Source organism: Rattus rattus, chromosome 4 (genome assembly GCF_011064425.1).
Source record: "Rattus rattus isolate New Zealand chromosome 4, Rrattus_CSIRO_v1, whole genome shotgun sequence".
Lineage (NCBI taxonomy): Eukaryota > Metazoa > Chordata > Mammalia > Rodentia > Muridae > Rattus > Rattus rattus.
In genome coordinates, this window is record NC_046157.1 from 165164858 (window position 1) to 165306738 (window position 141881).

The following is a 141881-nucleotide window of genomic DNA, read 5'->3' on the forward strand; positions in this document are numbered from 1 at the left end:
CATCCTGACCTTCACGGACTCCGAAGGCCTGAACATCTGGTGGGTGGCTCCAGGGCTCCCCCATGTAAACAGGCACACACAGTCAGGCCCTAAATTAAAGTGTCATAGGCCTCTTGGGGAGCTCAAGTTTCCTGCTGCAGAACATGAGCCTACTTGATAAAACGATTTCGGTTGTGATAAATGTGGATTTTCTGTGGTAGAGACAAAGGCGCCCTTGAGTCCAGGGGGGGACCTAAAACAGCACGTTGCTGAAAAGTATTTCCTGATCATATTTTTTAGCACCTGAAAAAAGATTTTTTTTCTCTCTCTCTCTCTTTGCCTGTGGGTCTCCTGTGTGTGGTGTGTGTGTGTGTGTGTGTGTGTGTGTGTGTGTGTGTGTGTGTGTGTGTAATGTGACGCCCAGCAACAACAGTGAGATCTGCTAGTCCCACCACCACACCCCCAACCTTGTGTCCCAGGCCTTGCTGAAAATCTGCACAGGGCACCCAGTTGGGGATGCTGTAAGCACCACACCACTGACCTTGATGGAGATCGGAGGATCCAGCCTGCAGCTGGACCCGCGCACAAGCCCAGCTCTGAGACAGGCCTCTGTCCTGGCAGCCCGCAGCTGATCAGTAGATTCCAGTGGAAAGCAGTCAGGAGTCCACGTCTCACCACTAGTTCACCATACCAGGAGGGACAGTCTTCAATCAACGACTCTATTGAGCACCGCTGTGTACTTGACAGTGTGCTGAGTGCTGTGGCAACCCAGTAGTCCCCAAGCAGACTCAAATCTTTTACCAGGACCCCTGAGGAATGCTCTCCAGCAGAAGGTTGTCAGTGCTGAGACGGGACCGGTGGCTGGACACTCTGGGTAAAACAACCTAGAAGCAAGAGGCTCCTAGATTCCCAGCATGGTGGCTAGGCCTGCTGGCAGCTCTGTGCTAGAGGCTGTGCGGAAGGATGCCTTGTGAGGCCTGGTCTAAACCCTGGTATGGTCTAGTCAATGAGATGAGGGAATTTACCACAGAGTACTCTTAAATCCAGAAGCCTAGCCTGAGGGCTAATCTGTTTTTGTTTTGTTTTTGCTAGACAGGGTTTCTCCTTATAGTCCTGACTGTCCTGGAACTCACTCTGGGCTCGAACTCAGAGATCCACCCACCTCCCGAGTGCTGGGACTAAAGTCACCACCACACCTAGTACCACGGGCTGATCTATACAGCAGAACATTTCACATCTCCAGCCTTGGCTTACCCCTCTGCCAAACAGAATCACTACACAAAGCTGGAGGGGTGGGCCAGAGGAAGGCAAGTCATGCACCAGATATAGGGTAGAAGTGGTCAGTGCAAACCAAAATGGTGGTCAGGGGCCGCCTCCTTAAATCTGGTGCCTGGCCCAGAGCTGAGGCAAGGGTGGGGAGTCTCACAGTGGTGAGTCTGCTGAGAACATGATCTGTGTGAGCTAGGAACTCCTGACTGACACAAGGTGAACTCTGCTATACTTTAAAAATAATATGCAATGTCCCTTTCTGTAACTGAAACACAGCCCATGCTTCTTAGAGAGATTTCAGGACATATAGAAAAAAACCCCGCAAAGCCAGTACAAACCAGAATCTCAGTGACAGTTTGGGTTTTTTTTTTTTTGTTTGTTTGTTTGGTTGATTTGTTTGTTTGTTTGTTTGTTTTTTTCTTGCTTGCTTCTTGAGAGGTAGCATTTTGTCTTTGGGGACCCCAGATTTGGCTTACAAGTCACATGTCACCCAACAGTAGGATCTGGGATCAGACAACATGGTGGGAACTGAAGCTCCAGGAGTCCCCAGGGGGTCACAGAAAGAGACCAGATTGCACCCCTGAGGCAGGACAGCCATTTACAAAGCAATTCTCGAGAAGACTAAGGAAGGTTAAGGAGCCACGGCCACTGACTTGCCCACCGGGGCCTGGGTGACCAGACTACCGGGCAGACTTCCCTAACATTGTGATACAAGACTAATTCCTTCAGGAAAAGCTGTTACAGGAGAGAAAGCTGTGCAAGTCTTCCAGTCTCCCAGACCCAAGGTTCATCCTCAGTGAAACCAGATAAGGAACAGACCCTGGGACAGGCTTCAGCTGGTACTGAAAGTTAATGCCCTAGGCTAGGGCTGGGGTGTGGCCACACAAGGTTCATTTAAATGTTGCAGGGTGAAGTGGCCCAGACTGACATTCAATCAGGAAAAGCCAGATGCTCTGGCCTGACTGGGACCCCAGAGGACGCACAGGAAGCCTGTTCAAAATCAGGCCTTAGGGCAACAAGTCAGCTTCGGAACTGCAGGGTTAGCCCAAGCCCCTCCTGTGGGCAGGCCCTAATCTGGTGACAGGAGAATGTAAGTCCTCACCTCAAGATAGCCCAAACGCAAGGGAGCAAGAGGGCCTCCGGTCTGGAGGTGGAGCCACCCCAGTACTAGTTCGACTTTAATGAGCCTGGAGACAGGAGGGCCTGGGAGCTGCGCTCTGGCCCCCTCCCACCCAGAGGACCAGCAAGTTAAAAATGCCACTATTTGCATGATCCCGCCTCTCCCCGCCCTTCCCGGGTGGCCGCCTGGGCAGGCTATTTAAACCCGGGTCCCCGCGTTAGGCTGGCGGTCCGCGGTCCTGCCTCGCGCCTTCCTGAGCTGAGCGGGTCCCCGGAGTGTGACCCGAGCTAGCGGAAGAGGACGGTGCGGCCAGTCGGCCGTGCGGTGACTATAGCCACCTGCCCGAGCCCCGTGGCCCGCCCTCTGATCTTGGCGATGCGCCGTGGCGCCGCCTGGGCGCTGCTGCTGGCCGCAGCCCTGGGGCTCGGGGCGCGCGGGGTGCGCGCTGCGGTGGCCCTCGCCGACTTCTACCCGTTCGGCACGAAGCGTGGCGACGCCGTCACCCCGAAGCAGGACGACGGCGGCTCAGGGCTGCAGCCCCTCTCGGTGCCCTTCCCGTTCTTCGGCGCCGAGCACTCAGGACTCTACGTGAGTAACCCCGAGCTCGAGGGGGCTCCGGGGAGGGCGCCGCTGCCCTCCACCCCAACTCGCACTGCCGCCGCCGCCAGCAACTTGGCACCGCGGCAGGCAGAGGTGGAATGAGGACAGCGCTTCCTCTCTCCCGCGGCCAAGGCCGGACAGCGGCTGGCGGGAGAGGCGTGGGCAGGGCGGGGCGAGCATCCGCCAGGGCACCTAGGCGACAGCCAGGCCAGCGGAACGCGGCGCGCCCCTGCTGCTCATAGCCCGACCTGTTTGGGACGTTGGCAGAGTTCGACAGGCTTCCTCAGAGCTACGGACACCGCAGTGCCTAGCGGGGAACCTCTGTGTTCCTTCACAGAGAACTATATGGCAGTGGGCACATGGCCTCTGGCCACAGTTTCCCCAGTGGGGCATCTGGCTTGTGATGGTCTCAGCCCTCTCTAAGCCATTCCAGCCTCACCCACAGTTAACACCCAAGCGCTGGGCCAGAAGGAGTTCTGGCATGAATTCGTTGCAGTTGACCTGCGCTGGGCAGGGCTGGCAGCTAGGGGCAGTGTAGAGGGGTTTACACCTCCCCGCCCCAGACCCTCCCCCCATCTTAGTCCGGAGGTTGTCCACTGAGATCAGACCCTCTAAACAGGGCTCCCAAGGTTAATTCCTCTCCCCATCCCCAGACACGGGTGCAGGAGAGGTCTCAGTGGTGACAAAGCGCCAGTCTCCATGTTCTCAGGGTCTGACCCTGAGCCAGTCACCTGTGCACAGGCAAAGGGATGAGCTGTGGTGAAGCAACCACTTTGCACCAGCCTTGCCGTCTCCTGAATTACCCAAATCCACTTAGAAACGCCTGAGCCAACGTGGTCTATAGTTAAAACCCACGTCCTTACACACCCTTTGCCATGTCCAACGCCAGTTACCATTAGCTCTCCCAACGATTCTGTCATTAGTACCACCTCGTCCACGATCAGTGCCTCCCCTGGCACACTCCCCTCTGCCATAAGCACTGCTGCCCTCAGCGGCCATATTGGCATCCCTGCCATTTTGAACACTGCCTCCATAACCAGTCACATGGTCCGCATTACCGTCCTCCTGACCGACACTGTTCATGGGTCCTGTCCACCACCAACACCATCTCCAGAACCCTGCACCCCACAGTGACCAGCATCGTCCACACAGTCCACCGCTGTAACACTCCACAGCTTCATGGTTGACTTCCCTGCCTCCTCACCTTGGTGGCAGTGTCTGGTGACATGACCATGGAGGGGCATAGAGAGAGAAGACAGGCAGAAAGACATCCCTGAAAATCCTTCCGACTGGGCAGAGTGAAGACTTCTGCTAGTAGACGGTAGACAGGAAGAGCTGTGTTCTGGGTCTGCCCAGCAGGAAGAGGAATGTGAAGACTCGTCCTGGCAGAGCTGTCAAAATGTTCTTTAAGCATTCTGGCCAGGCTTGGATTTTCCACTCCTAGTCACAGGTGAAAATATTAAGTGGTTGACCTTCTTAACATGAGAAACCAACCTCTGGCTCTTAGGAAAACACACGCCTTACCAGAGCCTCTCCCTGAAACACAGATACTCTTTAGAAAACAGTCACTGATGTGGTCATGGTGTGCACAGTGAACCTCCCCAATCTCTTTGCTCAGTGGGAAAGAACATGGAGCTCTGGGAAGCCGTGCCCATACATCTGGCCTGAAACAGCACTTGGGGCACAGGCATGGGCGACTGCCAGGGTTATCTGGAGGAAAGGAAGCGATGACTCTGGCACATGGTGTCTGCTGAGTGTCCCCAGTCTCACCGAGGCTGAGAGGTCCCTAGATGCCTCTGTCTGGCCCTCATCCATCTCCACATAGTGAGGTATGGTGTCGGTAGCTCTCCCGGCCCTGACAGCTTGTCTAAGAGTAGGCTCGTTGGCGTAGTGAGTGAAAGAATGACTGCCCCATCTTTCTGTGTCGCCCCACATCCTAGGGAAAGTCGGAAGTGCCCTGTGTGAGACTGGTACTGTTTGAGTCTCCCTTAGGGACGCGCAGTCATGTTCTCTCAGAGTGACAGCTCCATCTTGAGGGTGGCTCCTATCTAGAAAGGACCTTGCATTCAGTCACTTTCTTGCGTCATAGTAACTGGCCCCGGAGTTGTTGAGAGCATGTGCTGTTGCTTAGCCCTTTGAACGCAGGTAAGGAGAAGCTCCTGGCGGGTGTGGGCTACTGCCCACCACCTGCTGGCTGGAAATGTTACTGCCAGGTTTGTAGGAAAGACTGGAAGCTGTGGTATGGCCGGCTGGGTCTCAGTCTTGTCTTAGTTGGCACTGGGAGCCCCCATTGTGGCCTTGGCCAGCATATTATCTGTCAGCATCTGCTCCTTAATTGTCAGAAAAGGGGGTGCCACTTGAGGGCCGTATCCTTCAGGGTGCTGGGCTCCTACAAGGGCCAGGAGTCTGTTAAGGTGGTACAGTGGCTGTAAGCATGGGTCTTCCACTTGTATATCCAACCTGATCTGGATGAAGAGGTGAACAGGGTGGTGGCCCTCTGGAAGGTCATCTCCAGCCATTCTCCAAGTGGATCCTCCAGTGGTACTGAGTCTCATGCCCTCTGACCTCCCTGACACATACTATACTGGTCTTTGGGAAAACTCTGGGGCCAGAATGTGGATCCTGGGGTGGGAAAACAACAAGGATTTACAAGTCAGAGAATAGGTCCCAAAGGCAAGAAGGACTGTTAATAGACTGACTTGAACCCTTGCTGACCAGTTCATCAGTTCTCATACTCTGGAGGCAAAGCTTGACTCCGCACTATCCAGTGAGCCTGTGTTGGTCTCCCCGCCCTTAGAGAACAGCCCCGGCTCTGCCTTTCGGACACTGGGCCCAGAGCAGCTTCTTGTGTTTCTGTTTCATGCAGTCTTGTTATTCCTTGGTGTTCCTGTTTAACTCAGGCAGAGCTGACAGTGGTTTCTCCCTCTGTCTGATGCCAGGTTCTACTTGTACGTGGTCCCGGGTCTCAGCAGGTCACTGTGTGTCAGCGGGGATTTTCTAGATGACCAGAGCTGGCAGCCAGACATCCTGTACAATGACAGTTAGACTTAGGGAAGTAGAACCAGGCTGTAGTGAGAAGTGCAGGTGAGGAAGCCCAGCTTAGTCTGAGAATTCAAACTAATAACCCACAGGCTTGAGTGACTGTCCACCTGCCTCCTTACTGTGCCCCCATAGTGGGACCCAACCTGAAGTCCTGTTTCTCTGAAACAAGGTCCAGGCATCTGTCCCCTACAGACGTCTCTTCACTGAATGCCCGGCTCCTGGCCTGCCTTACTGTAGACAGACTCTCTGGCATGAAGAACATCCATGTGATGCTGTGTTTCTACCCCTGCCCACACTTGCCTGGTTCTAAGAGGCCCTGTGTCTTTACGTCTCTGAATGTGGCTCTGACACTTGTCTTAAGACCAAGATGTGAATCCCCTAAGGGCCCAGGACCACAGGAGAGGGTGTTATGTAGAGAGGGACAGCACAGACAAACATCCTGGCTAGGGCAGGCATGGCTTCTTGTTCTGACTTCTAAAACACTCACAGCATCATAATGGTTGTGACATTTATTTCCTCTCTGATAAGGGCAAAAGGATGTGAGGTTGAACGTTTTCTATCTGGCCTGTAGTCAGTCAGTCTGTCTGTCTGTCTATCTGTCTGTCTTTCTTTCATTCTTTCTTTCTTTCTTTCTTTCTTTCTTTCTTTTTTTGATGGAAGTGTTTATGCTTGCTTACATTTAATATGGATAAACCTGTATAGCTTTTGTGTTCAACAAGAGGCCCTTACCACCAGGTTGTGGAGAGTGACCAATTACCTTGACTCGAGCCTGTAATGTTAGGGGGGAGCATACGGAACTGCTTTGGCCAACATTCTGTCTTCGAATAGAACTTTACCCCTTCAAATACAGTGCCAGGCATCCAGCTATTTCCCCATGCTGTTTCATGCTGTTGCCATAGTTTCATGGCTGTCATAAGCCCAAATAAACAGCCGATTGTCATTTAGGGAGCTTTTTAGATTGGATGCTCTTCTCTGTTTACCCAGGCTGCCACTTCCAGACCTCCCTATATCATACTATTCCAACACGGCTTCCTGGAACATTTCTTGTAGGATTCACTGGCTGAGCATCCGTACTCTAGTCTGAGAAGTGTATCGATTTCCATTCATTTCAAAAGCTATGTCTGCAGCATGGATGTAGAATTCTGGGTTGGGCATTCCATTCTTAAAGAAGGTGTCTGTCCCACTGGCTATGCTTATGCACAGCTCCTAGCAGAGACTCTCCTGCCATTCTCACAGCGCCACTGGGTCTAACGTGTCTTCTTCCCTCTGACTGCTTCCAAGAGTTCCCTCTGGCCAAGCATATCACCGGGAGTCTTTTTGTCATGATAACATTTAGAACAATAAGATTTTACCCTAGGTCTCTGGGCTATCTAGTCTCTGGTTCTTGGTCACTCAAGCAGTGTCAGCTTTAGGCTCCATCTTGTGGAGTAGGCCTTAAGTCAAATCAGATACTCGTTGGTCACTCCCACAGAGAGTGTGCCACCATCACCCTAGCCTATTTCACAGGCAGCATGCCACCGTACATCAAAGGGTTTGCGGCTGGCTTGGTGCTATCTTCCTGTACCAAAGACACTGGGATGTAGGAATGAGGGCTCTTTGCAGGCACCATCTTGACTTCTCCATGTTCAGTGGGCTGTGTGTTGTCTTTGGCAGTAGGGCCTTGCTGTCAGCTTGTGAAAAGCAGCCTGAAGTCTTGGCAGCAGCTTGGGTTATTTGGGGATTCCCATGGGATCCCTTTGGCCCACAATTCAATTAGATGTAACCCAACCCCAGTAGTGGAGATGGCCTGTTGGGACTCTGTGTCTCTCATTATTTGACGATTTCATTTAGATCACCTCCATATATGTGTATATTTTAAGATGCTTCTGTATTGGGTGTCCACACGACCCTTCAAACGTCCTTTACTGTTAGCCGTCTCTCCCCCACACTCCCTTCCTCATTTCCTCTCTTCTCCCCTTCCCCACCTTATCCTCCTGTCCCAGCCCCCCACCCAATATCCTTCCATAATTATCTACTCTATTTCCCTTTCCTAATGAGATCTATCTCGTTATAAGGATGTGGGATACCTCACTCAGGATGATTTTTTTTTCCTGGTTCCATCCCATTTGCCTGCAAATTTCATGATGTCCTTTTTTTTTTAACATCTGTGTAATACTCCACTGTGTAAATATACTACAATGTCTTCATCTATTCATCTATTGAAAAACATCTAGGTTGTTTCCCGTTCCTGGCTCTTATGACTATAGCAGCAATGAATATGTTTGAGCAGGTGTCTTTGGGTATATGCCCAAGAGGGGGAGGGATAGCAAGTACTTGATGTAGACTGATTGAGTTGCGGTGTTTTCAGATTTACTGACAGTCCGATCTGCAGTGGCCCAGCCTCGTACAATACCATTCAGTGTGGTCTTTGCTTTGATATGGCCTTTGTTTATGATTCTGAGGATTGAGCAGGCTAGGTAAGTGTTCTGTCACTTAGATACATCCTCAGCCCTTGGTTTTTCAAGACAGTCTCACTATATATCTTAGACTAGCTTTGAACTTGTAATCCTCCTGTCTCAGGTGCGTCCATGCTAATGTTACAGACACATGGCAGCATGCCTGACTCAGTGTATTTTATTTTAGATTTTTACTCATTTATGTGTGCATATTCACATGTGTGAGTGATCGTGTGTGTGTGTGTGTGTGTGTGTGTGTGTGTGTGTGTGTAGGCCAGAGTGAGCCTTGGGTATCTTCCTCAGTCCTTTTTGATTTTTAAGACCAGGTCTCTCATTAGCCTGGAGTGTCTCAGTTCAGCTAGATTGGCTGTCCAGGGAACTCTGAGGTCCCACCCATCTCTTCCTCTCCAGCAGTGGGATTACAGATGCGAGACGCAGCTCAGCTCTGTTAGAAGCTTCTAGGGCCCCCACGTATATGCAGCAAGCACTTCGCTGAGACATCTTTTAGTCCTCAACTGCTTTATTTATTTATTTATTTATTTATTTATTTATTTATTTATTTTACTAATAGAATAATAGTACTAATAGAACTAGTAGGACCAACGGAAGTTTTAATTGTTTCCACATCTTTTATTTCTCTTTTCCTTTCACTGATGGCTTATATGTAGACTAGTTGCTTTAGTACTAATTTTAGAAGGCAATTTCAGGGAACTACTTTGACTACGTGCTCGGAAAATAAACGAAAAAGAATGGCAAACAAATACTGAACTCCGAACTTGGTTTTGTTCTTCACAGGTGTGTTTGTAACTCTGAAAGGAATGAATGAATGAGTAAAGGCACAGGGACTGACGTGAGCGCCCTCCTCCTCGTTACTTTCTATTACATTGTTTCTAGTGAAACACTGACAAAGCAGTTTAAAAGAAAGGGTTTATTTAGCTTACACTTCAAGGTCACAGTCCACCATTAAGGGACATCCGGGCAAGAACCATGGAGAAATGCTGCTTGCTGGCTCGATCTCCTTGCTGGCTCGATCTCCGGCTTGCTTGCTTGCAGGCTCATGCTTAGCTAGCTTTCCTGTACAACCCAGGGCCTGGGTATAGAACCGCCCACAGTAGGCTGGGCCCTCCCGCATCAATTAGTACTCAAGACAATCCTGCACACATATGCCCAGATCTGTCTGACCTAGGTAATTCCTCAATCAAGGCTTTCCTCCCAGAGGACTCTGGGCTGTGTCAAGTTTACAACAAGGCTTATAGGACAGGGAGCATCACTGTTAGAGATGACAACTGAAGGTTCAGAGAGGAGGAAGCATAAAATAAAATGTGGCTTTGTGTTGGGTTTGAGTTGGACGGATCACTTTAACTTACAGTACCTGCATCTCTGTGTGTCTCGTGAGAGTGGATTCAGATGTGGGAATATGTGCATGATGAACGTATGTAAGTGTTTACAGTCGTGGCAGAAATAGTCCCCTGGGGTGACAATAGAGCTGAAAATTCCCATCACTCTGGAACATCAGGATGACTAGTGAAGCACATGACTGGTGTGCTTGTGGTGATGAGAACCTTCTACACTTCGGGCCAAGCAAGTTAGACTTCCTGGCCAGCAAGTCCCCAGGAATATGGTCTCTACTACTCAGCGCTGGGATGACAATCATGACGTCACACCTGGCTTTTTAATGAGGGTTTCGAGAATAGAACTCATGTCCCTGTGCTTTTGAGGCAACACTAAGCCATCTTCCCAGCCTGCTATACGTGCATGAGGTGGGGTGTGTATTTCTTTACAAAGCAGGCCAAGTTATTTGCTCACCAAGCCTTCCATAATTATGCACCCACTGGCCTGCCCCCTTGTCCTTGAGACTCGGTACATGCTCAGGTCTCCTAAAGGTTCTCGGAATACAAAGAGAGAGAATGCTTCTAGGTAGAGCCTTGACCCTAATCGTCCACGGCAAGGTCAACTCAGTCTACGTGTCCTCTGAGCTTAGACAGAGCTTATCAAGAGTCAGACATAGCTAGCCTCTCAGGCCCCTGGGACAAACATTATCTGTTGTCTGTACTAGATGGCGGGATGGGAAGTGGAGAAGGCACAGGAACTTTAGAGGACCACTGGGGATGAGAACCGGAACGAGATCCCAGAGACACGACCACTGTACCCAGGAGTCCAGTTTGGAGGACTCCACGCTCTATGTGGGGAGAAGGCCACAAGCTTGGCCTGGGAATTCTCCCTCTGACATGGCAGCTGCAGCTCTTCTGGGAGGCCAGAAAGAGGCTCTTCTCCCTGCAGGCTAAAGGCCCAAAGTTTCAAGTGGGTCCAGGAGGCAGTGGCCTAGCCAGTGGTGGACACAAAAGGGTGTTAGACCATGAGGCATGGCACAGTCATTACTCACTGGCGGGGAATGTCCAGATGGCTGGGTTCTGGCCCTGCTGAACCTGGCACTTAAGCAGCACCTGGTCAGGTGTGCTGGAGGTGAAGCAACAGCTCCATTCACACAGGACAAGTCAGAGACATCTGGAGACAGTGCATAAAAGAGCACCTCCGGCCATACTCTGTCACAGGCTTAGATCAAAGACATCATACCAGAAAGTGAGCTAAGGGAGACACTAACTGTGGACAGATGGCAAGAGTAAGCACAGACAAAAAGCCCAAATGACCCCTCCTGCAATTTATCCTGACTGCCCCTAGTGACTCTCTTGTCCCTCCCACAATTACGTATATAACTCCATGATGGCTGTCTCAAGGTGCTTTTCTCGGGGAGCCCTCCAGGGCTGAGAATAAAGGATGCTCACACAGCAGTCCTGCCCAGGACACCAGCCCCCACCATGCCTGTAAGAGGATCCCTAGCTGCCCAGAAGGCTGACAGGAAATGAAAGACATGCCTACAGCCCTCAAAACAAGTGTAAAAAACATGGGGTTGGGAGAGCTTTGTCATCCGGGTCGGGATAGAGAATCCCAAACTGGGACGGATCTGATCAGATGTTTGCATGACTAGAGCAGTCTCTCTTGTAGGCCAGAGCCTCTACTCAGAGCAGCTCTGGCCCCAGGCTTCAGGGTAGTTGGCCCAAGCTCGGGTCACATTGCACTTGGTGTTCAGGCGTTCCTGACTTCAAACAAGTCGGAAATGCCAACAGCCCTGCCTCTCTGCTTCCTCCAGCCAGGGCTGCCTTCCTGCAGAAGCAAGAAGGGGGAAGTAAGGGGGAGCGGTGACAGGAGAGTGTGGGCAGGCAGGCATGTAGGCAGTCACACACCATCCAGGATACTCTAACCTCCTCCACTGTGTGCTCCCAGCCTCCCAAGGAAGTTGGGCAGCTGACCAGGAATCTCGGCTTGCCCCTGCACAGCCTGGTCCTGGCAAGGCTAGCTAGCCAAGGAGGGGAGGGCATCCCTGGGAAGCAGGGATGGTCTATACTCTTCTCTGTCCTCTGCAGACTTTGCCAGCAGTCATCCTGAAGGGTCCCTCCTGGAACATCACCCACCCTGGAGTGTGACTCCAAGCGGCAGCCCTGTTTATCTCAACAACAGGTGTTCAGCCTGAAGAGAGGGTGGTGTTCCTGAACTGGCCCAAGAACTGCTGGTCCCAGAGGAGGCCTGGGAGTGGCCACAGGAAGGCCCTGCAGGCCTAACTTTCAGGAAAGGGCCAGGGAAGGCTACGACTCTGGAACCAAGGCCAGGCAGATCCTTCTTCCCAGGGTGGCAGGCATTTTTTTTTTTTTTTTTTTTTTTGGTGGTGGTGGTGGAGGTGGTGGGAATTCGGCATTTCTGCAGGTGCAGCCCCCACTTAGGACAACATCTGGGCTCATGATCAGGTTTCTGAGGAGCTAGTGGCTGAGTAGCTGACTGGATGTCACCTCTAAAGCAAGGGCAAGGATCAAACAGTTGCTTGTCTAGGAATGCCTGGCATCTAGGGTTCCGGGAGGGACGGGAATGGGGGGGTGTATCAGTCAGGCACTCAGGTCTCATTCCTTCTCCTGGTTTTCCACACTGTCCTGCATGTTTTGCAAAGTGGCGTCGCAAGTACACAGAAACTATAATAAATGACATGTAGGGAGACACAACTTCTGCCGGGGCCTGAAGCGGAGGGCAACGCGTTACTCCCTAGACCTCTGGCCTGGGCCTTGCCGTTGCCCACCTCCACAAGGAACTCATGCATCCCATCTGGAGAAAGGAAGGCAGTGACACTGCCCAGGAAAGGGAATGAGCCAGCCCAGCATCTGGGCTCCCATACCTGCTCTGCTGTGGTCCTGGCACTGCCCAGGCCTGGCATGGGAACAGGGCTGACTTGTTCTGCCTCCTTCCTGGACTCTCTCCCCTCACAGCTCTGGGCCTGCTCCTACCCAACCCTGAGAAGAACAGCAGCAGTGAGGGTGGAGCTGAGGAGACCTTAAAGGCCAGAGGCCTCTTCTAAACACAGGGTACACCTCACACTCTAAGGCAGGAAGGAAAACTCAGGGAGCTGTGAGTGGCCCATGAGCGTGCGGTTGTGGGGAGGGGGCAGCACAACAGGACCCCAGTCTGTAGGTGGCACATCGCCATCTGTAGTGCCAGCCCCAAAGACCCTGACCACCTCGTAGTCAGTAGCCTTTGCCGTCTGTGACTTTTAGTCTTTACATCTTTACTCTAAAGCACAGTCAGAAAGGGATTCCTGACGTGTGTGTACCAAGAAAAGCAAGTGTAATGCAGACCCCGCTGGTCTTTCCTCCCAGAAGAGGCCTAGGGCTGTCCACTGTACCCTGCACCCCACCTCTGGGCGGTCCCTACTGGCCAACCCCTGCATGTCCCTCTGGCTCTAACAGCAGGTCCGTGAGGCCTGTCCACAGCCTTCACTCCATCCACAAAGAGGTACCACCCTCTTTCCTTCACTGTTTCCAGAGCAACCACATCTGGCTACCCTGCTCCCGATGGTCCTGTCTACTCCTTGTCATTGCTGTGTGACAGTCAGAGAAGACTGTGAGATGTTTATGCGCCTTACAGTGATAGACACTGGTTCTTCTTAGTTTTTTTTCCCAGTTTATTGGAGTAAAATTGACAAAATTATGTGTGTGTGTGTGTGTGTGTGTGTGTGTGTGTGTGTGTGTGGGTTTATGCAATGCAGTGATTATGTGTACACTGAGAATGACAGCCATGGTAAAAACATGCCTTCCTTCACGGGTGCTTGGCACAGGTGGGAGTTGATCTAATATCAAGCGAGTGATACTGTATTTCCAATGCAGCTAACACCATGGGACTAGAGCCTTATATAACTAATGCCTGAAGACTAAAATCCATTCCAGCTGCCTCCTGCCCCCCCTCCCCCAACTTCCCATGTCTTACACATCTACTCTCTGCTCTGAGGTTCGTGTTTTCACATTCTCTGTGTGAGGCCATGTGGTGTTTGTCTTTCTGTGCCTGGCTATTCCACTGTCACGGTGACATCCAGGCTTAGCTGTCTGGTTGCAGACGGGAGAATATTCTAGGGAGGGGTGCATACTGCGTGGACACCTATGGGTGTGCTTGGTGGTAAAGGCACGTGCTGATGAGCCTGATGACTTCAGTGCAGTCCCTCGGGTCCATATCACAGGCGAGAACCAGCTCCTACAAGTTGTCCACTGACCTCTACACATCGGCCATAAATATGTAGCCACCCCATCATACCCACAACTAACTAAATGTTTTTAAAACATAAGGTGGACGGCAATATAGGGAGAAAGCCAATGTTCTTCTTGTCTGGCTTCTGCAGGTGTGTACATGCATGTACACACACACACACACACACACACACACACACACACACACACACACACACACACACACACGAAAGAAAAACCAGGGCCATTTTGGGAACATAAGCTAGAAGGACAGACATTAAAACTTACCGTGATGGGGAGAGCTCAGGAGGCCTCAACCCTGTACAAAGAACGACAGTCAACAAAGGAAGGCTGAGGACAGGAGAAACGGTCCTTCCCCGTGGAAGACTAAGACCGGCCTGCAATCACACATAGAAGTAACATTGTACAGACTGAGCAGGTTGTGTTTGAGAATTCATATTTATGTGCCTAAATATATGCACGTGACAACAATTAATGAGAGAAGGAAGCCATCCATTTGGAAGAAAGAGTTTCGAGGAAGGGAGAAGAAGGGAGGAATGATACGAGTATATTATAATATTAAAAAATAAAAGGAATAACTAAAAAGTACAAAGCAAATGAACAAAAAATGAAAAACAAAAACGTTTCCCGAGGCTTCCCTGCCCAGAAGTCCCAGTGCAGAGTCAGAAATGCCAGAAAGCCTGAAACAGGAGCTTTCTGCTTCTGCCAGGCTGGGAGCTCCTAGGATCCGCCTGTCTCTAGGATTACAGATCCTCAGACCGTACCCAGCTTTGACTTATGGACTGGGGATTTTCTCCTTCAACTTTTTTTCTTCCATTTTTATTAAATTGGGTATTTCTTATTTACTTCTCCTTCGATTTTTAAATTTATAATTTAAATTTGATGAGAATTGGTTTAATCGAACATTAAGTTAATTCGTTTGTAATATGAGCTGTGCCTCATATTCCTAACAAAGCCACAACTTGATGACTCTGAGGAATTTATCCCCTTTACATATTGCCAGACTCAGACAATCACATGCACAATGCTGCTCAACAACTGTCTGTCCAGGTCAAGTCATGTGAGCCTCTTACACAGAATTCTTCTGTCTGAACCTCTTACTGAGTGTCTGGGGACAACATGGAGGCCCAAGGAGATGTCACGCACATCGTGGGTTTGCTCTCTTAGCTCAGGAGCCTGGCGTTTACAGTAAGTCTGCTCTCCAGCCCCAAGAGGACAATATTTCATCTCTCAGGGCTGAGCTCTGCAAACACAATCCAAGGAAATGGCCTTGCCGATAGCTGGCAGGGACTGGCATTCTTGTTTGTACCAAAAAAACAAGGCTGGGGCCAGAGCCCGCATGGTTTTGCCCAGACATTTTACCAGAGAATATTTTCAAGTGGTCACGAAGTGACCGATGTCCATTTGTCACCCTCTGGTCTGCTGAGGCCCCATTAGGAATGGTGAGGTGTGACGCCATTACACCTGCATGATGGTTGTGAAATGATGTTTACCCCTAGGAATCCATGAGGCCTCGTGGTCTACTTTGATGATGAGACAGCCGTGCCAGCTCTCCTTTGCCAGCATTTAGACTGAGTATCTCCAAACTGGAAGCTTTGGTTCATTTTAATGAACTGTGTGGCGGACAGGTGTGTGCATCTGCATCCTGTGCTGTTTGTTTCAGCTGACGGGCAGGTGATCCCAGTCTCCATTGCCTTGTGGTTTGGGTAGCCACACCAACTCAAGCAGAACGAAGTTTGCTACACTTGATCTTAGCCAAAAGGCTAGAGAAGCGATGGACTCCCTTTGCAAACTTTCTAACTGTTGTAACCTTTGTAAACCCTCAGTGCATGCAAGTGACCCGACCTTGCCTGAGGAGTTCTAGCAGCTAGGGCATACAGGCTAAAACAGCTGTAACTGCCTCCCAGCCCCTCAAGGTGGGGAAATAATCAGGTCCTAGCCCCAGATGTCCCTAAGGACCCTAATGGTCCTTTTCTAATGGCCTGAGGCCAGAGAGCGGCCAGACTCTGCCCAACAAGAAAAAAAAAATATCCCACCAATCCCTGAGCTTGCCCTATAGATTGAGTCACGTAATCCCTCCAATGCCAGGCCACCCTGGAAAACTGGCCCCGCCCTCCACAAGACACCCTCTGTGAACCGAGTGCTGCCCACTTCTCTGCTGCTTCTCACCGGCAGAGGCAGCCACCCTCCTGGGTTTTTCCCTCCTAATAAACTTCTTGTGCGAGGTTTGTTGTGGTGTGACCTTGTTGTGGTGTGACCTTGTTGTGGTGTGACCTTGTGGTACTCCTTGGCTCGTGACTGCCAGGATTCCTTTCAGAACACAGTTGTAACACTTTTGCCAGAGCAGAGCTTTCACTGGGGAAACCTACCCTACCCCCCCAGACTCCCAAACCCCCGCCCCTTCCAGAACAGAGCGGCAACACTTTCACTGGGGAAACCATCTCCTGAGGGAGCCGACCTTGTTACACACACCTGCATTAGGGAAATTTGCCAGCAGCTGGAGCAGAACTGCAACACTATCTGTTCCGCGGTTAGTTTTTCAGCCATTTTGAGTATTTTAACTGCTCCATCTCACCTCTCTGTCAAGGATGTGCTGCTTCTGTGGTCTCAAAGATTCTCCAGGTGGCACCGTACAACCGTTAACATACTGAAGCTCATTAAAAACTCCACTGTCCCCATTACTCCCCCTTGGAGCATGCAGTGACCTGAGGAGACTTCATTTTGATGCCTTTCCCGGGCGGAATGCCTTTGTTGTCTTGAGTTTTAATTTGTAGATCTTCTGCACTGTTCCATTAGCTGTGGTGTCCCTTTTGGTCCTTGTCCACGTGGATTTATGCTCTAACTTCTCCTTTCTTCCCTTCTTGGATCTCTGACCTTGAGTTTCCTGTCAACTTGAGGTTGATTCAATCTTTCATGGTTTTTTTTTTTTTCAGAGCTGGGGACCAAACCCAGGGCCTTGCACTTGCTAGGCAAGCGCTCTACCACTGAGCTAAATCCCCAACCCTGATTCAGTCTTTAAGTATGGGTCTGTATTTCTGTGTATGCATTTATTTCTGCCTGTGTAAATCACCTTCATTTAGCAGCTTCAGTGTCTCCTCTGAGCCTAGGTCTCTATGTTGGCACTGCTGTCTCCTGGCACACTGAAGACTTAAAATGCCACTGTTCTTTAGCTTCCATTAAAAGTCAAGTGGCACGGAGAGACCCACCAGAACATCAGGCAGAGCTTGAGAAGTCCTGCGGAAGAGGGGGAGGAGAGATTATAAACATCAGAGGGGTCAAGGACACCACAAGAAAACCCACAGAATCAACTAACTTGGGCTTGCAAGGGCTCACAGAGGTTGAACTGCCAACCAGAGAGCCTGCTTGGGACTGACTTAACCCTTCTGCATACATGTTATAGCTGTGCAGTTTGGTTTTCCTGTGGGGCTCCTAATGGTGGGAGCAGGAGCTGTCTCTGACTCTTTTGCTGGCTTGTGGGACCTTTCTCCTCATACTGGGCTGCATCATCCAGGCTTAATAAGAGAGAACATGCCTAGGAAGCTGGCCTTTTCTGAAGGGAAATGGAGGAGTGGTGGATCTGGGAGAAAGGGGAGGTGGGTGAGGGTGAGGTGGGGGGATTGGGAGGGGAGTGGGGGAATTGTGGTTGGAATGTATAATAATAATAATAATAATAATAATAATAATAATAATAATAATAATAATATGGTGGTGGTGGTGGTGGTGGTGATTGAGATTATGTTTTATAAAAAAGTCAGCCATGGGCACCTGAACAGCTCCTGACTGTTGTCTGTCAGCTCTCTTCTTTCAGAGTGCCTTCCTGCATTTGGCGTTCTACTTTTTCCCAACCGGTTCAGTGTGGCTTTGTTTTAGTCCCCGAGGTTACTGGAGGTGCAGCTGCATGTCTCTTGTCAATCCTGGAAGATTCTCCAATGCCTGTGTCCTTACTGCTCTCTGGTCCTTGTGCCGGCTCTGTGCCTCTCGCCTGTGATCTAAGCGCTCCGTCTTGTCTCTGTTCCCAATTCCTGACAGTTGCTTAGCCCACCTGCCTTCCGGTTTCAGTTCACCACTTTTCTGTACTTGCATCAAATCCATTTTGAACTCTCTCCTGTTTCTTGGTTATATGTATTTGACTGCTTGTTACATTTTGCCTTTTGAGAAACCTTCTTTTATAAATACCATCAAGATTTTTTTTTGTCATGACCCTTTCCTCCCAATTTTTTACTGTAATAAAATACATATGTCTTCGATTTTAGGTATGCACAGTTCTGTAGTGCTAACGTGCATTTAATTACTGTGTTAATCATTACCAGTTGCCATGTTCTTGCGCGGAGAAGGTCCCACAACCCTGACTAGGGACAGCAAGGGACTGAAGAAAAGAAGACCCACAGACACACATACAGAGATCATGTGGCTTGGGTTATCGATGGAGACTGCACCCTGGAAGCTCAGCCTGTCTAATGTATACAGTTGAACAGGGAGCTGACGTTATTGTGTCCTTGTGAACAAGGAGGCTTAGCTAATCTTGGCAGGAGCACTGTCCATAGGGGATCACTCTTCGGGCTGTAAATATCTAGAGGAGAAAGCGATGATGGATATTTTCTGCAAACACTGTCAACATTTGAACTCAGACCCAAGGCAGGTTTTGCAACTTAATTCCCCCTCCCCCATAGCCATCATCCATCCAAACAACAAGCTGAAACCCTAATGCCCTGTGAGGTCAGAGGTAGAGACAGTCCATCTGTAACAAAATGCCTTCTACTGTACAGCATATAAGCCACAGGATTTAAAGAACAGTTCTCAAGCCTGAGAAGTCCAATCACTACCAGATTCCATAACTGGTGAGGCCTGACTTCTGACTCATAAACTGGAGTCTTCTCACATGGCAGAAGGCAGCATTTGGGTTTCTTTCATGAGGGCATTGATGTCATTCATAAGAGTTCTCCCCCATAACTGTACCAGCTCCCAAACACCCCACCTTTGACTTAAAGATTTAACACATGGCAGGTTAAGTATTAGCCAAGAAAACCAGAACACAGATGGGGTAGGCTAAACCGCGTCAGGAGAGCATGGCCAGTAAGTTTGAGGGTCAGGGAGAGCCTCCTGCCTGCTCGGAGACCCAAGCACACACTTCCCAACTTGGCCATCACAGCCTTTCCAAGCTATGCTGGTCCCTGGGCCTCTTGTTTATTATTTCCAAACTTGGCTCAATGCAGAGCCCTTGCCCTAGCATAGGCAGCAGCTAAGCATTGGGTTAACACACAGCTCAGAGCCTGGAGCTGCATACAAGGCGAGAACAGGACCACATGGTCCCGTTTCAGGGGTCAGGGGCTCTCAGCCAGCCTGAGCTGGACCACTAAGAGGATGCTGGGAGGTGGGGCAGCTGAGATGGCACTGGGATGACCACCTTCTGCAGTGCCTGGTACATCTGCTTCCTGGCTTTCTGTCCCACAGGTGAACAACAACGGGATCATCTCCTTCCTGAAGGAAGTTTCTCAGTTCACCCCCGTGGCCTTCCCCATCGCCAAAGACCGCTGCGTGGTAGCGGCCTTCTGGGCAGACGTGGACAACCGACGCGCAGGCGATGTCTACTACCGGGAAGCCACCGACGCAGCCATGCTGAACAGAGCCACGGAGGACATCAGGCGGTACTTTCCTGAGCTCCCGGACTTCTCTGCTACCTGGGTTTTTGTTGCCACTTGGTACCGTGTGACCTTCTTCGGAGGCAGCAGCTCTTCCCCCGTGAGTCCAGGTGGCTGTGTGGCCTGGGAGGGAAGCTGTGTGGTTGGGGACCCTGCCAAAGCAGGTCAGATGTAGTGGCTCTTGCCACTTCTGAAATCACAGGGCCAGGGTGGAGGACAGAGCCTCACCCTCCCTGCCTCAGTGAAGCAGGGAGGCCCAGCACAGAATCCTCCTGTGGGGGCTACACAGGAGGCATGGTGCTAGGAGGTATTCTGCTGGAATGGTTTGGTTCTCTAGCAGTTCCAGGGTGGGCAGGGTTAGGAGGGTCTGTTCTGGGTGGGAGTTTTTTATTAACTTTTTTATTAGTTAGTGGGAGGTTTTTTTGGTTGTTTTGCTCAAGCGGGTATGCGTGTGCCTGTAGGGTATGTCCTGGGTGTCCTGTCTTGCTTTGTCACTTCCTAAATCATCTAGACAGGCTCTTTGAGCTAATCTAGCAGCCAACAAAACCCAAGCAATCCTCCTGCCTCCACCACTACCTTACTGGAGTGACAGGCTTACGTGCAGCCATGTTCCAGTTTGTACTTGTGCCGAACATTCAAATCCCTGTCCTCACACTTGTGTAGGGAGGCACTCGTATGCAGCTGGGCCACCAGCTCAACCTTGGTTGGCTTTTGTTGTTTTTTGTTTTGTTTTGTTTTGTTTTGTTTTGAGTAGGGTATCGTGTAACCCAGGCTGGCTTCAAACTCACTATGTAGCTGTGGGTGGCCTTCGATTCCTGGTCCTCTCAGGTCATCCTTCAGGGTGAGGGTCACAGCTATGCGCCTCCACACCTGGCTGATGTTTCACTGCTCTCAGATGGACTGGCTGAGCCCTTGTGTCTTTGGTGGGTGTGGTTGGCTGCTGCTGTCCACCAGAAAACCATTTTCCAGCACTTACTGTGGATGGGAGCTAAGACACACGGAAAGAGGCCCTGGGAAGCAAGTGGCCTTTCCAAGCGGTTTATTCACACAGTGAGGCCTTTTTTGGAGAGCACCTACTGGCTGGCAGTCAGTGTCCCAAGTACTGGGTGACAACCCTAGACAGAACCAACAAGACAAGCCCAGACTGTGGGGTTTATAGAAGCCCCTAACAAAGGCAGCAGGTGGCAGGACATGCTCAGAAGTACAGTCTGACCAGGCAGCACTTATTGGAGCTGTGGATGGAGACACTTTGCGGATCTCGTCACTCCACAGTCACAGCACTGTCCTTTGCTGACGGTCGCCCCTTCTGGCCACCCACACAAAGCATTTATCTGCTTATTGTCTCTCCCGCCAAATGTTATGAAGAACGATTCCTGCTCAGCCTTTCACTGTTTCCAATGACTGAAACTCTGACATAGGCCCAAGCACTACCACTGCCTGAGAGCGTGGCTACGTGGGATCCTGCCGTGACACACACATCCCCAGAGCAGTTTGCTGTCCTCTCAGGGTATCCCCCAGGTGTCCGTTTAGAGGTGCCTGTTCCCTGCACCCCAGATAAGTACACTGTCATCTTCCTTCTTTGCTATCCCTGCAGGCACAGCAAGGTATGCTCCTTTTATACTCGGATCTACACATGCTGGGCTCTTTCTAGTATCATTGCTACCGCACTATGTGATATAATGTTCTTATTCATATCTTATGCCAGTTTTCTTAGTCCTCTTTGTCCTTTTTTTATTGTTCCCAGTTCTGGATATACAGGATATCAGCAGCTTTGACTGCCATGTGTTATAAATACATTTTTTTTTTTTTGCTACTGTCTGCCATTCATTTTGACACTATAGCACTTTTCCCACTTGGAGGCTTTTTTTTTTTTTTTTTTTTTTTTTTTTTGGTCTGTAAATGTATTGATCTCTCTTTGCTGTTAATACATGGCAGAAGTCTCTGTGCTGCAATGTGTATTGCCTGGTGTTTTCTTCTAGGACTTCCATGGTTTTTGTTTTAAAACCACACTGAGTTTGGGATTTGCTTTCATGGGTGGTGTGAAGTGGGACATGATGCGCTCTTCCAGTTTCCCGTGTGTCCCAAGGTCATTTCCTCACCCCAATCTGGAACGCTGTCTCAGGGTGCACTTCTCAGGGGTGTTCATGGAGTCACAGGGCAGGAAAACCATCAAACCTAATGCTAAAAGCTGATTTTTCCCCTTGTTTTTGTTCTGACCACACAGACTTTGTGGGTTTGGCTGTGTGAGTGCTAGCCCACTGGACATCTGTGCCCCAGCCTCCACAGGAGCCTCTCGAGGCTGGGGACAGTGTCTGCTCCAGGTGTTCTGTCCCTGACCCTTTACAATGGGGTCGATGTGCACTAGGCTGTAGAGATAAAACCGTCATGGCCCTGCCTTGCTTGGCTGTCCATTTGGGGGACAAGGAGGCTCTGATGAGGGGCAGGGAGTGCAGCCAGTCACAGCTAGCCCCGTGTCTTGGCAGGTCAACACATTCCAAACGGTGCTCATCACTGACGGCCGGTTCTCCTTCACCATCTTCAACTATGAGTCCATCCTGTGGACTACGGGCACACACGCCAGCAGTGGTGGTGATGCTGATGGCTTGGGAGGCATTGCAGCCCAGGTAAGCCCAGATATGTCCGGGGGCCCCTGACCCTCCCGCCAGGAGAGGTAGGCAGACCTTCACCATAGCAGATACCTGCTCCCCTCCAGACCTATGCAGAGATCAGTGTGTGGCAGCCACATGACTGTGTCCCACGGACCTCTCAGTGCCCACCACAAAATAGACTCTGCTGCCTTTGCCCCTTCCTCTCCCATAAAGGTCTCAGTCCCAAATGTGCCCATCCCCTATACTGTGTACTTCCATACGCCAACTTTTTCCTGGAGTAGCACTTCTCCTGGGCCCTTAGTGAGGCCTACATGCTAAGTGGTGAGTGCTGGAAGCGAGGGGGACCTCCAGTACCACACTTGACTGAGGGGCTGCAGTCAAGTGACCCCAACATCTGTAGTGTCATCTGCTTACAAGGCCATCTCTCCACCGTCCCTGACTTGGCCATCCTGAGGGAGGACTCGATGACTGTAAGGAGATCTGCCTCCCTCTCTGCCCCGCCCCCAGGCAGGTTTCAACGCAGGTGATGGGCACCGCTACTTCAACATCCCTGGGTCGCGCACAGCAGACATGGCTGAGGTGGAGACCACCACCAACGTGGGCGTGCCCGGGCGCTGGGCGTTTAGAATCGATGATGCCCAGGTGCGCGTGGGGGGCTGCGGCCATACAAGTAAGAGGCTCAGGGAGGGGAGGGTTGAGGAACCCTGTGGCAGTAGGGGTGGGGCAGAGGGTAGAACCTATCCCCCACCTCACTGAATTTCCCACCTACCCCCCCCTGTCCCACAGTCCATCCTGTCCCATGCCTCAGGTGACCTGGGTCTTCTGGGGAGAGGAAGGGAGCAGGGTTGCCACATCCCACCCCTGCCTCCATCTGTGGTGGGTGTTGGGGGGACAAGGACATCCATAGGCCTGATGTTGGTGACAAGCCAGAGCATTTTATGGTCTTGCTGGTCTAGGAGCACAAGCAGGCAGATTACTCCAGTAGCCCAGACTTAGTCATGTGCTCACTCAGAAACCCCAGCTCCACTGCCATGACTCCTCTAGAAGGTACCGCACCCTGAAACACCCTGTCCACAGTGCAGAGGTGTCCGGGCACTGGCTGGCTGACCTGCCAATTAGGAAGACCCCCCTCATCGCAAGCCCTCCTAAACCTGGGTTGAAGACAGGCCGCTGCTGGGACCACCGCCCAGTCTTGTTGCTCATGTGAATGAGGCCACAGAACAGGGTGCCCTTCCCTGACACCGAGTCCCCCCAAGAAAAGTCAGCAGGGATACCACACAGAGCCGCTGAGAGTCAGGGAGGCTGTCTGGTGAAGGGAGATGGTGTGAAATACCAGGGAGGGAGAAGCTGGAACACGCCTGGCACGCTGGGTACTGAGAGCCACGTGACTATACATAGCAGGCCAGCCTGGGAAGCCAAAGCTGAACTCAATGCCATCACGGACCAGAGTAGCAAGTGTAGCATTTAAGAGGGCAGAATCCCAGGGCAGCCCCAGCCCCAGTCCTGGCTATCAGTCAGCCCTGACACCAGGACTCCGGGCCATAGCATCTGAAGCCGTCCTGCAGGCGCCACTTGTGGTGGGGACTGGGGGTCCCTTGTCAAAGGCCAGAGTGCTAGGTTCTGGTGAGAATCAAGGTACATGTGTGGGCAAACCATACTTTGAAGCCACAGCAGCTTAGGTCGAAAGGCACTCTGGGAAGAGGATCCCTTTGGGGCACCATCATTACGGAGCACCTTTATCCATGCCAAGGGCAGTTGTGGGACATTATATAGACACAAGCTTGCTCAAGAAGGGAGGGTGGGTGGTGCCTGAGAAGCGGTCAGTGCCTTGTGTCTGGAAGGGTAACTGCCAAGCAAGCCCAGCTCCTCTTGCAGCCAAGATTTCAAGTAGGCCGGGTGAGCACAGTGCTGTAAGTGAAGCCAGCTGACAGGATGCTAAGTTCCCCATCCAGAAGGTACCCACAGTCTGAATGGTGTGCTGGATCACTGGGCCTCTCTGGAGTCTCCCTGGAGCCCTACTGAGAGCAGGCAATAGGAGTCCTTGAGACTTTCTGATCACCTGCCAATTTGTTAGTAACCTCTTATTTCAGGAGCCCAGCCTGGCCTCGTAGAACTGGACTTGGAGGTTGCTGAGATCTCCAGAGACCCTAGGGAGGCATGATAACCACTGGCTGTGATGATGAAGTGCCAACTTAGGAGACCAGGAGGATGGCTGAGCAGGCCCGAGCTTCTAGAAGTGTCCATGGTAGAGGTGGAAAGGATTAGAGAGATAAAGGAAGGAGCTGTGGGTGTACGTGATTGTGGGCGTGTCTGCCACCACAGGAAGCCAGAGTCAGAACTTAGGACACTAAAGATCAGCAAGAGATCCTGGCAAGAGTACCTGCCAGGCAAACAGGGCTCCAGCTCAAAGACCCAGAACATGAGCGCAAAGAAGCACAGTTACCAGTGTCGTGGTCACTAAGCTATCCTTTGGGCGGAAAGAAGGGAGACGCAGCCATTGCAGGTGGCTCTCTTGCCCACATCCTAGATGCAGTGTTATGAGGCGTGGGCTCCTTCCTGTGTCCACAGCCTCTGTGTGCCTAGTCCTGCGTCCGTGCCTCAATGGTGGCAAGTGCATTGATGACTGTGTCACGGGCAATCCCTCCTACACCTGTTCCTGTCTCGCTGGCTTCACGGGGCGGAGATGCCACCTGGGTGAGTCGTTGGTACCCAGGTGGGGGCAGGGTGCCCACTGATGGCCCATACCACATCATTCCCCTGCCCACTGGTCGTATCCCAGGTTCAGGGAGACACCGCAGGTCCAACAGTGGCTTTGAGGTCAAAGATCTCTGTCCGCGCGATGTCGAAACAGATGGCAGCCAAGTGCTGTGGTTATGTGGCAGTGAGTGTCGCTGCTGCTGCTCCTAGCCACTCTAAGTTAAGGCCTGGCTGAAACTGGGGCCTAGTCCATCCACCATCCCTACCCAAAGCCCTGGCAAGTCCTTCACAGTTTCCTCTACTGAGGCCCCAGCCTGCTCCATGTTTCAGATGTGAACGAGTGTGCTTCCCACCCATGTCAGAACGGTGGGACCTGCACCCACGGTGTCAACAGCTTCAGTTGCCAGTGCCCCGCCGGCTTCCAGGGACCCACCTGTGAATCAGGTAAGACGCACCCGCCAGCCCTGCACGCAAGAAGACACAGCTGGGCAGCAGTGCGGCCAGCCCAGTGAGTTAAAATGAGGGAATGCAGGAGCCTGATGTTAGAGGAAGGACCTGTCTTATGGTGTGGGTAAGACCAAACACAGGAGACTATAGCAGACAGAGATTTCCTGGCCCAGGCACTAGGTCGTGGGTGAAGCTCTGGATTAGAGAGAGCCCAGGTCCTGCATTGGGCCAGGGTCTGAGTCAGGAGTCTTCGGGGAGTGAGAAGGTTGGGGATTTCTGGGGTAAGATGAGACAGCTTTGAGGCAGGGAGGGCAGGGTACATGCTTGCAGAGCACAGCTTCCTACCACATGCATGATTGGCCCCTGAACCAACTGCTCCTTTCAAAGCTCTCACAGGCCGGGTGCAGGGTGGGCCAGGCTACCGTAGCCCTTTGTCTTCCCAGGGCATCTGAAGCATTTGCCCATAGATTCAGCCTCCAGTTCCTCATCGCTCCACTGGGCCCTCCTCAGGGTCTTCCCCTCACCCTGCACTGTCCCTGAAGACTCTGTTCTGGCCCCTATCCTCACCATGTGGGCTATTCTATGCTAGGCCAAGGCAGCCCTTTAATGCCACACACCTTGACCACATTCCCAGCCCAACTTAGCCAAACAGGAACATCCCGGCACCATAGCGTCCTTAAGAGTGTAGCGGTCATTATAAAAAACTTCTAGAGTGTTGTTCAGGTCTTCTATCAGGCTTCTTAAGCCCTTTCTGCTTAAGAAATTTTTATGCAATCCCAGGTATATTGGTACATAAAATCGCTATATAAGTCACCATGGTGATAAATCATGAAATTTATCTTAAAATTATCTGACTACATATAATTTTACCACTTATTAAAAATGAAAGCAGCCAGGAATGGTAAATGCCTCTGAACTCAGTGTTTGAGAGGCAGAGGCTTCATAAGTCTGAGGTCAGCCTGGTCTGCATAGTGAGTGAGTTCCAGGCCAGCCAAGGCTACATGGTACAAATGGAAGAAAACAAGGTGAAAGCAGATGTACGCACTAATAAGAAATGTGCTTGTTTACTTTTACATAATTAAATCTTGGCTTAATATTTGAAACTGCAGGACAGAGGATTTTTAATACTTTTCAGAGTTGAATATTTGGATTTTATAAGCATCAGTGATAAGAACACTGCTTCACATAAATGCATAGAACAGAATGGCAGAAGTATGTTTCAAAGAGAAAGCATATATACAATAAGAAAACTGTGGTTCATAATAGAGCGTAGTCTGGAATCTGAGCCGAGGTGTTTCAGGCAGTGTCCACGGTCTTGGCCGCCACATGAGCTGCACACTGTGTTGCACACTGGGTTCAGAACCCAGGCAGCAGCAAAGCCGTACATAACACAGTGCTCACAGCCAGGGCACACCACACTCGCCACAGATTTCACTTTGAACTTGTTGTGCATTCAGAAGTATTTTACTGTTGCGATTTTTTTCACAATGCCCTACTGCAGCTATGTGACCACATGGGGTTTGCAACTCACAGTTTGGCTACAATTTAGATTGAGTATATCCAAATAGCATCCATACTGAAACTTCCGTCTAGAAAAACAATCCTATTAGGATTCATGGTCATAAAAGCTAAGTGTTCCATTTCTCTCTCTCTCTCTCTCTCTCTCTCTCTCTCTCTCTCTCTCTCTCTCTCTCTCTCTCTGTGTGTGTGTGTGTGTGTGTGTGTGTGTGTGTGTGTGTGTGTGTACTGGAGAAACTGTAGTTAAATGACAATAAGAAGTTTATACAAGGGGCTGGAGAGATGGCTCAGTGGTTAAGAGAACTGACCGCTCTTCTTAGAGGACCAGGGTTCAATTCCCAGCACCCACATGGCAGGTCATAACTGTCTGGGATCTGATAACTTCACACAGACAAAAACACCAATGGACATAAAAAAAAATTAAGGGTTGGGGATTTGGCTCAGTGGTAGAGCACTTGCCTAGGAAGGCGCCAAGGCCCTGGGTTGGTCCCCAGCTCAAAAAAAAAAAAACCCAAAAAAAAAAAAAAAAAAGAAAGAAGGTCTTACTACAAGGGGTTGGAGATTTAGCTCAGTGGTAGAGCACTTGCATAGCAAGCGCAAGGCCCTGGGTTCGGTCCCCAGCTCTGAAAGAAAAAAAAAATTAAATATTTTTTTTTTAAAAAGGAGAGATTTGTACACAGAGAGAAGGAACAAGTTTACAAAAGAAATTAAAAGAAAGTATGATTTTAAGTGCACACGAAGAGGTATTTCCATCTGGTAAGAGGGGCTTGCCATGAACCCTCAGCTATCCAGTGTGGACAGGTGCACCGTGTTCCAGCCCCAAACCAGAGCCTGGATGGTTGGAACACAGGGCAAAAGAGCTTTTCCTCGGGCAGATGCTAGCCCCTCCTTGCCTTCATTGCAACAGCAAAACCAGGTGTGGGAGCTGCTTTGGAGAGTCAGATGGTCTACTGCTCTGTCCGTCTGTCAAAGCCCAGGGAGACCCTCAGGGTCGCTACCATGCTGGCCATGGGGGACAGGGGCCGAGCTGAGCAGCAGCCACTCCATAGCCACTGAGACAGAGTAGGAGCCCCAGGTTCCAGAAGCCTTTAGAAGAATGGCAGCAGCTGGTTCCATTTCCCCTGACACCCTGTCCAGCACACATGTCCTTCCTCCACGCCAGGTTTGCTGAATTAGAACCAATTCGTATGGAGTTTTGGGTACTCCTGGGACTGCCCTAGCTATGCTTGCTCCCAACTTGTCACCTTCCAGAGACAACCAGTTTCCCCTCTCATCGAACCTAGATCTGTCAAGAGTGAGGCTCAGTGCTTGTCTTCAGGGCTTCTGTCCATCAGTCCACTGCAGCCAGGAGTCCAATACCCTGTCTACTCTTCCTTGCTTGTAGCCCAGTCTCCGTGTGACAACAAAGTGTGTCAAAATGGTGGCCAGTGCCAGGCAGAGAGCAGCTCTGCAGTATGTGTGTGTCAGGCTGGATACACTGGGGCCACCTGTGAGACCGGTAAGTGACCTGTACAGGGGGGAGGGGTGCCACAGGTGGCAGGCAGTGCTGGGAGGGCTGTCATATGGCCAGGTTCAGGGTGGTCACAGTCTGGCTTAAGCCAACCCTCCATCTTTACTGTCCCTAGATGTGGATGAATGCAGCTCTGACCCATGCCTAAATGGTGGATCATGTGTTGACCTGGTTGGAAACTACAGCTGTATTTGTGTGGAGCCATTCGAAGGACCTCAGTGTGAGACAGGTAGCTGTGTCATAGTCCTCCACAGTGACTGTGCCCTGTGTACCCCCGGCCCTCCCTCCCCTCTCTTCTCAACCTTCTTCTTACCTCCCAGCCCTTCCAGAGCCACCAACTGGGGAGAACAGGAAGCAAGAGGCAATATGTTATATGAGGCTGGACAGGCCTTTTCCTTTCTGGACATTGGTCTCCATCTATAGCAATCAGGGACAGGTGACACCATTCCCAAGTCCCCTTTCTCAACTCAGAGGTTTTATAGCACCTTCCCTTTCCTGGCACACAGAGAAAGGGGTATGGGGAGCCGAGAGAAAGCCTTTACCACATGGGACCAAATATGTCCTTTTTCTGCACTACCTTGTGTCTGAAGTGTTAGCTGTGTCTTGGTGTAGAGCATGACAAAGCCAACCAGAGACTGCAGAGCCTGGTACAAAACTCTGTGGTGTCTGCACCCTGACACTGTGTGCATGGTTGAAACTGAGCAGGTATATGGGGTTCACAGTTTACTCACAAGGAAGACCCAGATGATGGACACTGTCAGACGCCACAGCAAGAGAACAGGACAGGTCCTGGTAAAGGCCTGAGAGCAGAGAGTGGGTGTGGCACCCTCGCTTCTTGGCCGTGTTCAGATCCCCACTGGATGTTTCATTAACTGTCTTGCCTGGTGTGTTTCACTAAATTTGCATCGGGAAACAGATAAGTGGTCTCAAAAGAATCTTGTGAGAAAATCGTGTTTTGTGCCAACTAACAATGCAAATGGAAATGAATAATTAAAACCATAGGGCAGATCAGGTGTGGCTGCAGGCCTGAGGCCCCAGCTACTTCGTCGTAGGCTGAGGCTGGATGGAGGATTATCTGAAATCCAGAGTTCAGATGTCAGCTAGGGCAACATGAGACTCCATCTTTAAAGGGGGGAAGGGGATTATCCTACAAGTACAATGAATCTAATCATGAGAAGTTGGCCAGAATTAGATATTTGGAAAAACAGGTTGTCTAATCTGCTGCTGGTTAGCAGCCCTGAAAGCTCCCTTTTCACAAACCGAGGTTAGAGACAAAATCTACAGAAGTCCTGTCCTCAGCCATTAGACCGCATAGCACAGTTATCAACGTGAGAGAAGGGGTCCAGCACAAACCCTGCCCTTGCTCCCTACATCCTGCTTGGGGTACCCCGGTCCACCATGTAGGTCCAGAGTATCCAGTCCCTCTGAACTGAAGAGAAAAGTCCAACTCAACAGCAGCTAAGATGGGGAGGTGGGAGACAATGCACTGGAGTTACTGTGGGAGGGAAGGAGCCGGGCAGCAGGGGGCCCTTCTGCCTTGGCATGGCGGATCTGGGTCAGGGAATTTATTGGGCTGGATAAGAACCATTGGAAATCGGGAATCCTAGCAGCTCCTAGGCTCAAACAGGAGGACTGGATCTGTTGGGTAGATAGATAGATAGATAGATAGATAGATAGATAGATAGATAGATAGATAGATGATATAGATATATATAGATATGTAGATATTATATATTACATATAATTAAAATACAACCTACAGACATGAAAGAATTATCATATACAAATAATTAACCCACTACTATAAATAGGCTGCATATTCCCAAGACTGTTAAGGAGAAAACATGAGATGAAGATATTTTTTTAAATTCCTAACAGTGAAAACTGTGAATATTTAGAATATAGTGGGTCGTAGTAACAGCTGGTAAAACACTGAAGGGAAAAAAAAAAACCAATGAGCTGGAAGAGAAATAGAAACAGCATGCGGCACAGAGAGTAAGACTGGAAGAAGTAATTGAGCCCCAGGGGCTGTCAAACAACAGTGAGCATCTGGCACGTGGCCCTGAAGTTTGAGAAGGAAGGCAGCAGCGGGGGAGAGAGTTATACAAACAGAGGTAGAAGCCACACAGTTCCCCGATTTAATGAAAGCTGCACCCAAGGAACGCATGGAGAAAGCCACAGAGCCACCACACACTAGGACCACTCCTCTAGACATCAGATATGAGGAATTAATCTTCAAAGCATCTGGTGGGGAAGGGGAGTGAGAACTGAAGAGAAGGCTCAGGGGCTGGGAGATAAAACTCCTACTGCTCTTCCTGAGGACCTGAGTTCCATCGCCAGAACTCAAGTAAGGGGGCTATCAGCCAGCTGGTCTACAGGTCTAGGTGGTCTGGAACCCTCTTCCGGGCTCTGGCACCTGTGCAAATGTGGCATACATAAACTCATAAATAAAGATAAACCATCTTTTAAAAACCTAAGTCAGCAGAAGAAAGGAACACTTCGCATCCAGAGAAGTGAGAGTAGCAACAAGTGCTCACTAGGAACCATGTAAGCTCAGAGTATAGAGAAGGCAAAGTCATCAGTGCAGTGCTACAGACCACACAGGACTTATAAAGGTAACTTTTATTCACCTGATGGATGGCATTGGTGTCTCGGGGGCTTGCTGCTGAATAAGCTCACCCTTTCTAGTTCTTTCTGAACTCTGCCTGGCTGGTTCGACTCAGACTGATTCAATCTGGCTTCTCTCAGCTTCTCTCTGAATTGCTCTGCTTGTCCTCAAACTAACTCTAGTCTAATCTTCCCGCTCCTTCTTACTCTCTCGCTTCAACTGCCTCTGCTGACCTGCACTGACGTGCACAAACTCACAAGTGAACTCAATTCCTCTGCACAGTACTCCCTGCGCTGACTCCCAACTGACTCCTCTCTCTCTCCCTGTGATTCTCTTAAATAGCTTCTCTCTCCTGTGCTGTTCTCATAAGGGTTTTGAGTATCCTATCTCTGACTCATCCTGTCAAATCTTTCTCTGATTCATCACTTTGTCTGTCTCTCAATTTGATGTCACTTTCAAACATGGCTGCTTCCTTCTGCAAACTAACTTTACCTTCATTGTTAGGGATTAAAGGTGTGTGCTGGGGTTGGGGATTTAGCTCAGTGGTAGAGCGCTTGCCTAGGAAGCGCAAGGCCCTGGGTTCGGTCCCCAGCTCTGAAAAACAGAACCAAAATATAAATAAATAAATAAATAAATAAATAAATAAATAAATAAATAAATAAATAAATAAAATAAATGTCTGTGCTAAGGATATACTCCAGCCAGAGGAATTAAAGATGTGTGGTCCCTTGCCACAGCAGCCATGTTGCTGGGTTAAAATTCCTCTACAAGAACTATATTCCAGAATTCAGGTGCAGTAAAGGCCTGCTTGTATAGCATTCAGCAGCATAGCTTTCTCACAAAATGTGTGAAAGAAATAGGACAGTGGTGGAGAGGCAGAGGCAGGCAGATTTCTGGGTTGGAAGCAGCCAGGACACGAAGAAACCCTGTCTGAGAGAGGGAGAGGGGGGGAAGGGGGAGGGGAGGGGTAGGGGGAGAGGGAGAGGGAGAGGGAGAAAGATCTATACAGAAGACCAAAATGGGAGAAATGTCCAGTGTGTAAAATTCTACATCTCCTTTAACATATGGGGAGAAATGTACAACACTAGAGTGTGTAAACTTTTTGTGAGATATCACCACAAACCTAGTTCAGTAGCATAAAAGTACCAACCTAGTGTGGTCACAGGGCAGCAAGAAACTCACAGTTTTAGCAGAAATAAAAAAAGTTCTGCTACCCATTAAGCAATGTTAGCTGTTTGTGCTAATCAGACATTTCAGACATTTATAATCTGACCCAGCAATCCTGACCCTAGTATTAGCCCCAAAGAAGTAAAAACAGAATGGTTATTTATAATCCCCCAAAACCTGTGGATGGATCGGCAAGCTGGTGCCTCCATACAATGGTGTACCACTCAGTCTCAAACAGGACTAGAGTCAGTCTCTCTCTCTCTCTCTCTCTCTCTCTCTCTCTCTCTCTCTCTCTCTCTCTCTCACACACACACACACACACACACACACACACACACACACACACACACACACGGGGGGGGCGTGGATCTCAGATGTATTATGCTGAGGAAAGACAGCTGGGTGCAGAAAGACTGCAGCTGTATGGCTCCACTCACAGGATACTGTTGCAAAGTGGAACTACAACAATGAACCCGTCAGTAGTTACCAGGGGCTCATGAGACTGAAGTCATAGAATGCAGACATCCCCAGAGGTGACAGGATGTTCTATGCTGATTCTGGTTGGGATTCCACAAGTCTAGGCATGCTTATCAGTACATACCGAGTGAAAGTTGATTTTACTGTATAACAGTTTACCCAAAAAATTGACATACATGGGAAAATTAATACCTAAAAAAAGTATTAGACTGGCCAGAGAAGGCTGAGTAGCTGTACTGACAGCAGATGATGCGCTCAGATAAGAAATACTAGTGGGAGGGGAAGGAAGAGGAACATTTTACAATGGTGAAGACAAGATTCATCAAGAAGACAAACCTAAGCTTACTATCAACTGTTGATACCCAGAAATGTATTCAAAAAACCACCATGAGCCAAAAGCTGATGGACTGCAAAACAAACAGGTCCATAATTTGGGGGAGACTGGAGTAATTCATAGAGCACATAGACAGAATTGATTGAAGTTAGAAGTACACTGCATCTGGCCTAATGGACATCTAAGGAGCATTCACTTTTCTTTCCCCTAAAACTCATGAAGTGTTATTATGACTGGCCATGTTGTGGGTCATAAACTAAGGACCGGTGACTTATAACCACAACAGTTAAGTTAGTAATCATTTGGGAAATCTTAACTATTTGACTAACAGGAACACTTGATCAGTGAAGTCTAGGAGTTCTTGTTGTTCTCCCAGGGCTGATTTTTTTTTTTTTTTCCCGGAGCTGAGGACCAAACCCAGGGCCTTGCGCTTGCAAGGCAAGCGCTCTACCACTGAGCTAAATCCCCAACCCCCCAGTGCTGATTTTTTAAAAAGACTGATTTATTTTATGTATGTAAGTACACTGTCACTCTCTTTAGACACACTAGAAGAGGGCTTCGGATCCCATTACAAATGGTTGTGAGCCATCATGTGGTGGCTGGGATTTGAACTCAGGACCTCTGAAAGAGCAATCAGTGCTCTTAACCACTAAGCCATCTCTCCAGCCCCTAGTGCTGATTTTTCTGTACCCCAAAAGTAGCCTGGGCCAATCCGGCTCCCAGAAGACTTGATTCTGACTCGAATCCTTCTTGGCATTGAGAATAGCTGTGGGAACTCACATAGGGGCCGGCTTCTCCTCCGTCTTCACAAGCCCTGTCTGCTCTTGGTCCAGCATTTTCATCTCTCTCAGTGGCTACTAACCACTGTCTTCCTTGCAGGAAGCTACGTGGTGCCTTCGCCCTGCCTCTCCAACCCCTGCCAGAACGGGGGCACCTGTGTGGATGCTGACCAGGGATACGTGTGCGAATGCCCTGAAGGTTTCATGGGCTTGGACTGCAGAGAGAGTGAGTATGTTGGCGCTGCTGGGTCTGTGGCCAGGGCTGGAACAGGAGACTGGGGGCCTGCACGTGGCAGCAGAGTTGGGAAGGGTCCTCTCTTGGGTTGTATGTGAAGCAAACTCTGAGAGGGAAAAGCCAGGGTTAGGAAAAAGGAGCCACATCTTTCACCCATGGATGCTTCTCCCCACCCCCACACAGGAATTCTCAATGACTGCGATTGCCGGAATGGAGGCAGATGCCTGGGTGCCAACACCACCATCTGCCAGTGTCCTCCAGGCTTCTTTGGGCTCCTCTGTGAATTTGGTAGGTTTCTTGTCTGGTCCCTGGACAAAATTAGCAGGGTCTCGGGGGAGGGCATCTTCCTCAAGAAGACAAGGTCGCCAGGAAGGCGAGTGGGCACTAAAGGAGCTTCTTCCTTCACAGAAGTCACAGCCACGCCCTGCAACATGAACACTCAGTGTCCAGATGGAGGCTACTGCATGGAGTATGGCGGAAGCTACCTATGTGTCTGCCACACGGACCACAATATCAGCCACTGTGAGTGGCTAGGGACAGGCCACCAGGGGTCCTGGACAGTGGTGTCTAGCAAGAGAAGGTGCAGGTGATGCCACAGAGTAGGGTTAAGTCAAGAGCCTGCGGGTGTAGGGGGCTCTGGCAACGGCTTCACTTGGGTTGTTGCAGGGAAATGCTTCCAAGGGAAAACATTTTGACAAAGAGACAGCTTCGAAAGATATCTTCTCTCAGGCCTTAACACATACACTGTTATGTGTGACTGATGCATTTACTACTGTACACCGTTAGTGTAAAGGTATTGACAAGCCAAGTGATGTCTAATTATATGGAGGATCATGCCATGGGTCAAAGTTAACCTTGTGGGATCTGAAGGTTGAATGTTGCTAAAATCAAGAGTAGGAGAAACTCTAGGGGGTGAGAACTTAGGCCCAAGGTGAGCAATCCAGACGCACGCAGAGTGTATTTTAAGTGGCCTTGGGTTTAGCCACAAGGGATGTCAAGGTGACCTTGGCAGGGCTTGTGGTTCAAGACAGCATTTCCTCTCTTACCCTAGCTCTGCCCTCGCCCTGCGACTCAGACCCATGCTTTAACGGAGGTTCCTGTGACGCCCACGAGGACTCCTACACGTGCGAGTGCCCTCGTGGATTCCATGGCAGGCACTGCGAGAAAGGTGACTAGAGAGGGGAGGGAAGTGGGGCACAGGATAGGGCACGGTAGATCTGAAGAGAAGCTGGGGGCGGGGCGGAGGCGGGGCGGAGGCGGGGCGGAGGCGGGGCGTGTGCCTCCGGTCTCTGCCGTCAGCACCACGGAGAGCTCCCAGCCTGCCAAGTTGCTAGCCTTTCCTTTCAGCAGATAATCATTTTGTCCTGGGACCTCCCTTAGCCTCTTTGCTCCACACATCTAGGACAGCTCGAGCCTTACCATTTTTGATAGTTATTTTCGTCACTTGTCCTGGTCTGTAAACCTCGATGGGCTTCACTTTCCCCTCAGTATTTTTCCAGTAGATTTTAGAATCATATTGAACTTAAATTTTTTTCATTCTGATTTTGTTAAATTTAGTTTAACATGGAGAATGCAAACATTTTACAACATCTAAACACTTAGAATTTAAGTATTCTTCCAAAACATATTGCAGGGGTTGGCCTGTCCACCAGTGCCACCCAGGACTGTCCCTTTCCTGCAGCAGGACATAATAAAACACACCTCAAACCAGGCATCTTAGGAATGTCCTCTACTGAAGGCCTTTGTAACCTAGCTCAGGACTCTAGGCATCTCACAGCTCTGGCTGGTCAGGAGGACCAAGGCCACAATGGATTTATTTATGAGGAGCCTCCCCATACCACCTCTTCAGCTAGCCCCAGAGCAGGTTTCTGACAGGGGTGCCTGAGACCCTCACAGTTTCCTCTGTCCTTGAAGTGACAGAGAGAGTTGCTAAAGAGAAGGCCTTCTGCATGGCTATCCCTGAAACCCCATGTAGGGCCCTTCTGGAATCTGCTCTGAGGGACCCTGAGGGAGACCTCTGTGTGCATTTGCTGAGGTGGCATAGGACTGGATGAGGCAGAGACACTGGACCCTGTAAGCCTGGCCTGGAGATGGGTGTGGTCTCTGGGTAGGATGTCCCATGGAACTGTGAACTCTGTGGCTGGAGGTCCAGAGCAGATTCTGGAAGGGACCTGTGTGTGGGTGCTGTGCTGTGGGGCTCAATTCTCCAGCAGGGAGAGCACTGGCAGGCTTGGGCCAATAGCCTGAGCTCCATGCACCCTTTTTTAAGCCTGACTGATTTAGCTCCTGCTGTGTTGAGCCTTGGAGTTCAGCTGAGAAGCAGGACTGTCTTTGGGTCCATTCAGTACCAAAGGATTGAAAAGGCATCATGGTAACATGGATTCTGCACCACTCAGAGGCTGGCTCATGTCCACCGTATCTGTCTGTCTTGCCATACAGCCCGGCCACACCTGTGCAGCTCAGGGCCCTGCCGGAATGGGGGCACATGCAAGGAGACCGGCGACGAGTACCGCTGCACCTGCCCGTACCGGTTCACTGGGAGACACTGTGAGATTGGTGCGGCCCCAAGGCAGGGGTGGGTGGTGATGGACATGCTCTGAGATAGGGCTGGGCCAGCCAGAGTCCAGCTGCACAGGACCTGACCATGTGCCTGCCTCTCAGGATCACCCTCATGGGACTTGGAGAGGTGGATGTCTATCATACTTGACTCTGATGAGTGTCTTCTGCTTCCAGGAAAGCCAGACTCCTGTGCCTCTGGCCCCTGTCACAACGGTGGCACTTGTTTCCACTACATTGGCAAATACAAGTGTGACTGCCCTCCAGGCTTCTCTGGTCGGCACTGTGAGATAGGTAAGCGGGAGGCAGCCAGGGCTACTCTCCTCGGCACACGTGAAAACTGGGTCAATGGGCAGGGCTGGGCTGAGAGGGGTTGGGGTGAACCGAGTGCAGGAATACAGAGGACGTCGTGGTGAAAGGGCCTTCTGTGTTCTCGCAGCCCCCTCCCCCTGCTTCCGGAGCCCATGTATGAATGGGGGTATCTGCGAGGATCTAGGAACAGATTTCTCCTGCCACTGCCAACCAGGGTATACAGGACACCGGTGTCAGGCAGGTGAGAGTTAGGTGGGTGGGCCGGGAGCACAGCATCTTTTCCTGATCCCCTAGGAGCTGGGCAGGGTAGTGATGGTGTCTTAGATACTGTTCTACTGCTGAAGGCAACTGATAGAAGAGTTTATTGGGGGCTTACAGTTCAGGGGGTGAATCTAGGACTGTCATGGTGGGGAGCATGGCAGCAGGCAGGCATGGTGTTGGAGTGGTAGCTAAGAGCTTACATCCTGATGTACAAGCATGCGTCAGAGAGCACTAACTGGGAATGGAAAAGGCTTTTGAAATCTCAAAGCCCGCCTCCAGTGATACTCCTCTTCTAACAAAGCCACAGCTTCTAATCCTTCCCAAACAGTTCCACCAACTGGGGACCAAGCATTTCAATATATGAGCCTATAAGGACCATTGTCATTCAAAGCATCAAAGAGGGGGAAAAGGGAAGTCAGTTTCTGAGGTGTCAGTCCCCAGAAGCCAAACACTGTCTCCTTGAGTGGGTGGTGTGAAAGCCAGGCCTCGCTGGGCACAGGGAAGAAGACAGAGATTGGACCAAGTGGGTGTCCTGATGTTCACTCAGGACATGCTGATGTCTCTTGCAGAGGTGGACTGCGGTCAGCCTGAGGAGGTAAAACATGCTACCATGCGCTTCAATGGAACTCGCATGGGCTCGGTGGCCCTGTACACATGTGACCCCGGCTTCAGCCTGAGCGCCCTCAGCCATATGCGTGTCTGTCAGCCACAAGGTGTCTGGAGCCAGCCTCCCCAGTGCATTGGTGATTCTGTGGGCCCTCAGGGGTGGGTGGGCAGGGCCAACATCCTCTTCTCAGGACCATATGAAGTTGAACAGAGCCTGAGCACAGGCCCCTCCCCCCTTTCCTCTTCGAAAGGAAGCTATTCGTCCTGTGGTGATAGCTTTGTTCTGGGCTATTCCTATGCAGGGCTTTCTTGTCCTCAGAGCACCCCCAGAGCAGGTCAAACGGCTGCAAACCTACACTGCAGATAAAGCAGCCAAGGCCAAGACTGTATCCAAGGTCAGGGTCCTAAGAAAGCAGAAATCAGTTCAGGGCCCCACCCAAACCCGTGGAATCAAGTTACATTTAAACAAAATCCTAACTATCACATATGCAGTGAAGAGGGCAGTTCCAGATGATAGCATCTCCAGGGTTCCTGGCATGGCTCTGTCCCGGAGATGGAGTCATTCTGATAGAAACACTGGCAGTGAAGCTGTTGCCATAGCTGCAAGTCATCGAGCACCAATGTGTCAAGCTGTGTGTCAGCTGTCATCGGGAACTGTGCGATCATAACACAGTTCTCATGACACAAAAGGAGGGACAGCACTTAGGAAGGGGACCATTTCCCAAATGCCTGGAGCAGCTCATCTCACTGTGTGGCCCTACCAAGATAAAGTTCTGAAGAGAAGTGCCCAGCCTCAGGCATCTGCCCTCTGCTCCTGCCTTCCTAGCCCAGGGTTCCTGTGTGTGCTCACAAGAGCACCTCTCTCAGTTCTGCTTCTCAGCGTGGTGCCACGCATGGTACCCCGAAGAGAAGGGTGTTTCAGCAAGGAAACCAGATCCTGAGAAGCACAGCCGTCTCTAAAAGCAGGGCACCCACTGAGCGGCTGCCACTGGAGATAGAAATATAGAAGACGGACAGACAGCACATGCATTTTATATTGCACCATATAGAGTGACAGTACTCAGAAGTTAATATGGCAGTGGCCATATACATCTGGACCAGTAAATCATTCTGTAAAGGCAAGTATAAAGATGAGACTTTAAGCCATAATAATTGAAATAACTGACATAATTTATAAGCAGATATAGAAGAAGAATAAGTTGTGGGTTGAAAGACAGTTGGGAGAGCTTCCCCAGAAAGAAGAGGACTAAACTGTGCATGAAAGAAGGTGTAGAGCCTGAGGGGACAGCAGCACCAAGCCTGAGACATCAGGATATCGTGGGATAACAGAAGAACCTTGACCAGCAGGGGGAATGCCACGGTGATAGAATCACGCTGACCGCAGACTTCTTACCACAGACGTCAGAGGGAAGAGCGAGTTACTTTTAGATGCGCTTAGGTGAGGACAGAACAAGTCACCCCAGTTGAACTATGAAGGCGAACACCACAAGACCTGAAGAATCGCGCCCATTGTCCTGTCAGAGCTGAGGGCTCAGAATTTCAGGCATGCTTTCCTATATGAGAAAGGCCACTGGCACTTTTATCAAAGGGCAGAGGAATCCAGCCATGCTCCACTCAGAGAAGCAGAGATCCCCACGCACTCACCACTTCTTGCCTGCAGGAACCTGCCACATGCATGTGAAACCAGGGACTGGTGTGAAAATCAGACATCCCATTCTCCCACAAGGCCGAGATCCCACGTCCAGCAGGAGAGAGGCCTTCTCTAGCCCTCAAGAACTTAAAACTAACCGCCACTCACCCTCTGCTCCCTGCAACAGAACCTGGCTCAGTAACATCGGAGATGGGCGGCTCAGTCAGGGCGTGGGGCAGAGAACAGAGCTTGGTCTGTACTGCGTTTGCTCTCACCATGCCTGAGGAACAAGAATTTACAACAGATAATCTAAAACCGAAATTATTAAAACAGGACTACAGATGTCCCAGATATCGGAAATCACAAGCTTTTAAATGCCACTGTAAAAATATTCAAAATAAGCTAAGAGGATAAGATAATAAAGAAATTTAAATGACAAAATAAGAGATTCTGAACTGAAAAGGCAACGTTTGGATAATTATTGGGATTAAATTGGATTTCCAACAGGATGGGAACAATAGGGAGAAAGTGGGTATTTCTCTTCACAGTGTGACAAATTATACAAGCTGCAAATCAGAGGGAAAATGTAATTTTAAATGAACTACAAGTTATGAACAGTTAATTTTAAATGGCGGAGACTATTTGGTGAGAATAGTACTCCCTCAATTTTGAACTATATAGACATTATAAAATTTGAGTTTTTTATATTGTCTAACATTCCTGAGGGCATAGATTAAAAAACTTTAGGAACTATTACCAAATCAAAGCTGGTATTATGTAAAAGAATAATGTTGTCACAGCCAGTGGGATTTATCTCAGGAGCACAGGTTGGCACACCTTCTGAAGATTAATCTGTATCCACAGTATTAGGAAATGGGAGAAAAAGTGATTCTCATTTGCCACAGAAAAAATCACTTAGCAGAACTGAACTACTGTAAAATAGCTCTTCATTAACTAACAATGGAAGACATTTTCCTGGATCCGAGTAAGAGAATCTGTGAGAAACCTACAGCTCACAAACCACACTGACAAGACTGCCCACCTCTGGGAAAGGACGTCCTGGACACTGCTACGGGGAGACCCTGCAACAGAAGGCACATCCAGGAAGGGAGGAGGAGTGCAGATGGCAGCCGTGTGCACAGAAGACCCTGAGCATATCCTGCAAGAGAAGCTGCTGGTGAAGCCACTGGTGAATGACATTACAGAAGAGGCCATCCATGCACTTCAGATCCCCACTGGGAACATTTGGAATGGCAGTGGAATGGCACTGTGTACGATAACATCAGGTCTGTAGCCCCTGTGTGTGCAAGAAGAATTCTAGGTAAAAGCTAAAACTAAAAACTGCAAAGAAAGCATGTGGGGAAACACTCCTGGCAGATGGAACCACATGGGTCTGCATTTGTTTCCAGTCAGCACTCACGGTGACTGAGTCCTAGTGGACCAGAAACTTAAAGGTTAATTTTGTGGGGAAATATAGGTACACATCTTTTTTACTCTGATACAGAAAGATCCCTTGGGCTACAAAAAAAATATTATCAAAGAAATGAATGGACAAACTGAGTATATAAAAATTAGGAACTTAAAACTTAACCTTTGGAAAAGTTAAATAAAAGCTAGAACATGAGAGAATGCATACGTGTGAATAAAGATAGATCAGGAGGGAACGGGGAGGGGAAGGCAGGGAGGAAGGGAGGGGAGAGAGAGAGAGAGAGAGAGAGAGAGAGAGAGAGAGAGAGAGAGAGAGAGAGAGAGAGAGAAAACACCAGTGACTGACAATGAAAAGAATAAGCCCAATGAAGAAATGGGCAAAGCAGATACGTTGAAGGCCAATGAACATGGACATGGAAATGGGCATTTTACTTCACAGTAGTCAGGAAGACGCAAGTGTGCACATCCAACAGCTGTCTGCATCTATCAGAAGTTTGGGAGCATCGGTGAGAAAGTGGACAACAAACTGTCTTGTCGGTTGCTAGAGGGACTCTATACGAGTTGCCAGAAGCACTTGGAAATGATTTGGCAATGTGCTTGGCAAGGTGACTACCAGTGAGGCCTGCATCTGAACCATGCCATTTCCCAGTAAACTTAAAAACTCCCCTATCTACACCAGGGTATGAGGAGAACCTACAGCACCAGCTTCTGTACACACACACACACACACACACACACACACACACACACACACACACACACACACACACACACAAGGGCTCACCAAATGAGAAAGGATAATATATGACCCAAGCCAACCATGGGGCATTGAACAGCAGTGAGTGTGGACGTCTCCTACCTGTGAAACGCTGAGTAAGAAAGAATGCTTTTTATGGGACTCTGTCAGCAAAGTTCAGAAGCAACAACAAGCCATGCCTTGTTTAGGCAACTCACCAAACTTTAAAAACTAATTTTAGGGCTGGGCGAGCATAAATACGTCTTTAATCTCAACACACTAGAGAGAGAGAGGCAGGAGGATCTCTGTGAGTTCAAGGCCAGCCTAGTCTACAAAAAGATTTACAGGACAGCCATGGCTACATAGTGAAATCCTGTCTCAAAAAATAAATTTAAAAAATAATTTTAAAGAGAGAAAAATGATAGGCCCAGCACAGGGTGTTGAACAGGGGAGAGGTCTGAAAGCCAACAGGTAAATATCATTCTAGCTTCTGATCCCAACATGGCCAGTCTATTTAATTCTTTTTAAAAATAATTGTTTACATTTTTATTTTTATGTATAAGAGTGGTTTTGCCTACATTTATGTATGTACACCATATGGGTGCCTGAGGAAGCAAGAAGAGGGCATTAGAGCCTCCGAAACTGGTGTTACAGAGCCACCACGGGAGTCCTCTGCAAGAGTCATAAATGCCCTCAACGGCTAAGGCGCCTCTCCACCCCCACCGTTCATTTACTTAAGAGGGAAATTAGACTTTTCTCAAAGTGAACATTCAAATTCAGAGCACAACTCCTAGCGTATGGTGAACCTACAGACAGTCCCTGAAACATGCTGGTTTCACACGTGTGTGATAGACAGAAAGAGCAGGATCCTTTAAAACCTCAGGAGCAGCCTAGTCATTTCACAGACACCAGCAGGCTTGAGATCCCGAGGGTAAGCCTGGTTTGGCTTCTTTACGTGTCAAGGCGTGTTGTAAACTTGCCCAGAGCCCGGAGTGACTTTGTATCCATTTTCATCTAGATTACTAATGGCCACCTTGTTTTGTTCTTGGGGTCTGTCCTTAGAAGTAGATGAGTGCCAGTCTCAGCCATGCCTGCATAAAGGCTCCTGCCAGGACCTCATTGCTGGTTACCAGTGCCTCTGCAGCCCGGGGTACGAAGGAGTCCACTGTGAGCTAGGTAAGAGGTCTGCTGAGGCTTTGGTGTTCCTCAGCTATGGCTACCTTGTCACACCATCCTTCCCCGGGACAGAACTCTTGTCTAAATAACTATCCCATTCACTGCTTGCTCTCTGGGGCCATTCTGCTGGCCAGGATAGAGTCCCCTCTTGCCCTGGAGACTGAGAGCTCATCAGACTCAGGCCTGGGGAGGGGTTGGTGGTGGAGGTACCTGGTGCTCCCAGTTACTGGAGGGAGCAGAGGTCTGACCAATATAAGGCAGGGTGAGACCTGCATCCCTCGTGCCCGTGTGGGGCTTGAAGCTGGGAAACGGAGACCCTGGCTTCCTGAAGGGCAAAGCCTAGGAGCTGCTTCCACGGGTGATGCTAGGGAGCACAGAGCACGCACAGAAGCAGCGATGAGGGTGTTAGGTGCTGGAAATGGGCAGCAAACCAACCAAGGAGGAGCAAGTGGATGTGACAGGAGAAAGGCTGTGGTTCAGAGTAGAACATCCAGGCACTAAGGCCTCAGGGCCTTGCTGATCCTTAGGGAGCAAATAGAATGAATCCTGGGGTCCATGCAGGTAGTTCCAATGTGAGTCAGTGCCATCCCCTGTCTGTGCAGAGACAGACGAGTGCCAAGCACAGCCCTGCAGAAATGGAGGCTCCTGCAGGGACCTCCCCAGGGCTTTCATCTGCCAGTGCCCTGAAGGTTTTGTTGGAACCCACTGTGAAACAGGTAGGGTTCTTTCAGGAGGGTCCCACAGAACCAGGGCTGCTGGGAGATCAGAGGGGAAGCCAGGAGCCATCTCTTGCTGGACAAGCCACCCAGAGAGAGAAACCCCCAAGGCTGTGGTGACCTGGAGGGAGGAAGGAAACTGGGCGGGGGGTCCCTGAGAGCCCCTCCTACCCACAGGTGCGCCATTCCCCTCTCCTGGCCATTGCTCCTTGCCTCCCCCTATCCCGTCTTCCCGCTGTCCTCTCCTCCCTCCCCCAGAGTCCCTCCCTGCAGCTCGGGCCAACCCTTTGGGTGTTCTCCAGAGGTGGATGCCTGTGCCTCCAGCCCCTGCCAGCACGGAGGCCGGTGTGAGGACGGTGGTGGGGCCTACCTGTGCGTGTGTCCAGAGGGCTTCTTCGGCTACAACTGTGAGACAGGTAGGTGTCACTGAGGGCCTTCCTCGCCTGTCTGGTCTCCTTGACACCCCGTTTGCTTCCTTCATCTTCCTCCCCTTCCAACAGGAGCACATGCTCAGTCCACAGCCTTACACCCACCTTAACTGGCTCTGTTGTCCCTGGACAGGCTGAGCTTGCATCCCCAGAGCCCCGCACTCACTGTCCTTTCCACAAGAACCCTTTCCCCTATTAGCACGCGATAGGTCCCTCGACCCGGCCTTCCAGGACACAGGCACCCACAGCACTTTACCTTTGCCTATAAGGCCCGACACCAGAGTGTTCCTGGACAGTGTTCTAGTCTCTCTCTAGGTTGCAGCACCAACCTAGAGCCAAGCTTGTTTGGGCCATACGGTGCCTGGCAGGCAGCTCTGCTCTGAGCTTGAGAGGCAGAGAGAGATAGCAGATGCCACGGCACTACCCCACCCCTCCCCCACCGAGACCACCTATGCAACAGGAAGCTGAGGTACAAGAAAACCCCAACTCCCCTCTCACTGTTATTTCCCCCATTAGTGAGTGACCCCTGCTTCTCTAGCCCCTGTGGGGGCCGCGGCTACTGCTTGGCCAGCAACGGGTCCCACAGCTGTACCTGCAAAGTGGGCTACACAGGCAAGGACTGCACCAAAGGTGAGGGCCAGGAGCTCCGGGAAGGAGGATGGAGGAGCAAGGGGGCCAGAAGGTAGGCCAGGGGCCAAGTGGGAAAGATGGGCAGGCAGTTGCTGACCTAGGTCCCCTTCAGAGCAGGGAGGGGGCACCAACAGCCACATGTGTAGAAATGCAAACCTCCAAAGGGCCATGTGGCCCCAGTGAGAAGACTCCCTGCTAGGAATGATCTGGGTGACCAGGCCCCAGGGCCAATCTAGGTGACTTGACTGGGAGCTACTCTTCCCTGCTTAAAGGCTAACCCGTCCACCTCCTTTGTGTTTGGTGCAACCTTGAAGAGCTCCTCCCACCAACAGCCCTCAGGGTAGAAAGGGTGGAGGAGAGTGGGGTCTCCATCTCCTGGAGCCCACCTGAGGGCACCACGGCCAGACAGGTGCTGGACGGCTATGCAGTCACCTATGCCTCCTCGGATGGATCGTCCAGGCGCACGGACTTTGTGGACCGGAGCCGCTCCTCTCACCAGCTTCGGGCCCTGGCAGCCGGCCGTGCCTACAACATCTCCGTTTTCTCAGTCAAGAGAAACACTAACAACAAAAATGACATCAGCAGGCCTGCAGCCCTGCTCGCCCGCACCCGTGAGTTTTTCAAGGTGGCCTGGTCACCACTGCCCAGGAGTGGACCCTGTTCCCTACCCACCCACTGTTCAGCAGACAGCTCTGAGGGGGTTGGAGGGGCTGCCTTTCCTACAGGGAAAGATGCGGTAACCACAGGGGTGGGTCGGAGAAAGGTCGGGTAGAAAGCAGCAGGCACTGGGCTGGGCGGTGAGGAGCAGGTGGCGTGGGTGGCATCAGCTGAGCGGCTTGTTGCCCTGCAGGACCCCGCCCTATTGAAGACTTCGAGGTCACCAACATTTCAGCCAATGCCATCTCAGTGCAGTGGGCTCTCCACAGGATCCAGCATGCCACTGTCAGCAGGGTTCGCGTGTCTGTCCTCTACCCTGAGGACACTGTGGTCCAGTCCACGGAGGTGGACAGGAGTGTGGACCGCCTCACATTTGGGTAAGAGGAGATGCCTCAGGAGCACAGGGGCCTACAATGTTCTTTGTGTACCTGCCATTCTTCACCTAAGTGGGGCTGGGGCCTGATCTGCCCCTCAGGGAGGTGGCCAGGACCACTGTCAGCGAAACGTGACTCCTGGTCGTTTAGAGCTAACCCCTAGATTCTCTTCTCCTCCCTGCCTGCTTCTGACAGGGACCTGCTGCCAGGGAGAAGATACAGTGTGCGGCTCACCACCCTCAGTGGGCCTGGAGGGGCTGAATATCCTACAGAGAGCCTGGCCTCAGCTCCGCTGAACGTGTGGACCCGTAAGCAGACCAGCAATTCCTGCCTTCAGTAGTCACATACGGTACCCTCGAGACCAGGGCTTCCCTCCTGGCATCCTATCCTGCCCAAAGTGTCCTTACACTATAAACTCAGACCCTGACCTCCTTGAGATCTCTTCACTTGGATGGGCAGGGGGAGAAGGCTTCTGCCAGAGACATTGTTTAAGACTGCACCAGCACCTGAATACAGCAAGATGTTCCTCAGTGTGCCTTCAAGGAGCAAACTGGGACGATGTCATTCAGGGTTTTGGGTCATGTGACCAGCCCACTCCGGCTACATTTCTTGGTATTACTGGTCCATGTGCCCTTTCCGTTGTATGAGTTGTGAAGAGTGTGAGAGCAGTGGGAATTTACAAAGCAAGGATGACTACTAGGTACAACTCTGTGCCTCCCAGACTCAGGACTGCCCATCTGTGGCCCTCAGACACTTGGGGAGCATGTTTGAGGCATGACCTAACTTCTGCATACAGGATCCCTGTGCCACACCCCCCCCCCAGATGACAGGATGGCAGCATTAACTAGGATGACAGTAGGCAGTAACGAAGGCTGTCTTCAGATACAGCTCCAGATCTCACAGTCCTTAGGTCATGTTTCACTAGATGCCCTTTGACCTCTCACCACCTCCTTCTGTCCATTCCTCATCCAGGGCCTTTGCCTCCAGCAAACCTGACTGCCTCTCGAGTCACAGCGACCTCTGCCCATATGGTCTGGGACACGCCCACTCCAGGCATCTCACTGGAGGCTTACGTCATCAATGTGACCACCAGTCAGAATACCAAGAGCCGCTACATCCCCAATGGGAAGCTGGTGTCCTATACGGTGCGTGATCTGATGCCCGGTCGGCGGTACCAGCTCTCGGTCACAGCAGTGCAGAGCACAGAGCAGGGCCAGCTGCACAGTGAGCCTGCGCACCTCTACATCATCACCTGTGAGTTAGTTCCCTGACAGGACGGCCTGGGGAGCTGTTCAAACCCACGGCTGCTGTTTGCTGCTGTTGGGGTGTGGGATCCTTGCCCAGAAGAGGCAGCATAGACAACTTGCATGGGCCATTCCTGGGAACAGAGATGTAGGCATCAGGGAGAGGAAGGACGGTTGACAGCATGAGCCTCGCCTTATGCTGTTTTACCAGTCCAATCCCAGCAGGCTTAGCAGCAAATACAGGACCTCACCGTGAAAGAGCTACCAAGCAGGCAGCAATGCCGAGGCCCAGGCCTGACCCAAAAGGGGCCACTGGGCATGAACACCAGAGGGTGGGGAAAGAGACTACAAGTAGCTGGGTAGGGCAGGGAGGGTAAGAGTGAAAAGCTGGGGTGTACACATTCAGGTGGCCACATTAACAACCTCACTCTATTCCCAAGGTGACAGGGCACTCAGCTGGAGCCCAAAAGTGTCCTGTGTGCCCCTTACTACTTTCTCAAACCTTACGTGAGGTGCTGTGTGAGAGAGTTTCAGGAGTGCAGGGAGCAGAACTCAGCGAGAAGACAAGCAGAAGGTGCACAAGAAAACAAGACAGCGGGTTCTCAGAGTCATCCAGTGCTCTCTAAGACAGTGAGGCTCCACTCCCAGCCTTCTGGGCCCCTCCTCCATTCTCACCCCAGCCCCAGCCAAGGCTGCTTTGTGAACTTGACAGTGAAGGCAGTGCTTATATACTAATTCTCACACCCAACCCTCTCAGAGTCAGGATGAGGCAGACAGAGAAGGAAGGAAGTCACTTTGCTTGAGAGGCCGAAGGGTGGTAAGGCCTGGCTATAGGAAAGCTGCACATCAGGAAAACAACGGTCGATCCAGTCTAGCCTCCACTTAGCATCAGGACTCTGCTGGGGAGTGTGGGGGAGCCGGCCTTCCAGACCAGTGCGTCTGCTGCAGCATAAATGCACAGCCTCTTCTCAGAAAGGTACAGCTTGTGACAAAGGCTTCTCAGGCGATGTGCTCCCCTCTCTGCCCAGCCTAAGTGGGGCTGGGTGCGAGCTGCCACTCCTGCAGTAGGGGCCGAGACAGGAACACTAGGCAGCCTAGTTGGTGGCAACTCCCCTTTCTCCTTTTTTGGCAGCCCCCAGGGATGGCACCGACAGGCGCTGGCACCAGGGAGGACACCACTCACGGATGCTCAGAAATAGGCCAGCCCCTTTGCGCCTGCCAGAGCTGCGCCTCCTCAATGACCACGGTGCCCCTGAAACACCAACCCAGCCACCCAGGTACACACCCTAGCCCCAGCCCTGGGTTCCCAGTCTACACTCAACCCATGACCCTCCTGCCCCTGTCTGCAGGTTCTCAGAGCTTGTAGACGGAAGAGGAAGAGTGAGTGCCAGGTTTGGTGGCTTGCCCAGCAGAGCAGTAACTGTGAGATCACGTGCGTATTGCAAACTTCCTGGCACCAACCTAGTAGCAACTCTAGTGGCATCACTACCCTTGCCCCTGGCATGAAATATGTTGAGGTCCTTAAAATCTGGGTTTAAAGATTGCACTGGCCAGTCAGTCCTGGCTCTGCTAGCAACCTCAATCCTGGCCATGTGTGAGGCTTTTAAGACTTCTAGGGTAGCTGGAAAGGCTCCTGCCATCTGCTTACCCAGGTAAAGGGCAGTCCCTGAGTCTGCCTGGGAGAGGCCAGGCCCCTAACCTCAAGGGCAGAGAGCAGAGGACACGAGTAAGTGAGAGGACAGGCAGTGACAAGAGGGGCACCAAGCCCAGATGTGAGAGAACGGATGCCTATGGGTGGGCAGATATGAGTACCAAGAAAGGGATCACCAGGCTTGCAGACAAAGGGGCCAAGAGGAAATGCCTAGGGCAGAGATAAGCTCCATAGGGATGGCTTATAGCTGGGGCCAAGAACCAAGATGGCTGAAAATGCTGATGAGGAAGAGAAGCCCCATCCCACCTCAGAGAGCATGGCTGAGGGCAAAGGAAAGGAGACCCTGACCCTGGGGAAGAGAGAGAAGCCCAGACATCAGCTGGCATCAACAAGGCCCCTTAGGAAGCAGCTTCGGGAAAGCAGAACATATGGCTTTCAGAGGGGCAGGGAGAATGAGGCCCAGCCTCCACTGGGGGACAGTGCTGGGTCCACAGTGATCTTTGCCAGTGTGGGAGATCAATGGGTGGACCAGGGCATGAAGCAAGGGCCATGTGGTCACCCTTAGCTTCTCCTAGAACCCACCACTCCGGTGCCGCTCAAGAACACAGAGGCCCCTGAGCAGGCCCGTCTGGCCCTTCAGCTACCCAAGAACAACAGCAAGGACACAGAAAGTAAGTCGTGTGTGGAAGGGAAGGGGGCTGGTTGTTCTCCGTAGCTACTATGGTGAGAGGCACCACAGTGGAAAACTGTGAAGTATCGGGTCTGCCCAAGGGAGTTGGCACCGCAGCTGAGACAACCTCCCACTTCATGAGAGGCCAGAGAGCAGGACACGCACAGGATCTGTCTTAGAAAGACTGGGCCACTCTCCTTATTTCCAGTGACCCCCCACCTTGCCCCTCCTCACCCACTTTGGGGATCCACTTCAGGCCACCCAGCTCACTTCCTAGAGGAGGTGGACATCAGTGAAGAGTGGCCATTGAGCAAACCCTGGCTTGAGGAATGCTACCCCAAGCTTGGCAAAAAAGGGCTACTTGTAGCCTAGACTGTTCTGTCCCCATGTAGCACCAGATGATTCCAGGACCTCTGGGCAAGCAGCCAGCAGCGCAACAGATGCCTCTTCAACTGTCAGGCTCTTGCTCTGTCCTTCGCCCTCTAAGCCCTCTAGGGATTATGGATTAGATTCCAAGGCCCTCCTTCCTCCTCCTGAGTCAGACACTTAAGACTCTGTTCACCTAGCCCCACAAAGACCAGAGTACTTGGTGGAGGTGTAAGCCCCACAGTAACCTCACCTGAGAAACTGCCCTGGAAGGACAGCTGTTCATATTTAAGATGTTACAATGCCAGAGGTACAAACAGAGGGCCCACTGATCCTGAATTCAGTATTCTCTCCACCCTGGGACACCTGTACCAGCTCTTGACCCTGTGCACCCTGGGAGGGTGGCTGTGCATGCTGTGGCATGGAAACACTCCTGACCAGTTTGTCCTGCTTTCTGAGAAGATAAAGCAGGCTCACTGGATAGTCTGTGTTACATTGGCCCCTGTGAGTACCAGTTGTTCCCTTTCATAAAGCCCAAAACAGTCTGTTTTCCCTATGGGTTCAGTCTCCTGGGCTCCATCTCAAAAAGAAATCCAAGTGGCCCCAAGGCCATTGTCACCCTGCAGTGGGGTACATTTCAGTGATATTACAAGAAAGAGAACCCCTTAAGGCCTCAGACACAAAACTACTCATGACCTTCAGTTCCTGTCACACCCATGCTGTCTGTCCATCTGTTTGTCAGTTAGGTTGCCTTTGATAATGGTGGGTCCTGGCCCATGCTAGAATCTGGTAGGAAGTTAGTCTTGTGGTTTTTCTCCTGGGCCCTGCATGCAGCCCACTCCGTCCTGCACTGAGTCCTTAGTCTTAGAGAGGCTGGATGGTGGGGGTGGGAGGGGTGTGTCACACATGACAACAGAGAGTCCTCTGTAAGAAACACACTCTAACCCAGCTCTTGGTCACCTGAGCCAAGTGTCCCCACATGTGTGGGTCCATTCTGGGCTGTCTCCTTTGTTTCAGCATTTCCCTTCTGTGAGCCAATTCATCTAACTTAATGTCGCTGGCCTTCGGTGTGAACCTACTACATACTGCGGACCTCTAAGGGTCTCAACCTTTCTTTCAGTTGTCCTTCCTTCTCTGTATGCTGGCCTTTGTCTAGTACACAAGGAAACAAGCTCTGAAGGCCATGTGTGCCCACACACATTTCTCAGCCCTCACTCAGTATGCCAGGTTCAGATTCCTCTCTCCACTGTCATCTGGTGTCCAGTCTTGTTCTCGTTTCCTTGTAGATCATCTGACCCTTTTCTCTGCAAGAGTTGGACTTTTCTTCCCTGAGTAAAAGAGTATCCCCAAAAAAGCCCTCAGGAGTCCCTAAAGCACATTAATGCCCCCAAAGGGTGTTTCCTCACTAAATAACTTTCCCGGTCAGGGATGTACCTTCAAATCCCAGGAAGAATCTATGGAGAGGAGGCAGGTTCCCACAGCAGCCTTCCTAGGATGGAGAGACCTCAAGGGCAAGTGTGAAAAAGTAAAGGCTAATCCTAGATATTATCCCTGGCTTCTCTCCACTCCTCACTCCAGAAGCAGGGTATCTGGATTATTATGATTTATCCCCCGAGACACCAATATCTGGCTTCTACCAGAAGGATAAGCAGGGACCATCCCCACAATAGCAGGCAAGTACAAGGCTTGAATAGCTTTGCTGTATAAATCACCCATCGGGTACGGCACATTGCCCTGCCACAAGGTGCTGCCACACCCCACAGACCCATTCACTGCTCGCTCTTGCTCTCTCTCATGCTCTCTCTCATGCTCTCTCTCTCTCTCTCTCTCTCTCTCTCTCTCTCTCTCTCTCTCTCTCTCTCTGTGTGTGTGTGTGTGTGTGTGTGTGTGTGTGTGTGTGTGTCTTTAGCTGCCCCCACACCTCCATCTCTGTCCTGAGGAGCCACCAAGGTACTTCGCATCACCATAGATATTCTAGACTTTTATGAAAAGTATAGTAGGCTCTTATTAACCTTTCTGAGGCTCTGCCAATTGCAGATTCACGCACAAGTGACAAGCGTGTCAGCCATGGTCCTCATAGTTCTGGCTGTCCCATGCACGGAGGGTGAGGACTGATGATAAGAACTCTTAGATTTTCAATACTCTCACATACTTCCTTATCCTGTAGGGCTGCTGTAAACATCTCTGGGCATTATGCACAGTACCTAAAATTCATATGGAAATGCAAGATTCAGGATAGCAAAACATTTTCTGAAAAGAGGAAACAGGTAGGAAAATTCATATTCCTGATATCAAAACATACTGTAAGCCAAGTGTGACACTCCTTAAGGACAAACTGAGTATACAGGGCAGAAGGGACAGTCCAGAATAACCACATATCTATTGCTAAGTGGTTATGACGAGGGGACCAAGACCACACCACACGGAATGGACGGTCTCCTCAACAAGCAGTTGAGTCCCAGTCCAGACCCAGTCAGCACTGTTAGCATCCTGCACCAGTGTCTAACAACAGGAGGAAGACAGGTTTGCCACTGCTGTCCTTGTGTATCATCAGGGGATGCAGCCTGCAGTGCCAGCAGGCCTCCCTGGCCCGGAAGCTGACAGTCTTTCCTGTTTCCAGCTACCTCTGGCAGCTGTTCAGAAGACACCTGTCAGAATGGAGGCACCTGTGTCCCAGGTGCCAATGCCCACAGCTGTGACTGCAGGCCTGGGTTCAAAGGCAGACACTGTGAGCTTGGTAAGTCAGACCTGACTACTAAGCAGGTACTGGCCTCAGGGCAACTGTGATGATAGATAGCCTAGGACTTGGCCCTCGGATTTTGACCTTTCAAGATGGGTTCCCCCAAGTTGGCTTTCAACCTGTGAGGTAATAAGGCAGGGGTCCAAAAGAACTCAGGATAATGGATGTGTGGCCTCAGAGATGAAGCATGAACCACAGGGACAGAGGGATGCCCAAAGCACTGGTCGAAAAGCACTGTGAACAAAGCTTAGGAAGTCAGGAACTGGGGTGGTGGTTTCATAGCAACATCTCAGGAGCCAGGCTGATGAGAGGGACAACAGATTCAGGGGGAGAACGATAAGCTCAAGAGCACATTTGGACTGAGTACCAAACGTGCTGGAGGCTCCCAGGAAGACACAAAAGAATCCTGAGGTCACAAGGAACTTAAGGAAACCAGCCTGCAGATACTGAACACCCTGAAGCAAGCCCCAGGCCCAGAAAGTAGCTGGCACAGATCCACAGGCTGGCACAGGTGCTTCCTGGGGGAGGGGTCTCGCTTGAGAGGTGGAAAGAACCTCCTCCTAAGAGTCAGCCTTTCTTCCTCCTTTGTGTCATAGCCTGTGAAAAAGTGCCCCGCCCCTGCACACGGCTGTTCTCTGAGACCAAGTCATTTCCTGTTTGGGAAGGAGATGTCTGCCACCATGTGTAAGTCAGCTCTGTCTCTGTGCCCTGGTGTTGTGTCCTTATTACCTGAGGAATGATGGAAACTAGACACTGGCTTTGACCATTCCTGGCTAAACTGCTTGTTCAGCCCTTGCAGCCAAGAGTTGACTAGAGAGAGGACAGGCTGACTCCCATGCATGGGAGCCCTCACAGAGTTCCAGGACCTGCCTCTCCTCCTTTCTTTAAAGCCCAGAAATCGTACAGCACACAAGAACTTCTGTCCCAGCTCTACCATTAACCCACCTGATGTGGCCCTGGGCAAATCACTCTCACCTTGGTTTCTTGCTTGGGAACAGGAAGGACTGCTTATCTTGACTCTTGAGACCCTCCTTGCTATAAGAGGAGTATAAGCTCAGTGCTTTTGTGTGCTGGATTGTTCCAGGCACTCAGAGAGCCAGATGCTCACACCCAAATGAGGGCGGCCATCACAAAGCACATCCGCTACACAGTGTAAACAAAATCAGGAAGTGTCCAGGAAGAAAGAGAGGAAAGCCTAAGATGGGGAGAGCTAGGGGCAGGAGTCTCCCTTCATGGGAGAGGGACACTGAACAGATATGGAGAATGTTCCAGACATCAGGTCTATCTGTTACAAGGTCCTGTGGCAGGTTGTACCTACTATGTCTGAAGGACAGCAGAGACCAATAGAGCAGACAATGTGAGAACAGAAGAAGGAAGAGTTCCTGGGATCTTGGAGACCCTCACATGGGCTGTGGTATCTGCTCTGCAAGAATTGTGGAGCTCCTGAAGGGCTCTGTGCAGAAGGTGGTGTGTGACCACCCTGTACAGGCCACCCTGATGCTCACTCTGATGCAAGGCTTAGTTGGTGAGAGGAGAAACTAGGAGACTCTCATCCATATGGTGTGCAGAGGCAGCCAGGACCCACAAGAGCAATTAGCCCGATACTAGTCTATACTGACACGCTCCTCTGGCTCCTGGCCATTCTGCCTATACCAGAGCCTGCCTCTCTGTTAAAGGTCCCTACCGTGTGAGGATGGTCCTTCATTCACCAACTGTTTAATTCTGTTCTTGTAACCTATGTGCATCTTTGAAGAGACTCCCCTGTATCTAACAGATAGATCTTGCTTGTTTTCAGTCTTTCATTAGTGTTTAGATCATTTTACACTTATCATAATGGGTAATGAGGCTGGGTTTAAATCTATCAGATTACATATCGTTTCATATTGTTCCATCTGATCCTTATTGCATTTTCCTCTTTTCTGGCTAATTTTGGGTTGCTGGCTCATAGATTATACTCGTTTCATTTTGTCCAGTAGTCACTCTAGGATTTACAGTGCACACCTTCAACTTTTGTTTTACCTTGAGTTGCTTGCACAAATCTGTAGTTATAGGAGTCTTCTACCTTTGAATCATCATCGGACTGCCTTCTGTTCCCCGCAGTAAATACCCCAGCACTGCTGGCCAGTCATCACCACTCAGTACCCAAAGCCTTGCTTTCCCACACTCATCACTCCTGTGTGTAAATCTAAGATTCTGTCAGGTATCATTCTCCTTCCCTGGAAAACTTAATGGAACATTTCTCAGTACACAAATCCATAGATCTTAAAGCCTTAATTTGGACATAAGTGTGTTAAATATAGGATTACCGGCGGATGGTTACAATTAGAATTACTACTGTGACATTCTTGGCATAAACGATGTAAAGGCAGGTTTATTTTGATTCACGGCTACAGAGGCTTGGGTCAAGTGGAACAGCTCATGTAGTGGAAGAGAACGCCCATCTGTGGGATGGTACTATCCACATCATGGCAGACTCTCTTCTCCTGCTGTCTGCAAACATTCTCAGACACAACCAGAGATGTGCTCACTACCCCATGGGCTTCTTGGTGCCACCATGATGACAAGATTGGCCCTCTCCCTGCCCCCTGCCTCTGGCTTACCCAGTCTTCTCCACACTGTGGCGCCTTCCTTATTTCCTCTCTAGTGCTGTTTCTGGCCAACTTGATTATATGTTTTGATTCAGGTACTATTTTTATTCCCCAGAATATTCATTTACCTATTTTGAGAGGGTCTCTCTTTGCAGGCCTGCCTGTCCTGTAGACCAGGCTGGCCTCGAACTTGGAGATCCACCTGTCTCTGCCTTCCAAGTGCTGGGATAAAAGGTGTGCAATGCCATAATCACTTCTCTGGATTTGTTATTATTTTATTTCTGAGGTTTTGGCTTATATCAAATCTGGGCCATAGCTCACCCCCCCCATTCCTCTTCTCTACTTTTAGAGCTCAGTTATGAATATGTTTGACTAATATCGTCCCATGGGTCACTGTAGGTCTTTATGTTGTTATGAGGCATGGTAAGTAGTGCAGATGTGACTATGTCTCTGCCTCCTGGTAGGTAGTTTGTATTCCTACGTGTTCAATGCCACATGCCTTTTCTTTTACACCATCTAGTTTATTATTAATCCTACCCAACAGATTTAATTTCAGATACTTGTCGATGGCTGTTTGGTTAGCTTTGGGGATTTTGGTTTTTGTCTTTCAGTCTTAGGATTGACTCCAAGGCTGCTCGGCAGGTGCTGTGCACGCAGCCACATCCCCAGCAGACACCATGCTTTATCACTGATCCGCTTGCTCCCTTCACACTGCTCATACTCCCCTTTAGCTCTAAGTGTGTGGGGCAGATAGACAGCAGTCGCTTTACAGGTCTTCCTCTTTTTCCTGAATTGTTTTCTACTCCATTAGTTTTCTCCAGGCTATATATCACACCGGGTTTTATGTCTGGTCATTTTTTTGGGGGGTGGGGGGTGGGGGGGTGGCTTTTGGCTCTTATGATTCTTTATATGTCCTAATTTATCAGATACTGAACTATATAGATTTTATATTTCTGAGTGGTGGGTTTATTTTCAAGAAAGGTATATTTGTTGTAATGTTTTCTGCAAGGCAGGCTTTGATTAGTTTGATCCTTTTGAGGATTTAGGGAGGCTTTAGAGGAGGCATCATGTAGGGCTAATTTCACCCCTTCTGTGGCACTGCCAAGATCTTACCACTCTTGGCTCAGGTCTGGCCCAGCCGCTCAGGACTCCACTCTGTGCATGCGCAGCTCACTTTTCCTCACAGATTTCCAGATTGTTCTCTGTGGAGCCCTCTCCACGCCAGAATATTTCTTCACAAGCTCCAGTTGCCCCTGCGTCCCCAACTCCAGCCTGTTTCCTCAATACTGTGACCACTGCCTACTCTCAATGACGTGGTGGCTCAATGTCCACAGCATACTTCTCTCTTCTCAGGGCATGCAATTTTTCTTTGGGCCATTTTCTAGCTTCTGAAAATAGTTATTACTTCCTGTGGTAGTAGTTCCAAGTTCTGGGGTAGTTGAAGCTGAAGTTAATTCCAGGTCTTCTATTCCCTCACAGTCAGAAGTCCTCCAACGTACCCTCCAAAACTAGTGCAAGCAGGAGCTTTGCTACGAACTCTGACTTTCTTTCCAATGGGTCAGACACAGAAATGACAACAGACCCAAATACACCCCCATTCCTACTGAATGGACAAGGATGGTGTGAGTAGATGCCACTCACATGAAACCAAGACCTGGATGCTAAGGAGGCTTGCTAGTGTTGCCTTAATAAATGGGACAGGTAGGCCCCACAGGCCTCCTGGCCCATGCTGCCTGCCTTTGAGGCTTGCAAGTGCCAGACTTCCCAGCTGTGTTCTTGAAACATTCATAAAACAGAAGAGTCGTGTGCCCTAATTTGCTTTCTATTGTGATAAGGAACACAACAAAAAAGCAAATTGGGGAGCAAAGTATTTCTCTCATACTTCACAGTGTATTGGCAGGGAGAGTCAAGGCCGAACACAAGCGACAGGAGCCCAGAGAGACTAAAGCAGAGGTCACCAGTGCCGCTTACTGACTCGCTTCCCATGGCTCCTTCCACATGCTCTCCTATGCCACCAGGCCCACCGGCCCAGGGGTGGGACTAGTCACAATAACTGGGCCCTCCCACACACATGCTCTCCTATGCCACCAGGCCCACCGGCCCAGGGGTGGGACTGGTCACAGTAACTGGGCCCTCCCCCAGCAATCAGTAAGAAGAGGCTCTCACACACTTGTCATAGGCCGATCTGATAGAGGCATTTTCTCAAAGGGTTGAGGGAGGGGACTGAAAGGGGGGGTTGGGAGGTGGGGGCTGCGACCAGGATAAAGTGAATAAATAAAATGGGAAAAAAATAAAGTTCCCTCTTCCCATATGACCCTATTTTGTGTCAAGCTGACCTAAAAAAAACAAACAAACAAACAAACAACAACAACAACAAACCTAACCAGCACATGGAGTCAGACCTTCCCAAAGCCTCAGGCCGAGTGGCCTGCCCCCAGCAATGTCCTGTCACGGACCTTTCATTTCAGGGTGTCTTTCAATACCATGATTATGTCAGCAACTCATGAAAGTGTATCCTGAAATGAATACTTTCTTATGTATGTTATACTCAGTAAAATTAATTTTTAAGTCCCTGTACTTTTATATTAGGCTTTACACATTCCCCCTGCCCCAACACCAGTAATACTGTGTTAGAAAATTGCGGTCTCTCCTTCTGTCCATATGTAAGCTACAGCCTAGGTGAAACCCTTGGACACTTCCTGTCCCAGTGTCTGGCTTCACAGAGTTTTCTTGTGACAACAGGTATAAGAAAGTCTACAAAGTTCACCAGGACGTGTGTTTTAAGGAGCGCTGCCAGAGCACAAGCCTCAAAAAACTCAAACAGGTGCACTCTCGGGACCACGCTGTCATGCATGCACTTCTGTGGGTGGGTAGGGGTAGTATTGACAGGGTCGGTAGGCTATTTGCCCAAAAATGCAGCCCATGTGTGGCTGTACTCTACTCAGAAACTAGTGCCCACGTGTGCACGTGTGAGGGCAGATAGGCCAGCTGTGCTAGGAGGTGGTCACTGCGGTTCTGCACAGGAATGAATGTGGTGCTAACAGGAAAACAAGGATGTGACTGACAGGCCCAAGTGTCTAAGTTGAAGTCTCCCCACAATGTCAGGTTGTTTTCTGCTCATCCCACAGCATCCTTCAGCTGGTGTGTGCACCTGGACTGAAAGGCCAGGCTTCCTGTCAGTCTGGCTGTGGGCTTTGCTGGGTTATATATGAGGAACAGATGAGGTTGGCAGAGGTAGGGTTTAATAGACACAAGATTCTTTCTCACCAAACTGGTTTTCTTAATTCTTTCAGGAATCAAATTAACAGTCAAACACTGAAGAAATCTTAAGGTACATTCTCCTTCATACCAAGATCTGTTGAGAACTGGAGACACCATCATACCCAGCACCTTGGACAACTGATGGTGCAAACTTAGCACTGTGCTATTACAGACCCAACCAGGAAGGTTCCAGAATTCCCTGTCTATAGCCTCCCAATAGACATAACCTGGTCTGGCCTTCCATATGAATCCACTTTCAGGTGGAAATGACTCTCTGGGGGAGGGGCAAATGCAGACCAGTTACAATGAGGCACAAGAATCACCTGGCCCCTTCAGGACAGTGGGCCTGGGTGTTAGATGGATCAAGGATGCCAAACAATCCTGGGGGTACTAGGAAGGACCTAAGGACATACCCTCAAGCCCTATGAATAGCATTCTACTGGTGGAAAAGGGCGGGGCCTTGTCATGTAACCTGCAGATGATCCTAAATAGAGCCTCTCACTGGGAGAGATATCATGGATCCTGGAATTCTAAGCACTAATAACCCTGAAGTGAAAGAAACTTTGCCTGCTTGATCCAGCATGTCCCACCCCACCTCCCCATACATAAACTGTGAGATGTCAAAGGGCATTGGAAAAATTTTTTTCACAAGCCTGGGAAATACTGGGTTACACTATAGAGATCCCTGTATAGCCTGAACTCAGCCCCAACACTGACTTACTGATGGGACATCAATTGGAAACGAGAGACTGGCTGGCCAGAGACATTTCACTCCTCTCCCTTGGAGGAGTCAGAACAGTACATCTGTGCAGTGGTGGGAACGAGGCAGATCTGGGAGCCTGCCACTCCAGGAGTGAATCACCTTTGTTCTACAGTGAAGGAGAAATGTCACCCAAAGGCCTAAAAACAAAGAAGAGCAAAGCAGTTCTGGGCGAAGGTCATCCGAAGAGAAAAGTGTCTACAGTAAAAGGCAGGGCATCAGGAGAGCTGGCTCTCAGACAGGCCTAAGCAGGGCCTGTGCATCGTGACCATTTCAGATGTGAAGACTGCAGGAAGAGCAGCTGACCAGACTCAAATCCTGTCTACTTAACAGCATCACCTTTTCACCTCAGCCCCCAAAAATGCACACAACACCCTCCAACACTTGTGAGCAACTTCATTCTGGCAAAGATCAAAAATCCACAAATTATTTGGTTTTAAAATATTTACATGGCAGTAAGTCAGATGAAATATTAATGCAAAAAAAGAAATATTAATGCATCTTTTAAGAACTCACAGAAAACTCATTTTTAGAAAAAAAAAATGAGAATCCCTAGGTACTTATCACATAATGGCTTATAGAAAACCTATTCTCAGAGCAACAAACACACACACACACACACACATCACACACACCCTCTCTTTCTGAAGAAACCAGAATTCGCCATCCACAGCTGCCCTGAGAAAATGAGCAGTGCCACCCGCCCCTAAGGAAAGGCAGCAGAGGACCAGCAGCAGCAAACTTAAAGCCTGAGGCTGATTGCAAGTGTCCTAAAAGGTGCGTGTGTCCCTTCCATCCCGCCCTGCATCACAGCCAGCTGGAATTCTGGCTCCTAGGGGACAATGCCTGCTGCCTCCAGAGAAAGACTGGGTATAAAGAGGAGTGTGCCTCAGTTCACTGTTACTCCTTTTGTCAAAAGGACCGGCATGTGCTGGTAATTCTGTCCACACCTCAAGGATTTCCAAAACCCAGGAAATGAGGTTCAAAACTTAAACGCCAAGCTCCCGGCAGTAGGCAGTCTCCCTGAGATCTCTGTCCTCCAAATTCTAGAAAAGAGACAGCCAGACATGCACACCCAAAGGACTCCTGCCAGGGAAGCAACGATGCACCCTGCTGCAACCCAGGGTTGCTGTTTCCGCAGTTCTGGTCAGTCCCTCTGTGGAGAGTTACCTGTGTTACCAGGCTCTTTGTGATGCTTCTGTGCTCAGAAACCCACACCCAGATCCCAGTGCCAAAGAAAAAGACTCAGCTTTCACAAGAGATGCGAGAGAGGCTGTGCAGAAATAGATGGGCTCTACCCTGCTCCTCTTCTCATTTATACCGATGACCTAAAGAAGTGCTAATTCTACTATGGTGGGGCTTGGACACTTGGTCTACGACTCAGGGGTGGCAGGGCAGGCAGATGCTCAGGCAGGATTTTGGGCTCTGCAGGTAGAATGACTTGTACCTCTGGCACACACCCAACCCTGCTCCTGTACTGCCAACACCATCACAGATGTAGATAGCATAGCTGTGTTCCAATGAGACTGCATTTACAAAAACAGGCAGCAGGCCATAGCTGGCAGCTTTATAAGATGATCTAGACCTCAGCCTTCCTTCTGCGGAGAAAACCATCCTGTATGACAAGTTGGCATCAAGACATGAAAGACCCCTGAACTTTCATAGAAGAAAAGCGATCGAGACCCCTGCTCTGAAACCTGAGGTAAACTTACACCACAGAGCAGGAAGAGCTACCTGTTCAAACCTGTGACAAAGGGCAGGCTGGCTCCAGGAGACAGGGTCCAAGGCTTCTTGTAAGCTGTGCCCCAACTAGACAGCTGTGGTTCACCAAAACAAAAATATTTTACACAGCCTCCGCTTTCCTTCCCACTCCGAACAAGGCTGTAAACAGCTGTCCTCTCCCTGCAGTAACACCACAATCACAAAAGCCGACATACCCTGACTGCTTGCTCCAGTCTGAGCAGAGCTGACTAGAGGTCCAGCACCAAGAACTACATCCCAACCAGAGAGACCTCCTGCCCTTCAGAGTTCATAAAACACAGTTTGAGGCATAACCTTTTAAGTTTTATTCTCACTAAAAACTTCTGGACCTATGTTATCACATAATTTTTTTCTCTTTCAAAAACTCACTACTGTACCTTAGATACTCGCTAGAGTCCTGGAGACCGCATAAGCTACAGCGTTAGCAGGGAGTGGCAAGCTCAAGTGGCATCACTGAAGAGCAGATGGGATCTTTGTACTTTACTAATAACCTCAGGGCCCTCACCGCCAGGCCGATGCTGCCACATTCCCATTTCCAGTTGGAGCCTGTGTTTCAAACAAGAGTCAGCCTGTTGACTGCTGAGTGTGGAGTGGAGAAAGACTCGCTGGTGCTGAGGAATTAGTGTATGACATTCCACACATGCGGTCTCTGCTTTCTTACATGCCTTTCTTATGCAGACTAATTAAATCCCTCAAAACAGTCACTGTCCACTTAAGAAATGTCACAGTGGGGGTTGGGGATTTAGCTCAGTGGTAGAGTGCTTGCCTAGGAAGCGCAAGGCCCTGGGTTCGGTCCCCAGCTCCAAAAAAAAGAACCAAAAAAAAAAAAAAAAAAGAAATGTCACAGTGGAATCAGAATCTAATGGACAAGGTGGAGTGTGGAGATTTTTGTGTTAAACTGAAGAGGCATTCATGAGTTGTTGGGTTCACCATTTGCTAATCAAAACTTAAGATGAACAGACACCTAATTGAGCTCAGGGCTAGGGTTCTATTCAGTTCTGATGGAGCCCAAAGCCAAATGCCCTATGTTCAGGGAGAGTGGAGATCATGTCAAGGCCACAAAGGAAGAGTAAGCAGCAAAGAATGGATCATTGGTCTTAGTTTCGTCCACAGCCAAGAACAGGCAGAAGGCATTCCCTTTCTTTACCACCTATGGGATGTTGGGATAGACAGGATGGCTTTCTGTGGTGAGTCCAACAGGCAAGGACCCGCCCTTGCCAGGAATAAGCCTGCCTCACACAGCTGCCAAAGTCAGAACTCCTGACTGTGTGCAGGAGAATCTGGGAATGACTGCTTTCCTTGAACACCCTCCTCTTTGCAATCAGGCTCCAGGCAAGTCAAAAGCCCCACACCTTGGTGCTGGTTCCTTACAAAACACACCTCAGATCCAGCAAGACCTCTACTTTAAACAGAAATACCTGGGGTCCAGTTACAATCCAAAGTTGTTGTAGTCACAGGACTTTCATGGGCCAGGTCTTTGAGCAGTTTCTCAGCATTGGCATTGCTTTGTGGACTGATGTGTGGTGCAATGTACAATCTTTTATAACATCCCTGGCTCTGACAAGATCCCAATGCCATGACATAAAAAATATCCCCAAAGATTATCAGGTGTCTGGAGGACCAAGGTCATTCTCACATAAGCACTGAATTCAGTCTAAACACAAGGCCCACATCGGGGTTTCACATGACTGTTAAATGCCACCAAATGGGGAAAAAATACGAGCAAAGCATTCCTGACTTTGGTCTCTGAGCAGCTCACTCTTTAGCACAGGCTACAGAGCCAGAGAGATAGGGGGCCTTGAGGTGGCAGCTTGCCCAAGCAGGAAGGGTCAGGTCAGCAACTGCAGAGAAGTGTATTGCTAGTCTGACAACTGTGACTAAAGGTCATGTTACTAACCAACTGCCTCACTCTGCTGTACATTCGACATGTCAGAAGGCCGGGAAATGGTGTCGGATAAAGAACATGCCTATCGTGTGGGAAACCTGCTACTTGTTCTCATTAAATAAAGTGCTATGACATACTAACCCTCATGTTACAATTCCATGGTTTTATCTTTACTATACTTGGAAATACAAAGTGCTCCTCAGCTGAAAGGCACCTCTCTCCCCCATGGTTCTGGAAGTAGCACAACTTATTTTAACAGAGAAAAAGACACCAACCTGGATGGGTTGCATTCCCTAGATTTTGACAGCTGAGTCCTTTATTTAGGATGGAGTAGGGCCCCCCACAGAACTCAAAAAGCCCCTCATTTGCTTTGGTGGATTTACCTGAATCTCCAGTAGATCACTGCAGGTTGGCTGGGGTTTTTTTGTTTTGTTTTGTTTTTTTGTTTTTTCCTGTATCAAACCAGTGTTGGGATCAAAAGTGCTTGAGAAGATCCAGGTGAAGCTCCCCAGCGCTTCAGGAACATGAGAATGACCTCTGACATCCCAGTGCTCTGTCACGGCAGCTCCTCCTCCTCTTCTTCCTCTTCCTCCTCCTCCTCAGACATATGGCTCTCAGACTCCTCCTCCTCTTGATCCAAGAGCTTTTTAAAAACTTCAAACTCCTCAACAGAGGAACAGGCTGTCCTGGCCAAAAACTCAGCTTCAGAAACTCTGAGTATGTTCTTCAGTGAGGGATTAGGGATCTGTGTCTGCCCCTTCTTATCAGGGGTTTGGTACCGTCCAAGGCGCTCCAAGTAAATGTGTCTCTGCTTGACCTTGGCTATTGAATACTGTAGGAAATCGGTCCTGACAATGTCTAGATGTGTCAGTCCCATCCTGAAATATGCATACTGAAAGACAACAAACACCTTTAGGAATCCACGTATAGAACCCCAAAGCCTGTCATTCCAACTCAAAACAAACTGTAGTCCAAAATCATTAATCGCCTAATTAGAATGGTAGAATAACCACTGTAAAAGACTCACATTTGTTTGAAATCTCAGTTTTCAAAGCATTTCCAAATTCAGGCCGAGAACAATGCAGCAGAAAACAATGGGGCATAGAGGGATATCCTTTTCTTTAAATAGGGCAACAGAAATCATGAGTGGGAAAAAACGGACCCAAAGAAATCGTAACATACCTAGGAATCTTTAAAAGAATGTGTGAACATGAAGTTTGTTTTATTTGAGTATAGTACAGCATGCTCTGGAGGTCAAAGGCCAGGCTAGCTGGTTCACAAACCTCCAAGGATTCCCTGTCTCTACCTCCCATCTCCCCATAGGGGTGGCTGAGGCACTGGGCTTCTTAGGTGGGTTCTGGGGATCTGAACTCAGGTCCTCAGATCAGCTGCATTTGCTTGTTTGGTTGGTTTGTAGAGTCAGGGTCTCTACACAGCCTTGGCTGTCCTGGAACTCACTGTCTAGACCGGGCTGACCTCAAACGCAGAGATCCACCTGCCTCTGCTAAGATGAAAGGAGTCCGTCACCACCACCCGGCTGCACAAGTGCTTAGGACCTGACCTGTTACATCTGTTACTAAACTGTTAGAGCAACTGTCACAATTTCCAAATCCCTCACACAAACTGACATTCCAAGAGTTGGAAAATTTTACCTGCTTGGACTTGGAATGCACCAGGCCACTCACTGTCAAGGACGCAGAGCTAGAGAACAGGTTTGTATTGGACAGAGGAGAGGAGAACTGAGCTGTATTAGTCTAGAACAGAAGTTTTTTATTCAGAGGCTTCTTATCCACCAGCTGACCCTACTGAACTAAAAACACCTGAAAACTCTGCCATCACCAGCCCAATCGCTTACTCTCACCTGGAATTTGTATTCTAGCTCACTGGGGTCCTCCTGCAAAACAGCTGGGCATCTGTGCAGAATGTCAGTGATGTGCTGTACTGTGAACAAGCACTTCTCCTTGAGGACTTTTACAATATTATCAATGTCCTGCTGACGCATGGTGAAAACCTTAGGGCAAACAGAAAGCACCCGCTTCAGTTTCCCTGTAGAATATAAGAAAAGCAAAGCATGTAACTTCAGCATGTTCCAGAAAGCCAAGGGCTTAACGACATTTAGGGGCTGGTAGATAAAGGCACATGCCAGCAAGCCTGTAACTTGCATTCAATCCCCAAGACCCACACTGTGGTGGCAGACAATTGACTCTAGAAGTTGTCTTGTGGCATCCACATGTACCCCATGACATGTACAACCACCAGACACATTTTCAGATACAGATACACACACGCCTCTGAGACAGAAGGGAGCTGAGGGTGATGACACAGCAAGGATCCTCTCCCTCCACAGGACTGCCCATTTCAGAGATCTACCTTCCATGAAGCACCATGGAAAGAACTCTTCATATTCTATGTCTTTCTCTTGCATGCTTAGTTTAGAAAACTTCCCAGGGATTCACAGGGATACGCCAGAGAGTGCTTCCTGTATAGTGAGGCTCAGGGCTGTTGTCTCACTCTGTATAAGACAGATTAATAATCTCTAGACTTGGGAGCCTGACCTCGATGAAGAACAACTTGGGAATAACAATGGTAGGAACAAGAACATTCAGGACACACAAGTAGTCAGAGTGACCACGTGTTATACTGTTTGTTTTGTAGGGTCTCCTTGGTAGGCCTGGAACCTACAGAGATCCATCCACCACTGTCTCTAGAGTACTGGGTTTAATTAAAAGCAGGCACTACCACACCTGGTCTCCACATGTTTTACATTAGTAACTGTATTTGGACAAATGGTATAAGTAGGGGTTGCCCAGACAAAGTGAAGTGAAGGGTCTTCTTATGAATAGTTGTGCCAATTTTATGACTGGAAACTTAAAAATCACTTAGCCGTTAGCTAACTTTCCTAACGGTCTCGCTGGTCCCTACTTCCCTTCCATGTGAAGAGGCGTTTCCAAAGTGTAAGCTTTATTTTCACCTTTCAGGCTGTGCTTCACATGCTGACTGAGCTTAGGGTTACATGACACTGTAAGAGACAATCTGTCAAGGGGAACACAGTTATCTTTTTGCTTATATTCTAGAGGAGGCCTGGAGAGACACCAAGCATAGTGGGCTCTAAGCCTCCCAAATTTGGAGGTAAAATCTTACCATGAATAATGAAAGAAATAGAGGCGGTCAAATGAGTAGAGAGCACCACCTCCCTTCTCCAGAAGTGTGACAACTGTTGGAAGGGGGAGGCCACTCTTCACAGCCTTCCAAAGCCTGGTACCATCAGCTCTGAAAGTTGTGTGGGGGATGTTGTTGCAGAGGTCACACACATGCATACACATACATACCATAGAGCAACACTAACCCATCAAAAACGAACTCCATGTCCCAAGTGTTCCAGAGCTAGACAGACACCTCAGTGAACACACAGGGAACTCACTTTGAACTTGGTTCTCTCTTCTTGGACTGCTCGTCCCCAACTCTCTCTTACAACGCCATCTGCACAGAGCCCACTGCACATCTCCTTGGAGACACTGACCTCTCCTCAGCAAACTTTCCTACCTCACTTCCCCTGACTAAGGTGTGTTTAGCCCACAGCGCACATGCATCCCAGGGTATCTATGAATGCAGCCTAACTCATTTGAAGGTGACAATTCCAGGCCAGACTATCAAAAGGTTGGACATCCCTGCGAGGGTGGGCTATTTTCTCCCTAACTCTGACTCTTCTCACAACATTAAGTCTGCTGCATCATGTACCTTCTCCAAGGCCGAGCTTCCGAAGGTAACTGGAACGCCTCTTCATTTGCGTGGCAGACAGTTTCAGCAACTGGGGATTTTTCTTCAAGGCCATAAATACAGGCTCTGGGTTCAACCCCAAGAGTAGAAGTTCTGAAATTATGTCCAGCAACTGTTGAGGATGGATACTTGGTTGTATATTAAGCAAGCTGTCAATATGGGCTTCAGCAAAACCCATGTCCTGGAGGGAACTGATGGCCCTTTCAAGCTCCAAGGACTCAGAACCCATACATGTCCTCTGTTCAGGTTCCTGCATGTAATTTTTGGGTCTAACGCTGGAAAACTCTTGAAAGTTCCCTCTACTGGGTACTGTAGTCAGTTTACAAAACAAAGAAGGACTCATCTTTTTCTCTTTTCTGAAATGACAGGTCTGCCTAGCCAAACAGGCCCAGGAAAGGGCCATTAGACGATGCCATTCAGGAACCTGTAAGGCAGAGCAAAAACAGAATCATTTCCACCACAGAATAACGACACCACAAACTTAATGAACTAGTAACCTTGAACCTCAGCTTGACCCTTGACCCACAAAAGCTAACAATTTTTGTAAATTAATCTGTAAAATCTTCTTTGGATTTAAAAAAATCTCCAAAGCATAAAATTAGCATACAAACAACATCACTTACTGAAGATAGAGGAGTATCAGCAGTATCCACATACTAACGAAACAGGGCAAAAGCAATAATATTTGGCTGATAATTCTGAACCGCAGACTAGCCACCAGACAGATACGCCACCTAATTTCATTCCAACAAAGGACAGTTTTCTTTTTTCAAGGATTCCCTCCATTAAAGGAAGAATATTTTGAGGAATGAATCTGTCCATTTGTACCCAATAGCCCTCGGTGTTTGGGACTAGCACATAACAAATTACGCACAGAGCACCCGGTGCGCGCCAGACTGGTCTCAAACTCTGGCTGGCATGGTCAGCCTCCCCCGCTTGCCGACGTTGGTGGTCCAGGCCTCCCTAGCGGTTAGGCAGCACACTGGCTGAAACTCCGGAGAAGGCAGAAACTATCTCAGGTACAGGCTATCTGTGCACACGCAACTCGGGAGCGCTCTGCCACAAGGTGCGCGCAGACCAGGGCAACAAGAACCAGCGGCAGTGCCTCCTGAACGTCCGACCAACAGTTGCTGTGAACCCAGGGCCTAGGGCAAACTCACCTGCCTTCCCAGCGAAGCCATGGAGCCCAAGAAGCGAATAACTGTGACACCGGAAAAGGCGGTCCTTCCTGACTCACAACGTCCGGTCTCGATCTATGTCCGCCGCACTCCCCCGGGACGGCGTTCTTTAGTTCCGGACCCAAGCCCTGATCCCAGATGCTCCTGCCCAGCACTTGCAGCTTGCAGGTGTAGCTCCTCTTACTTGGGTATACTCAGCGGCGTGATCTCTACCAGGAACAAGCAACACTTCCTGGGTTTTAAAACTGCTCTTCATAGTACAGTTTTAAACTACCTCGAAGAGCACACCATCGTTTTCTGTTGTGAAACTACGCTTACTAGGGCTGGGGGAGGAGGGACTATGTAAACCTGTGTTAAAAGAATTTACAAGGCCAAATAAGCTAACGCTGTAACTGTGAAGTTAGGATGTTGCAGACCGGAACCAAATTATCATGGATTATTCGTCACCTTTTTTGAAATTCATTCACTGTCCACCCGTCTAACCCAACAGCTTTGTGACTATAAACGCCTTTAAAATAAATTCCTAGACCACCACTGGTTTTTACCAATCCAAAAGGTAACAGTATCATTAGTTAATAACTAAAACTGTATTTAAGTGTTTTTCTAGTTTTGCCTTATCCGTCCTATCTGTGGTTCCCCACCAATGCGTCTGGTAAATGCCTTGATTTATGGCTTTATTCTGTAACTATCTCACCTAACTACATCGATGGTGGAAAATCTTTTGGAGCAACCAAATTTGTGTTCCTGGGCTCATCTTTGAGGTGGGTTGTTTTTGATGGACACTGTAATACAGTAATAAGTTCTCAGGACAGCCCAAAATTCTTCCTGAAATGGTAAGTATGGATCCAGACCCAGATAAAAGTATTTGGTAACCTATTGTTTAAAAATGTGTGTTTCGTTAGTAAGATGGATCAGCAGTTAAAACACTTGCCACACCAGCTTGATGCCCTGGGTTTGATCCTAGGAACCCATGTAAAAGTGAAGAAGCAAACCCACCTCACATAGTTGTTCTCTGACTTTTACACACACACACACACACACACACACACACACACACACACACACACAATGGCACACATGCCCATTGTACTGGCTAGTTTTGTGTGTTAACTTGACACAAGCTGGAGTTATCACAGAAAAGGAGCCTCAGTTGAAGAAATGCCTCTGTGAGACTCAGCTGTAAGGCATTTTCTCAACTAGTAGTCAAGTGGGGAGGACCCAGCCCATTGTGGGTGGTGCCGTCCCTGGGCTGGTGGTCCTGGGTTCTATAAGAGCACACTGAGCAAGCCAGGGGAAGCAAGACAGTAAGAAACATCCCTTCATGGCCTCTGCATCAGCTCCTGCTTCCTGATCTGTTTGAGTTCCAGTCCTGACTTCCTTTGGTGATGAAACAGCAACGTGGAAGTGTAAGCTGAATAAACCCTTTCCTCCCCAACTTGCTTTTTGGTTCTGATGTTTGTGCAGTAATAGAGAACCCTGACTAAAGATTTTTAAATCTGTTCAAATCAGAGGCCTTGAACCAGATCAATGACTCATTGCAATGAACACTTGTAAGTAAAGCTGTCTGAGCAAAAGGTATACTTTGTGATACACTGCAAGTTCCAATGCATCTATGACAAGACAATGTTTTATCTTTAATTTTTATTTTCTTTGGGGGGGTTTATAAGGGTGAGAGAAGACATGGAAGGACTTGGAAATGAGTAGGATTTGGGTGCATGATATGAAACTCCTAAAGACTCACAAACAAATATTATGATGAGGGGGAAATAAACCTGTGCTCAATATGAATACCTAGCCACACAAAGGCACCAAAAGAAGTCAAATGTTTTAGAAGCTGAAGAGATGGCTCAGCGGTTAACAGCACAAACATAAGGATTGCAGTTCAGACCCCAACACCCACATAAAAAAATCCAGGTGTGGTCCCATTAATACCTATAATCCCAGCACTGAGTACCAGTTTAGCCAAAAAGAATGTGGGTCTGGATATAGGAAGACCCTGCCTCAAAGCAAGCTACAGGTAACACTAAACTTTAAGTGCAAATATGCACATATACATACACCTCACATACATACATGCACACACACACACACACACACACACACACACACACACACACACACACACACACGAAGGTGTCTGCTTTTTTTTTTAAAGAACATATCCCAAGTAATAAAAAAAATGACAACAGAGCCCTCTCAGCCCAGAGGTCTGGCTTCCCGTATGGATGAACACCAGAACATTCCAAACCAATTTCTATCCACTAAATTTGTATTTTAGATAATGTTTGGGCAAAGAGCCTGGTTAACCTTTAGGAGAGAGCAGTAAAAGAAAGAAGCTATGGATAGCTCCTGCCCCTTCAGCGATAGGCAGCAGAGCTGACAGGAGTCAAGCCAGGGCAGCCAGTGAAGGAGCGCAGCGCGAGGCGTCCCCGCCCCGTCCCTGGTCCTCCCGCCAGTCCCAGTGACCTTCACAGGTTGCGGCCGAGAGTTCAGGCCTGGGCAGTGTTCAATGTACTTGCAGATCTTCCTGGGCAAGGTGCCGAGTAGACTGAGGAGAACGTCTGTGGAGAAGCTCAAGGAGAATTGCCTCAAACATGGTGCTCATGGGGGCTTAGAAGACCCCAAGAAAGTGATCCACCATAAGTTAATACATGCTGCTTCAGAGAGGGTGCTGAGTGACAGCAAAATGATCTTGGAAGAAAACATCCAGGACCAAGGCGTGCTCCCTCCCCACTCCCTAAGATGGCTGTAGAAGAAACAAGAGCAAAAGGCTCCAGAGATGCTATTCTTCCAGCAACGGCCAACCTGCCTGCTTGCAGCACAAACCAGACACCATGTCCAGGGCACCATGAGAGACCTCCAGACAGAACTCAGGAAGATCCTCGTGCCCTTATTAAGGTGGCACAGAAGCTGTTAACACTGAATCCTGACGCAGTTGAATTAAGAAGGCAAATGCTATGCTGGGTGAGACTGCCTTGCAGGCAGCTCACAGAAATGGGCTTTCCAGAGAGCAGAGCCTCAAAGGCCCTTCGGCTGAACCACATGTCAGTGCCTCAGGCCATGGGGTGGTTAATTGAATACTCGGAAGATTCAGCTATTGACAAGCCTCTTCCAGGCCATGCCGCTCAAGCAGGCACAAGTGCTGCCGCTGCCACCCCCACCTCCTCCTCCTCTGAAGCTGCTGTGGGAACTAGTGTTGAAGATGAGGAGCACACAGAAATCTTCAAGATACGCAGGAAAAAGAAATTCTGAGCCGATGCTCAGGCTGTCATTTCACTGACAGAGATGGGCTTTGATGCCCTCCGAGTGAACAACCACCAGCAGAATGCTGCTTGTGAATGGCTGCTGGAGGACCAGAAGCCATCCCCTGAGAAGTTGGACCAGGGCATCGATCCCAATAGCCCTCTTTCAGGCCATCCTGGACAACCCAGCAGTGCAGCTGGGTTTGACAAACCCTAAGACATTGCTAGTGTTTGAAGCCATGCTGGAGAACCCACTTAACAGCACCCAGTAGATAATGACCCAGATACAGGCCCTGTCATGCTGCAGATCTCTAGAATCTTCCAGACACTGAATTGCACGTAAGTGGTGCCTACTGTGCTCCCTGGCTGTGCAGTCTCAGTGGTTTGTGAGGCAGTGGGCAACAGGGCCCAGCTGGGATCTTGCCTGGACCACAGCTTCAGTGACTCCTTTTCTGATCTAAAGGCTTATCAACCTCCGCCATATGGTTTGAAAGTTGCAGTCCTGGCTTCTGACAGATGTTTACAGAGAATGGCTATTGCCCTAGGAAGGTGGATGAGTACTGCCCTGTTCCCCTCGACGCTTTGCCGGGCTCCTGAAGTGCTACTTGAATTGAGCCTTAGGTGTTTGCTCGTGGAGCCCGATGTACTTTAAAGGAGGCACGTTCTGATCCAAAGTGTTATGTCAAGTGTGCTCATTTATCCAGACTGACTCACAGATGGCTTCTTTAATAAATAAACCCTTTTCCTAAAAATAAATAAATGAATGAATAGATAGAAGAGCTGCCTAGATTCTACTACTTCTAACTTTATTGGCTTCTTTCCTGAGAAAAAGGATCTGGCTATTGCATCAATAAACACATAACTGCTTTGTGCTAGGCACTGATCTAGTACTGAAGTGTTTAACCATATCTTTTGACAGAAAGATTCTATATAGGACAGGAAAGTTGCGATCTGTATAAAACTAAATAATTAATTACTTTTGTCTTAATTTTCTTTCTAAATAAATATTATTTAAGCCTTTACACCTAAAGTCTAAGAAAATCCTATCCCACTCCAAGTTTTTGAGAACAATCTAGGAACCTGAACAAGTCAGCCAGCAGTGGTAGCTAAAACACAGGGTTCTGTGAAAATCGGGCAGCAGCGTCTTCAGTCCTCACAAAACTTGTCACTCTTGAATCAGACTTGGAATTCCACGGGAAAAAATTATAGCTGCTACCCCACAACTTTAGTCTCAAGGCTTTGTTTTTGTTCTTCTACAAAGACACCCATAAGGCTTCAGACTATAACCAAAGGCTTTAATGATTTTTTTTTCTAATTTGGAAATTGTTCTTGGAAAGCTGGATTTTGTATCTTCAACTGCTATACTCCTGTCCTGCAGGGAAAAACAATTCTGCAATATCTTGTGCTTTGTGTGTAATAAAGACTACAAGGGAAAATGTTTTACTTTGGAAATAAAGTCATCTGAAATCAAAAGCTAAAATGTTACTAACTTCTGGGGGACTGGGCCTAGAAACCCTCACACACAGACACTGGTAGGGTTGAAGGCCTTCAACTAGACACAGAGATGCAGTTAGAGCCTGTCACATAAACAAAGGAGAGCTGAGCTAGTCACAGGGTGTCTAAAAGTGCTGGCAGGGCACTGTGGATTGACAGATGGCTAACAGGCCTAAACCCCCACACCAAACAAGGATAGATTTCTTTTTAGCTGTGGTACAAAATGGTACAAAAATGGAAAAACAATGAAATCCAGGTGTTTCTCATGTCCCACACAGTCCTAGCCAGTGTAACTGTTAGCTAAGTAGCTTTAATTTGGAAAATGTTTAAGTAAATAAATATTTAGGCCGTTATTGTGTGGCCACCTCCATAGATTCCACAAATCTGTCACATGTCACACGTACCAAGTCAGTGGGAAAGAAACCTACACACAAAACCAGAAAGAGCTGGGCGTGGTGGCACACATCTTCAATCCTAATGCCTGGGAGGTGAGGGCAGGCAGATCTTCAGTTTAAGATCTACCTGGTCTGCATAGCTAAGCTTCAGACCGGCCAGAGTTACATGGTGAGATCCTGTCTCAAAAACTTACAAGCAAAGGACAAACAACAAAAATAATTTAAACACTCCATATGTCTTTCTGAGGCTCACAACTTAAAGCCCTTTAATAGTACAATGTAATCGAACATTAGAATGATTTTCAAGGTTATAAAAAATAACATGTTACAAGTCTGTATCACAAACCTAAGAATAATAGTACCGCAGGCTCTTGTAGATTCGCACAGGAATCTATAGAGGGATTCATGCCGATTCTTCACAACTCCTTTCTCCAGTGGAAGCCCTAAAATCCATACAATTCCCCAAACCATGTGGAGAAGAGGAGCACTTGCTCAGCTGACTGGTGACGAGGGATCCTCCAGATGCAAGCAGTGGTTACCAGGAGCCTCCTTGGGAGCAGGAGGTCTACCAAGACCCTCTGTCTGAGCCACTTCACTTGGACTCCTACTCGCAAGCTCCACACTTGCAGCTGACATCAGGCCACTTTCTGAAGGACAAAGAAGATAATACATTATATGCATGCTAGCAGTAAGATTCTAAAATCTTACTTTAGGACAACAGAATGGAGGGGCAGTGGCTTCTGAAATCCCAGTGGTGAATTATAGAGTATGCTAAGATGCTAGTGAAGGGGCATGCTAATCTCCAGCTTGGTTCCCCAGGGCCTCTGACTTGGGCTAGGAAGCCTTGTCTGAAGAGACAAGTCCCACTTGGAGCCCCACAGCACCATGGTCAGCATCTGTACCCTTATCCCTCTTTGGACTAGACAACCAACTGCTGCCTTCCCACTCCTCCTGGCCAGGGCTGTTATAAGCCCTTGTCCATCCTCTGTGGTCCATACCCACACTTTGAACCCAAGTAGCATCCAAGGGTCACTGCATAATCAAGCCCTATCTTTCAGGCCAGCCACAAACTCTTGACATGTGGATTTAGGACAGAAGGAGCCTCAACCAGGATGGATGGTCACTTTCCCACCCCAGACAAAGACACTAAGGAGGAGGGGAAGAGGAAGGGAGACGAACTTCTCACCTGGCTGGCTGGTCCGACACACCTCTTCCCAGGTGTAGTTATCGAGGTTCACAGGCTGTGTCACCCAGGGGTCCACAATCAGCTTCTCCAAAGTGGTCCGCTGCTCAGGGCAAGGCTGCAGCAGCCCAGACAGAAGACTCATAAGTTCTAGGGACATAAAGAACATGGGAGGATCCAGGCCGAAGTCAAGTGGAACACATCTCAGACCTGTAGATTTCAAGCTACCCTGCCTCACAGAGCCTCACACAGAGCAAGGGGACAGCCAGTTTTAGGGCATTAAGGCCTGGCCTGTTATATTCAGCAAATGCATTTATGAGGCCTGCCTCCAAAGTGGAAGTGTGCAAGTTGAGGTCCAGCTCAATCAAAGCTCAGACTGTCTGCTTACAAGGCGTGCTGGCTAGTTTTATGTCAACTCAATGCAAACTAGAGTTATTTGGGAAGAAGGGATCTCAATTGAGAAAATGCCCCCACCAGACTGGCCTGTGGGCAAGGCTATTGGGCATTTTCTTAAATTGATATGGGAGGGCCCAGATCACTCTGTGAATGGTGCAACCCATGGGCTGGTGTTCCTGGGTCTTTAAGAAAGGAGGCTAAGCAGGCCATGAGGAGCAAGCCAGTAAGGAGCACTCCTCCACGGTCTCAGTATCAGCTCCCACCTCTAGGTTCTAACTGTTTCAGTTCCTGCCCTGACTTCCCTCAGTAATGGACTGTGTGTAACTCTAAACTGAAATACTTTCCTTCCCAAGTTGCTTTTGGTAGCAGTGTTTTATCTCAGCAACAGAAACCCTAACTCTGACACAGGGACTCTGGCTGTGAATGACTGAGGATGGTCATGACATGCAAGACAAAGTAAATAGCGAGCTGAAGCACCTCGGATCATTCTGTGGGGAAGGAGACTGAGCTCTAACTGGACCCCAACCTTAATCTGTATTTGGGCCTATTTCCTCCAAATATATGTCTGTGTTGACCAGGGCCTCCCTGAGTCCCATCATCAGGAACCCAATCTGTGTAATGAGAATCCGTGGTGCAGAACAGTCCATCATATAAACTGCAGCATCTTAGGGACTCTCAACTTAGTAAAGCTCCAGATGCAAAGTGCTACAGCTAAGTACATCCCTCCAAAGTATGCGTGCTGGGGAACTCGACCGTAATGTGACGGTGCAGGGCAGCTGGCTGTTGGGAGGAGGGTATAGTTTGAGGAAGCCATGGGTGGGGAAGACAGATGAGCTGGTGTCCTAAGAGGTAGAAAAAGCTAAGTTCCCTGTCTCCGCCATAAGGACAGAGAAAGAAGGTGCCATCCACAAGGCAAAAAGAGGTCTCACTGAGAACTGAACCTGCCACCACCTTTACTCAGACTTTCAGTCCTGTAACTGTGAAATGGTGATCTGACTGAAGGTCCTATCTGGGATTCTGAAAGCAGACATTGGCTTCTAACCTACACAGAGGCTAGGGCACAGACTGAACATCTGCCGTCACCATGTGGGTTCTCCTCATAAGTGACTGCTGTGGGACCACAGGATGCCAGAGAGGAAGGGGCCCCAGCTGACACCTGACATCTGCCATCTCCATGAGCTCCACTAGGCTCCAGGCTCCTGCAGTGTCTGCTCCGAGCTTAGGAAGCCTTTCTGGCCTCTGAGTCAGAGTCCACTTGACTACCTGGCTTTCATTAAACATACAAAGTGCCACTTGGCCTCGAGCTGCTGTCACATCTTCTCTCACTACATTTTCCACGTGAACTGCTGAGGGTCAAGTCTCCTCGTGCACTAACACTACCCTGCTCCACAAATGGGGCTTCTGACCTAAGTTAAACATCTGACCTCACAGATGCTGCCACAGACAAGGTTACTGACTGCAAAGCATCACTTCCAAGAGGGCCTTGAAGAGCCAAAGGACACTAATAAAAATTACCAAAATGTTTTTTGAGTCACGTTAAAATTATTATGCCCAGATCGAATGTTAGAAGAATAAAAAAAGAGGTCATCAGTACAGAAAGAGAAGAGGCAGAAACACAAGAGGTCATCAGTACAGAAAGAGAGGAGGCAGAAACACAAGTACTGAGCTATCATTTGCCACCTGGAGCTCATGCTCACCTTGGGAAACCAGGAAGGGGGGATGAATAACTGCCTCCATGGTCTCCTCCACCTCACAGAAGGGATTCTCCTCGAAGATGAGCGTGTACAGCGTGACCCCGAGAGACCACATCTCCAGCTCTGGCCCTCTGTAGCTGTGAGGAGGAAAGGAGAACATTTCAGAGCCTCTCTGCACTTGCTACAAAGCCCCAGCCCTGAGTGCCAGAGCCTTCCATCCCTGGCCAGAGACTTGCATTCTCAGTCCACTCAGGGTTGCCTCAAGCAAGAGACCCTCTATATGACCAGGAAAAGGAGGGATTCCCAGAGGTGGGGAGAGCAGAAGAGTGGGTAGCAAATCACAACTTGGAATCCCTAGGTGCCACAGGAGCCACAGGCAGCGTTTGAACAAGGTGATAGGATACCCACTCACCATGTGGTGGGAGGAAGAAGATGCTCAAAGTGGAGATGAATGAGGAGAAACACAAAGACAAAATGTAGTGACAGCTGAGGGGTCAGAGAAATGAATGGCAGGATGGAGAGGCTTATCTGGAACTAGGCCTGATAGGAAGAGCCTGCCTCCGGGAAGATGTGAGGTATTGTTATCGACTTCACCCATGCTATCAGCTTCCAGGCAGGTTGCCTGTAGCCAGTCAGAGTTTGCTGACCCCTGGACAGAAAGATATCTATATGTAAAAGAGGAAGGAAGAATGTTCTTCAGAAAGCCTTTTGCCTGGTGAAATGCAGGTGTGTGCGCAATGTGGAAGGATGCAGAATGAGACAGGGCCTGCCCAAGAGGGCCACAAGCAGAACCAGCACACATACAACTGAAAAGGATGGGCAGAGAGCGGAAAACACAGTACTGACAGGAGACGGGGAGAAGGCACGGTGCACAGACCCCTCAATACTGAGATGGAAGTTTAATAGCCTGGGTGTGGAGCAGCAGACCAGCCACACAAAGCATGTACAGTGAACCAGTTTACATGCAATTCCTCTTTAATACCGACGACATTTCAGCCACTCTTGCTACTGGGCTTCTTGTATGGGCAGCCCAACAAGATTATTTAGACAATGACTACTGGAACTGGAAAGAGACCTCCAGTTAAGAGCATTGGCTGCACTTGCAGAGAACCTGGGTTCCATTCCTAGCAACCACGACAGCTAACGACTGTCTGTTGTTCCAGTCCCAGGAGACCTGTGTTCGTTAGGTATCTACTCCTATGATGAAGACACCATGACCAGAAGCAATGTGTGGAGGAAGCTCATTTGTCTTGCAGGTTACAGCGCGCCATCAGGAGAGCGGAGACAGGAATGTGGGGCAGGAACCCGGAGGCAGGAACTGAAGCAGAGCACGGATGAGTACTGTTAGCTTGCTCAGACTGCTTTCTTAAGCAACTCAGAACCACTCACCCAGAGATGAAACCTCTCACAGTGAGTTAGGCCCTCCCACATCAGTCATTACTCAAGAAAATGCCCCATAGGCCAGTCAGGTGGGGCATTTTCTCAATGGAGGTTTTCTCTTCCCAAATGACTCATTTGTGTCACACGGACAAAACACTACTCAGAATAGGATCCAACACCCTTTTCTGACTTCTGCAGGCACTGAACATGCTACACAGACATACACGCAGGCAAAACACCCAAACGCATAACATAAAAATAATTCTGAAATAATAATTATTCCTGATATTCAGAGTAAGTACAGCAAGTTACAGAGGAGTTACTCAGATAATCCCATCTTTTGAGACCCTCCTCTTTGTCTTTTTTTTTTTTTTTTTTTTGGTTCTTTTTTCGAGCTGGGGACCGAACCCAGGGCCTTGCGCTTCCTAGGCAAGCACTCTACCACTGAGCTAATTCCCCAACCCCCCTCTTTGTCTTCTATTTTTCTAACTTTCTGTAACATCAAACTACAATTGAAAGTTGAAATAGTAAAATGGACCCTTATCCATCGTCCAGCTCCCTGCCTATTGCACACTTATTTGCAGAACATCACCCTCATTACTCAATAAAAAGGCACACACCGAAACCATTTTTTCCTAAAGTCGCCACTGTCATGGGCTTTATGTAAAGTCGAGAGGAGGGTAAGCTACAAGAGTGTGTGATACGTACGGATTTCCAATGAGAACTTCAGGTGCACAGTATTCAATTGTTCCACAAAAGGTATAAAATAGTTTGCCCTTCTCTAAGTAGGCAGCTGAGCCAAAATCTATCAGCTTAATTGTGAAGTCCTCAGCAATCACAATGTTCTCATCCTTGATGTCTCTATGGATGATGCCTTGGGAACGCAAGTATCTTACAGCAGACACCAGCTGGAACCAGAGGAAAGTGGAACATTTCAAAAAGCAATTCAAGTAAAACATGCCTGCAAACTAAATACTGACAAGAAAAACAAAAACCATCAACAAAGGAAAAATAAATATTCTCCAGTGCATAGTCCAGGTGCTGGAGAAGTGGTTCTGCACAGACAGGAGGCACTGCAGCTTGGGAGTGTGTTGCTGCCTCACACAGAGCAGAGTTTGCCAGAAAGCAAACATGGCTCCCAATGTCTCTACTGTTACCACTAACTAAAGAAAGCCTCCCAGCAGACACTTGTCCCATAACCATCTCAGGAGGAAAGACAAGTATGCATGCATAGGCCCTGTATGGGTACCGCAGCTCACAGAAAAGGAAAGCGCCTGTGCAGGGTGCAGCAGGCTGCAGTTTGAGGTTAAAGCAGGAGCATATAATCCTGATGCAGGGTCTGAGCATGCTCTGCATGGTGTGTTCCCCATTATTCCCTCACCAACACATCTCCTACCATGTGGGGTAAGTGGCCTCTGCAGGAAGGAGGTTGTATATAGGCCTCTGCCTCTGAAAGGCAAGCATCATAACACCCATCTGCCCAGGTACTCTTGTTTCTCCTTCAATGAAACTAATTATTCCACAATTTGGATAGCAACTGCAGCATGGACATAATCGATCATTTGGATCTTTGGAGACAATGTTATACTTCCAAATAAAAATCTTTAAATCAGAAAGACAGTTAATGGTATATCAACTAAGGTCAATCAACTGATAAAGAAGTATACATTATAGACACTTGCCTAAATATTTACATATACAAATTTTTAGAAACACACAGGCATGCATGTACATATACATGCAGACATATATGCATGTTTAACATTCATGAACATATGAACACATGAGCATGCATACATAGACACATACATGTTGGAGCCAAACAAGAGTACCTAGATCAGGGAAGAATCTTGCTATGTATGTACCCCAGAGTGGCCCTGAATTCTCTATACTCCTGTTTCAGACTCTATAGTACTGAAATTATAGATGTGTACTGCCATATTTTTCCTAAGACTGCAAAGTCTCTCTACAACTAAATTGTACTGAATTCATCCTTCCTCTCTACAAGCCCCAGCTGTGCCCAGTGTGTACACAGCTGCTCACTGTGCCGCTCCCTGGGGAGGTAGTGCTGTCCACAGGCCCCAGCTCAATCTCTGACAAACAAGAAAAGATAGACAGAATGATAGATTGATGATGGGTGACAGACAAATGATAGGAAGGAAGGAAGGAAGGAAGGAAGGAAGGAAGGAAGGAAGGAAGATAGAATGATAGATTGATAATGGGTGACAGACAAATGATAGGAAGGAAGGAAGGAAAGAAGATAGACAGAATGATAGATTGATGATGGGTGACAGACAAATGATAGGAAGGAAGGAAGGAAACACATAATCTTCTGACAGGATGTGGGAGAGGGGTAGTGGGGCATTCATTTAGCATTTCATAAAGGCTGAAACACACAGAGAGAAGCCTGAGAAACTTTCAGGAGTTTACAACTTTCAAGAAATGTTAGATTAAAGAATCTTTCACCGCATCACTTTGAAGAAATAACCAAAGGACAAGTATAAACATTCCACATATTTCTGGGGCACCTAATGGAAGAACCACTGCCTTCTCATTATTCAAAACGAGAACCACTGTCTCCACCCTCCTTCCCCTTCCCAGTTCTCAGACACCTTCCAGACTTGCTGCTCACTTCCCATTCCTACAAAGTGAGCAGAGATCCACGTACATTAAATACAAAGCACATCACGACCAACCTTTTGACACGGGATAGCTCATACCACAATCTTTATGCCTCTTTAGGTAATCTCTGATTTAATCCCAACATCCTTTTCATGTAGTCACAACAGTGTTTTAACTGCACACATTAGAAGGTTAAGGCTGTACACATGGTCACATGACTAGTGAGAACACAAAATCAAAGACACAGAACTCACAGCAAATGAAGACTTTGTGTTTACTGTTTGTGACTGGTATATATATGGATAAACTTTAATCACTAAAATACAGTTCCCTGGTAATTCCTTCCAATTTCCCTTTCTCTTACCCTATAAAGCCCATGGCTGAAAGCTAACACTGGCTCACTGGGGAAACTGTCTACATGCTACTAACCTTTGCAGTCATGGAGCTCAACTACCCCACCCACATCCAGCCGGCAGAACGCCGGCCCTCTCTCACTTGTCGGAAGATGTAACTCGCCAGGGGCTCATCCAAGCAGGGATGACGGTCAATGAAAGCAAAGAGGTCCAAGCCAGAGCCATGCTTTTCCATCACTAGCTGAAAGAACCCTTGGTTTTCGAATACATCCACAATCTGAAAGAGACAAGGTCAGGTACAGCTTTGTCTACAAACAACTCCAGTCAACAGATTAATGTTAAAGAAGTGACATGACGGTGAGAGCACACAGAGAATCACCAACCTTGATTATGTTGGCATGTTCCACCTTGGACAGAATTGAAATCTCTAAAGGAACTCTTCCAAGTTTGGGATCTTCAACCCAACAATCCTCTAAAACCTTCTCCTTCTTAATAAACTTCACCACCACCTATATGAGAGAAGAGCAGAGTCCTCTACCACATTAAACCCAGTGCCCACCACTGGCTTTCTATCTCCCCCAAGACCCACAGCCATGTAAAAAGAAATGTAGCAAGTCCCCACAACAGGGAAAAAGGAGGATGCAGCTGAATAGAAATGCAGGCAATTTCTACTTGTCTATTACCGGTAAGATGGGATAAATGGGGGTACCCGGAGGTGCTGAGAAGCCATGGCCAATGCTGGAAAAAAGAAGTCTCAGAAACCTGAGGACAAGTGTTCCCACAATACTCTATATCATCCCCAAGAGAATGAAATAAATGTACAAAAGTAGAGAAAATAAAGAAAACTGTCATCATTAAACAAGTGTCAGTCCTGATGCTGAAATAAACCAGGGTGTCGCTCAAGCCTGATGTGTAGTAAATATTCAGTTACCAGATGCAATGAGACAAAGCTCCATTGTAGAGAAAGAAAGACTGCATGTCAGCCACTACAAGACAGGCTTGCCACTCAACAGACTGGCTACTACACGGAGGACTCAACAGACTGGCTACTACACGGAGGACTCAACAGACTGGCTACTACATGGAGGACTCAACAGACTGGCTACTACACGGAGGACTCAACAGACTGGCTACTACACGGAGGACTCAACAGACTGGCTACTACACGGAGGACTCAACAGACTGGCTACTACACGGAGGACTCAACAGACTGGCTACTACACGGAGGACTCAACAGACTGGCTACTACACGGAGGACTCAACAGACTGGCTACTACATGGAGGACTAGGAATACAGGTAAAAGCAGCCTGGGTCAAAATCCCAGCAAGGCCTCTTTATGTATCAGTGAGAGACACTGTCATGCTCCAAAGAGGACGTAAACGGTGAAGTGCATCATGTACCAGGGAATGCTGAGTGCCCAGGGAAAAGAAATGACAAGGCATTAAGTGGATAGGTGCGAGGGAGAGACACGGGGACAGAGGCCTGGAAGTGCCGACCTCTAGGAAGCCAAGTAAGAGCAGGCATTGGGTTGGGTGTGGAGCAGGAGTAGCAGCCAGAAGATTCTGCACTGTACAACTATCTCTCACACTCATCTGGAGAGAAGAGATATGGCTTGGGTGAAGCAGACAAATTCTGAAAGGGATAGAAGGCTTCCTTGACTTTCCCAAGAGAGAGATAGAAGAGAACTCAGAAAGATGAGGCAGAAGCAAGCCAGTGAGATCCTGACGAATTAAGAGGAGCTCAGTGCCTGGGAATGGAGGTCAACAGCCATGTGTGCCACTGTAGACATCACATGTCACTCGATGCCTGCTGCCCAGTAACCTGCACACAGCAAGAAGACAAGAAGAAGAAGGCGATTCTCTGGGAGCTGCCACACATGCTTCAAGTGAGTTCAGAGACATAAGGGAGAATACTGATTTGGAAAAATAAGAAAAAGAAAGACAAGAATAGTCTTTTAAAATAAAGCTATAAGCATCCAGACCCAAGTCTTACCAAGCATCAGGCAAGAATAAAGAATACACACAAACTCCTAAATATATCCTGGTAATTTTTGAAATACATATACACGTGTAAAAGTATAATAAAGCAAGTCTAACCCCACCCCACCCCAAAACTCTACGCAGTGAGCTCAGCATGAGGAATCAGAATCATCACATTAGGGCTAGCAAGAGGGCTCAGCAAGCAGAGGTGCCTGCTGCCAACCTGATAACCTGGTTCAATCCTTAGAACCGGCTTTTCCAAGTTATACACTGTGTAACATGGACTTACACATATACATACATCATACATGCACAGACATACAATATTATATTTTGAAACATGTCTCTCTAAGTAGGCCTGGCTGTCCTAGAAATCACTATATAGACCAGGCTAGCCTTGAACTCACAGAGATCTGCCTGCCTCTGCCTCCTGTACTGGGATTAAAGGCATGCACCAACACATCTGACCTATAATAAAGAATTTTTAAATAAAAATAAATAAATTCAACAGCTAATCAAAGCTAGCAATGCATTGAAAGATATTATACATAACCTACATAACCAAGGATGGAATCCATGAGCATAAGAAAATCTATTAGTGTTATATTAAAAAAGGAGTACAATTATATAAATAAGTGCTGAAAGACATCAATCAATACTTGATTCATTCAATGAGTTGAGTGGCCAATCAAACTCACTCTGAAAAAGAAAAAGAAAAAATTTCAGGGAACAGTGAAATGACTCAGTGGGTAAAAGTGCTACTAACAAACCTACGTGTTCTTTGACCTCCATGCACACGCGCGTACATACACACACACACACACACACACACACACACACACACACACACACAACCATGCGTGCACACACACACACGTGCATGCACACATATGCATGCACACATGCACACATGTGCACGTACACACATACAAATTAATGCCAAATTAGCCTATCCAGCTGGGCTAATAAAAGAATGAGCTCACTGGGAAATGAAAGGTAACACAGTGACAGCCTGAGAACCAAGGACCCTCAAGTATCACTGTTCTGGGGCTCTAGTCAATGTGACAGGAAGGAAGAACGGAAAGTGGGCCAAGGAGAGGAAAGACATAACTGCCATACTATGAGGAAATGCCAAAATATCCTCTGAAGAATCCTTCAAACCACAGACTATGACCCAGCAACGCAGACACTGATCTCCGGAGCATTCCAGCAACAAGTAATAAGAAAACACTGGCAATACTCAGGATCTGACTGGTAGTTATATGCTTGGGGAGCCTAAGTGGTTGCTGTCTCTGAATAGCATGGTTGACACTAAAATCACAACATGCCAGTGGATCTGGAAGCGAAGGAAAGTGAGCTCTAAGGCTCAGATAGAGGGATACATAGGAATGATCCTAATGACTGGGAGAGGAAGCCAGCTGGGAGAAATTCAGTGCACCTAAAGAATGCCTGTGGGCTGGAGAGATGGCTCAGCAGTTAAGAGCACCCGACTGGTCTTCCAGAGGTTATGAGTTCAATTCCCAGCAACCACATGGTGGCTCACAACCATCTGTAAAGAGATCCAATGCCCTCTTCTGGTGTATCTACAGTGTGTACTTATATATAATAAATAAATAAATCTTAAAAAAAAAAAAAAGAATGCCTGGCACCCACCAGGCATATGAGAGCCATCACAAAAGATCTTGGGTGACCCTCACAGTATTTGTCAGCTAGCTTGCTTCTGTGTTTGGCGGGGACATATTTTTCCAGTTAAGCAGAGGAAGTCCTAAGTTTGGTTGTAAAAGTGAGTTTGCAGGCCCACGTGGATAGCAGAAGAATAATATAAGCCCTTGCTCAGAAGAGGGGAGGTATCAACATAGTAATAACCCTGGATGGGGCCGAAGAGCCTGCAAAAGAGCAAGGTCTAAATATGAAACTCTAGGGCTATTGTCTAGCGTTAGAGTTGTAGAGCAGAAAGTATAGCTATATCCAGAAAGCACCATGTCCTGGTCCCCTTCCTCCATGACAACTCTTAAGAGTCATAAATCACGGGACCTCCAGTAGAGCCATCCCCACACGAGCCCCAGCACCTCTTTGTTGCCTTCCTTCTCCATTGCAGTCCACACAAAGCCAAAGGCGCCACTGCCGAGTGGGCGCAGGGTGTTGTACTTATGGGAGTACTCGCCCTCACAGGCTGCCAGCCCCTCCAGCTCTGCAGGTGTTGGGGACTCCTCAAACCAAGGCTTGGCTCTGAGCATCTGTGGACACAAAGAAAGGTCGGGGAGATCACAAGTCATCTCCACTGGTATAGCCCCTGCATTCATGCTGTTCCTGTGTTCACAGTGGGCTGCTCTGAAAATTCCCATGGCTCCTCTGGCAGTGTCCAGCCATCAACCCAAACTGGCTTATGTCTAAATGCAGCTACATGCCACTGTACAAGGTATACATTCATTTAACATCCTACACTTGCTTTAAACTTACAGAGGGAGAAATTCCGAAATGGTAAAAAGCCACAGGCATACCCTCCACCCATTGCAGCCAGAAAGGCAGTGATGCCACCTGGAAAAGCTACAACACAGTAGAAAAGTACACAGAAGACCAAGCTGACCAGATACCAACCTCTCCAAAGCTGGATCCAGAGAGGTCAGGCATGGAGTGGGTAGAGCTTGGCAGGCTGGCAAGGAACAGGCGGGTTCGGGTGGCTGAGTCCCGGTGACTGTGTAAGAAGTCCTTCACCAGCCAGCAGCAGAACAGGGTTGCAGAGCCCTGGAGCTGCACACGCTTTACTTCAAACTGTACACCTGAAGGGCAGGAAGGTGAGGAAGTGTAGTGCCCTGCTGACCCCAATGACCTCATTAAACACTGCTAGGATTTCAAAAGCCTCTTCCCCAGAACATACTCAGTCGTAAGCCATCTCGGTGGTAGCAGCTTCCAGAGAAGATGCCCTCCTGGATCTCCTGCTGCAGGCTGGTGGGCCCAGGTGCCACAGGAGTGGAAGTGATCTGGGCGCTCAGTCTAGGCTTCTCTGCTGATAGGCACATCTTGTTAGGACCAGGATCTGGTATGGGAGGGTCACAACCTAGGCTTTCTATGTCACTAGTTTCATAGCGTTCAGAGGATACCAAAGAAATGTTAGACAGTTCTGCTCCATCATGTCCTGCTCCCATCTCCTGGAACCGATGGCCTTCCCTAAGGTCAAGATAGGTCCCACTAAGAAGCAACATCTCTCGGTGAGCTAAAATATCTGAAGTCTGCCTGTGCGGAATACCCACATCTAAATCTGACCCCACCCCTGAAAGAGATGGTGTCTCGCTAAGTTCAGAAGTGGTACAGGAACAATGTGATGGAGTTCTGTCTGTCCGGTCATTGAGAAAGAGCTCCCTGAGGTTCCAGGAATAAGAATTTACATCAGCCTCCTGGGCTTCCACTGCCTCCAAGACACCAGGGAGGTCAGTGGCCAAAGCATAGCAGGCTGAGGAGCTGCCTGAGTGGCTAGCATGTAGGTCTCGGCCTCCCCAATCACAGAAGGACACGGGGGCAGTGAAAGGAGGATGTTCTGCTGGGACAAGTTCCACACAGGAGATTCCTAGAGCTCCCCCAAAGCTTGACTTGGACAACTGTTCCTTAATCAAGCAAGTCTGCAGCTCTTCTCGATCATTTCTCACTCCTGGCCATGGTTCATCCAGAGTGGGTGTCCCAAGAAAGACACACCCCACTGCAGAGGGGCTGGGAGCCGAGTCCTGGCCTCGCTGTTGTAAGATCCACTCGCTTCTATGCTGTGGGCAGTATGTCAGGCTCCCTCCTGGTATCTGCCCTGTGGTATGGGGCTCAGGCATGGTGGCATCAGCCCAGGGGTTAGGACTACTGGGACTACTGATACCCATCAGCTCCAATTGAGCTTCCTGTTGCAGACTACTCATGTCCACTCTGTTGCTTCTGTCCTTAGCTGGGACTAGAGGCTCAGAATCTTCACATGAAGCAAACAGTTTTGCATCCACTGGTTTGGACCTGCTTTCTTCTAAAAGACCCTCCCTGTAGCTCTCTGCTGCTGAAGGATTTTCCTTTCCCAAGACATGGATATGCTGGCTTGCAAGCAGTAACTTCTCATCATGGATTGGCAGGCTTCCTTTTGTGGTGTCTTTCTGGGCCTTGGACAATAACCATTTCCTGTGGGTTAGTGGGCTTTCTTCTGAGATATTTTTCTGAATTTCAGACAGTTCTTTAAGGACTGGTGGGGATATTTCCAGGGTGTCTGGTTGGGTCTGAGATAGTAACTGGTCAGCATGGGCTAGCAGGTTTCTCTTTGGAATGTTCCGCTGGTCTGTGGGTAATGACCGCTCACCGTCCACTGGGCTGCTGTCCACCCTGGAGACAGGAATTTGGATGATAATCACTAGTGGCAGTGTGAAGTCACACTGACTTTCCCTCTATGAGAGACAAATACAATGAATGGAGCATGGTGAACTTAGGATAGATAGCCTCAATTTTCTATCTGCTCTTAGATATTTTTTTCATATAAATCTACATTCCAGGATGAATCAAAAGAAGCTACTGAAATGGATTTCAGATTGTTCATGACAGCAGGCTGACTCATTCTCATCACCACCCAGCAACTACTTACATAAACTAGGGAGGTAGCTCAGGGAAGAGCAAGGAGACTAGGGCAAGGAGCAGGAAGGATGGGAGGGCAGGGGTGACCGCATCTAGTGTGAGCAGGCTACTGCAGTCCAGGCAGGTGACCTGCCTCCAGCAGCTTGTCGTTCAGTGTAGCCACAAGCTTACTATGCTATGTCTGCTCACATCATGACTAAGGCCAAGCGTCTGGTCATCAGATACACTACTGTGGTCTTGAAATGGTATCCCCACAAAGTGTACAGCAGAAGTTAATCAAGATAGTGGAAAAGGTCTATTTGAAGATGGTGCCCTAGCAGAAGACGTGTTGGTTGAGTTGTAAAAACAAAGGCTTCCTAGAGAAAAATAATTAGATGAAGGTCCCCAGAGAACAGGCAAAAAAGCACTGTGTCTACCCACTGCTTCCCCACCCCCATCCTCCTACCCCCGTCCATTCCTCCCATGTCACAGAGTGAGTCTAGCCCTCTCCAGGAACAGATTACAGGGTCAACCTGAGGATGAAGGCTTGGGGGATGCACACAAGAGCCTCATTAAGACCTAGCCAAGGGGTCTGGACAGCTCCTGGGCATGGTTTTACCCTCTTGAAATCTCCTAATGCTGCTGGATGCTAGTGGTTCTCAGTATTTCCATCCCCTCTGCTGACTCACCTGCTCCTATAGCCTTTCTACCCTCAAGCCTGACAAATAGGCTCTGGGATTTTAGAAAGATCACAGGTCACTTGCTAGGAAAACTGGTACATTGGGGACATGATCCTCTGTCCCTGCAGTATGACCTCTGAAAATCTGCATTGCAGGAGCTGAGGGAAGACCACCAATGACTTTGCTCAGCAATGGTTTGGCTACTAACATTGTGTTAGCATCAAGTTAGAAGCATCAAGTTGGTTGGAGACTGAGAATCCTAGCATGACAACAACTCAGGAGATGAAGGACATCTGCCAGCTGCCCTGGCAGCCAAGCATCACCTGTCACTGAATTCTGGTCACTGTGGAAGGGACACAGAGAGGTTTTCAAGTGACTCTTTGGAACTCCTCTTATCCTACTGGCAGAAGATCATACAAGGCAACATGGGACCTATGTCCAGAGCTGCCCCACAGATATCAGGTCCTCCTGTCAGGAACACCAAGAGCTGACTTCTGAGGAGCCAAAAACCCCAATACTGTCCAAATACTTTACCAAAAACCCCAATACTGTCCAAATACTTTACCAAAAACCCCAATACTGTCCAAATACTTTACCAAAAACCCCAATATACTTTACCAAAAACCCCAATACTGTCCAAATACTTTACCAAAAACCCCAATACTGTCCAAATACTTTACCAAAAACCCCAATACTGTCCAAATGCTTTACCAAAAACCCCAATACTGTCCAAATGCTTTACCAAAAACCCCAATACTGTCCAAATACTTTACCCGGAGGTTGATTTCTGTTTTGTTTTTTGAGTACCTGGCACACAGTGGAAGAATTTACTGAGCTTCAGCCTCAATTCCTCAAAACACACTCTTTCCTAACAAGCCCTGACTTTTGAACTTTTGTAACAAAGTACCATTATCTGTTCTATATGTCAGATTGCGGCAAAATAAACCTGTCATTAAAATGCTATGGTGACAGATAAATGAATTTTTATTCCTACCTTCCAAAGTTTTCCACTAAAACTTCCTTTACTCAAAATGAATAATTTTATTTAAGAATATATAAAGAGTGCTTTCAAATGATTTTCAAAATTCTAGAGCTCTATCTCTTAGTCTTCTTGAGTTCTCAGTAACCTACTTCCTTGTCCCTAAGATGAGAATAGCATCGGGGGTGCTCTCTCCTAGGGCTGCAAGGACTCGAGTCAAGTAACAGGAAAAGCACTGCTGTGCAGACGCAGCAGGTGAGCAGTACACATTAGCCATCACTGACATACGTCATTACCCAGGGGCTGAAGACTACCTAACCGGGTGTTCAGTAAACTTGGAACCTCCCACCAGCACTTACCCCAGGGAGGGCTGAGATGCACAAGAAGGAAGTATCTGGCGTCCAGTTTCCAACTGAGTCTGAGTCCTAGGCGAGACTTGTCCTCCCCGCAGCTTCAGGGTCTCATCTTGTAATGGCACGTGGCCCCGTGTCAACACATCAATTCTTGGATCTAACAGCAAGATCAAGAACATTGTCTATTCCCAACCACTGTGTTAAAACACACCTGTACCTGTATCAAAACCTCAAATACTCAAGACAGCCTACACTTCCTGTATGCCGATAGCTTCGCTTTCCACCAGCACTGACCCCTCACTGTTGTTCCAGTTCCATCACTCCCCTCCCTCCCTAGAAGATCCTGGGACAGAAAGCTAACACTGACTCTACAAACCAATCAGAGAAACCCTTAAACTACGGGGATATATATTGAGGTCAACAGGTATGAAACAGAACTTAGAAATAAATATGATATGCTCTAACAATTCAATCTTATACTACATGAAAGTACACGAATGTCCTGTTATTACTTTTGGGAGAGTAGGAGGCAGCTTTTTGTTTCCAGACAGGGTGTCTCTATGTATTCCAGGCTGGCCTCAAATAACTGCAACCCTCCAAGTTGAGATTACAAGTATGTGTTACTATACCTGGCTCGGTTATAAATTATCTTTAAATGGACAAGACTTTGGCCAGCTATTTGTGTCTTAGACATGGGCACAAGTGGTTCAGTCTTAGAGGACTTGCTAATTCCCTTCTAGATGCTAAAACATTTGTAAAACACTGCCCACAACTGCCCTATCTCCTGGGAAAGAACAAGAGGACTTTACAACATGGCCTCAAACTAAGACAGAGACTCTCATTACTCCACCCACCCTTGAGAGTCTGGAAAGGTCACCAGTGCCTTCTGCTCTGTTATCTGCCACCAACCTCTCGATACTGTTACATAAACACTGTGGTGGGAGAGGCCATGCCTTACCCTGGGCCCCACTGGCCAGCTCCCAGTCCTGCTTGGCATCAGAACTCATCTCCCCAGGCCCACTCTTGCTGCCAATGTCCAGGCAGTTGACCAGATCTGGCAGCTGGACAGAACTATCATATGCAAGGTCCATGCAGTGGTAGAAACCAGGAATCAGGAAAGTGATGTTCTAGAGAAGAAAACACTGGCATGTCAGAACCTAGAAGGAGCCATTCTGACCCACTGAACTCCTCCTCCTCCTACGAAAATGAACAGTGAACAGTTCAGTTCTCAGAAAGGGAAAGATATTGGACCACACAGTTTTGGCCCTCTGACACTTGACTCATAATTCACAATGTTTTAATCTTTTAATAAAAACTGAACATAATACACTGTAAGGCAAGTTATGCAAATACCTATGTCTTCCAAGTAGATATCTGGTCTTTGACTTCACATTGACCTGGAGCAGAGACCCTGTATTTCCCAAGCTAACAACTTAACAGTTCTTGGTCCAAGAACACTGATGGGCACCCATCAAGGGCCATGTTACTACACGAAGAGCTGCTCACACAGATGCTGCTTCTGAGCATGTATGCAGCCCCCATGCCTGAACAGCTACCTGTGCCAAAAGAATCCATGACTCTAAGCTCAATGAGAGCCAAGGATTTATACCCATGAGGTTCTCTAGGCGGTCTCAAAGCCTACAGTACTCCTACAGAAAGCCATCATCCAAGCATGATGCTAGCAGGAGCCAGGTAAGCCTGGTGGGCACTTGGTAGATGTCAAAAGTTGGGAAGGGATATGCAGATGCGAAAATATGGCATCAGGTGGCTTCAAAATGCTGCTTCATGATCCCTCTTCAGCATACGGGAGCTATGCACCCTCCCAGAAGGCTCAGAACACCACTAGGATCCATCCCTAGACAAAAAGAGGCTGTGACAGCTGTGAGGCATGACTTCTGAGGCTGAGGTGACCTTAAAAAGCAGGATGTTCCCATGAATGCCAAACAGCATCCAAGCCAAAAATGTAAGCTAGCAAGGCCCCAGAGTTACTCAGCTAGCGGCTCACCGGAGGTAGCACCGTTGAAGCAAAATGGCCTTTCCCTACCAAGCCTGGTCCAACAGGCTGCCTCATGGCCAAAGTATATGACTTGGAGTGTGTTAAACATTGTCTAGGGAGGCTTGTACAGAGCCATGATGAGACTTCACCCTACAGGTCTGGCTGAGGAAAAAGGGAAAGTTAAGGCCTGAAGCCTGGTGAGTAAAACATCTACCCAACCCCCAACCCCAAGAGAAGTTACAGAACCCCTTCTCCTCTGCTTCCTACCACCAACCATGCCCAGTATGTATGAACAAACAGTATCTCCAGTGTCACCAAAACCTGGTTCAATGAGCCAGACCAGAGCCAGCTGGGTGCAAACAGAGATCCCAAGCAGAGGACCATCTTGCTTCTCTGGAATGATATAGAGAGACATTCCAAAAGTAGTCAGTGATGTGCAGCCCAGGGAAACAAGATGGTTGGTAGTGAATAGGATGGTATAGCCTGATGTAAGCCCATCAGGTTCAGATCCTCTGACACATGCAGAACCGTTTCCTCAAAGTACTGAAGAGCTGGGAAACTAGACAAGCCTACCTTGCCCAGGAGTTCTGTTTTTCCATAACCAAACAACATTAGTGCAAAGCTGTGGTTGATGCCATAAATTGTGCCATCAGGCAGGAGAGTGATGAGGCCACTGATGGTGCAGAACACCCACACAGAAGCCTGGTAACCTGGTTCCGAGGCCGCCTCACTGTCAGCTACAGCCTTTCCACTGGGCTTAGATTTCAACTTCAGACTGAGAGGGAAGGTGGTCCCGTCTCTGGCTCTCCCAACAGACCTTTGAATCTTGAGACTCTGAAAGACAGGACAGCCCCACTCAATGTTACAACAGTACTGTGTAGGCATAACCCCGATGTTTTAGATCCCAGCCTTGCTCATAGATCCGTGCTAGAGACATCCCCCACCCATGCTGCTCTAGCCCCACCCTACCCCATTTAGAACCCTAGCAATAGCAGCAGCAGGCTGGGAGGACTCAGGAGTCCAAAATGCATAATAATGAACCAAGGTGCAAGCTAGTAAGAGGACTGGACCCTGCCCCATCCCTAACAAGCATCTGTGTCAAACTACAGCCTGTTGGCATCCACAGGCTGTACGTACTCCTCTCCTCAGCTCCAAATCTGGAAGGGAAAAAGATGTTTCTCCAACACCTCACAGTCTCAGTGAATACAGAATCCACCTATGAAAGTAGCAGTGATGAGCAGTCATCTTGACAGTCTAGAATCAGCTTCAGGACAGGTCTCTGGGCATGCGGTAGGGAGTGCTTTTGACCACACTGGCTGAGGTGGGGAGACCCACCCACTGTGGGTGGCACCATTCCCTGGCTGGATTCTGGACTGTTCAAGTGGAGAGGAAGCTGATCGTCAGCATGCAGCCATCACCCTCTGCTTCCCAATACTGATGTGCTGCCATTGGACCAGCTGTGTCACTCTCCTGCCACCTTAGAGTGCACCTTCAACTGTAAGCCAAAATCAACCCCTTCTTTCTTATGTTGCTTTTGCCAGTCTTTTATTCAGAGCATCAGGAAACAACACTAATGCAGTACCCATGGCTCCACACCCACGTTCTCTCCTTCCACCCTAGAGCTGTTGGTTTCCTGCGGCCACTGAGGGATCATCCCATCTATTGTCTCAGCTGCTCCCCCGACATACAACCAAGTCCTTACATTATATACTATCTGCTTTGATAATTTGGAAGGCATGTGATTTTCCAATAAAGAGTTTGAATAGAGCCAGACATGGTGGTGTACACTGTAATCCTAATACTTGGATGGCAGAGGCAGGTGGATCTGTGAATTTGAGGCCAGTTCTACACAGAGTTCTAGGACAGCAAAAATAATAGAGAAACCTCATCTCATATAAAATAAAGTAAGATAAAAAGAACAAAATGGACTAGTACAGTGTTCCTAACCAGGGTGAGTCAGGTTTCAGGTAAGAGCCTGGGCACAGGTTTTCTCTCTCCCCCACCATGAAGGGACCACCCTGGAGACATGAGAAGTTAGGAACTATGTGGGAGGTCTGGTGGCTCATCTTCCCTGTCCTGAACACAGTGAAGCACCCAGTTCTTGAGCACTGAGCAAAGAGAATTCAAGACCCACCTACGTCAAAAGCAGAGCTGACCAGGACCCACTTCTGCCATTCCCACCTGGCCCCCAAGACCATGAGCCAAGAATGGAAGAAGGACATGGAGTTCCTGTGTATACAGGGGAGATGGTGACTGGTACAGGGGCTGAGGACATACTTACATGGGTCTTCTGTCATTCCCACAGCACCTGCCTGATTTTAGTCAGGAAGTTAAAATCTGCCTGAGGGGCTGAAAGATGGCTCAGCAGTTTGATTGCTCTTCCAGAAGACACAAGTTCAATTCCCAGCACCCACACGGCAGCTAACTGTCTATAACTACAAGATCTGACATCCTCATAGATATATGCAGGAAAAACACCAAAGTGCATAAAATATAGATAGATAGATAGATAGATAGATAGATAGATAGATAGATAGATAGATAGATAGATAGATAGAGAGATAAAAGTCTGCCTGAGACCTAGTCAGCAGCAGCTGTTGTGGTAAGACTCAACATACAGCACTGCCACAAACCACTGTCTTGCCAATCTGTTAGCTACTTCCTCATTGTAGAAGAGAAGATGCAAAGGACAAAATGGAGCAGGGCTGCATCTCATGAACCAGAAAATGTGACACACAAAAGCCAGCAGAGTAGACTGAGTTTAAAGAACCACGCCTAGGGAATATGCTGAATGCCTGCTCAAAAAAAACCTGAAAAACTTACTTTGCTTACAAAATTAACAAAACTAACTGGCCAAAACAGCCATCTTGTCATCGCTAAAGGCATAGCCCTCAGGTTCCCAGTATAGAGGCCACATACTAGTTGAAAAGTGGCGACCCTGATAATTCAGTGTGAATCAAGCATCCATCATGACCCAATTTCCCTGCCACCCTCTGTGAGATATGGCTGTCCACCCCAGGAGACGATGGCTGACTAATAAGTATCTAATGCCATTCAAGCACTATGTTTAAGTATGTCTTCCAGGGTGTCCCCAGATGTGTGTGTGACTGAATAAGGAAGAGTCATGCTGTATAAGGGCAGCACCATCTAGTCAGCTCCAGGTCTCAAGAGAAAATGGGAGGAGCAACAGGAGACTCTCTTTTGCAGCTGGAATGCCCCAATGTCAGACACCAGGGTCTCTGGCCGTTGAGCTCTAAGACTTCCCCCAGAGGCCCTCTGGGTTCTCAGACCTTCAAGTCTGGGTGAGGCCCACCCCGGTCACACCCCAGGGTTTCCAGGTTGCAGGTAGTCTCATAATCACAAGCCTCGGTTCCCCCAACCAATCATGTGGCTCTATATAAAATCCTATCTGTCTGTTTGGAGACCTTGTAGGGTACAAGGTTACCCTACAGATCAGCCCATCGTCCTGGACCATGAAAAAGAGAGGAGAGTTCAGCAATCAAGGCTGGTGAGCCAGACCACTCAGGCTCTGGGCCTCGGTACAGCCTCAGAGCTCAGAGAAATGAACTGGAACTTGCCCCATCCAAGAATGATCCTGAAGTCAAGTTACAGGGAGAGTCTGGTGTAAGAACTCAAGACCCAGCACACAGGGAAGAGGGTCAGGTACCTACCTTTGGGACATGTTGGCCAGGAGGAGGGAGCTGTATAGATGGAATCAAGTCTATGACACACTGCCCAACCACATCCTTTGGAGATGTGAACCCATGAAGATGAGCAAAGAGGCTGTCGCATGACGTGATAGTTCCCTGGAGAGAAAAAGCAATGCTCTTGACAGAAGCTTCTCACACTTCTTTAAACTCCATTGACTGTTATACTCTAGTGTTTATAAATTAAATGCAAGAACGATGTCACAACTTCTATATATCCAAAGTGCAAGAGGCATGCCATGGGCTTTCACAAGATCAATAGCATTTTCTCAAGTGCTCCCCAACAGCTCTGGCCCACACCAGACTCTGCAGTAACATCCCAGCTCATGTTCATGTACTATTCTAAAAGTGTGACATCTTTAGGCATAAGAACAATCCTGAATATTGTATTCTCATTTTATAGATAAGGAAACTTGAGGCGTCGGTGATGGGACTTCTTGCTCAAACAATGCAGTTAGTAAGGGCCATAGCCAAAACAAACCTCCAGTTAGCTCTGGCACTTCCTTCCTGATGAAAGAGAACACTGTGTTAGCAGAAGAGAGCCAAGATTTGAAAATACACTCACATCACTCTGGAAGGCGACCCAGGCTGAGACCCTCTCCACAGGCTCCAGAACCACTACACAGCACAAGCCACGATCTTGTTGCAACCTCTTTATCCACACAGAGACGGGAATCTTCTCCCCACTTCGGCTGACAATGTCCACCTACAGACACACACTTACTGTACCAGGCATGCAGTGTCTGCAATGTGGACCCTGCAACTAGCATACCAAAACGCTTGTCATCAGTAGACCTTGCCCAGGGTTTTAAATGCTTCAGTGCAGTCAAGCTTCACTCACCTTTCAGAACCCTGCCAAAGTATAAATGAGGTTCTAGTCCTCAGTGCTACAGTCTGAGTGAATTTCTACCAGGACGGGTTTCATACTCAGTGTGATGGCTAATCTTTGACTGCCACCCTTGACTGAGAAACACCTAGAAAACTCCTGAAGCACACTCAGGGTGTATCTATAATGGTACTTGATTGAGAAACACCTAGAAAACTCCTGGAGCACAAACAGGGTGTATCTATGATGGTACTTGATTGAGAAACACCTAGAAAACTCCTGAAGCACACACAGGGTGTATCTATGATGGTACTTGATTGAGAAACACCTAGAAAACTCCTGAAGCACACTCAGGGTGTATCTATGATGGTACTTGCAGAGAGAATTGGTGAGTCTGTGGACCAAGAGGACAAAATCATTCTTGAATGGGAGGCAGGAGCCTATGTGGAAAAGAGAAGCAACAGGTAAGAAAAGCTCACATGCACACTCAACTATCCTTTTGCTGTTGGTGTTGTTTTAAGACAGGTTCTCATGTGGCCAGGCTGCCCTCAAGCCCCCTAAGTAGCACAAGCTGGCCTTCAACTTCTGATCTCTGGTGTGGCGGGATTACTGGTATAAATTATTACCCCAGTATGGTAGTTTGAAATGCCTAACCCAGGGAGTGGCAATATTGGGAGGTGCTGCCTTGTTGGAGTAGGTGTGGCCCTGTTGGAGGAAGTGTGTCACTGTGGGAGTGGACTTTGAGACCCTACTCCTGGCCTCATGGGAACCAGTCTTCTCCTAGCAGCCTTCACATGAAGTTGTAGAATGCTTAGCTCCTCCTGACCATGCCTGCCTGGCCGCTGCACTGCTCCCCTGACTTGATGATAATGGACGGAACCTCTGAACCTGTAAGCCAGCCCTAATTAAATGATCCTCATAAGAGTTGCCTTGGTCACGGTATCTGTTCACAGCACTAAAAACCTAACTAACACACCCAGCTTTTCTGACTTTGGATGTTTTTTGTTATTGTTATCACCATGGACACTGAACTCCAGTCTCCAACCTTGAATGCACACGTGCATCAGCAACTTTTCAGGGCCTTCGTCCTCCAGATTGAGGCTGCACCATCTGTCCTTGTGGTTCTGAAGCATTTAGATTTCTAAACTGAGTGGTTACTGGTTCCACTCGTTCTCCAGCCAGCACACAGTTACTACAGAACTATCCAGTTTCCAACTATGTGAACCAATCTAAAAATCCTTTATCCAGATACATAGTTTGTTCTGTGCTTCTGAAAAACTGACCAATAGCTTCACTGTAAGGTAGCAGGGAAAAGCAGTATCTGCTCCTACTGCTGGAGAGCCAGTTCAGTGGTTAGGAGGGAAAGCAGTATCTGCTCCTACCGCTGGAGAGCAGTTCAGTGGTACTTGCAGCTCTTCCAAAGGACCTAAGTTCAGTGTCACAGTGGGCAACTCACAATTGCCTACATCCCATCTCTAGGCTTTGCCTGGCTTCCCATATACATGCGTTCATATACATACACATAAAATAAAAATAAAACAAATATTTTTAAAAAGGAAAAAGAAATAAGCATTAACATGTGCTGAAGGCTGTAATTGTTTTCTTAGTAGCAATCAGCTTCTTGATCTAGTAACTTGTTCACTGACCCTGTCCAAGTTCTCATGCCTGGGATTCAGCGCCTAGCATTGAACAATTCAACTCACCTGTCAACATCCCAGATATATTATCCAGCAGCCTAGGAAAGAGGAACAACACTCTCCAGTAAAACACTCTCACCCCACCACCAAACACACAGCAAATAAATGGAATGTGTGGATCTACAGGTAAGAGTCAGGTGCACTAACACTAATATTGTTTCAGAGGGCTTAGGAGATGGTCCATCAGTTCCAGTACTTGCCATACAGACATGAGAACCTGTGTTAGCATCCCCAGAAACCCATTTAAATGTTATGGGAACGTGGGGATCAGCTCTAAGTCCAGTGTCGGAGCTAGAGACTGGATACCCAGAGCAAGTCAGCTAGGAAGACTAGCCATTGTAGAGCTCTGGGTTTGACTGAGAGAGCCTGCCTCAATGAATAATGTGGAAGAGTGAGAGGATAATTCCTGACACCAACCTCAAGCTGCCACATGCACACACGCACACACACACACACACACACACACACACACACACACACACACACGCATACTGTAAGCATAATGTTATTGTGTACTGTGTAAAGATTATTCTCCTATTATTCAAATGAAGATCTCTGTGCCCCCACATCTGGCTGCAATCCTTATTCTGAGAATCTCCTGTCTCAATGTTATATAAACATTGCTTTCCAATTATTCCCTGATTCAGTAAAGTGATCAGCCAGTGACTAAGCAGGAGAGAGAATAGAGCTGGACTTCCTCCCACCCAGGGGAAGGGGAGGGAGAGAGGGAAGAGGGTCCAGGAGACATCATAATTTGTTTTGCCTACAAAAAATGCAGGGATAAAAATAGAGCAGAAAGAAACTGAGCGAACAGCCATCCAATGACAGCCCGAACTTGAGACCCATCCCATGTGAGAGAGCCAGCCCCTGACACTAGTAATGGTATTCTGCTATGCTTGCAGACAGGAGCCTAGCATAACTGTCTCCTGAGGGGCTTCATCCAGCAGTGGATGGAGGCAGGTGCAGAGACCCACATTCAAATATCAGGTGAAGCCTTGTAGAAGAGTGGGGGATAGAGGTGAGCGAGTTGAAGGAGTCAAGGACACCACAAAAAGACCCACAGAATCAACTCAAGTGGGACCATGGGGGCTCGTAGAGCTGGGCCACCAACCAGGGAGCACACAGGAGCTGGACCTAGACCCTCTACACATTTGTAGCAAATGTACACCTTGGTCTTCATGTGGTCTCCCTAACAAGTAGAGCAGGGCTAGCTCAGTCTCTGTTCCCTGCCATTGATTGGATCCTCTTCCCCACTACTACTACAGTGAGGGAAGGGACTTGTAAGGGTGAAACTGGGAAGAGAAGGAGGGGGCTGTGATCTGGATATAAAGTGAATAAAAAAAATTTTTTTAAAAAAAGAAGAAATTTAAACGCCTTGTGATGGTTTGTATATGCTTCACCCAGGGACTAAAAGGTGTGGTCCTGTTGGAGTAGTAGGTCTGTGACTGTGGGTATGGATTTTAAGACTGCACCATGACTGCCTGGATGCTGCCATGCTCCCACCTTGATGATAATGGACTGAACCTCTGAACCTGTAAGCCAGCCCCAATTAAATGCTGTCCTTTATAAGAATTGCCTTGGTCACGGTGTCTGTTCACAGCAGTAAAAACCTAACCAAAACACACCTGGAGCAGAGAAAGCCATAAAATGTAAGTATCTCTGAGATTTTGCCTGGGAGGTAGCCAGATACGCTTAGAGGATTAAAATAGATTAATACTGCTCAGTTGTTACACCTTAAAGCTGTTAAATAAATAGTCCTGTCTCAATAAACTGGAAGGTAGCCAGGTTAGAAGAAAACTGTGACATTTATAAATATGCACTAACAACAAACACATGAAAAATTGGAGGGGATTAGACCACTTTTCTGGGACTTTCATGTGGTACCCGAGGTTCTTCCAAATGTAGTCTAAGCCTCAAGCCTCGAGCCTCACCAAACTTTGGAGCTCTCCAAAGACAACAGAGCTACACAGCCACCATATCTATCTTATATCCTCTTCTCATCCGAGGTAGGGAAATAGTACTAGGACCAAGTTTCAGTCAGGATGTGAAAGTTGTAGGTGCTGCCAACCTCAGAGCAGCAAACAGTTCAAAGTCAGAACTGAGGCAGGGAAATGGAGCCTGTCCCTTTACATGCTACTCTTACCTTAAAGACAGGGAAAGCATCCCTCCACCCCACAAGCCCTCCTCCCCAGCACATGCATACATGAGTGCACGCTCACTCACCACTGTGCCGAACACCACTGCAGCGTGGCCATCAGCCTCCACATGCTCCTCGCTGAGGGCTTCCATAACCTCGGAATCAGACTTGAGGAAGAACTGTGTAAGCTTTTGGCCAATCAGGTCATGACTGCTATATCCCAGGAGGCTGCAGGCTTTGTCATTGGCAACCAGAATCTGCAGAGGACACGCATATCAACAGCAATTACTAGGGCCCCTAGAAAACCAAGGAGAAAACAATACAAGGAGGCCCGAGCCCTGCCCTTTCCCCAGCACTGCCTTTAGGACAGTCTTTCTCAGCCTGTAAGGCCAGACCACTTTTGCAAACCTCTGTCTCCAAAAATATTTATATTACATTTCAAAACAGCAGCAAAATTAGTTACTAAGTAGCCACAAAGTTGATTTTATGGTTGGGGTCCCCAGAGCATGAGCATCTTAAAGGGTCTCAGGATCAGGAAGGTTGAGAGCCACTGCTGCAGCACTTCCCATCAGGGGCTGGGACAATGATGCTCACCCTATGCTCCTCAGGCACCTTTACCTCACAGATACATTCAATCAGAACCACTGTACCTAGGACACTCCTCCACTCGAACCACCCACATGCCAATCAAGAAGCTAGAAAAGGGCTGAAGAGATGGCTCAGCAGATAACTTACCATCAAGCCTAACAACTTGACTTCCATCCCTGAGGCCAACAAAGTAGGAGAAAATAGAGTACCATAGATTGTCCTTTGATCCCCACACTCACACTGTGGCACACATGCATCAAAACACATACACACATATAATATGACCAAGTAACTTAAAAGACTATTATGAAAATGTAGAAATGTAGACCAGGTTTCACAACTCCAGATCTACAAGTTGGGTCTCAAACTATAGCAAATACCTCTGTGGTCTTGGCATCCACAGTAAAGACAGCCTTGTTAGGGTTGCACACAGGGGTCGAGAGCAGAGGTCCAGAGCACCCTGAAGCCAGGCCACGTAGCAAGGAGCAGCACGATGTACTGCCCAATGGGCCAGCTATAGGGTCAGCATAGTCAGGTGTAGCAGCGCAGTGCAGTTTGCTTGTGCAGATGTTTTGGGCAGCCAATGATGAAAGACAGTAAGAGCTCCACCTGTCCTCTGTGAGGAAAGGATGGACAGAAAGTATTAAATCTCAAATGGCTGCCAGAGCAGGCCTTATCTAACCCACAGTGCTATAGCACAGTCTGTGACTCATGAGTCTTTCCAAAATAACCCTTAGGGGTTCAGTGGCATGGGTTAATATTCCCCAAGAAGTACAGACAGATCAAGATGAACATTTCTGTCTAGGTCACACTCTTAGGGCCTTGAGCTTCACATCTAGAAAGCTCTTGCTTACAATGTCTCTCCCATCAGTGAGTCCCCAGTCTTCACTTCATCTATCAGAAGCACTGAGCTCCTCTGCAGCTACCACCTCCCAGACCCTCCATCTATGCCCCTGAATGCCTTCCCCTCCCATCTCTCACCACCAACTGATCCGCCCACCCTCCCATTGCTATGTGCCTTTAGTGCGCTGGAGAGATCAAAGCAGTTTTGCCCTGTATGCCTGCCTGTAGCTCCAATCACCTCCAAGACTCAACTCCCATACCTCCCACACTGGCTTCTAATCTTCCTACCTGAGTCCTCACCACTCTCATACTGGTCCTTTCCCCTTTCCTTTGTGTCCTTCATCTAGAATCTAGATTTCTCAGCACATTGCCTCAGTCTAACCTTCCAAGACCACACACTTACCCCGCAGTGACCAAGCCAGTGCCCTCCTCGCACCCCTACCTCTTGCCCCTGTTCTCTGGGCAGTTGCCTGGGACATCCTCCTCAAACCAAGCTGCCATGTCAACACTAAGTACAGGTGCCTGGCCAGTGCTAGAGGAAGCAGCCTCCTGGGAAGCTGTGGTCTCTGCTCTTCCCCTGGACCCACTGCTCCTACTGTCCCGGGTCCCACACACTAGCTGGGCCTCAACATTTGGTGCCCTGCAAGCTGCTCTATGACCTTAAGATAGGATCTTAACTCTTCCCTGTGCTCTGCCCTGGCTCCTGGGCAATCTCTTCTGTCATCCTAAAGGACTTCCCTGCTTTCTAGATCACCCTCAGTTTCAAGCACACACCTTGGCTGTTCCTCAATCCACCCCCAACTCCAATCCTATAGCTCTTCCCTCCTGGCTACAGCGCAGGACCAGAGGGCACAGCCCAAAATCTTGGGAAACAGCTCTGAAAACATAAACCATCTTTTGGTCCTCGACAAAAGGGCTTCCAGGGAAGGAAACTGCAACTTGGTTTTCAGTTTACAAGGTTGATGCCCACAGCATCACAAGGTGCTTACCGGAGAGTGCCATTCGGCTCTGGCAGAGTCTAGAAAGCCCATTCTTCCTGTTCAGGTGTCTATGGGCTATGGAGAGAGGCTTGCTGGGCTCAGCGAAAGCCTGGGTAGCTGGGCCCTCTTGGGCAGGAAGACTCTCAGACTTCCAGTCCTCAGCAAGAACTGGTGGACCTCTGTCCTCCATGAAGAGCAGAGCAACTGGTCACCAAGCTCTTGCTTCCAACAGCCCTCACCTGGAAAACAAAGGGTATGTGATTAACATCTGCAGTACAGAACACAAAAGCAGTCAAACCAGCCTAAGTACTGGCATCCCAGGTCAAGAAGTACAGAGTGAGTGTAGTCAGCCCAATCTGTGCTACAAGAAAAACTCCTTCAGAAAAAATACACAGAAATGCAAGAAGCAAAGTGAGAAAGAAACAGAATGCAATGGAAGAGCCACAAGAGAAAGCAGGAAACGCAGGTTCACAGATGTGGAAATGTTCCCAGATAAAGGTTTTTAAGGATGCCACAAGAACCAGCCACTCACAGAGCACCCGGAAGCATATAACAAAAACAAGACCACCTCCAGAGACATGACCGGTTAGGGATGTGGTGATTTCAACTCCTTATTCTGATATAAATGTAGACTCAAAAACAAATATTAGAAAAATATACAGAAAATCCCATTTGCCCTCACTGAGTTTCTAAGTGACAACACATTTTCAGAGCTACAATAGAGTGTCACACTAGGAATCTAACCGTAATATCCCAGGTGTTGACCTTACTGTGTGTAGGCTGAGCTCCTACAGCCTTGTCCCATGTGCTCACTCCCACAACTTCCCACAGTGGACATACTAAGTGGTCCCATAATATCATTGGCAAGCGTGTCAACCCTAATATATTTACTAGTGGTCCATGCTTAAGGCCACCCCACAGCCAGCCACTAAGAAGTATTATTCTCTGCCAGGAACAGGTAAGGGCCACCTAGTAATTCAGTGATTAACAAGGACAAAAACATACTGTGGGGCCAACATCAGGACTAGTGGATTTTACTGGCTGGATTTTTCCATGACACAGGGAGACCACAGGGCCAAAGATATGCCTCACCTTAAGCATGAGCCCCTTCTTCTAGGTTACCTTCAAAAACATAAGTTTATGAACAAATAATCTTAGTCACCCTTCTGAGGTCCACACAAGCCTTTTTTTATATAGGATCCCCATGCTAGCATATTGAGGTGCACTGTGTGAAGGTAGTCTGTATTGTTCAGTTGTTAATTCTGTACAGGCAGAGAGCTGAGAACCAGCCAGATATGGGTATTGCTATTCTTATAGTTCATCACCTGCCTCAGTGTTTTGTAAACATACACCTTCCTCACTCACTGATTGGTTTAATGAGTTGGCAGCCAATAGCTAGGCAAGAAAGAAAAAGTGGACTTCGAGGCTGAGAGAGCCTCGGGGTGAAAAAGCAGAAGCTGTAAGATTTGGCTAGCCAGACATGAAGGAGATCGGACAAACCAGAAGCCATGTGGCAGACTTGGATTAGAATGGTCCAGTTTAATTAAATTAGATGAGCTAGCTGGGAGATAGCCTAAACTAAGGCCTAATCTATAATAAACTTATTAATTTTAAGTCTCTGTATCTTTACTCATCCATTGGCAGGTTGAAGAAATCCAGCTATACTAACATACCTGAGAATTAACTGAGAAACCGCCTCACAAGAATGATCAAGCTTAGATCAGCAGGGGTCTGGACCTTTTCCAATATAGGACAGAACTGTTACCCCTAGGAAGGGACAGGTACCTACTCTTATAAATGACCAGAACTGCCAAGTGGTGCATGCTTTTAATCCCAGCACTCTGGAATAAGCAGGGGCAGACAGATCTCTGTGAGTTCAAGGCCATCCTGGTCAACAGAACAAGTTCTAGGATAGCCGGGACTACACAGAGAAACCCTGACTCAAGGAAAAATCAAAAGAAAACAAAAACAAAAACACAAGAATCTAGGAGAAACCTCCTAGGAGCCCAGCTAAGTATAGTGTTGTGATACACCTCTATAATCCCAGCACTTGAGAGGTGGAGCAAACAGATCAGAAATACAAGGTCATTCTCAGTTATACAGTAAAAGCTCAAGGATGGCCAGGGATTCCTTGTCTCAAAAAAGAACAAGATAGTTTCTACAAGTTGATCCGAGTGAAGTGGCTGATGGGCCTTAGTCAATAGCTCCTGAGCACAGCAGGGCAGGGCCCCTTATACAGAAAGAACAAAATGCTGGCATTACAACATGCCATGAAGTTACACAAAGTAAATAAATGGGCAATAGGACACAGTCAATTTCGGAAGGAGACCAAGAAATATAAGCCTGGCACAGATGGGAAATCCATAGAGTGTTCCCCAGCACAACTGTACTAACTAGAGAACATAGCCTTCAAGTATCACATAAAATGAGGCAATAACAAGATGGCTCACACCCCGTAGCACTGCTGCAGAATTTCAAAAGCTAAGTTAAAAGTGAGACGAGGGCTGGAGAGATGGCTTGGTGGTTAAGAGAACTGACTGCTCTTCCAAAGGTCCTGAGTTCAAATCCCAGAAACCACATGGTGGCTCACAACCATCTGTAATGAGATTGGATGCCCCCTACTGGTGTGTCTGAAGACAGACAGCTACAGTGTACTTACATATAATAATAAAAAAAGTGAAACTATATGCTTAACAACTGTGACTTGTACTTTTAAATAGTTAAATAATTTGGAATGAAATTGCATCCTGTGACTTCCTATATATAAAGATTATTTCTGGGTGAGTTTAAAGACAGAAATGAAAAGTTTACAAAACTACCAGGGCCAACAAGACGGCTCAGCAGGTAAATGTGCTTGCCAAGGAAGCCTGGTAACTTGAGTTTAATCTCCTGGAAACTATGTAAAGATAGAAAGGGAAAGCCAACTCCAGAATGTTTTCTCTGACGTCCCTTTGTGCCCCTATTTACAAAGGTGTACACACAGACAGACTCACACAAACCATAGACACACACATAATAACAACAAAATTCAAACATAAACAAAGTGAACTTTGATTCTGCAAATAAGAAAGAAAAAGCCAAGGCTGGAAACACGTTCTGAGCAACCCGTGTGTTTTATAACAACCAATGCTCACCAAGAATGTCATTCTATACATCTCTGAGATATGTGAAGGGAAGAGAACTTCCAAAAGGTAAAAGTGACATGAACTGGAATCAGAGGCGAGCCATCCTACAACCCCCATACAGCCAGGGACTCTAGTGAAAGACCTCCAGAGAGGACCTTCCCTCAGGAGGAGACCTACGCACCCAATGACCAAGCCGAGACCACTGGATGCAATCAGCAAGAGGGTTTATTGAATAACACAGGTACCCGCAGGCACACAGTCTCTTCGGAGGGCTTGCGCCCCGAGCAGCTCCAGCATGGGGCTTTTATAGGGTTCTGGGGAGCAGAAGAGGGCGTACAGAAGCATATGTATGGTTACGGGGATTGGTGGATTCAAATGAGGCGCATAAGCATGGTCACACATAATTGGCTATTTTACACGATATTCAAATGAGGCACAAATGTATAGCTAAACACAATTGGCTGTTTTAAACATATTCAAATGAGGTTACAACATGGTGAAAGAGTACGTGCAGGTTGGGGCGTCTGGAATGTCAGGGGCTAGGGGCCTATCTCTTCCTGCCAGATGGCCTGTGAGTCAGATCCGATACTCCTGGTTTGTTCTGCATTCCTTTCCTTTTATGGTCTGTTAGTTTTAACGGCGACCCAGGCCCGGCCTTGTGTGTCTGGGCGTGTCTGGGCTCGTTCAGGCCTGTTTTGGCACTGAGTCTGTGGATCTTAAGACTTATTCTTTTACGTTATATTTGTGGACCTGAAGCTCATTTTCTTCGGGTGGGGGGGTCTTTCATTCCCCCATTTTCTTTTAACATTGAGTAAAATCTTTTACTCAAGCTGGGCCTTAAGGAGTCTCTTCTTGTTGTCTTATCTTCTGGTATTGTTGGGTCAAGACAAGTGTCTGAATGACTGAGAGACTGTCCTTCATAAACTGTACCAATCTGTTTAGGATGCAGGGACCAAAGAGGAGGGTTAGGAGGAGAATAATTAGGGGTCCCATCAAGGTGGACATCAGGGTAGCAAACCAAGGGGATCGGTTAAACCACCCCTCGAACCAGCCTTGTTGGGAATCAAACAGCTTCTGTCTTTGGGCCAAGCATTCTTGGAGCTTAGCCATATTATCTCTCACTAGTCCTGTATGATCTGCATAGAAACAACATTCTTCTCTTAAAGCAGCACATAGTCCTCCTTCGTGAAGGAACAGATGTCTAGCCCTCTTCTATTTTGTAAGACTACTTCAGACAGAGATGTTAAGGATTTTTCTAATGCACTCACAGATTCCTCAATGGCTTTTAGATCTGCATTCATGGCTGCTTGTAGCTGACGAAAGTGACCTGTCTTGATGAGGGCAGTGGTTCCCATCCCTATACCTGCAGCCATCCCTCCTAGGAATAGAGCTAGGGTCATGGTGATGGGTTCTCGCCTGAATCGAGTCAGCCCCTCAAAATGAGAGTATATGTACTCGGGCTCATGGTAGGTGACCTTAGGCCAGATTTCTACCAGTACACAATAGTCGGAGGATCTGTTGAGGATTGCGGCGGAGATGCAAGGTGTCAGCCCGGTGTTACAGGCCCAATAAGTGCCTGCAGGAGCTACTAGGTAGTAGCTTCCGGTGGGGAGCCTCCTGGTGGTATCGCAGAGGACCTGATGAGTCGGGGGTATAGTTCCTATACAGAGTCCCTGCCCTGAGACTTCCGGCAATGTCAACTTGTGGCTAGGGAGGGTTGTGCAGCTAGCCAGGGCCGTGGTCTGGTTAGTATAATTCCCCATGACTGCCACGCCCTCGTAATAAGGCAGGCTAGAAACCAGGCACAGCCAGCATTCCCGGGTCTTGTCAGGTTCTGAATAATTGAGTGCCAGGTATGCTCCGGTCACTAGGTTGATTAGCCGGTCTCCCGTTCCTGGCAACTGGGGGGCCAGTTTGGAGGGGCCCCTAGTTGGGGAGGGGGTGGTTGAGATGTCCCCGGGGGTCTGGGTGGTGTTTAGCCATGGTAGAGGTTCAACCGGGGGCAATGCCAGCGCTGGTCGGGAATGGGGCTTTTGGTCCACAAGGACTGGGTTAGGACCAATCTCCTGTCTAACCCGGTCTCTCACCAGTTGGAGGGAGAACAAAAGTCCTGGGTTAGTCTGGCCAGGGGTGTACAACCGTATCCCCCATCTACGCCCCACCTTCCAGTCTGTGCTTTTACCTTGATCCGTGAATTCCACTGTAATTCGGGATTCGCCTGGAGTCTCAGGAGAGAAGGCCACTAAGTCTCCCTTCTTGGTCTCCCACCATCCTCGAATATAAGTCTCACACCCCCACTTAGCGCAGTAGAAGGTTTCGGGACCTCCGCACTCCCGTGTCCTCTTACCTCCGGGACATGTATACCAGTCAGAGTGTCTGCAGGGTGGGTATGAGTTGTGGGGAGTCCACTCAGTACGCTCCCAGGAGTCCTTAGCCAGCTGACAAAGGCCAAAAGTCAATGGGGGCCACCAGCTGCCTTCAGCATGTTTGCCATTGGCCAAAACTTGAGACCAGCCAGTCTCTAAATTAGTTATTATCCAGGACATATTATATACCTGGTAAGGGCTAGCCCCCAGACTCGCGCCACCCCTGGTCCATAAGACAGTTAAGAGTAACAACGTGAGAGTCTTAGCTTTAGGGGGTTTTGAGTGCGTTGAACCTTCCATGTCTGGGGCGCGGTGTTGTGATCCGCCGTTTCTTCAGGTCGGGCTGCCTTGACGTGAGACTCGTGGATCCAAGCCGCAATTCCATCTACCTTCAAGGTTGTCGGGGTAGTCAGGAGGACTGTATAGGGTCCTTTCCACCGTAGCTCGAGATTCTTGGTCTGATGTCTGCGTATCCACACGGTGTCTTTGATCTGGAACCGGTGTGGTACCGTCGGTTGTTCAAGCCTATCTTGGTAGGCCGCTGCCAGAGGTTTCCCGATGTCTCTCTGCACGATTTGTAAGGCCTGAAGATGTGCTGCCAAGGAAGGGCTGTTAGCGAATTCAGCAATATTTGAATCAAAGAAATTGATAAATGGGGGTGGGGTTCCATACATTATTTCAAAGGGAGTCAGGCCATGGGGGCCCGGTGTATTTGTGTCCGTACATACCCAGCTTGATTTCAGTGAAGTCAATCTCCCAGTGGGTACCAGGCCGATGTCCTCAGGGGCGGACCCCTTGTCCATTCTTAGCTTTTCCTGGGTTTACCTGAGCACAGGCCCTGCAGCTCTCAGTCACCTCCCACAAGGCCTGATCTCGACCCAGGAGGTAAGTGTCAACCTCCTCTCGTTTTAAGAGGGTCTTCATCTTTTTGAGTCCCAGGTGGGTTAATTTATGTAGGTAGGAGATTAATTCAAAGGTCATCTTCGTAGGCATAACTGTTTTTCCTGTATAGACCCACTGTTTTAGTTGAGGCAACCAAACGGCCCCCATTTTCTTTAGGAGCTCTATGTCCTCCGTGGTATAGAGCCAACCAGTCTGTTCTGGCTGTGGAGACGTGGGTTGATCTTGGTTATTTAAGGACAGAACTTGGGTGCCCATGGCGGCCTCACGCGCCGAGGCGTCAGCTAGCTGATTTCCCCGTGCCTCGGGGCTGTGTCCTTTCTGATGTCCTGGGCAATGTATAATGCTCAGTCTTTTGGGTAGGAACAGAGCTGCCAGGAGGGCCAGAATTTCAGCCTTGTTTTTAATGTCCTTACCCTCAGATGTGAGCAGCCCCCTCCTCCGGTAGATCTCTCCGTGGATGTGTGCAGTGGCGAAGGCGTAACGGCTGTCCGTGTACACATTTAGTCTCTTACCCTCTGCCATCTTGAGCGCCTGGGTTAAGGCAATGAGTTCAGCCCGTTGTGCGGAGGTACCAGCAGGCAAGGCGCTCGCCCAGATCACTTTGTCTTCCGTAGTGACCGCGGCTCCAGCTTTTCGCTCCCCATTCACCAATTAGCTGCTACCATCGGTGTACCACGTGTGGTCAGCGTTCTGGAGATGTTGGTCCAATAAGTCTGGCCTGGTTCCATGTACTTCTGCAAGGATCTGTAGGCAGTCGTGCTGTTCTGCCTCCTCTGGCAAAGGAAGCAGAGTGGCTGGGTTGAGAGCGACCATGGGCCCAAACTGGACCCGTTCTGCATCCAGTAGCAAGGCTTGGTAATGGATCATACGGGAGTTAGAGAGCCAACGGTCAGGGGGCTGTTTTATTAAAGCCTCTACTGCATGGGATGCCAGGATGGTGAGTGGCTGTCCCAAGGTCAACTTCCCAGCGTCTTTGGTCAGGACGGCAATGGCTACCACCATTCTCAGGCATGGTGGCCAACCGGAGGCCACAGGGTCTAATTTTTTAGACAGGTAGGCTACCGGGCACTTCCAGGGTCCTAGTCTTTGTGTTAGGACCCCCTTAGAATACCCTTGTTTTTCATCTACAAATAGTTCAAAGGGCTTGGTGATGTCTGGGAGACCCAAGGCAGGGGAGGACAGCAAGGCCCACTTGATGTTATCAAATGCTTCCTGGTGTTCCGTTTCCCATTGGAAGAGTACCCCCGGTTTAGTGAGTGGGTACAGTGGGGCTGCCATCTCGGCGAACCCAGGAATTCAGAGGCGACAGAATCCTGCCGTTCCTAAGAATTCCTGCAGCTGTCGGCCATTTCTTGGAGCGGGGATGCCGGCCATGGTCTGTTTCCTAGCCGGGGTCAGCCATCGCTGTCCGTCCCTTAGTTGGTATCCTAAATAAGTGACCTGGGTTTGGCAGATCTGAGCCTTTTTGGCAGAGGCTTGATACCCCAATCGTCCCAAAGTCTGCAAGAGGGATTCAGTTCCCTGGAGGCATGCTGTTTCAGAGGTGGCCGCTAGGAGGAGGTCGTCTCCGTACTGCAAGAGTATGAGGGCAGGGTGCTGAGTAAGTTATAAGGGTTCGGGACAGTTGAGTGAATATCCTCTACTCTTTTGTTGACCTCTCTCAAATCTTGTACTGGCCTATAGTCTCCAGTGCCGGGTTCTTAACAGGTAGCAGAGGCATATTCCAGGGTGACCGGCAGGGGACTAGAATGTCTTGGTCCAAGAGCCTCCTAATATGTGGCCTTATGCCTTGGTAAGCTTCATGTGACATGGGGTACTGTTTAATGGAGACAGGAGTTGCGGTGGCCTTTAACTGGATAATTAGGGAGGGCTGTTGGAGCGCCAACCCCATCCTGCCAGTCTCTGCCCAGGCCAATGGGAATCTCACGACCCAAGAGTCTATTTCTAAAGATTTTGGCTTGTCCTGTTCTGGTTCATACAGTCTATATTCATCTTCTAACTGAAGGGTTAAAATCTGAAGAGGAGTACCGCGGGGGCCAGTTATTCGGGCCCCTCCTTCTTCAAAATGGATCTGAGCTTTTAATTTGGTAAGCAAGTCACGGCCCAGCAGAGGGTATGGGCAATCCGGAACATGCAAGAAGGAATGAATCACCTTACCAGTAGCCAACTGAACCCGGCGATCTGTAGTCCAACGGTATCTCTTGCTGCCAGTGGCTCCTTGTACCCAGGCCGTCCGGTCGCTGAGTTGTCCAGGGGCCTGGGTGAGGACTGAATGCTGGGCTCCTGTATCCACTAGAAAGGTGACTGGCTGCCCCCCCCAACTTCAAGAGTTATCCTGAGCTGGGGGGGTGCTCCTGGCCCTGAACTCCCTAATCCTCATCTAGGGCCAAGACGGAGGTCCGCGGCTGAGGCTTCTGGGACCCACGAGGCTTCTTGGGGCAGTCTACGGCCCAGTGTCCTTTTTCTTTGCAGTAGGCACATTGATCCTTATCCAGCTTTGGTCCTTTTCGAGCTCCCATCCTCTCTCCCTTTCTCTCTTGACCCTGTACTCCGGCGGCCAAGATTCGGCTCAACTCTCTGTTTCTTTTCCGGTCTCTCTCATCCTTTTCTCTACGTTCCCTATCTTCCTTCTCTTCTTGTGTCTCTCTCTTGTTATAAATTCTTTCTGCCTCCTTAAGTAAATCCTGTAATGTATACCCTTGTAAATTCTCTAGTCTCTGTAGCTTAGCCCTGATATCTGGTGCTGCCTGCCAGATGAAGGACATGGAGACACTTGTCATTTGTCCTGGATCATCTGGGTCATAAGAGGTATACATGCAATAAGCAGATGCATGGTTACAGGGATTGGTGGATTCAAATGAGGCGCATAAGCATGGTCACACATAATTGGCTATTTTACACGATATTCAAATGAGGCACAAATGTATAGCTACACACAATTGGCTGTTTTAAACATATTCAAATGAGGTTACAACATGGTGAAAGAGTACGTGCAGGTTGGGGCGTCTGGAATGTCAGGGGCTAGGGGCTTATCTCTTCCTGCCTGATGGCCTGTGAGTCAGATCCGATACTCCTGGTTTGTTCTGCATTCCTTTCCTTTTATGGTCTGTTGGTTTTAACGGTGACCCAGGCCCGGCCCTGTGTGTCTGGGCATGTCTGGGCTCGTTCAGGCCTGTTTTGGCACTGAGTCTGTGGATCTTAAGACTTATTCTTTTACGTTATATTTGTAGACCTGAAGCTCATTTTCTTCTGGGGGGGGGGGTCTTTCACTAGGAGAGCCACTGTTAACCCAACTCTTTAAAAACCAGTATGTCCCAGTAATACCAGAAGCAAAGAACAGGCAACACAGGCCCAAAGTTTTTCAAAATTACCATCAAACAGACTCTCTTCAAACCAACTGCAAAGAAAAGCCACCTTCCTGAGAGGCTCCCCTGCAGGGCCTAGTCTATCCACACACAGAAACACCAAGGTACACAAGGACTACTCCAGGCCAGCATGGCTCAAAACAGAAAAGGCTGGAAAACTAGACAGCTAAGAAGCCAGGTAGGCAAGAAGAGAGGAGAGAAGAAAGAGGGAAGAGAGTCAAAAAGAAAATATACCTTAAATATTCATAAAGAAGAAAGGAACTGTGTGCAAGAACCAATCTTGGCAGTACGCAGTGAAAACCTTCAAATCCAAAAGGTTTATCTGCAGCAAGATTCCTTTAATATGAGAAAAATCTAAATACACTGCCTAAAAATACACACACACAGGATAAGAGTCCAACAGGACTGAAGACTCACGCTTCAGGCAGACAATCCTCGTGAGTCTGGCAGAGCACTTAATATGGAGGCAAAATGACAGTCTCCTACTTCCTCAGTTAGTTAGGTGGGTTTACATGTGTTTGTTTTAACTGTTTTAATACATCTGTGTGTGTGTGTGTGTGTGTGTGTGTGTGTGTGTGTGTGTGTGTGTGTGTGTGAGAGAGAGAGAGAGAGAGAGAGAGAGAGAGAGAGAGAGAGAGAGAGAGAGAACACACACCTATGTGTGGAGGGCAGAAAACAACTTTAAGGAGTCACTTCTTTTTACCACATGGGTCCCAAATTGTCAGACCTTGGGAGCAAGTGCCTACTCATAATGCTGGGCTCAGACTGTAAGACTTTGTTTCCTTTTTTTGTTTGTTTGAGGCAAGGTCTCCAGAGGCACTGGAAGTCTGGGAAGACGCCATCAGCCTGATGGTGGTATTTTTGTGTGAAGCTAGGTATCAAACCCATAGCTCGCCACCTGTTAGGCACATCCACCACTGACTGATGAGGTATGACTCTTTGCCTTCAGTATTCTGCACATTCCATACACGGGCACATGCACCCCATATGTGATCCCAGAAAGCAATAGCTCATTATGAAACAAGAGTAGCTACATAATGTTCAAGGCTGTATATGACACCACCAGGCTCGAACAAAATAAGGATGGGTAGGAGGTAGAAGTTTTCATGTAGAGCATTTTAATGTCACAGATGTACATCTTCTCTAGGTAGCCAAATGCACTAATAACTGCTACATCAAACAGTGATACGACCATACTGGGTTTTTTTCTATTTTTAAAACCATCCTACAAAAAAGGTTAGGACATTTAATCACGGCTTCTAAATACACTGCCAATGTCACAAAATCTTACCTTTTTTTTTTTTTTCAGAATTTGTATAACTTCAGAATATACTGTTATAAAATCTTAATTTATATTAAAAAATTCTTCAAACTAAATTGTTAATGCTACAAATTTTTATCTTAAAAGTAATTACAGGGGGTTGGGGATTTAGCTCAGTGGTAGAGGGCTTGCCTAGCAAGCGCAAGGTCCTGGGTTCGGTCCCCAGCTCCGAAAAAAAGAAAAAAAAAAAAAAAAGTAATTATAGGAACTGGGTGGCTCCCTCTGTTAGAAGCTCTTGCTAATGCAAACGTGAGGACCTGAGTTTAAATCTTTAACCACATAAAAAGCCAGTCATGGCCGCATGTAACTGCAGTCCCAGCATTAGGGGGTGAAGATAAGTGAATTCCCCAGAGCTCACTGGCCCGCTACTCTAACCTTAAAGCAAAGCTTCCAGTTCAGTCAGAGACTTTCGGGCGCTGGCGGCTCCTGAGCGCGGGTCAAACGGCCGGAACCCGCCACCACCCCGGGGACCGGACCCGGCGGAGGGAGTGCGCGCGTGCGAGGTTACGGCTACTCCACCTCGACGCAGAACTGAGCCACGCAACCACCCGGGGCTCCTTAGAAAGCTGGTGTCTCACCTGAGGCCGGCGCTACTCTCAGCCGGATTCACACCGTAAAGATTCGCGCGCTTCTGGCCCACCGACCAATCGTAGGCAGAGTAACAAGGGGTCAAGAACCAACCAGACACCTTGATGGGCGGGCCTCAGTGAAAGCAAGCTGCTGAGCGCGCGCAAACGGTTGCTAGGGACGCGCTGGACGTCCACTACAGCGCCTCGGAGGAGCCAAAAGAAACTGGTTTCTCCGGCCCCCCCTCTCACCCCTATCACGCCAAGTGACTGCAGTTCACTCCTACAGCGGAACCGAGGACGGTGAGCGACGTGCAGCCCTCCTTTCGGCGGCCACATTCTCAAGGCGAGGACGATGGGCAGAAGCGGACGATAAGGTGGTTCTCTGTGGGCCGGAGGCGGCGAACGCGCGCCCCCGAAACCGAGCCGTGGCCTCTCTCGCCTTCTCCAAGCATCCGCTAAAGGCAGCCCTTGGCGCCAATATATCAGCGCGCAGGCGCGGAATAAACTGTTCTCCCTCGCCTACCTGCTCACGGTGTAGACACACAGCATTGAGGCTCCGGAAGTCGGGGCATGTGTATTCTGTTTTACCTTTGGCCTGTAGAGCTCTCCTGGCCTCAGTAACTCTACGCCTCCGAAGTCAGCACAGTGACTTGAGCGAATCTGCAAGCTTGAAGTGTCTCCCATGCTGCCTGATGACTTTCCGGGATGTCTACGTTCGCCGTGCTCGCCTAGACCCCACTCATTCATCAAACCCCTAACTCAGGTGGGGCCGGGCCCTGCGGGAACTACAATTCCCATGAAACACTGCGACCACGCAAGCGTGTCAGCTCGCGCTTCTATACTTTGTTCCATTGGCTGGCCGACTGGACCTGGAATCCTGATTGGCCCATGGCCTGAGGCGACAGATTCCGGAAAGGGGAAGAGCAGCCAATATGGCGGCGGAGCGCGGCGCGGGGCAGCAACAGTCGCAGGAGATGATGGAGGGTGAGCGGCCCCTGTGGGCGACCGGGGAGCGGCGAGCTGGGGGCTGGGCGGGCACGGCCTCTAGTCGGATCGGAATTCGGCCTTCGGCCACAGCCACGAAGCTCTGACAGCTGCCAACATGGCTGGGCAGTGCCGGGGAGGCTCGGAGACGGGAACCCGGCCCGAGATCGGTAGCGGCCAGAAGGACCATACCCCGGGGAACAACGTGGCGCGAGCCCGCCCAGGGGGATTGGCGAGAAAGCCGTGGCTATAGGAACCTGGTCTTAAAGCTCCGAGATTGACAGGCGAGGGGGCAGGGAAACTGAGGCTTCAGGCGTGGGGACTGTAAAGTCCAGTTTGTTCACGCGGCATGGATGGAAAAGAGTCTGCTCTGGAAGCGAATGGGTTGTGGCAGAGGGTCGGGTAAAAAAGAGCTCCGGAAATTGATTTTACAAGGCGTTGTCTTATTTTTCTGTAGTCTCGAAAAGACTATATTCAACTTTCTTCCTTCACTGTGTTGGATTATGTCATCGTATACATGTGTAAATACACATGTAACACATGTATATGCTTTTGTATACAGTTGTGTAGATACGTGGTCGTTACATGCATGCATGTATGTGAGTGTATGTATTCACACAGACTTGTACATATGTACATGTACTTGCCCCACCCGCTGTAGCATTAGGCGAATCTTAAAAGCCTTTGAAAGACTCCTCTACTTCGGTGAGGATCGCTCACTTCTGGAAGATCACTCACTTTTCGGGGAAGAGTGCTAGGAAAGAGAGTTGCAGAGCAAGGGACAGGGATGTGGAAGAGAAGAGTGGTGAGTTTGAGAGCAGTGATCCCTTTCTGAGATGGGCCCTGAAAAATGACTAGACGTCACCCAGCCTGGGGTCACATGGGGAAGACCAGTATCATTCCAGAGAAAGGAAACCCAGTCAAAAGCAAAGGCGTATGGAAACATGACCTAAATAAAGTCATGCAATGGGGAGTGAGGAGAGCCAGCAAGGCTGCCCAGAGAAGTTCTTAGAGAGACTTGAAGGGAGTCATCCTAGAGGTCTTTTGTTTCTAACCTTTGACTCTTTCTTAAGTGAGGAAATGCTTCTTCTGTCCCCCTCTTCCCTCCTCCAGTACACCTCTCCCCTCCCTCCTCAGTAAAGGGCAAATACAAAAGCCAAGCTTTTCCTCTCTTCCACTCCCACACATGTCATTACCAGCTGGCACTTAGGTTTCTATGGCCCTATGTCTTTTTGGAGATTCGGAGGGTGGGAGTGTTGTTTGGTTTGGTTTGAGAGCCTGGTTTGGTTTGGCCTTGTTGTTGTTTTGTTTTGTTTTTAAAGACGGCCTGTGCGGACCAGGCAGAGCATGTTTTGCTACCTTCTCTATCACTGCTAATACCTTTACTCAAGCCTTCCTCCTCTTGATAGAGTTCATTGCCTTTTTGCTAGCCTGTTATACCCAGAGCCTCACAGTCACATTCTTGCACACTACCTCAGGCTCTGGAAGCTTTCTACTGCCCTGAGGATACAGGCACAGGGTGCACCCACTCTCCCTTCTATCCTCTGGCTCCTCCTGAGGGAGGTACAGAGCCTCATTTCCCTAACCCCAGATCACAGGCTGTCCTCTTGGTAACTCATAAATTGTCCTACATGCCATAGGCATGAGCTACTACTGTTGTGCCCTTTCTCATTTGGTCCTGAAAGGGGAGGGTACTCTACTAACTCTTCTACAGAGATGAATATCAAGGTTTAGAAAGGATGATCATTTGCCAAAGCCACATCTCATTGCTGCTTTGTTCATAACTCGAAATCTGTTTATTTACTCCAAAAACACTTTGCATTGTTAACTCTGCCCTGTGGTGGTTTAACACCAGCAGTTTGCTGGGAGCATCTGGCATTTTTGAGACCATCTCATTTTCATTCATTCTGCCCACTGTCTGATTTTAGCTGGTCTTGATTTCTTTTGGAATGTGGGGCCTGAAAATTGAACCAGTTTCCTTGGCCAAATGGATAGTGAGACATCAATGAGGGTATGTGGCAGAAGGGTTCCTCTTGTGGTGGACATAACGTCAGATGTGAGAGCCGCCTGGAAGGAACTTCAGTATCTGGTGTCAATAGTGTTCCCAATCGTAGATGATCCAGATTTCAGAACACTTGTCAATTCTTGACAAGCTCTTAGAGGGGAAGGATGACATATTAATTGTCTTCATGTGACCTCCCAGTTCCTGTCCCTGTATCTTAAATATTATTGGATGTGGAAGACATTCAAATGTTCATAAAATGAGTTCAGCTATTTTAGAAAAAAGTCTTGCTGACTTACAACTGTTGTTAATCTCTTTTGTGTTCCTCAAATTGTCACATGAAGTAGATGTGAATTGTCACTGATGTGTGTGGGTTCAGTTGACAGGCGTGTTGAATCTGAAGAATCAGGTGATGAGGAAGGGAAGAAGCATGGCGGTGGCATCGTGGCAGACCTCAGCCAGCAGAGCCTGAAGGATGGGGTAGAACGGGGCGCAGAAGATCCGGAAGGTACTGGGTTTAGTCACTTTGAACTCACCCAGCAGGGCAAGGGTGCTGTTGAAGAGTACTGCTTCTTTGTACACGGTGTCTCCTCATGGCAGTAGTGGTTTTCCTCAAAGGGTCCCCATAGATTGGGCAAGTGGGGATGCTGGCAGAGGGCTGCCTCAGCAAGTGACGGAGTTAGATTTATGAGTACAGTGGGTCATTTCTGCTGAAGGGACAGTTCCACTACTGATGATGTGTCACCTAGAACAGAGCCAGAAAGTGACTTTTTAACCCTTTCCTCAGAATAACAATTTGAAGAGCGCATGGCTGAGTAGTACTCTGCTTCTGTATCCTGCCGCAGTGACAAGGAATCATTTCTAATCCAACTTCAACATTGCTTCTCTGAGACAGGGTCTCACTGTCTAACCCTGATTGGTCTTGAAACCATTATGTGGACCAGTCAGGCCTCCAACTCAGAAATCTACCTGCCTCTGCCTCCTGAGTGCTAGGATTGAGGGTGTGTGCCACCATGACCACATCCACCTCAATGTTTGTATGGTCTGAGCGTCCCCTGTCCCAGCACAGATGTTGGATAGGAAGTCACTCCATTTGTATGGTCTGAGCGTCCTCTGTCCCAGCACAGATGTAGGATAGGAAGTCACTCCATTTGTATGGTCTGAGCGTCCCCTGTCCCAGCACAGATGTAGGATAGGAAGTCACTCCATTTGTATGGTCTGAGCGTCCCCTGTCCCAGCACATATGTAGGTTAGGAAGTCACTTCATCTGGAATGAACAGCTTCCTTCCTCTGGTGGTTTTATGACCTCCTCAGCAGTGACCCATGCTTAAGTGTTTGCGTAGAAAACTAGTTTCCGTGGAAAAGAATAGAGAAGACATGAACACAGAAAACTGTACGAGCTGAATTGTTAAGTTCAAAAAATATGGTATTTAATTAAAAATGAGTGTTTAGTTTTACCTGCTTAAAAAGAAAACGCCATTAGCATTGAGGATCTCTTTTAGCAGCAGGCTTGAGGGGAAACTCTGCCTCTTACATTTTCCAGATCTGTGTGGATTTATCAGGTATTCATAATTATGCATTACCTTTATAAAAATAAATTTGAAGAAACATAGCTACTTTTTAAAATAGCATTGTGCACTGTGTGCCAGCAAAGATGATTGGTAACTATGGTAACCAAATTTTAAGGCAAAAGGAGATTACCACAAAAGTACCTACCACAGTTAGTTTGGAACTTCGGAGCTGATGTCTGGAGGTGATGTGGGTGGATAAAGCAAACGGGCCCTGTCACCATTTGACAGTCACTGAAGGGCTGAGGTCTGTGCCACTGAAATATTAGGCAACCCTAAAAGACTTGGAACATAGAACAGTCTGATCCTGGGCTCTGTTTCCTGGCTAATAATGTTATTGTGATGGGACATTCATTGTAAGAGGACTCTACTGTGTGAAAGATGAGGAGAATAAAAGCCCAGTGCCAGCAAGAGAGCCCTACTGCAAGGCAGGCTGATTGGGCTAGAGCCCAGCGTGCTTACAGTCCAGCTTGCTTACCTCCAGATGATAGAACATGTAGTAATTCTCTGGGAACATGAATTTCCAGTCCTCAGAGAAACTGGGACTGCTCATAATTTTTTTCCCTAAGTTTCAGCAAAACATGTTTAAATATGTCAGTCATTACCTCCCTGTATTAACCTTGTGTGTATGTGTGTACTTGTTAACATCAGTGAAGTGTATGTGTGTGCAGGCATGTATATGAGTATGTGTGCATGCAAATGGCAAAAGGCAGTCTCAGGGGTTGTTCCTCGGGCACCGTTGGCCTTGGCTCTCACTGGCCTGGAAATTGCTATTTAGGCTGAGCTGACTGCAGCAAACCAGCGTGCTCCGTCCTCTCAGGTGCTGGGATTACAAGTGCACCACCTTGCTCAGTGTTTTCTGTGGGTTCCACAGCTCGAACTCAGGTCCTGTGCTTGCATAAACACTTCACTAACTAAGCTGTCCCCCTACCCACCTACCCCCAACACCAATTTTATTTGTTTTTTATTGCTAGGGCTTGAATTCAAGACCTGAAACACCTGTGTTATGTCCCCAAACTCAGTCTAAAACACAACTTTGATACATTCAGAAGTTCCCGTTGATAACCTTGTTCTGGATTAACCTGGTATTTCAACAGGAAACTTGGGGCTGTGAACCACATATTCTAAGGGGCCTAGGATAGCCCCAGTCCCATCTTCCAGCTCAGTGCCACTGCCAATTGTGACTACGTTTAGTCTTACAGTATCTGACTTGGATGGCAGTGACCTGGCCTCGTTGCCTTCATTGTAATGCCTCTCTTTCAACAACTGAGCTTGCAGACAGTGAGCTACTGCTGTCTTTTGAGAATAAGAGGACTCTTGTAATGCCTTCTTGGTTTTATCTAGTTCCTTTTATTTAACACTAGGTTGGTCAGTATCCTATAAATTATGGGTAAACTATAGAAAACAACATATTTTAATTGGGTACTGTTGATTGTTGTAAAAAAGACATCATGGAAAGTCAGTGAAGTTAATTCAGCCTTGTAGGGCCAGTTCTTTGTTAAGCTGGTTCCCTGTGCATATTCCTCTCTGAGACCTGCAACGAAGAAGCAAGCTGACCAGCACATAGTATGCTAATGTTTGGAGGAGCCATGGGCTGATGTGTAAGGATGTGTGATGTGTCGAGGGCGTGTACTGGCTCCACTGCAGATGCAAGTGTTTGTTTGCTCTAGGAAAGAAACAGGAAAAAACGGGGATAGGGGGAAAATAGTAGTGATAAGAAGGTCAAGGAAATAGAGGAAAGAGGGAAAGAGAGGGGAAGAGAGAGAAAAGATCAAAGGGAGAGTGAGTGTGTACTCCCATGTTCTGGGACAGAATGAAAAGTTTAGACTCAAAAAACAAAAATAAGGGGTTGGGGATTTAGCTCAGTGGTAGAGCGCTTGCCTAGCAAGCGCAAGGCCCTGAATAAATAAATAAATAAATAAATAAATAAATAAATAAATAAATAAATAAATAAATGCATGCCTGTTTTCTTCCTGCAGTTTCAAGGTTAAAAAGAATCTTAAGAAAAACACCATGAAGCCATGAAGCTAGCAATGGTGGGACATATATCTGTCATCCCAGCACCTGGGAATCTGAAGCAGGAGGATGAAAAACTCAAAGGCCTAGGGCTGGAGAGATAACTTGATGTTTAAGAGCACTGGTAGCTCTTCCAGAGGATGGGGGGTTCAATTCCTAGCACCTATGTCTGCTAACAACCCTCTCGTAACTCTAATTCCAGGGAAAGCTAACACCCTCTTCTGGCCTCTACTGGCCTTGCAAGTGGTGAACTGGTACATATGTAGACAAAACACCCATGCACATAAAATAGATATAAAAAAAGTCCAAGACCAGCCTGAGCTACACAATGAGACTGTCTAAAAGGGGAAAGAGGGGCAGGCATCCAGTCAAAATAGATAGCTTTATTTGGATACCAACTGGTGCAAACTAAGGAAAGAAATTCTAAGACTATTGGAAAAAGTGGGTAATACTTCGGTAGTGGTGGGGGAAGCACTGTTATTCTCAAAGTGTTCTGGGGAATGTATGCACATGTATTTGCATGTAGTTCTCTCAACATCCTAATCGGGTTCTGGTGAAATGAAAATGAGGGGCTTGAATATGAGGCTCTTCACTACGGCAGGAAGCAGTTTATATCTGGCTCTTGGGTGGATGGTCTCATGAAATCCAAATAGGCTTTTCTGCTGGAATTAGTTCACCAGGCTTCCAGTTGAGAAGTATGCTTAAATTATTCACTAAAGCTCTTTGATCCTGTCTGTTGAGCTCTACTTCACTTTGTTTCCCTCTCTGTCAGAGAAGCATCTGTAGATGCTGGGCTCCTTTCCAGAGCAATAAAAGGCATATCCGAGAACATGTAATATACCCAGCGTGATCTGATTCAAGTGGCCGGATTTATTGCCACAAACAAACGGGAAAGAATACATGGGGGGATAGGCTACTGACAGCACACACTCCAGGGATTCCATGAAGGCGACAGCGTGATGGGGACGTGTTTCCCAGCAGTGACTAGGCTTAACTAAGACCACCAAGACTCAGGCAGCCACCCTCCTCCACCTTCCCACCAGGAGCATCAAGCTGGGATTCTTGGGAGATTCAGAGGCACACATGGACTTGGAGGCTTTGCTGTCACCCTTCTCATCTCTAGTGTCCCAGCATTTGATCTCTCATTTGTCCCAGCCGAACTTCTTCAGCCCTAGGGCAGAGGGGCGACTCTACTAAAACCTGTGGCCATTGACTCATAGAAACAGAGTTGTTCTTTTTCTTTCTTTGTAGAGGAGCATGAACTGGCAGTGGATATGGAAACCATCAGCCTGGACCGAGATGCAGAGGTAATGCTGCCTGCCTGACCTAGTCTCAGGGGGTGTCTCAGTCAGGTTCCTGTTCCTGCACAACATCAGGACCAAGAAGCAGTTGGGGAGGAAAGGGTTTATTCAGCTCACACTTCCACATTGCTGTTCATTACCAAAGGAAGTCAGGACTAGAACTCAAGCAGGTCAGGAAGCAGGAGCTGATGCAGGGGCCATGGAAGGATGTTGCTTACTGACTTGCTTCCCCTGGCTTGCTCAGCTTGCTCTCTTATAGAACCCAAGACCACCAGCCCAGGGACAGCACCACTCACAATGGGCTGGGTCCTCCCTCCTTGATCACTAATTGAGAAAATGCCTTACAGCTGGGTCTCATGAAGGCATTTCCTCAACTGAGACTCCTTTTTCTGTGATAACTCCAGCCTATGTCAAGTTGACACATAAAACTAGCCAGTATAGGGGGCATGGTTACAGAGGACCAAACCATCAACTAACCCCAAACCATCAGCTAATCAAACCATCAGCTAACCATCTTTTATAAAGATGATAAATTAGTAATTAGATCACCTAAGCCTCCCTTGATTGTGTTGGTTTCCTGTATCTTTACTATTTTAATACCAGGGAGAGAGAGAGAGAGAGAGAGAGAGAGAGAGAGTGGGATGGAGGGCGAGAGAGAGAGAGAGAGAGAGAGAGAGAGAGAGAGAGAGTGAGTGAGTGTCCAGTTGCTAGGGGACTGAATTCAGACTGACCACTAGGTCTGTTTTATATAAACTAAAACACTAAATCACAGCTAAACTGAAGAGTGTCTACCTGTCGACTTATGTTGCGTCATTGTCACCTGCCAGTCCCAAGTGGGTCTGCTTAGTGCCCCATCCTCTCCCTTGCCTCCCCATATGGCACTCCTAAGTTGCTCCTGGCTAGATCTCCAAGAACTCTGATGGACCTGAGAAAGATTCTTCTATGTTTCAGGATGTTGATCTGAATCACTATAGAATTGGAAAGATTGAAGGCTTTGAGGTGCTAAAGAAAGTGAAGGTGAGAGGGCTCGATCTGTCCTTGCACACAAGGTGACTTGGTAACATTACTCAAGTTGGGTATTATGCAGTCCTTGTTCCCATCCTGTGGGTGGTACTGGCCTCTTATGTCTGTTCTGAATGGGATAGGTATCTTCCTGTATTTGGGGCTCAAACCTGTTTGGGCTCTCAGGCTGCCTCAGTGAGCACTTGCACAGTCTCCTGTCCCCAGCTCACTGCAGTTAAATTTGCTTCTCAAAATGGAGCCCAGTAAAGGTTCCTTCAGCTTCTAGGACTTGGGTATACTCCAACCCTATTCAATGTCTCCCTACACAGGTGTGCTCAGCATGGGGTCAGCCTGGCTTCCCTTTGGGCCTGTACCTGTCCTCAAGTAGAGGAGGGTAACTCCAGCTTCCCACTCTCACTCCCCTGCCTCCTGAAGGCCAGCATAAACCAGCCCCTGGAGGGTGGCCCTGTGTTCTCCTGAGCCAATGCCAATTCCCTTCCTACCCTCCAGTCACTCTGCCTTCGTCAAAACTTAATTAAATGCATTGAGAACCTGGATGAACTTCAGAGTCTTCGAGAACTGGATCTCTATGATAATCAGATCAAGAAGATTGAGAATCTAGAGGCACTGACGGAATTGGAGTGAGTAGGGGAATCCAGAGGAGATAGGATGGGTTGGGTGGCCAGGTTCCTCAGAATGTACCCACTGCCCAGCTGTAGTCCTAATGGCTGCCTCTAGACCAGTCCTGTCCCGTGCTAGGGCTCCTAAGAGGGAGCAACAGCGTTGTACATGCCGTGAGCACTGAAGGCTCAACTAGGCTGCCCAGGTTCCATTCAGGAATAATGTCAGAGTCAGGAAAGAGGAACTTTAATCCATAACTCCTTTTAAACAACAGTGTCAGCAGCATTTCTGACTCAAGGAGCCAGCTTTACCCAGCTGTAGTCTTATCTGGGCTTCGCTTCTTTGCTGGTGCGGGGTCTCGGTTTTGTTTTTAAGCCCAGGCCGAGCTGAATCCTCTGTAGCTGATGATGATCTGAATCTTGAACTTCAGGCCTCCATCTCTCCAGCACTGGCCTTACACACATGCACCACCTCGCCCAGCTGCTTTGTGATTTTGGTTTGCTTCCGTTTTAGTCTAACACTGCTCAGGCGAACTAGTACAATGCATGGTACTAGGTTCTCCGTGGACACAGGCATAAATGAAACCTGGTTTCTGCTCCTAAGTAAGACCCTAGGAGACAGTGTCTGTGGCCTGCAAGTTGCCTTTACTGCCCTCCAAGCTCCAGGCAGCCTCACGATTCCATAAGATGGCAGCTCCAGTGGGAGGCAGTCAGTGAGCGGTGGTGCCACGGTCAGATCCCATCTCCTACTGACTCAAGATCTGGGGTCGGACACCCCTCTTACTGGGGTTCCGACTCTTATACAGACTGTGTTCATTCAAGACATATTTTGCTTCTTTCTAGGGTTCTAGACATTTCTTTTAATTTGCTGAGGAACATTGAAGGGATTGACAAACTGACACAGCTGAAAAAACTCTTCTTGGTCAACAATAAAATCAATAAAATTGAGAACATAAGCACCTTACAGCAACTGCAAATGTTAGAGCTGGGGTCTAACCGGATCCGGGTAGGTACTGGTCACACATACTATCTCTTGGGAACAGTTCTCTGGGCTCTGTGGATCTTCAGTGGTACACATACAGTATGTGCTTAGCTGAGTTTTCTCATGTTCTTATTGTTTAGAGGAAGCAGGGAAATATTTGTTAAGAAAAAATGCTAACTGGAAGCTATTATCAATAAGAACTGTGCTCACCAACTGGTCTAGTCTGGGAGTTAGCTTTCATTGGCCTTTCATTTATATCATAGTCCTGTGCCAAGCCGGTCCCAGTGCTCCATAAGGTAAGGCAGCCAAGCCCCCATCTGCATCTGAGAAGTGAGAAAGGTGGTCACTTACAGTGACCTGTCATGTGATAAGCAAGTATCCTGCTGCTCAGGTGCCCTAGAAAACAGGACTGGCCCTTCATCCTCTAAATGTGTCCTCTGGCAGGATTTGGTTTGCTGTGTCAGATCCATTTAAAAGTGAAACCATGGGTCAGAATGGAAATGAGAAGCTTGTTTGTTTGTTTGTTTGTTTGTTTGTTTGTTTGTTTGTTTGTTTGTTGAGACATTTCTATATATAGCCTTGGCTGTCCTGGAACTCACTTTGACCAGGCTGCTGGTTTTGAACTCAGAGATCCATCTTCCTCTGCCTCTTGCTGGGATAAACAGCTTGTGCCACCACACCCAGAACAGCAAAACCAGTTCTTTACCAGTTGACGAATAACTACTGGGAAAGTCCCTTCTATCTCAGGGTCATATAGGTGCTGGCCTTGGAGGAGGAGCTGCCGTGCAGAGAAGGGTGGAGTTCCCATGGGCTGACATGAGGGTTTGACATCCTGGTGTCATTGCTGTATGCCTGTCCTCACCCTTCTTGGTTAGTGGCTGAGGCCAGTATTTACAGGTCTGTGTCTGCCCACCCCATGTTTGGGGCTCCCACCACTTGGTTTTCAGAAGTACTATACCATGCACTGTGGCCTACCCTTGAGATTCTTCAAGAGCCTCAAGGGCACAGCGCCAGAGCTGAGACATGACTGCAGCAAGGAAGAGAAGTCCACAGTCCCAAAGGCTGTGTAGAGTAAAGTGCTACACAGGCCAGAGAAACCAGCCAGCCTCTGAGTTTTCAAACAGTCCCAGAGCTCTTTGAAAACATGAAAGTTGACCGGGTAGTAGGCATATACCTTCAGAGGCAGAGGCACGTGAATCTCCGAGCTTAAGGCCAGCCTGGTCTACAGAGCAAGCTCTAGGACCCCCAGGGCTACACAGTGAAACCCTGTCATAGAAAGAAATGAAGGAAGGAGTAAAGTTTGAGCCTGGGAGCAAACCCAGAGGCCAGTCTTCATCCTCCATCATCCCCTCCTTGTCCTTGTGTATATTAGAGAGTTCATTGAAAAGTCCCCAGCCCAGACATCACAGAGAAAGTCTTAGATTGTCTTGTGTTCTAGGCACCTTACTTGGTGTAGGTTTTGAGCCCATAGCAAACATTTAACTCGATGTTCCATCTGTTTGACAGGCAATTGAAAATATCGACACATTAACCAACCTGGAGAGTTTGTTTCTGGGGAAAAACAAAATTACAAAGCTTCAGAACCTGGATGCACTTAGCAACCTCACAGTCCTCAGTATGCAGGTACCGGACCTCACCAGCCCCAGCTTCTCATTCCCACAGGGCCACCCACCATCCCCAACCTGATTTTCTTCCCTTGGTATGTTTACAATGTGTACTGTTTACAGTCAGTAGGTGACAGAAATAATAGAATCCATAGGCTGTATAAACACAAACCCTCTAAACTAAAATCCCTTTTGTTTTTTACATAATTTATTTTTACTTTTAAGAATTTTATATTGAGAGCTGGAAGATGGCTCAGTGATTAAGAGCTGTTCTCCCCGAGGATCCAGGTTTGAGTCCCAGCACCCGCATGGCTGTTCACTCCAGTCCCAGGGAATCTGACACCTTCTTCTGTCCTCCATAGACACCAGTCATATATGTGATGGAACATAGGCAACACACATTCACAGTAAAACTTAATTTAAAAAACAATTTTTTATCCCTGGGCTGGAGAGGTGGTTCAGAAGTTAAGAGCACTGGATGCTCTCAGATAATCCCAGCACTCACATGGCAAATCACAAGTGTCTGTAACTGTAATCCCAGGGAACCCTGCTCTCTCTTCTGGTCTCCGAGGGCACCTGGCAAGCATGTGATGTGCAGACAGACTGGCAGGCAAAGGTTTATGCACAGAAAATAGGGAGGGAAAAGAATCTCATTCCATCCCTGTCCGTAATGAGTAACAGGTGGGCTGCAGGGCATCTTCAGAAGAGAGCTTACCCAGTGCTCAGGTGCCTGGTGAGTAGAAATGTAAAAGCCCTGACTATATATACAGTACAGAGTGCAGACCCTATGGAGAGACTCATGGGGGTTTTTTGTTTTCTTTACCTTCCTTCCTTCCTTTCTTTCTTTCTTTCTTTCTTTCTTTCTTTCTTTCCTTCCTTCCTTCCCTCTTTCTTTCTTTCTTCCTTTCTTTCTTTCTTTCTTTCTTTCTTTCTTTCTTTCTTTCTTTCTTTCTGTTTTTTAGACTGAGTCTCACCATATAGCTCTGGCTATCCTGTAAAATCAGGCTCTCCAACTTACAAGAGATCGTCTCTGCTTCCCACTCAGAGATCTCAGAGATGGGATTAAAGGCAGCACCACTGTCTGTGCCTGGTTCATGCTGAAATGTTTGTTGTTGGTTTTTAAGGTTTTGTTTTTGTTGGGGAGCAGTGGCTACAAATTAGTAGGATCAAACATTGAAGGGATGAAGGGAGATATAACTGGTGTGCTTGGGGTGCCTGGTTTGGTAGGACCCACTCACAGCCGTCGTGACAGAGGAAACTTCTTAGACTCTGAGTAGCACAAATGCCTTGCAGACTGCTTTGGAAGAAGCGTTCTTGAACTAGAATTGGGTTGTAAGATATTATAAAAGAAATGAATGATTTGTTTATAAAACAAAAATGTTGGGAGAGAGAGCCTGTTGCAGTAAATTCTCCAACCCAAATAAGCCCGTGCAAAGAAAACACAACTCGGTTAATATGAATACAGACAGCATCAGGGCAATTTATATCTGAGGGAGAAAAGGCTTTTAACTGAACAAAGGAGGGAATGTGGGCTGCCCTGGTGCTGTTTGTTTTTGATGCTACTTAAGCTTCCCCTAGAGGGGCTGCCTAGGACAGGAGTGAATCACTGTTCAGGTGACTTCATCAGAACCTTCTCCCCATTTTAACTTGTAAAATAAAGGTGATTGGGCAGGGGAAGGGAAGGTGGAGCTGAAGAGTTGGGGGGGAAGGGAGAGGGAGGGAGGTGGGGGAGAAGAGAGGAAGAGGAAATGGAAGGAAGATGGAACCGAAGCCCGTGGCCTGGAGAAACCACAAGTTTATAAGGGATCTCTTAGCTGAAGAATAGAGTAGTGTAGTGGTATAGATCTGCCCGATCTAGGCACGAAACTTGTATTCATATTAATTGAGTTGTGTTTTCTTTGCACGGGCTTATTTGGGTTGGAGAATTTACCTCAACAAGTGGCACCCCACATTGGGCACTACCTATTGTAAAAATATAAAAACGGCTTTCTTTTATCTTGCACTAGTAGGCACCAAAGTGGCACATGGCATCTGCCAGACATTTCTCTCAGTCAACAAAGCGTCTCACCCGCTAAGCTCCATCCCATCTCACACTGTCAATGACTACTCTCTGAGCCCAGCAGCAATCTCTCTACCCATCTAGTTCCCAGGACAGGTTGTTACTACGCCTGTCATACACATCCCAATTCCATGGCGGCCTGGTGCGTTCCACTACCATACACTCTCTTGAACTCATTTAAGTCACCACATGAAAGAACACACCATACAATAACCTCTAATCCAACTGATAAGACATAATTTGCTCATCTAGACAGCACAAAATCCTGTGCACACCCCTCCCTTAAAAATAATCATAACAACCTGTATCTATGCACCGAGAAGAATCTTACCATCTGCCACCCTGTTCTCCCAGCTCTTTCCTCCTCACTTCCCCCACTCTTCTCTTCTCTCTCCCTTCTAAAACCTCTGTTCCCACCCCCTTCCTTCTCGTGCAATGATAGGCCTCATTTTATTTTGTCTGCCTTCACCTACATAATAACATCAACCTACAGTGGCCCAATGAGTAAAGGTGCTTGTCACTAACCAGGCTTGATGACCTGGGTTCAGTTCCCCAGGTCCCATATAGTGAGTGGAGAGATGGATTTCTGCAAGATATGGCTCAGCAGTTAAGAGCACTGGCTGCTCTTTCAGAGGACCTGGGCCTCAGCACCCACATGGCAGCTCCAACACCCTCTTCTGGCCTCAGCACCAGGCAAACACATGGTGCACAGATGTACATGCAGACAGAACACCCATTCACAAAGAATAAAAGATGTTTTTACTATATTTTTGACATTGTAAAATTGATAGATTAATTCAGTGGTCTAGTGAGATGGCAGAGCAGGTAAAGACTCCTGCCACCGGAACTGACCACGTGATGGGAGGAGCAGACTGACACCTACCAGCTGTCCCCTGACATCATGTGCATGCCCACCATGGCATGAGCATGGGCACATACACACATAGGATACAAAAACATTTTTTAATCACTTCAAGTAAATATTCAGATATATCTTTAAAAAAAGTGAGATTTTCATATTTAAAAACCCCAATACAACATACCCGAAATGTTATCTTCTTCTCTATTTCCCATTCAGGAACATTTTAAATTTTTTATTTTATTGTTTTTATTTTGTGTGTGGATGTTTTGCCTGTATGTGTTACATCACATGTCTATCTGATGGTCTTAGAGGCCCAGAAAAAGGCACTGGATCCCCGGGACTGGAGTTGCAGATGACTGAGCAGCCATATGGATTCTGGGAATGGAACTCAGGTCCTCTGGATGAACATCCAGTGTTTGTAACCACTGGACTATTTCCACCCCACCCTACCCCTCAGCACATTTTAAATAAAATACCTACCTGTTCTTAGGATTTTCAGGATAAATAGGAAACTTCGTTTCTAAAGCCATTGTGTTTCTAAACTTCTGTGTAGCTGACAGCTCTTTCTTTTTCTTACTCTTTTACCATCTTTATGTGTGTGGTGTGAATATGCGTGTAGTCATGCATATGTGTGTGTGCATGCGGAGGCCCCAGATTAAAGTAGGGAATTATCCTTGTTCACTCTTCTACCTTATTCATAGAGTGGGTCTCTTAGTCAAACCAGAGCTAACTGATAGGACTTGTTTGCTGGCCATCTCGCTGTGGGGAGCTTCAGTCTCTGACCTTCCAAGGTTGGAATTACAGGCAAGCTGCCACACTCACCTGGCATTTTTGTGGGTTCTGGGAGTTCTCAAGCTTGAGTGGCAAATCTGCTCAGCCCCAAGGTTGACACTTCTTAACTGTTTTTACAGAGCAACCGGCTAACAAAGATCGAAGGTCTACAGAACTTGGTGAACCTTCGTGAACTATACCTCAGCCACAATGGCATCGAGGTTATCGAGGGCCTGGAGAACAATGTAAGAGCCAGTGGTCTGAGGGAAATAAAGGGAGGTGGAGAGGGAGGGGCTGGTGTTGGAGTTCATTGCCCTTTAGGCCTGGCCTAAGGTGGACACACTGCCTTCAGAATGTAAGCAAAGGGCCAACATGTCATATGCCTGTGGGTTTTCAACACAGGGATCACAGACACCCTCCTAGGGCAGCTCACTGCACATCCACTGACTACTCTGTCTAGGCCTTTGGGTGATTTGTGTCACACAGATGGCTAACACAGGTATCATCAGCTCTGTCCTTCCCATTCATCCTGGCCACTGAGCTTCCTGCCCTGCCTCAGCCTCCTCCAGCCTGTGAAGGCCATAGGATGAGCTCAGCTCTGCTGCTAAGAGGGAAGAGTGTGTCTCTTGTTCCCCTGTCTGCCTCCTGGAATCCAGAAGCCTAAAGGCTTCTTCCTCTTCCTCTTTTCCTCCTCCTCCTCTTCCTCTTCCTCTCCCTCCTCCTCCTCCTCCCACCCACCTGCAGCTTCCCTTCAGGAAGACCCTCACACTTACAGTTGCCTTGGCCTTACCTGTTTTTCCTCCAAGTATGATTCAAGACAAATAAAATATTTTTTCTTGTTCAATTTTACTGGAATTGTTTTGTTTTCTTTAGGGGGAACATTTTTATTTGGTTGGTTTGTTCTGATAAATTGTCCCCAAGTGCAGCAAGATTGGTGTCAGGCTCTTGCTCTTGGAAGTGAAGCATCATCCCTCAGACCCTAACACAGGTTCCCCTGCCCTTTGTGCCTCAGTCAGGGCTGGGTTATGTCAGTTGTATCATTCTGGAGGAAAACCAGTGTTTTGGGTTTTAACATCATATATACAAGAATTTTCAGAAAAGCTAAAACTTGTCTTTGACAATTTGGTAACCTTCCTTTAAAATAAATTAAAGATTTATGCAGTGTGTGAAGCCAGGTGTGATAGCACACACCTGTAATCATAGCACTTGCATGGTGAAAACAGAAGAATCAGAAGTTCAAGGCCTTGCCCATGCATAAGACATGTCACAGGGACCAAGTAACATACGAAGGTGGCATTCTAATACATATGGACTCATTGCTGTTGGCATGTGTGCCTCTGTGCTTGTGTGATACTTTTGTAGGATTGGAGGCAGGAAGGGTGTTACTGTGGAACCTTCAAGGGACTGGGAAGCCACAGATGTGACACTTTTTAATCAACAGCTACTGGCTATGTTTGAATTTGTTCTTGTTTTGATTTCCATTAAAACTTGGAAAGACTTGGAATAAATACACCAGGAATGCAGTAGAAGACAGGGACCATGAATCTAAGTGCTGGGGAGGCCTTGAAGTAAGAAAGGGAAGGAATAGTAAGTAGGATCCCAGCCACTGCAAGATTCCATGGAGTCTAGGGGGGGGAGATCCCAGTTTCTTTTTTTTTTTTCTTTTCTTTTTTTGGAGCTGGGGACCGAACCCAGGGCGGAGGAAATCCCAGTTTCTTAACACATAGTGGCAAGCAGTGTAAGCTATGGTAAAGTTAATCTTGACTATGAAATTGTTCCTCTGTTGAACCTTAAAACTATAAACTTGAGGGGTTGGGGATTTAGCTCAGCGGTAGAGCGCTTGCCCAGCGAGTGCAAGCCCTGGGTTCGGTCCCCAGCTCGAAAAAAAAAAAAAAAAAAAAAAAAAACTATAAACTTGAAACCAGTTACCCAAGCTGAGCTGATATGTTTCAGACAACATCTGACATGCACTTTAGAGCATATCATAAAACTCAGTGTTGTAAACTAGATGGTGGTAACACATGGCAGTACTCAGGAGACAGAGGCAGGCAGATCTCTGAGTTTGAGACTAGCCTGATCTACAGAGCTAGTTCCAGGACAGTCAGGCTACCCAGAGAAATCCTGTCTCAAAAAAAAAAAAGAAAAGAAAAGACAGACAGACAGAGAAAGAGTGCACACTGCTGTGTCTTGCAGGTATCCACAAACATTCCTCTGTTGCTAAGGTTATACTTGCCCTTGTTGCAATCATTCCTTCTAAGTCCCAGCAGTTCTCAACATGGCCTTTCTTCAATACCTAGGCCTTCCTGGCATTGCCCCAGGTAGCTTTGTCCCAGACAGGAAGGTCTGTTATTCCCACCTCCTCTGTGCCTGGTGTATCTTCGCCTACTGAAGAGAGGAGCTCCACTGTAGGGTAATCTGGCACTGTGTATTTCCTCAGTAAATAAAGACATGCTACCACGATAGTCCTTCATTCCTTCAAAGCGCAGGATCACTGCCCTTCCCAGACTACAAGAGGAGCAGGGGTCTCACTGGGGTCCTCTGTGGTTTTGAGACCCTCAGACTGACAGAAATTTCAGAGACACTGAGAGCCTCATGAGGTTTTGAGCAGAAACAATGAAATCAGGTCCAGCTGGGGAAACTCAGGAAGTGGGTAGGTGGCATCAACCTGAGACTCATCAAGGCCAACCCAGGCAGAGAAGGTGTCTGGCCTGCAGCCTGCAGCTCAGCTCAGCTCCACACTGTTGCATGTGCTTGCATGCTGCTCTGGAACTCTAATAATAAGGAAATATTTTCTTATTTTAGAACAAACTCACCATGTTGGATATTGCATCAAATAGAATAAAAAAGATTGAGAATATCAGCCATCTGACAGAACTGCAAGAATTCTGGGTAAGTTCTAATCTTCTCTGGCTCAGTGAGTCCCGTTGAGCAAACCATGTGCATCAGTGCAAGCCTGGCAGCCTGGATGCTCAGTGAACCGTGCATGTGTTCTGGGGATCAGACTCAAGTTATTAGCAAGTATTTTAACCATTGAACTTTCTGAACATCCCCACCTTCACATTTTTGAGTACAGTATGATAAGTATGTTTTTTTTTTCTTTTGAGTAAGATCTTCCTTTGTAGCCCTGACCATTCTGGAACTCTCTGTGTAGACCAGGCTGACATCCAGTGTAGACACAGGGATCCACCTGCCTTCACCTCTCAAATACTGGGATTAAAGGCTTGCACCACCATGTACAGCTGAGCTTTTTAAATCTGTAAATTTATAGTTTTTGTGAAATACAAGAAAAAAAAGAAAAGAAAAAAAACAAGTTTATTTCCCTCTGAAATTGTTCTAGTCCTTCCCAACTCTTAATTTCTTGTAAAACTGTAAGTATGCATGTGCGAGTCCTTTGGTAAGAAGATCATAGCACGCCTGTTACTCATCCCACTCCTGTCCTCAGGTTCTGCTCTGGCTGAGCCTCAGTTCCCATGGTTCCTATTGCTCTGTCTTCAAGATCTTGTTTTCCCTCTGCAGTACTCAGTCTGCTGTTAAGCTCATTAATTAACTACTTACATTTTAAAGGACTTACATATTTATTTGTGTTTATATGTTTTTATAGTACATATGTGGCACAGAAGCAGGAAGAGGGTATCTGTGCCCTCCTCTGTTGTCTTTTGCCTATTTATTTAAGGCAGAGTTTCTACCTGAACCTGAGTCTGGCCTTTTCTCACTCAGTTAGACTGGAAACTAGCAAGCCCCATCGATCCCCTGGTCTCTTCCTCCTTTGGAGTTGGGGTTAGGTAACACCCAGGATAACTGACTTGTTACTTAGGGTATGGGCGCCATTCTTATGCAGCAAGCACTCTTAATGCTGAGCCACCTCCCAGCCCTTGCTACCTCTCTTCTCAGTATAACTGACAAAGACCACATAAGAGAGGACGGGTTTGGGGGAAGGGGGTTGTTTATTTGTTTGCTTGGGGTTTTTTTGTTTTGTTTTGTTTTGTTTGTCTCAGAGTTTAAAGGAGCACAGTCTGTCATGACAACAGGAACATGCTGATAGACTCTGGACCCTTCATATCTGGGAAGGCTAGGAAGAAAGAAGAGAGGGTCTGATGGTATTGTTTTTCACCTTTTTATTCAGTCCAAAGTTCTAGCTGGAGGGACGATGCTACCCACATTCGGGGTAGGGATTCCTTCCTTTGGAAATCCCCTCAGGACACCCCCAGAGGTCTATCTCCTAAGTGATTCTAAATCCAGTTGCACTGACAATGAAGGTGGCCATCATGCTTGTGCAGTGGATTTGTGTTAATAGTTGTATTTTCAGCTTCTTGAGAACATAGTGTTAAGATTTTTTTAGTTGCGTGTATGTATCTATGTCTGAGTATGAATTAGGCACACATGAGCACCTGTGCTCATGGAGGCCAGAAGATGGTATTGGCTTCCTGGAGCTGAAGTTTTAGGGGATATGAGCCACCTGCTAGGACCCAAGTTCAGACCTGAGTCATGGCTCCAGGCTATATGTTGTTTTTCATAGATTGGATTTCTCTTCTCATTAGATTTTTGTTTCTTGTCATCCCTTCTTTGTACGGCTAGTAACTTCTTGTGTGTTGAATGTTATAAAACTAACCAGTTGCATGTCTGCATGCTACTTAGAATGTCCAGTTATAATCTGGACCTAGGAGGGATGGCACAGGACCCCAGGGGTCCACTCCTATCCCTTCCCCTTGCCACACTGGCAAAGTAGACATCATGCTTTCTAAAATCTAGAGCAGGAAAGGAAAGCCTGGTATGTCAGTCTGGTTGCTGCTGACACCCCCTCTGACAGCAGACACCACCAGCAAATGAATGGATCATTTGCTTCTCTTCTCTGCATTGCCTATGCTGGCCTCACCCACTGGGCCTCTCAAGACTGCTACTCTGAAGAGTGGAGCAGACACCAGCCTTGGTTCTCCTATCACCCTACATCCTTCCTGGTGGCTTTCGCTTCTTCTACTTCTACTGTGCACCTCAGGAGTGCTCCAGCATTGAGTGTTCACTTCCTCTCTCCTTGGCAGCCCTGTTCAGTCTCACAGATTTAAATGTCACCACTCTGCTCCTGGCAGCCAAGTTTCTCTTCCTGGCTCAGGGTCTTCCTACATCCAGCTGTCTACTCTTGTGCTGAGCCATCACCCAAATAGGACAAGTCCAAGCGTGAGATCATGGGTTGTCCCCACAGTCCCTCCACTTGGCTCAACCTCAGTGGACAGTGACTATCCTTCCAGATCCTCAGACCAGCAGTCTTGGCATCCCCTATACGTTGCCTTTCCATGAACCAGATCCACTCTAACATTTAAATGCATTTAAATCTCTGCCTTCAAAATATATCCCAACCCCATGTCCTTCCCACCTTTGCCGCTGCCACCAGCATCCTTTCCCTGTACTGTCCGGATGGCCTTCTGACTTGGAACTCTGCATGTACTGTTCAGATAAGATCCTCGTGCTTGATTTGTCTGTACATATACTAAATTTTGAACAATACAGAGATTAGCATGGCTCCTGTGCGAGGATGACACACAAATTTATGAAAGATTCCATATTTTATTGTGTATGAGTTAATAAATAGATAGAAACTAGAGGAAAAAACATAGAGACCCTCCTGGAACAAAACCTGCATTTAGGAATAGAAGTCAGATTTCCCCAAGATTCCCTCAGTGCCTCTCACTGCTCTGTTGTCGATCCTCTCTCTGCCTTTTCCCACAAACATCATCACTCTGCCCAATCCCCAATTTCCTCAGGGCGTCACACATGATAGGGCCTCACAAATCATCGGTACAAAAGCGTCACTCCCAGGACCTATCCTGACCAGGTGCTTCAAAACCAAAGAATGCGCCTTGTCACACCCTGTGGACAGTGGAGTCCCAGGGCAAGTGCCCAAGAAGCTCTTAAATGGAAAGTAATCATGGGTCTTGAGATGCCCCCTCTACTGCATTCTCAGTCATGACCTTTACCCTGGCAGCAGTCCTCTGCTTCCCTTCTGTTTAACATGCACACTGTCCGTGTTTTCCACACATACAGACATGTGTGTCACCTTAGATTATGTTCCGTCCAGCTCTGGCCGTGGTAAGTTCTCAGAGTAGAGAGGTTACTTTCTCAGGCGTGATAACCCTGCTGCTTCCTGCAGTTGTTTGATGCAGATCCTGCAACCTGGAGTATCTACAGACACGACTTTTGACTCTATGTGGGCAGAATGAGGCTGCAGTCAGAGTCCAGAGTTTGAAGCTAGACTGGCCCTTCTGTTTGGGCTGCTGACCTAGCAGCTTGCCCTGACATTGCTTCTGTTCTATCTTCAGACCCCTAAGCACAGTAGACTACATCCACCCTAAGAGGCCTGAGTATCAAAGTGCACGCCGCTCTAAGCTACAGTTAGGGGATCGTGTTAGTGCTAAGTCAGCCATGCTACCTACATCACAGAAAGTAGCACACTCAACTGATTAGTAGTGATTTTTCTCTGTTCCATAGAACAAGCCTTTGGTTAAAGATTTTCCAGCATACCACAGGTCCACGCCTAGGTGGGTGCCCTTCCCAAGTCTCTGCCTCAGCACTTAGTCAGACTGGAAAATGGGTTTACACAGTTTTATTTGGTACTGTAGGTTCTCATCCAGGGTAGCTTCGTCTCAGGAATTGATCCCAACCTGAAGTGACATGCATCCATTGGACAGATGGAAGTCAGTCAGCTCAGTCTCATCTTGGTGGCACACTTGAGAAGGGAGGGCACTCTCCTGTCAGGCTCACCCTTCCAGATGGGCTGGCAAAGGTGAAACTGAGTCCTGCAGCTGAGGACTCAGCCCACTGCAGGGTCCAGGGCTCCTCACCTGCCGTTGACAGTGTTGTTCAGCTCTGGGTGGTCTGTACACACTGACAGTGGAAACATCTCAGAAACACCCCACAGAGGCGATCTCAGAGTCATGCTTAGAGTAGAGCAGCCTCAAGTTAGCTGTGTTATAGTCAACGAGGCCTCAGCCTTGGCAGCCGTTGGTGAGCTCAGGTGTGTAGGGAAAGTAGCCAAAGAAGCCTTAAGTTTGAGGCCGGCCTGAGGGCTGGGACATGTGCAGTCAGCATTGCTTCAGCTCTTTAATGAACTTAGTTGCAGCAGTCTGACTCCAGTTACTGTGAGAGCAGGAATAGTTTCTCACAGTGCTGCAGGAAGTGCTGAGTGCTGATGGAAGGAGAGTGCTGTGAGAGACTGGGCTAAGACGGTAGTGATTTAATGACTCCTGTCTCATGTCTGAGACCCTGTAACATAGGGGCCAGAACTGATCACTGATGGCTTTTTCCACGTTTTCCCTCAGATGAATGACAACCTCCTGGAGAGTTGGAGTGACCTTGATGAGCTGAAGGGTGCCAGGAGTCTGGAGACTGTGTATCTGGAGCGTAACCCCCTGCAGAAGGATCCACAGTACCGGCGGAAGGTCATGCTGGCCCTACCCTCTGTGCGGCAGATCGACGCCACGTTCGTCAGGTTCTGAGCCCTTCTTGCGCCTCACCTGGTCCCTCTCCTCAAAAGAACTTCCCAGCCACGGTTTTTTAATCTACCTATTGCTCCTGACGTCGTCACTCTACCAACAGTCACAACCCAATGGCAATAATCAGGCACTGGCACTACCCGGCCTGTGATACTTCACACCATTTGGAGATGCCAACACTATTAAACCTTGCCACGCGGTCTTCCTGGTGAATCGCTGACAGTTATTGTAGCCATGGAGAGAATGCAGGACATGTTACAGTCACTTGCCCCTCCTGTTTCTATGTCCTTAGCTTGGTGGGCACTCTGGGCCGCCCCGGCAGACCTTCAAGTCGGTTTGCAAGGTTTAAGTAGTCATGACCTACAACAGCACACTGGATAGTCTTTCAAACCAATTTTGGAAAGAAAAAAATTTTTTCTTTGCCAATTTTGAAAAGAAAAGATTATACTTTTTCTTTTTTGGAGTAAAGATGGTCCAGTGTGGGAAGCTATAATCCCTGGTGCCCTTCCCACATGAGGGAGGCTGAGCACAGCACACTGGGCACCATGTGACCTTATTCCCGCTTGGTAAAAGCCGAGATATGGAGAGCTTCATTCCGTATCACCCAGCTATGTGGACCTAAGTGATATCAGAAACGTACATGTCTGAGCTCTCGGCCACTGGGCACTAGTCACATGGCTCCTGCACTCACCCCTCATCCTCTGGCTGTATGTAGATGAAATGTCTCTGAGCAAACTCTAGGGTGTAAATCTGATGCTGCAAGAGCATTGTCCTCCCTCTGCGCCTCAGACTTCCTTCCATACAGTAAGCACTAACTATGGTCACCAAAGACCCGAGCTTCCAGGGTTCTAGTTCTGTACTGTCCCAGATGGGGCCGCTAACTGCCACATGTAGCAATTACTATTCATATTTAATCCATTGGATCTATTCATCTCTTCATTTGTGCTCACACTTCATCTGCTCAGAGGCCACATATCATGGAAGGCATCTATTTCTGCCATCATAGAAGGTTCTGGAAAACACTGCTCTAGACTGTGTTTAGTAGTAGGGGGAATGGCTTGCATTGAGCTGTGAAGCATGTGACCAAGTGTCCAAGCTAACCAGTTAGCCAACTGCCCAGGAGTTTGTAATGTCAGAATGCTTTCATGGATTTAACATCCGTTTCTGATTCTAATTCTCACCAAAATAAACCGTATGATCTGGATCTGTGCACCATCTCCCTAACAAGAAGTAAGCTCTTAGCATGGACCATTGGGCGGAGCAGCATGCAGCCCTGAGAACATTGTGCCATATCCCTGGGATTGTACCAAGCACCATTCATGTCAGAGCAAAAGAAAAACACCTTAGACACACAAGGACTGAAATGTAGGTGTCCTTGCTGCAGTCACTCATAGGAGGCCCACACCTGCATGTGGCTTCTGTAGAGCGAGACATAATGTAGAGGGAGCAACAGGCAGCAGAGCCTCAGAGCCGCTCAAGGGTGTCCCTGCAGCATTCAGTTGTGGGAGAGCCCTGCCAGGTAAATGGAATGGATGAGGGAATATCTCCAAATGAATTGAAATTCTGGAATTAGGAAAAAATGTCAAAAAATTATTCCTTAAAACAGGAAGAATCTCCAGAATCTAGAAATGGCTGAAAGTTCTCAGTTATGATCGGTAGAAAATGCCCCTGAAAATCTTGACAAATGCAGGGCAGAAGTAAAACCACTGCTCTTATAGAAGAGCATGCATGCAAAGGTCTGAAATCCAGGACTACTGACACTTCACCAGGAAGGCTTTGTCTCAGGAATGAATCCAGGGGTGGCTAGGAGCAGGCAGGACGGCCTGGGGTGCAGGCCTATAATCCTGTTTTCTCGTCTTCTCTGGAGGCTGAGGGAAGAGGATGAAGGTTTAAGGCATGCCTTAGCTACAGTGAAACTGAGGCCAGCCTCAGCAACCTAGTGAAACCCTATCAGAAAGTAACGATGGGGCTGGGAGGGTAGCTGAAGAATAGAACACCTGCCTAGCGTTTAGAAGACCCTGGGTTCAATTCCTAACACAGGAGGAGGCAATGTAAGCAGAACCAGAATTTACATAAATCACCACTCAAAGCAGTAAAAGAAAAAAAAAAACCATCAATCAGTTGTATATATCCCTGGATTTCTTTTCAGGGAAAAACATTATTATTATTATTATTATTATTATTATTATTAGCATTAGCATTAGCTCGATGCATGATGTCTGTGTGTGGGTGTGGGCACATATGTGCTGTGGTGCAGCATGATGACAGACTTGTAGTGTTTTCTCCTTCTCATGTGGGTTCTAGGAATTGAACTAGGTTGTCAGGCTTGTGCTGCAGTTTGCCATCTCATTGGTTCTGTATTCCTGGACTCTAGCATTTTTATTTCTTTATAAATAAAAAGATATCTTAAAGCTGGTAGTCTGATAGACTTGAGCTGTGGGAAAAGGCAGGCCAGTGGGTAAGAAAGTTCGCTCTGCAAACCTGGGAACCTGAGTTCAAATCCCCATCTCCCACGTAAAAACTGAGCAAGGTTGCAATCCTATATATAACCCTAGGAGAAGAAGCCAGCTCGGTGGCAAAGTGTGTGCTTAGTATATGAAGGCCCTGATACCATTGCCAAGGGTTGGGGGATTATTGAAAGTGAAGGCAATTTCTCCATTGGGCTACACACTATTATTTTTTATTGTCACTGTGATAGAATACCTTGAGGAACCAGGAAGGAAGGGTTTAGTCTGACCCATGGTTCAGTGGATATAGTGCCAGCATGAGTAGCTTCCCACTGCAACAGTGAGAACTAACATGTACAGCCAAGAGGCTAAGACCCAACCAGGGGTCTCCTGTCAGTGGCCCACTGCCAGCTAGCTTCCGTGTCCTAAAGGTTCTACAACCTTCCAAGATAGCACCACCAACAGGGGACCACATAGTCAAATGGGTAAACCTCTGGTTACATTTTGCGTTCCAGCATTAACACACACAACACAGTGCAGGAGGGCACACACAAGCTACCACACTGCATTTCATCAAATCTGAACACCATGAATTGTAAGATACTGTTACTTTATGAACACTCAGGAAACCTTCCCAAATAGTTGTGCCTCTAGACCTACCTTAGTTGTAGAACATATGCTCGGTCCAGAGATATCGAAATGTGGAAAATAAATCAAACTATATAAATGCTAGCACTAAAAACTGCACTGAAATAGAAATGTTTTGTTCAGAAAGCAAGCAAACATATTGACACAAGGAATGTTTACAGCAGGCAGGCAGCAGATCTGTTGTGTAGGTTAAGTAACTGGTGAAGCATAGAACACTTGGATAGAAATTATTTTCACTTTTTCCCCAAGGAAAGAAAAGCAGTGAGACGTATTAGCTACCTGATAAAAGAACCATCATTAAGAAAAAGGGCCCCTCTGACCAAAAGTCACATTAAAAACAATCAGTAAAGTAGAAGTTACCCTATGTGTGAGAGGTCATGATTTAATGTATGGGGTACCTGCAGTCCAATAAAAAAGTCAGGCCATCCAGATAGCTTAAAAGGTAAAGGCCCTGGCCACCAATCCTGACAAAGTTTTATCTTTGAGATCCATGTGGTGAGAAGAGAGAACCAGAGTTGTCCTCTGACCTCTACAGATCCTCTGGCATGCACACACACAAAAAGTGTAAAAGTCAGGGGCTGGAGAGATGGCTCAGTGGTTAAGAGAACTAAATGCTCTTCCAAAGGTCCTGAGTTCAACTCCCAGCAACCACATGGTGGCTCACAACCATCTGTAATGAGATCTGATGCCCTCTTCTGATGTGTCTGAAGACAGCTACAGTGTACTCATATATAATAAAAATTTTTTAAAAAGTAGAAAACTGGGAATTTCCATCAGACAAGATAGTGCATAACAAACACAGGGCTCTTAGTAATCAGTGAAGGGCATGAAAACCATCCATTAGGTGGGGTTATAGCTCAGTGGTAGAATACTTGCCCAGAACGTGGGAGACCTTTGGTTTTGATCACTAGCGCCACAAAATAATAAAGCCCTCATAATCATGAAACCACTGCTGACTACAGTTTGGAATGCTCATGACTGGGAACTAAGTAACTCAGGGGTTGTGGAGGTTCCCTTATTGTTGTAAGTGCCCATTCCATTGATGAGATCCAGGGAGCTCACAGCATCCCGGAGCTGCAGCTGCCCGACACGATGCTAAGTTCTTCCTTTCATTTAGCCCCATTCTTCAGAAACTTTTTCCTGCAGAAATAATCAGATGTGTATACTCAGACTTAGGGCCCATTGCCCAGTGCTGCCCACAAAAGTGGAGGCAACTTGAGCCCCCAAAACATCCAGGTCCTAACCCCTGACACCCAATGCAGCAGAAGGGGTTGCAGTTTGGATTAGGTTTAAGACTTTGAGACACTGGGGAGGAGTAAATGGAAGGTGGACTGTTAGATGCAAGGATGACTGTGAAGATGAAGGGGAATCCATAAATCAGCCTTTCCCCCTCAATCTGGAAAGGACTGTCCCCACCCCCCGGGATGGAATGAGACCTGGTGACACCCTGACCTTAGCCTAATGGTAGACTCAGACTTGACATCTCCAGGACTAGGATGTGTCTTAAAATGCCAGAGTTTGCTAATTTGTTAGAGCAGCATACAAACAGTGCACTGTATAAAAGTGAACCCTTTTATTTCCCCAGCATTCTGCCTCAGGCTGACTTCCCTTGATGTCTAATGAAAGCTTAACTGGCTAGTAAAACAAGGTTTGCTTCTGTCTGTGGCAAGACTGAGTACTTTGTCCCTTCAAAGTTGTTCCCCCAAGAACCCAGCACACCAGGAGGCCTCTGCTGGGAGGACTGGGGCCCACAGGTAAGTTCTCCCCTCACTAGGCCCTTCAGAAAAGACCTCTTTTCTCTCCCAGTTCCTCTTCTGCATCACTCTCTAACCAAAGGGTAGAAGGTCTCAGCTCCCATTTCTGTGAGAGTCTGTATCCACCCTCCTGTTCCAAGCCCATAGGACCTGCTCCCTGCTTCTGTTTTTCTCCTGTCCTGGTCATCCCAAATCCACCTGCCAGCTCTTTCCAGCCCAATCCAGTTCAGCTCTGCCAACTGGGATGAGGGACTTAGGGTGGAACAAGGCAGTGTTTCATAATGCTCCAAACTCCACTGCAACTTTACCATCTCCACCACAGTGGGGCAGAGGAGGGCCCCAGGGACATGTTCTTAGGACCTATAATGGGCCCTTGCTTCCTGCTAGGTGATGACTACATACTCACTTGTGTGGGCATTCAGAGTACAGAGGAGCTGAACAGAAGGTTGGAGATGATCTGTGGCTTCTACCCTGTTGCCCTCTCCCTGCCCCTGGGCACCAAGCCTGGAGAGGGTGTTTTAGGAACAGAAGGAGTAAGGGTTCCCGAGGCAAGGCCCAGACCAAGTGTGCAGGTGTAATTAGGCTGGGGCTGGCCCAGC

General features: G+C 48.2%; 4 protein-coding genes, 1 non-coding gene and 1 pseudogene across 6 annotated transcripts; 4 read left to right on the forward strand and 2 right to left on the reverse strand.

The window, feature by feature from the left end:
* The first annotated feature begins 2606 nt into the window (after positions 1-2606).
* On the forward strand, positions 2607-62626 carry Sned1 (sushi, nidogen and EGF like domains 1). Its single transcript, XM_032901670.1, has 31 exons — positions 2607-2956; positions 19476-19763; positions 22147-22287; positions 22780-22942; positions 24841-24966; positions 25300-25413; positions 28319-28432; positions 28560-28673; positions 33910-34035; positions 34228-34332; positions 34453-34566; positions 35096-35212; positions 36484-36600; positions 36778-36894; positions 37040-37153; positions 37743-37916; positions 42636-42749; positions 43352-43465; positions 43768-43881; positions 44410-44523; positions 44838-45134; positions 45374-45557; positions 45750-45862; positions 46527-46808; positions 47931-48075; positions 48148-48230; positions 49025-49120; positions 52106-52222; positions 52822-52909; positions 57556-57637; positions 58107-62626. Exons 1-31 carry the CDS (start codon positions 2744-2746, stop codon positions 58116-58118), a joined length of 4212 nt encoding a protein of 1403 aa, XP_032757561.1. The 5' UTR covers positions 2607-2743; the 3' UTR covers positions 58119-62626.
* Positions 62627-62756: 130 nt separating this feature from the next.
* Mterf4 (mitochondrial transcription termination factor 4) lies at positions 62757-67490 on the reverse strand. The gene is made up of 4 exons (XM_032901669.1): positions 67418-67490; positions 66219-66681; positions 64342-64526; positions 62757-63372 (listed from the first exon to the last, which is right to left on the reverse strand). The coding sequence occupies exons 1-4, from the start codon at positions 67436-67438 to the stop codon at positions 63037-63039; spliced, it is 1005 nt and encodes a 334-aa protein (XP_032757560.1). The 5' UTR covers positions 67439-67490; the 3' UTR covers positions 62757-63036.
* Positions 67491-69944: 2454 nt separating this feature from the next.
* On the forward strand, positions 69945-71020 carry LOC116898581 (annotated as a pseudogene).
* Positions 71021-72801: 1781 nt separating this feature from the next.
* On the reverse strand, positions 72802-101732 carry Pask (PAS domain containing serine/threonine kinase). Its single transcript, XM_032901673.1, has 17 exons — positions 101539-101732; positions 100087-100322; positions 99205-99375; positions 95024-95164; positions 94423-94557; positions 91325-91585; positions 89714-89882; positions 88762-88912; positions 85053-86518; positions 84773-84954; positions 84244-84411; positions 80578-80703; positions 80337-80471; positions 77928-78127; positions 75843-75976; positions 73753-73899; positions 72802-73213 (listed from the first exon to the last, which is right to left on the reverse strand). The coding sequence occupies exons 1-17, from the start codon at positions 101717-101719 to the stop codon at positions 73059-73061; spliced, it is 4158 nt and encodes a 1385-aa protein (XP_032757564.1). The 5' UTR covers positions 101720-101732; the 3' UTR covers positions 72802-73058.
* A 12320-nt stretch (positions 101733-114052) lies between these two features.
* Ppp1r7 (protein phosphatase 1 regulatory subunit 7) lies at positions 114053-139887 on the forward strand. 2 transcript variants are annotated; one of them, XM_032901671.1, is made up of 10 exons: positions 114053-114162; positions 116544-116672; positions 121000-121055; positions 122001-122066; positions 122562-122692; positions 123515-123677; positions 125160-125276; positions 129090-129194; positions 131752-131838; positions 136260-139887. In XM_032901671.1, exons 1-10 carry the CDS (start codon positions 114111-114113, stop codon positions 136434-136436), a joined length of 1083 nt encoding a protein of 360 aa, XP_032757562.1. In that variant the 5' UTR covers positions 114053-114110; the 3' UTR covers positions 136437-139887. The 2 variants fall into 2 exon arrangements, with proteins under 2 accessions (XP_032757562.1, XP_032757563.1); XM_032901672.1 differs by lacking the exons at positions 131752-131838; positions 136260-139887 and adding an exon at positions 129436-129571.
* On the forward strand, positions 134408-134511 carry LOC116899762. The gene has a single exon (XR_004387776.1). It is a non-coding gene; the product is annotated as a U6 spliceosomal RNA (small nuclear RNA).
* Positions 139888-141881: the final 1994 nt, after the last annotated feature.

Coding starts and splice junctions, on each gene's coding strand:
- Sned1 (XM_032901670.1), top strand. CDS start 2,744: ATGCGCCGTGGCGCCGCCTGGGCGCTGCTGCTGGCCGCAGCCCTGGGG. Junction 36,601..36,777: donor TGGGAGACACTGTGAGATTG/GTGCGGCCCCAA, acceptor TTCTGCTTCCAG/GAAAGCCAGACTCCTGTGCC. Junction 37,917..42,635: donor CCAGCCTCCCCAGTGCATTG/GTGATTCTGTGG, acceptor GTCTGTCCTTAG/AAGTAGATGAGTGCCAGTCT.
- Mterf4 (XM_032901669.1), bottom strand. CDS start 67,438: ATGGCTTCGCTGGGAAGGCAG. Junction 66,682..67,417: donor TGGCTTCGCTGGGAAGGCAG/GTGAGTTTGCCC, acceptor TCTGCCTTACAG/GTTCCTGAATGGCATCGTCT. Junction 63,373..64,341: donor AGCTAGAATACAAATTCCAG/GTGAGAGTAAGC, acceptor GTTGTCTTTCAG/TATGCATATTTCAGGATGGG.
- Pask (XM_032901673.1), bottom strand. CDS start 101,719: ATGGAGGACAGAGGTCCACCAGTTCTTGCTGAGGACTGGAAGTCTGAG. Junction 94,558..95,023: donor GGGTCGCCTTCCAGAGTGAT/GTGAGTGTATTT, acceptor TTTTCTCTCCAG/GGAACTATCACGTCATGCGA. Junction 73,900..75,842: donor CCCCTTCCTGGTTTCCCAAG/GTGAGCATGAGC, acceptor TTATGTCCCTAG/AACTTATGAGTCTTCTGTCT.
- Ppp1r7 (XM_032901671.1), top strand. CDS start 114,111: ATGGCGGCGGAGCGCGGCGCGGGGCAGCAACAGTCGCAGGAGATGATG. Junction 116,673..120,999: donor GGGCGCAGAAGATCCGGAAG/GTACTGGGTTTA, acceptor CTTTCTTTGTAG/AGGAGCATGAACTGGCAGTG. Junction 125,277..129,089: donor TCACAGTCCTCAGTATGCAG/GTACCGGACCTC, acceptor CTGTTTTTACAG/AGCAACCGGCTAACAAAGAT.